At 35.5% G+C, this 144179-nt stretch overlaps 1 long non-coding RNA gene across 1 annotated transcript; it reads left to right on the forward strand.

Annotated features, from left to right (window-relative positions):
* Nucleotides 1–12137: 12137 nt before the first annotated feature.
* Nucleotides 12138–90227, forward strand: LOC132668437 (uncharacterized). Its single transcript, XR_009605575.3, has 3 exons — nucleotides 12138–12325; nucleotides 30722–30832; nucleotides 90139–90227. It is a non-coding gene; the product is annotated as an uncharacterized LOC132668437 (long non-coding RNA).
* Nucleotides 90228–144179: the final 53952 nt, after the last annotated feature.

Consider the following 144179-nt stretch of genomic DNA (forward strand, 5'->3'; position numbering starts at 1 on the left):
GACATCATCAGATGTCCTTTTCTTTGTCCCAGTCTTCTTATAAGACCTGTTTCTCATCACTCTTTAGACAGTGAACTTCTTAAGAAGCCTGTGCATTGTGAAAGAAAGAATAATCAGAACATATATGTGCTTAAAAATATTTGTAGAGTTGAATTGGATTAAGACATATGTCTTTTTATTACCAATAGTTGCCAGCAGTATTCCTCCTTTCCATGTTATTTATCAGAGACAAACCACAACTTGTCAATGTTGAAATCATAAAATGAGAGACTTATTCTATATACTGTACTATTTTAGTAGTTTTAAGGAATATTTTGTGCTTTGAGAGAAAGATGCTGCATGCAGTAAATCATGGCTAGAATATTTAAGGGAGATTATTTTAATTATAGGAACTCTTGCTTCTTCCATCCGCAGATGATGCACATATTTCTTTTTATTTAAAGCCTTATTACAAATGATGTGAACTTTATCTGCCAACTTTTCTCGTCCGTCTGTACAGGGTGGGAATGCTATCACTATGGAGTGAAGCATTCCTTGTGTGTTCACCATCTGGTAAATTTCATGGTCTGTACCTCATAGATTAGGCTAAATCACGCTGAACCTAAGACGTAAACCGAATCCTTCCTCCTAAGGGGGGCGCTATTGATTTTTCTGCCATTTTTTTTGTTGTTGGCTCTAACTTTAGCTGTTATTATTCCTTTCATCATTTTGAATATTACTTACAGGTTTTAAGTATATTCGTTGCTATGCTATATAGATTTGATACTCAAAATAATAGAAACACAGCTTGCTTGTCTTCATAGAAGGAATTTAAAGATAGTGTGGTAGTCATGTTTCAGAAATGCTGATGGCAACCACTTAAAGTAAACAGATGGTTTGCTTTCATAGTTCTTTGGATGTGAAGAGGTCTGTTTCTCCTAAATTTGAGAATTGTCTTTTCTTGGTCAGAGGAAGGGTATGTCTAGGAAGGTCTTTTGTGGAATAAAAGAAATTATGTTTCCTCTTTAGAAAGGACCATTTTTGAATCAACTATAAACTGTTCTCCAGAACTTCCTGCCTCGGTATGCTGACATAGAATATAGAACATCTGCGTAGTTGTTATGTGAGAGTTTCTGATCTCCCTATGTGATACTCACTTCTGTGTTTGCAAGCAGTTTGGAGCAAGTTGAATACTTTTCATGGAAATGTAGTTTATTTACAATCATCAGCACTCGTGCTGTGACATCTCATAGCATCTTACAACCTTTGTACGTGTATTTTGCCTTATTTTTAATTCCAGCCATTAGGATCTAGATTTTCCTATTGCACTACCATTCTACCATGACTAGTTATTTAACTTAAAAATGAAGTAAATGAAGAAAAGAAAGAAAGCATTTAGGCCAAATCAAACCGGAGTATCTTGCAATCTTAAAGTCATATAAAAATGCCAGTAGGGATTTTGAGAACAAATGAATTTTTTTGAGACAAATGATAACTTAAAAATATTCCTAGGTAGAAACATCCCCCATGCACCCCCATCTTATTAGAATGAGTGTCCTAGTTACTTTGATTTGTGGGAATTTGGGGAGCTTATCCATGGACAGATTGAATATTCTCTTCTATAGTATTTCTTACATATACATGTGCTAACTGATGCAGTGCCTTATGTCAGAAGATAATAGAGCTCAGAGGATACATAATTTAAGTAAGCAAATTTAGTATTTTTTTTTAAGGAAAAGAGAATCTTGCCCTACGCAAAAACTAGTTCATCCTGGAAAATGTGGGCATTTTTTACTTTACTCACATAAACAAATTTTATCATTCATAATAAAATATGCAGAAAATATATGATGAGAGCTGGCCCGTTTTGAAAGAGCAATAAGTAACCTAACATTGTACAATAAAAAAATGAGGACAGTTCATCAGGAAGAGGTATTTTCAATGGCATATTGTGGGGAAAAAAAAACACACTTCATTTCTAAAGCTACTCCACATGCTACAGACTAATTTATTATTACATTGTTATTTCCCTCTAAAATTTGAAATAGTGTGGTTGGTAAAGATTTTATACTTATCAGGAGTTCTAAATCCTTAAATTTTCATTGCTTTGCATTTTCAATTCTTTATATACTAAAAGGAACAAAATGTTCCAAGCTCTCTTTATTTTTATTTCTGTTCGGAGATGCTGCAGAAGCTGTCACAAAGAGGATTATCTAAACATGTCCTGAATTTAAAGCATGTATATGGATAAAGAGATATATGATTCAAGAGGAAAGAACAATACCTCCTGTATGAAAGTGCTTTTATCACTATAACTGATTCCATGCAGTCATTATTATGCAGATAAGTTGGAAGCAGCTAAATATTGTGAGCTCCTAGCACAACATAATTAAATAAACACATTGTTCTTTGTGTTTCCAGGAAAGTGCCTATAGAACTTGCAGCCTTTGGCAGGTCTCCAGGGCTGGTGGGCATCTGTGGCAGGGTATTTTTGTTCTCTGACAAATGAAAACTACAATTAACAAATGGTCTCACACTCTGAAGTGTGAGGGGTAAAAAAATATATGGTTCCCATTAGTTCTTTGGTAAGTATTGATACATTATTCCAACAACATTTTGTAAAATATCCCAGCTGTATAGTGAGGTACGTGTTTGCAGTTGGCACACTATTCCTTGGGATATAGTAAGAACATAGCACAAGGGTGTCCAGATCAAAGTCATTTGCTTGTGTCTGAGGGTACAACAGTGGGACAAAGTGTGAAGTTAGATAAGAAGAGATGGAGGTGGGCTGTGTTGGAAGTAGGAGGCAGGCTATAACATTTTGTAGGGAGAGAGCAGAGTGAGTTCCAGAGAGAGACCAATTATATGACCAAAAAGTGTTATCAGTCCTCAGATAAGAGGAAAGAGAGAACATTTTGAATAATGACTAAAAATCCACATGAATTCAAGGTTGTGTCTCCGTGGTTTATTTGAGGACATTCAAAATGCAACATAAAGAATAACCCTGAATACATGGGAATGGTAAATCCTGTACCCACTCTTCAGTCTTCTTACAAGTGTGGCCACTTGGTTATTATTGAAAACAGAGCTCCTCAGTCTCAGTGATATTGACATTTTGGACCAGATAATCGTTTGTTGTGAGGGTCTCTCCTGTGTTTGATAGGTTGTTTAGTGGAATTTAGAGGGTCTACCCAGTAGATGCCTGGAGCACACCCCCTAGTTATGGTAACAAAAAAACAAAACAAAACAACACATCTGTTTCTGGAGGACAGCTGCTGAATTACAGTTTGTATCTCAAATGCTACACATTTCCTAGGACAGAAAGGCTTAAGGGATTGTATATCAGCATTATTGGTTTTAGCATCAAATGATGCTTCCTCATAGACTGGTCTTCAGCATGCTTTAACTTCATGAGAATCAGACCCCAACCAGTGCTTCAATTTTTTTTTTAAGTAGACGTCTTTAGTATCCTTTATAACTAAGTATGTATATTGTTAATTTGAAAATGACTCTACCATTCGAATAAACAGATCACTCCCTTGCTCTTACCAAGGGTTGTTCTACTTTCTTTCCAGAAATACAGTAGATTTTTTCTCCTCTTGTACTTCAGTGCAGTAATCACCATTTAAATATTCATGATAATTTTTGCTGATATATCTGGCTTGTTTACCTAGGATCCAAAGTAGGATATATATTCCACTGATATGACTGTGAGTAGAGTTTTATGTTTTCTCCAGTGAGAAAAATAGATTTATTGTCAAGGACCAAATGAACAATGAGAACATCCACATCTAGCCTGGCCAAGGCAAAGTCATAAGGCACTCAAGGCAGAGATTGCATCAGAATGCAGATGCTTCCTTTTGGAACCAGAAATAAAATTACTGAGAAAATTTGAGACAGATATATTGGAAGTAGTTTGACATACAATTTTCTTGGGGTAACTTTTTGGTACAAAGACTAGTGGAGAACCATGTGTATGTTTTCACCATGATTCCTTAACAATATCATCTGCAGTTACTCCTGCCCTTCTACATCTTCTGAAAGAACATTTGCTGGTCAGGGTGGATTTTCAGAGCATTTCTTATCTGACTTGAATTAGAATGGGTACAAGAAAAGGTTGGTTTTATATCTATAAGGTTCATTGCTGTGTGCCTTGTCTAAAACATCTGATAGGCTTCACAGCAAGCATTGATATCATATTATTTCCCCTGTATGTTCTATTAGAACCTCCCGCTCTGTTTTTCTCTCCACTGATGACCAAACTTTGTACTTAATTTGAAAAATCAGGAATAATCATGGGTCATGATCTCCTGGTTCTTGGGTTTGAGCCCTGTGCTGGGCTCTGCACTTTGAGCAGAACTTTCGGCGTAGAACCTGCTTGGGATTCTCTCTCTCTCTCCCTCTTTCTCTTTCTGCTCTCTCTCTCAAAATAAATAAATAAGCTTTAAAAAAAAAAGAAATCAGAAATAATCAGACATGTACCTTTTTTACCCTCCATCACAGAACTTTGAACTCACCTGCATCATCTGTAACTACCTACACTGTTTGATTTTTCCACTGTTACTTTGGACAAAGAATCCCTCTTCCAATTAAACATGTCACTCCACCTTCCCAAATGTGACTTCTGTAATTACCCACCTCTCTCCTATTCCTCTAGGGAAGTAAAGGCAGCCTGAACTAAGGTTGTTTGTGGGATCAGAAAGAGCATATAGATAAGAGATGTGGTGAAGTGAATATTGCAGCACATTTTCTAAACAAGTAGATGCCTTGGATCAGACCTGGAGAAATAAGAGAAGGAACATTAATCTTATGATCTTTGATTCATATGCGTGCGCGCACACACACACACACACACACACACACACACACTTACTTCCTATCTTTCCCTCGTAGAGAGAGCTGTTGTGGCTATGTACTTATGAACTTTCTAATATATCCATGAACTCTCCAAAGATGTTATTTCTAGAAGGATCTGATTACTTTTTACCTCTCACCTTTGGCAGAAGCTTTTTTGTATTCTAGTTAAAATTGTGCTCTTTGCATAAGGGTGATTCATATATTCACCTCGATAATGAAATCTCTTAGTGTTTTCTCTTTGTGATGGTGGAGCTTCTATTTTCTTAAAATTTTATTCACTTATTCATTCATTCATCCATTCATCTATCTATCTATCTATCTATCTATCTATCTATCTAATCTATCTATCTTTCTGTCTGTAGAGAAAGAACAAGAGCATGCACACCAGTGGGGAAGGGGCAGGGAGAGAGAGAGAGGCGGGGGGGAGGGAGAGGGAGAGAGAATCTCAAGAAGGCTCTACACTCAGCGTGGAGCCTGATGCAGGGCTTGATCCTATGACCCTCATAGCATAACCTGAGTGGAAATCAAGAGTCGAACGCTTAAGAACCTGAGACTGAGGCACCCAGGTGCCCCTGGAGGTTTTATTTTCTTACACTATATTACTACAATAACTGTAAGGGCCTTGGAGGGAGAAATATAAAAAAGAACTCTAAAATGATGGGTGTGACTCAATTTCACATGTTCCAGTGATTATTAATTTTTGCAATATATAGTTTGATAATACTTATTCCTCTCCCCACTGAGTTACTGTATCAAAATATTAAACTTGGTTTTCTTTTTTATAAAGCTTTTTTTTTTCATTTTTGGCAAAATTCACTTACTAGTACATAATATTTGTTTAAGAGATTCTCAGTGTTATAATTGATATAATCTACATTGGTTCTTCTCTGGAATTGATAGCCATTATCTCTATCCCAATTTGAAGCAAAGCATATAAGCAGAATTTAAATCTGTTGGTTTCCACCAGCTGTCAATATCTATTGATTTAATAAATTGAACATACAGCATTGCTTCCACACAAACACTAACATACACATACAATGATTATGCATTTTTGTAACTGTCACAAAATGACAAGATTTCTAAGGTAAATCCCATGAGATCACTTCTTTAGAAGTATCATGAATCGTGTTTACACACATCTTTTTCTCTCAGCTCTACATCATAGACTTGGAAGAGGGCAGCGAAAAAGAACCAATGAAAGGTACAATGGAGGCAAGCCAGTAATATTGCAGTAAGGCAGCAGTGTAAAAAGAAATATTAAAAATTTAGTATCCACTATTTGATCTCTTTGGTTGAATGAGCATATATCAATTTCTTGGGACAGTATTGGTTTCAAATTGTGTGTCATTTTCCCCATGAGCACACTTAAATCGAATTATTAGTTGAAAGTTAGATTTAGAATATATTGCTACTCTATCTCAAATGAACTCAAATTTTAAAGATTTCTATAATCAAATGTGTACTGAATCTATGTTCTAAAACAAGTAGAGGTAAGCACTTTAATGGAGACCCCAAGGTTTGGTGAGTGCACTATGTTTCTTACATTGATTTATTATAACATCCATGTACACTATTCTCAGTGAAACCTGAGTATAAAATGTGAATAATTCTATTTGTAAAAATCATAGAGAAAAGTGAGAAGACTTGAGATTACCAAAATTATTAGCCTTTAGATCTGTCTAGAGATGATCACATCATGGCTAGCAAAGTTTTCTAGGTTTTGTACTGTGTCTTAAGTCTTCATCTGAGCTTTTCTTTTATCCTTCACCTCTATATTCAGGAAAATTTATATATATGAACTATCAAAGTCCTGAACTGTCCCAGTGAGTTTTTAAAAATTAATTTTAATTTTTCTTTGGAAGATTCATAGTAGCAAAACAATTATTGTAAAACTATATTCTGTCTTAAATTTTGGCTCTTGGTTTGACATAGAAACTTCCTGGAATAAGTTCTCTTTAAAACATGCATTCTTTGAAAGTTTCCTTATACAATGAATTATATCAATAATCTCAAATCATGCCATAACCAATTTTTTTCAGTAATAAAATATTCAGATTAGTTATAATCACATAAGGTTCTGCTGTAATAATATGTTGCATCACATACCTATTAAAATGGGTCAAAATTGAATTTTTCTATTTCCTTTGCAACTATTTAGAGGCCTAGTGACTGTGGCTCTTAGTATTGATCGCTATGCAGAGTAATTTCTTGGACCCCCAATTTCAGGTATAAAAAGCATCAAGAATAGAAATCCTATTCATTTTCATTCTCTCAGTCATCCTGTTAAAATAGCATGAACTCTCTTTTTCCAAGGATTATCAGGTATACCTGTTGGGCCAGCAGTGCAACAAAACAGGCATTAGCGTGAAGCAGTGATCTGGCAATTAGAAGATACGGATTTTGTTTCTGCCTTCATCACTTGTTCATTTTGTCACTTGAGCATTGCTTCTCTATGAGCCTGAGCTCTTATGTCTACAAAATACTTTGTGTTGCATACTATATCCAGGGGATCCTCAGGAAATATTAAAAGATGATTACTTATTGACGACAGTATGCTTTGTGACTGAATAAAAAGGCTTCGAAATTGTGGATGGGCTTTTTTTTTTTCCTAGTAGTATTCAGCGCATTATTCTCTGCTTTTTTATGAGTTGGACATAGAAGGAAATATACTTAGAAACAGTGGACATCTAGATCTTTCTTTGATGTGCTTACTATTTCAAGCAGTTTCTCAGTCTCTTCTGCCATTCCTACCCTTCTTAAAGGTTTATGGAAAATAGCAGATATGAAGTTAAATATTTTGTAACTTTTCCTATAGTATAAGATTATTCTAAAGTTGGCTCTCTCCAATAATAGTATTCTTTGAACTTGAATAATTTTCATTTCATTTCCCTGCAGATGTGTGCCTTATATATTGCATGTATTTTATGAGTGGTTTTATCTATTTCTTTGTTTGTTTATTTTTGGCATTTGTCTTACGGCACACAAAATAGTATTGTAAATGGGCTGAAAAGGATAATGCATCTTCCCAAAACAAGAATTAAGTCCATACCTGATGATGAATATGGTTGGCTTTTTCAGATGTAAAATAATTTCATAGATGGGTTGATAGGGAAGCTCTTAAACTTAGTTACTTCTCAAAAATTCAACCTACATTTTAAAATAAATGTACTTACTTTAAAATTTGAAGAGATTTAAATCTCTGTTAAATTAACCATCTATAGAATTTTCTTTTAAATGGCTCTGTTATTTTGCTCTGTTTTATGTGAAGCAATTTCTTAGCCTTACTTTATACTCTCAGGTTATCAAGATAATGGGTTCCATCCTTCTAATTTATCTCACTTCTTACCTTTTTATAGGAATTCATTATTTTTCCAACAATAGGGGGAGAGTCATTCTTTATCAAAATGCCACTGTCTGATATTTATTGAAATAAACATGTATTTTTTGATGCCCTTTCTCAGAATCTAAGAAAAAGAATTGCAATCACTGTGTAGATGTTTTTCCTTTTTTGTTTGTGTTTAATTGTGCTAACTTTGTTTTTGGCATATATTTTCTCATTTTTAAATCAGTTTTACGTTTCTTTATTGACTGGTAATGCTTGTACACAAAAGCAGAACACTGCAAAAATATTCAGCAGATAGTGAAAAGATCTGAAAGTCTTCCTGGAAAGTCAATAGTTGGAATTCAAAAATAGTTAGGTCCTGCATATAACAGGCATTTTTCCTATCTCTAGTACACCTGAGAAAAAATTTCATTTTATATGCATAGAACAAAGCCTACTGTATGTATTAAACCAACTTTATGACAACAGGGAGTCTTTGTGGGTCTGAAAAATCAATAAAATATTTATAAGAAAAAATAGCTACTGAGAACATGCAGTCCCTGGTTATCATCCCATGCTATAGGTGATGGCTTCGGCCATTTTTGAGTTAGAAAATACAATTTATTACTATAAAATCTTCCTCATCACAAAGCTGAGCTCTTTCCAAATTGATACAAGTTATTGCCCTGCAAGGAGGTAATGCCCATCTCCACTCACAGCTCAAATAGTTAACGTTCAGCACTTGGGACCAATTTGGCTGACATGAACGAGCCCCCGGAGCAGTAATGACTCTGCTCTGGTGATCTGTATATCACCGCACTCAAGTTCTAGAATTCCCAGAGTGCTTCAGATGTGTGTTTATTTTGTTACTGGGCTTAATGCAGCCACTTGAATATTTAGATGAATCACTTTTCTGTCAAACAAATTTGTCTTTTGAATATCGAGCACTTAAAAATAATGCTGATAAATAGGCAATGGATAAAATTGTTTCCTGCTTGATCAGTTTTTATTTTTTCCACTTACCCTGGAACCACTAAGATCTATATAATTCTTCACATCCATTTTGAACTGGAGCAGGTATAGATAAATATGAAATATATAGATAAGAGGGACAAATTGACTTTGGTTTTACATGGCTGGGTTTACACAGCTGTCACGTATGGCCATACAGCTCGGGTATTGCATAACTCTAGAGAGCTCTGGTCACCTCTAGTCTTTGCAGAGGATGTACCCTGTACCTGGATAGTGCACAATGGGCACAACAATAGGTGGAGACATTGACACAGATAAAAAGCAAGGGAGAGTCTGATTAAACCATTATTATGAAATTGCATAACGGTTCCATGGTTGGTTACATGAGTAAATCAGGCCCTTGCCTGATCTGAATTGCTTTCTTAATGGCATTTGATCTTAGACTACAAATACGAGAATTAAGACTTCTAGTCCAGGGACGCCTGAGTGGCTCAGTCAGTTAAGTATCCGACTTCGGCTCAGGTCATGATCTCAGTTTGTGAGTTCAAGCCCACATCAGGCTCTGTGCTGACTGCTCGGAGCCTGGAGCCTGCTTCAGATTCTGTGTTCCCCTGTCTCTGCCCCTCCCCTGCTCTCTGTCTCTCTCAAAAATAAATACAACATTTTAAAAAATTACTTAAAAAAAAAGAGTTCTCCTAGTCCAAACTTCTTACTATATAGGAATAAACTAAAACTCCTATCATCCAGGGACTGAACTAAGTCATATAACTAGTTAGTGGTTGTCAAAGCTAGATCTAAAATTCAAGTCTATAGACTTCCTTTCCAGTGATCTGATTTCAAAATTCTATGCTCTCTTTAGCTTATTAATGTGTTGACAGCCACCTCTCACCTGAAGATTATAAAAGACATCACAGGGAAGTGACCTTACAATAATAAAATCCTGATTTTATTCTCTTTGCATGTCCATTCTGCTATAGGGATTCCACAGTTTTGATCTTGGCTTGTTAACCTCATTAGCATTGATTCTCAACACCTGTGCCTGTAGTTAGTTGGGGACCTAGGGTATATGACTTCTTTGTATCAGAGCCCACAACCAATAATCATTTCTCTTGTGACCTCATGGAATATGAATTGCCAGAAATAGTGAGTCTGGAATCAGTTATGGATTTTGAACAGGTTATAAAATTTTTGTATGTAAGTGTGTGTGTGTATATATATATATGTGTATATATATAATTATAAGGTATATAATATGTATATATATGTGTATATATATGTATATATATATATAATATTTCACACAACAGAGGTTTTGGACAATAGATGAAGGCATGGCAAAATAATTTAATTTCTCTTTTCCTTTTTTTTTTTCTTACTGAGGCTGATGGGGTTTTGTTTACTTTTCTGATGAGATGCCGATTTACCTGTTTTGGAGAACCACTTACTCTGTGTTCTCTGGGTGTGGTTTCACTGTTGCAGAACAGAATTGGAGGCATGAATGAGTCCAGAGCAGATGCGTGCAACTGGGCAAACCATTTTGCCATTGCTCTTCCTTGGAATGATATTCCACATGCCGGGATTTCAAATGAGTTTAATACACATTTTCTTGATTAATGGAAAATGGCAGAGTGTAGGAGACTGAAACAGTTCGTGCTTTGCTTGATTAATTAATAAGGGACTCTCTTTTCCCAGCTTCGACTCATTATGCTAATGAAGTGTCATCAATTAAGGCTTTCCCTTGATTATTGAATCTGTCAGGTAGCACTCAGTGAAAATGCTGCATTCCTTTGCTGTCTGGGTGGAATTGCCATTATAGCTTTTTATGAACTGCTCCTTCCATTAGCTGCTGTTTGTTCTATTTTCTCATTGTGTCCTTTTTTTTTTTTTACCTCAAGAAAGGTGATTATGGAAACCTTGGAATGAACTGGAAAATGTTATCTCTGGGAATATGGATAAAGAAAATGTGGTAACAGAAACATATACACCATTCTTCATTCAGAACTCACTTGTAATTATTAATGATATAGTAAAAAATGAATCAAAAGAATACGGTGAACTTTCTGAAGTAAGTCTTTGACATTAGATTAGATAAGCAGTTCAGAAATAAGTGGTCATTAACAATTTCTCACCCTACTATTCAAATTAAACTTTGAGAGAAAGGGTTTTTCCTAAGGGAAATATCCTGAGAACAAAAGAGTGTGTATTTAAATATTTTATTATCTTCATGTAAAGTTCTAATTTGTTGACAAATATTACTTAGATTTGGGTCTGAGGAAAGGTGACAAAATGTAAAAAGAATAGAATATAACCAAGTACTGCCTCTAGGTTAAGTTTAGGAAACAAACATTTTTATGTCTTAGTGGCCTTTGCTCTTCAGCACTGAAGATGAGGCCTTTGGTATGAATGAATTCTGGGTACTCATGTTGCTGAATCCACTCATTAGGGAACATCGTACTTTAAGTTAGGTAGTACCCATTAATGAGTGACTATTAAGCCATCTATAAAGGTTGTAAGTAATGAAAGACCTCAGTAATGCATTTACAATCACCCATTCCATCTCTGTTTTGGTAACTGACATCTTGAGGGAACAAGAGTAATGGATTTGTCTAATTTTCTCATTTCACTTAACCTAAAGTAAGAAACAGTTTTATAGTTTTATGAAACATCTCTGGCCTTGGGGGAAAAATTTAAGCCAGTAGGTGTCATCTGTTTAATTAATCCATCAATGTCTCAGTTTCCCTAACGGTAGAATGAGGAGATAATGTTCATTCATGGGTAGTTTCCTAGAGATTTGGGGTATAAATAAATGAGAAAGAAAATGGCACACTTTACTACTTGCTTTTAGGGAACACATTTATATTCTGGTGTTGTGAGTTTTAAAATTAGAGGAAGACATTTGATAGAGTTTATTGCAGAGTGTATTGATGCTTAGTTACCCACATCAGTTATACTAAAGTTTAATTCTCTTTGCAGAGAGCACTCTTTTTCTCTGCTCTCAGGAATAATGTTTCCACTTCAGTGGAACTCTACACGTGCTGTCTTCGGGTCACAGCTTTTAACTCCCTCCTGTGTCCCAAACCTGCAACAGTGCTGAGGAAAGACCGATTCATAAAGAGAATGAAGTATGCAGCTGAGCAGAAGCAGTATTGACCGCCTCAACATGGAGTACCTGTATTATCTTCTCAGACTCTGGTAAGAAATATATCTACATCTAAGGGTAGACAAGTGGGGGGGTTGGTAATCAGCAGAGTTCAGGCCTGACATTGTAGCAGCACTACTTCTTTAGAGGACCAGTCCCAAACAGCAAATCCTCCACATGCAGTCCTGGGTGAGGGCCATCTGCGCAGCCCTCATGGCCAGTATTTTGTTTGATAGTCAGACTGGCACTTGCGCCATATGGTGTAGAGACATGGTAAAACAACCTTCTAAAACAGAAACTAGCGGAAGAGCAAATCACCCAGGTAAAGAAAAATTGGCTTAACTTTTAAAATACAAGCTGCAATGCATATATTCGTTGGTATCATTTTGATCTTCTATTCATTCTGTTTTGTTTTGATATCCAACTCATGATGATTGACTGGGAAGGATGAGATAGTCTGAAAGAGGTCTATTAGAATACGTTACTTTTCATAAGTTTCTTCTTTTTAACAGTGAAACTTTACTTGCATTGTGAAAAACAACCTAATTTCAACTTTTCAACGAAGGTAGGTGCATGCTCATGCTGTCATTAAATTTGAAGTTATTTGTAACACTGCAGTGTTGGTTGAGTGAGAAAAATAGAAAAGTATCATAGGTTTGAGGATATGAGATATGGCTGTCATTCGTAACTAAAGTCATGCTGCGTGTACAACATAATCTCATTGTGTCTTGCCTGGTTTGAAATACAAACTAAAATCCATGTAGAGAGGAATGCCATATTTATGAATTTTAATTATTTATTTCTAATGTAATAGACTTTGAGCCTGAATATATATGAAATTTGCAGAGCAACAGATAAACAAAAAGTATTTTTTAGATGGACAATGTTATGTGTTTAGTCAATAACCAACAGTTAACCAAGAGGAAATAGGATATAATCAGTTTAATAGACATGTATTATAAGAAACCACATTACTCTGGATGCCAGTAGGTAATTTGTTCCTCTAGTAAATTTTGTTCTTCATGGGAGTTGAGCAGTATGTGAGACAAAGCACAGATAAATGGTTAAATAGCCCCTGGAGCCAAACAGCCATTCTTTTATTTTTTGTTTTTGGGTCTTGGGTAAGTACTAATACTATTGAGCCTCGATTTTCTTATCTGTAAAATAGGCACAATTCTACCATATGTTTCATGAAGATTCAACAAATTCTGTTACTCACTGCTTAATAAATATAATCATTATCTTTAATGTTTATGTACACATGGAATATCATTGCCACACTATAGTTTACCCTTGACCACATTCAGGATATATTAAAATCCCTTTTAAATATGTATAAGTTAGAACTAAGTAATATACTCTAGATTAGATATTATATACATATATATACGTGTATATGTATATATGTGTATATATACATGTGTATACGTGTATATACGTATGTATATATACGTGTATATATATATATATATATATACGTGTATATGTATATATATATACACACGTGTATATACACATGTATATATATATATACGTATATATAGTATTTAGTTTTTATTTTGCAGTCCAGTGCTCTCCTTTGCCACAACAAAATCCTGAATTATATCAGAAAAACAAACATGACAACCCTAACAGAAATGAATTATGTAGACACAGAAAATCCTTTCCACTGTTAAAAGATACTAGTTTTCTTAAAAAATAAAGTAATATTTGCCTTGTGATTGGCATAATTGTATCTAAGTCAGAGTGATCAGAAATTAGAGCTTTATTAAAAAAAAAATAATAAATAAATAAAAAAAAAGAAATTAGAGCTTTATTGAAACTTGAAAGTTTACTTTGTCCTTTTTTTTTTGCCAAATGCACATTTATCTATGAAACAAAATGTAAAAGCTCACAACCTAATAATAATTTCATCATCATTGATATCAAAACATGTATAAGCAAAGAGACAGTGACTAGAGGAATATATATATATATATATATATATATATATGAAAGAAGAAATCTTTCAAAGTATAAAGTGCAAATTATGAATGACTATAAATTCCGTGGTTACTGTTGCTTTTTCCATTCAACATATTTTACTTTTCTTTACCCTTACATGCCTTTATATTTTTATATATACTTGATTCCTCATGAGTTATGCAACTACTTTTGAGAAATTCACAAGTGAGGTGAAGACTACCACCTGCTCACCTGCTCTTTTTTTTTTACTGGGTACAAAACTAAGGCTGTTTCCTTGATTTCCTGTGCAGATTGCTGTGAATGTAATCAAGTATCCTCTGGTAGAATGTGAGGAAAGTGATAGGCACATTTCTGGGTCCGTCTTATATAAAAAAAAAAATCACCAATGAGCACTGCTTCATACTTTTTTTTCCCTTTCTGCCCTAAATAGAAATTCCTAGAGTGCCCATATCCTACCACCATGATTGGTCATTGACTTGGAATGTCCCTGGACAGTTTGCATGAGAGTGATACTATTTTACATCATTATATGTGTAGCTCCATTGTGTATAACCCAGCTACCCTAACTCATAGAAAAATGGTAATATTGAAATGGAGTGCTGCTGTAAAACATTAAAATGTGTTGTAAAATTTAGCTGTAGCAACAAAAAAGCAAATGGATGTCCTGTGGTAGGTGGTGAGAAAAATGTATACAGTGAGTGACAAAGTGGAATTGGGAGTTATGCGGTAGCAAAACTTCTTGAAAACTGTCACCTGTAATTATTTGGGAGGTAGAACAAACGCCTACTTGACCTGTAGCTCTAGGGTAAGTGATGAGAAAAAGCTAGAAAGTTAATAAATGTGTGACTGTTACTTGCTACACTGAACCATAGATTATGAGAAAGAGCTGAGATCAGGCAAAAATTAGCTAGTTTTAAAGAGAGATTGAAGGGAATAGAGAAAGCTATATTAGAAGCATTTGAAAATGGATTTGAAAATGCAACTGCTCTGAACTCTGAACAATAAGAGGTAGGACCGAAAAAGGCTATGAGAAGCAAAGGCACATTAGGATAGTATAATCAAAGAGCTTCAGCTTGTGCAAAAATCAGCTTGAGAAGAACTGTCTTCTCATGCACTCCTACTGTTTCAGATGACCTTAAAGCAATATCAACAGGGGAGAGAGGGAGGCAGAGGGAGAGAGATTGAGGAAGAAGAGCAAAGAAATAAAGCCAACTTAATAGAACTGACTTAAAAATTATGGCTAGGAAAAATCTTTGGCAGCATTTACTGGAACATGGAAATGACTGGGACATGGAGCTTATCAGAAGCATACACATTTTTAATGAATTATATTGTCTCGGAAAGCACCAGTCCATAAAGTTATTAATGATTTGGGAATTTCAGTGATATGGATATGGGTATTTTAGCATTATTCTTTTAACTTTGCTGTAAGTCTGATGTTTTATGAGAAAGTTTAAAAGAAGCCCTCATGTCCCAATAAGGTGGGGTAGGGTAGAATGTGATCATCAATCCAGTGAATGCCAGAAATTTCCCCATCAGGAAAATAATTATCTGAACTGTGAAATTTCCAGGTAAGGTATACTTCACTCCAGCCACTTCAGATGTAGCCATTGAAGACAGCAGGGAGGGACTTCTCAAAGGGCAGAGCCAAGGGCCACAGGATATACTGAAAAGGAAGGGAATATCCATCCAGAGGACAGTCTCTGGATATAGTCAAAAACATTCTCCAGGTCCCTGGGAATGGGCTTTCCACAGTGCCTGCCTTGTAGGATTTTATCCTGCCATGAACTAAGGACAGTGATGTGTTTCTCATTTTTCCCTCTCCAAAATGGGAGTTTTCATACAACAGTCCTACTCTCTCCCTAATGTTGAGTGTGGAGGGATAGCAGTCATAACTTTTCTTTTAATTCAGAGGTCATTAGAGTGCGAGAAACCAAATTCAAACCTAACAGACTTTGAACAGACTTCCCTAACGAGTGGATTATGTTGTCTCCTTTGGGAAGAAGTATACGCGGGTGGAGGGACCAACTTGGTAGCAGCTATTTTCAGGCTTCCAAGAAATGTTCTTTCTCCTGAACTCTATTTTCCAGATTCTCTTTCAGACAGATATGTACATGTGATTATATTCTCTTCTGTGGAATAGGAATCTCCACCCCTCACACACACCTGATCTCTTTCAAGTCCTCCTCCAAGCTCACTTCCTGTTCTGACAGAGTATAGTCTCCAAGGCAACCTTGCACACTGCATATTGAAGTGAGACAAGTTGCTCTCAGTTTGGATTCTCAAGTGATTTGGGGAAGGAAACATTCCCTGTACTCTAAAAACTTGGAAATTCCATACAGCAAGAAATAACTTCTCATTGCGCTGATCTTTTATGTATCTGGGTCCAGTTGTGTTTTTAGTCTGTCCTATACTGATTAATACAAAGGATAAAATCAATAAAATTTAATTGGAACTGTAAGGATCTAAGAAATGTTTTAATCAAAATTTGTCTAAACTAGTGAGAGGATTAATTGAAAACTCTCAAACTAGGGGCGCCTGGGTGGCGCAGTCGGTTAAGCGTCCGACTTCAGCCAGGTCACGATCTCGCGGTCCGTGAGTTCGAGCCCCGAGTCAGGCTCTGGGCTGATGGCTCGGAGCCTGGAGCCTGTTTCCGATTCTGTGTCTCCCTCTCTCTCTGCCCCTCCCCCGTTCATGCTCTGTCTCTCTCTGTCCCAAAAATAAATAAATAAATAAATAAAAACGTTGAGGAGATTATTTTCGAAGATGGCGGCGTAGGAGGACGCGGGGCTCACAGCGCGTCCTGCCGATCACTTAGATTCCACCTACACCTGCCTAAAGAACCCAGAAAACCGCCAGAGGATTAGCAGAAGGGAGTCTCCGGAGTCAAGCGCAGACTAGAGGCCCACGGAAGAGGGTAGGAAGGGCGGCGAGGCGGTGCGCGCTCCACGGACTGGCGGGAGGGAGCCGGGGCGGAGGGGTGGCTCGCCGGCCAAGCAGAGCCCCCGAGTCTGGCTGGCAAAAGCGGAGGGGCCGGACAGACTGTGTTCCGACAGCAAGCGCGACTTAGCCTCTGGGAGGTCATAAGTTAACAGCTCTGCTCGGAAAGCGGGAAGGCTGGAGGACAAAGGGAGGGAGAGCTGCTGAGCCCCCTGACGGCAGAGCTCAGCTTGGCGGGGAACAAAGGCGCCAGCGCCATCTCCCCCGCCCATCCCCCAGCCAAAATCCCAAAGGGAACCAGTTCCTGCCAGGGAACTTGCTCGCTCCGCGCAAACACCCAACTCTGTGCTTCTGCGGAGCCAAACCTCCGGCAGTGGATCTGACTCCCTCCCGCTGCCACAGGGCTCCTCCTGAAGTGGATCACCTAAGGAGAAGCGAGCTAAGCCTGCCCCTCCACCCCCCGTGCACCTTGCCTACCCACCCCAGCTAATACGCCAGATCCCCAGCAACACAAGCCTGGCAGTGTGCAAGTAGCCCAGACGGGACACGCCACCCCACAGTGAATCCCGCCCCTAGGAGAGGGGAAGAGAAGGCACACACCAGTCTGACTGTGGCCCCAGCAGTGGGCTGGGGGCAGACATCGGGTCGGACTGCGGCCCCGCCCACTAACTCCAGTTATACACCACAGCACAGGGGAAGTGCACTGCAGGTCCTCACCACGCAAGGGACTCTCCAAAATGACCAAACGGAAGAATTCCCCTCAGAAGAATCTCCAGGAAATAACAACAGCTAATGAACTGATCAAAAAGGATTTAAATAATATAACAGAAAGTGAATTTAGAATAATAGTCATAAAATTAATCGCTGGGCTTGAAAACAGTATACAGGACAGCAGAGAATCTCTTGCCACAAAGATCGAGGGACTAAGGAACAGTCACGAGGAGTTGAAAAACGCTTTAAACGAAATGCAAAACAAAATGGAATCCACGATGGCTCGGCTTGAAGAGGCAGAGGAGAGAATAGGTGAACTAGAAGATAAAGTTATGGAGAAAGAGGAAGCTGAAAGAAAGATAAAAAAATCCAGGAGTATGAGGGGAAAATTAGAGAACTAAGTGATACACTAAAAAAAAATAATATACGCATAATTGGTATCCCAGAGGAGGAAGAGAGAGGGAAAGGTGCTGAAGGGGTACTTGAACAAATTATAGCTGAGAACTTCCCTGAACTGGGGAAGGAAAAAGGCATTGAAATCCAAGAGGCACAGAGAACTCCCTTCAGACGTAACTTGAATCGATCTTCTGCACGACATATCATAGTGAAACTGGCAAAATACAAGGATAAAGAGAAAATTCTGAAAGCAGCAAGGGATAAACGTGCCCTCACATATAAAGGGAGACCTATAAGACTCGTGACTGATCTCTCCTTTGAAACTTGGCAGGCCAGAAAGGCTTGGCACGATATCTACAGTGTGCTAAACAGAAAAAATATGCAGCCGAGAATCCTTTATCCAGCAAGTCTGTCATTTAGAATAGAAGGAGAGATAAAGGTCTTCCCAAACAAACAAAAACTGAAGGAATTTGTCACCACTAAACCAGCCCTACAAGAGATCCTAAGGGGGATCCTGTGAGACAAAGTACCAGAGACATCACTACAAGCATAAAACATACAGACATCACAATGACTCTAAACCCATATCTTTCTATAATAACACTGAATGTAAATGGATTAAATGCGCCAACCAAAAGACATAGGGTATCAGAATGGATAAAAAAACAAGACCCATCTATTTGCTGTCTACAAGAGACTCATTTTAGATCTGAGGACACCTTTAGATTGAGAGTGAGGGGATGGAGAACTATTTATCATGCTCCTGGAAGCCAAAAGAAAGCTGGAGTAGCCATACTTATATCAGACAAACTAGACTTTAAATTAAAGGCTGTAACAAGAGATGAAGAAGGGCATTATATAATAATCACAGGGTCTATCCACCAGGAAGAGCTAACTATTATAAATGTCTATGCGCCAAATACCCGAGCCCCCAGATATATAAAACAATTACTCATAAACATAAGCAACCTTATTGATAAGAATGTGGTCATTGCAGGGGACTTTAACACCCCACTTACAGAAATGGATAGATCATCTAGACACACAGTCAATAAAGAAACAAGGGCCCTGAATGATACATTGGATCAGATGGACTTGACAGATATATTTAGAACTCTGCATCCCAAAGCAACAGAATATACTTTCTTCTCGAGTGCACATGGAACATTCTCCAAGATAGATCATATACTGGGTCACAAAACAGCCCTTCATAAGTTTACAAGAATTGAAATTATACCATGCATACTTTCAGACCACAATGCTATGAAGCTTGAAATCAACCACAGGAAAAAGTCTGGAAAACCTCCAAAAGCGTGGAGGTTAAAGAACACCCTACTAACGAATGAGTGGGTCAACCAGGCAATTAGAGAAGAAATTAAAATATACATGGAAACAAACGAAAATGAAAATACAACAATCCAAACGCTTTGGGATGCAGCGAAGGCAGTCCTGAGAGGAAAATACATTGCAATCCAGGCCTATCTCAAGAAACAAGAAAAATCCCAAATACAAAATCTAACAGCACACCTAAAGGAAATAGAAGCAGAACAGCAAAGGCAGCCTAAACCCAGCAGAAGAAGAGAAATAATAAAGATCAGAGCAGAAATAAACAATATAGAATCTAAAAAAACTGTAGAGCAGATCAACGAAACCAAGAGTTGGTTTTTTGAAAAAATAAACAAAATTGACAAACCTCTAGCCAGGCTTCTCAAAAAGAAAAGGGAGATGACCCAAATAGATAAAATCATGAATGAAAATGGAATGATTACAACCAATCCCTCAGAGATACAAACAATTATCAGGGAATACTATGAAAAATTATATGCCAGCAAATTGGACAACCTGGAAGAAATGGACAAATTTCTAAACACCCACACTCTTCCAAAACTCAATCAGGAGGAAATAGAAAGCTTGAACAGACCCATAACCAGCGAAGAAATTGAATCGGTTATCAAAAATCTCCCAACAAATAAGAGTCCAGGACCAGATGGCTTCCCAGGGGAGTTCTACCAGACGTTTAAAGCAGAGATAATACCTATCCTTCTCAAGCTATTCCAAGAAATAGAAAGGGAAGGAAAACTTCCAGACTCATTCTATGAAGCCAGTATTACTTTGATTCCTAAACCAGACAGAGACCCAGTAAAAAAAGAGAACTACAGGCCAATATCCCTGATGAATATGGATGCAAAAATTCTTAATAAGATACTAGCAAATCGAATTCAACAGCATATAAAAAGAATTATTCACCATGATCAAGTGGGATTCATTCCTGGGCTGCAGGGCTGGTTCAACATTCGCAAATCGATCAACGTGATACATCACATTAACAAAAAAAAAGAGAAGAACCATATGATCCTGTCAATCGATGCAGAAAAGGCCTTTGACAAAATCCAGCACCCTTTCTTAATAAAAACCCTTGAGAAAGTCGGGATAGAAGGAACATACTTAAAGATCATAAAGGCCATTTATGAAAAGCCCACAGCTAACATCATCCTCAACGGGGAAAAACTGAGAGCTTTTTCCCTGAGATCAGGAACACGACAGGGATGCCCACTGTCACCGCTCTTGTTTAACATAGTGCTGGAAGTTCTAGCATCAGCAATCAGACAACAAAAGGAAATCAAAGGCATCAAAATTGGCAAAGATGAAGTCAAGCTTTCGCTTTTTGCAGATGACATGATATTATACATGGAAAATCCGATAGACTCCACCAAAAGTCTGCTAGAACTGATACATGAATTCAGCAAAGTTGCAGGATACAAAATCAATGTGCAGAAATCAGTTGCATTCTTATACACTAACAATGAAGCAACAGAAAGACAAATGAAGAAACTGATCCCATTCACAATTGCACCAAGAAGCATAAAATACCTAGGAATAAATCTAACCAAAGATGTAAAAGATCTGTATGCTGAAAACTATAGAAAGCTTATGCAGGTAATTGAAGAAGATATAAAGAAATGGAAAGACATTCCCTGCTCATGGATTGGAAGAATAAATATTGTCAAAATGTCAATACTACCCAAAGCTATCTACACATTCAATGCAATCCCAATCAAAATTGCACCAGCATTCTTCTCGAAACTAGAACAAGCAATCCTAAAATTCATATGGAACCACAAAAGGCCCCGAATAGCCAAAGTAATTTTGAAGAAGAAGACCAAAGCAGGAGGCATCACAATCCCAGACTTTAGCCTCTACTACAAAGCTGTCATCATCAAGTCAGCATGGTATTGGCATAAAAACAGACACATAGACCAATGGAATAGAATAGAAACCCCAGAACTAGACCCACAAACGTATGGCCAACTCATCTTTGACAAAGCAGGAAAGAACATCCAATGGAAAAAAGACAGTCTCTTTAACAAATGGTGCTGGGAGAACTGGACAACAACATGCAGAAGGTTGAAACTAGACCACTTTCTCACACCATTCACAAAAATAAACTCAAAATGGATAAAGGACCTGAATGTGAGACAGGAAACCATCAAAACCTTAGAGGAGAAAGCAGGAAAAGACCTCTCTGACCTCAGCCGTAGCAATCTCTTACTCAACACATCCCCAAAGGCAAGGGAATTAAAAGCAAAAGTGAATTACTGGGACCTTATGAAGATAAAAAGCTTCTGCACAGCAAAGGAAACAACCAACAAAACTAAAAGGCAACCAACGGAATGGGAAAAGATATTTGCAAATGACACAACGGACAAAGGGCTAGTATCCAAAATCTATAAAGAGCTCATCAAACTCCACACCCGAAAAACAAATAACCCAGTGAAGAAATGGGCAGAAAACATGAATAGACACTTCTCTAAAGAAGACATCCGGATGGCCAACAGGCACATGAAAAGATGTTCAACGTCGCTCCTTATCAGGGAAATACAAATCAAAACCACACTCAGATATCACCTCACGCCAGTCAGAGTGGCCAAAATGAAGAAATCAGGAGACTATAGATGCTGGAGAGGATGTGGAGAAACAGGAACCCTCTTGCACTGTTGGTGGGAATGCAAATTGGTGCAGCCGCTCTGGAAAGCAGTGTGGAGGTTCCTCAGAAAATTAAAAATAGACCTACCCTATGACCCAGCAATAGCACTGCTAGGAATTTATCCAAGGGATACAGGAGTACTGATGCATAGGGGCACCTGTACCCCAATGTTTATAGCGGCACTCTCAACAATAGCCAAATTATGGAAAGAGCCTAAATGTCCATCAACTGATGAATGGATAAAGAAATTGTGGTTTATATACACAATGGAATACTACGTGGCAATGAGAAAGAATGAAATATGGCCTTTTGTAGCAACATGGATGGAACTGGAGAGTGTGATGCTAAGTGAAATAAGCCATACAGAGAAAGACAGATACCATATGGTTTCACTCTTATGTGGATCCTGAGAAACATAACAGAAACCCATGGGGGAGGGGAAGGAAAAAAAAAAAAAAAAAAAAAAAGAGGCTAGAGTGGGAGAGAGCCAAAGCATAAGAGACTGTTAAAAACTGAGAACAAACTGAGGGTTGATGGGGGGTGGGAGGGAGGGCAGGGTGGGTGATGGGTATTGAGGAGGGCACCTTTTGGGATGAGCACTGGGTGTTGTATGGAAACCAATTTGACAGTAAATTTCATATATTAAAAAATAAAAAAAAAAATGTTCTGAAAGAATACACAGCAAAAAAAAAACAAAAAAACAAAAAAACAAAAAAAAAAAACGTTGAAAAAAAATTAAAAAAAAAAAAAGAAAACTCTCAAACTATCTCCAAAATGTTTCAAATTTTAAATAGGAAATGAGAGGTAAAATTAGGCCACAACACCTGTAAAAATGATAGGTTGTTTAGATTTCCTAACACTCTACTGATGGCAGTTAAAACACATCGTTGAGTTGGTCTTTGTCATAATTTTAAAAAAGAAAAGCTGAAAGATGTCCCCAAATTAATTTGTGACTATATGTAGAAAGAGCCGAAGACGCTATCACTACTTGTCACCTTGCTATAGTATTCTAGGATACTGAAGTGTTAGAAGTCTATTATGTCACTTGCAAATAATTTTTTTTTGCTGCTGAATCTTCATATACCTGGAAGCAGAATTTTGTCACTGTGATCCAAAATGTATTATAGCAAAGTACTTTTGGCAAACCAAAAAAAAAAAAAATGTAATAGAGTTTACCATTCATATTTATGCCTGCTAGATGCACTTGTCCCTTATAAACTTCATTACAGAGAATCAGTAACATGAAAAGGAGGTAAGTCTACCCAAATATTAGCTATTATTCTCATATAGAAATAAAGATATTTAAAACTGAAGTTTTATGTCAGCAAATTGCACTTTTAAAATTTCAATTTCTGATCTATTAAAATTGTTTTTGTTTTCATGGAGAAACTCTTTTACATTTCTCATTGTATTTTTAGGTGATCTGAATTGGAGTCTCAGGTGTCAGGTTTTTTTTTTCTTTTAACTCATTTTATTTTTCTTGATATATCCAGGAAATTGAAAAGTAAATTATGAAACATAATGTTCTGATGAAAAACAACAGGGCTTCTTGTGCTGAGGTAAATGCAAGCAGTAATTCTTCATTGCACTTATTACTACAGAATCAGTAAGTGTAGAACTAGAAAAGAAATGTATCTTGCTGGAGGCTTAATCAACCAGCAATCTCCAGTAGGGTCTTTCTGAGAAATAGTGTCATTTTCATGAAGAATTTATTAACTTACATTTTATTTCTGAAACCGTGCATGCAATAGCACTGTCATTATTTAATAGTTATACTCTGCTAATTTCTATATAGATCATGTTCTAAAGGTACATCCACAAATGAGTAGGCAAAATGGAGAAGGCGCCAGATTTCCCCAAAATGTTTATTAAACTTTAAAGAGTTTAATAACTCTTTTAAACAATTAAAATGTGATAAATTATGCAATAAAGTGTATCTCCTAGGGATTTACAACATGTTCTTTTTTAAAAATAATAAAACTAATACATATTCATCCTAGGAAGGTTAAAATAAAAGATGAAAAGAAAATTTACCCAGAATTCTACCAAGGTATAACCACTGTCTGTCTGACTACTTTCTATTTGTCTATCTATATCTATTATCTATCTATCTATCTGTCTACCTATTTATCATGTATCCATCTATCATCTATCTCATCTATTCTTTCAGACTTTCTAAGCTTGTATAAGTATATATGTATATATATGATTTATTTTTCTTTATTTTTACCAAATTAGATAATACAATTTATACATTGTTTTTTATTTACTTCACATATGTTGTGAGCATTGTTATATCATTACAATATTCTTACAAAATAGAATTTTAGGTAGCTTCATGTAATTTTTTATACAGACATGTACTTAACCTGTTACCTATAGTTAAACATTTATGATTTCTAGTTTTGTCTATTACTAATATTATTTCTATAAACATCTTTTTTTTCACAATACTATGGCTCAGTTTTTACTATTTTATGATTACAGCTCCTTAGAGATGAGATTCCTTGGTCACAAAGGAACAGCTTCTTTTGCTTGTTTTCTTTCAAGTTTTTGTTTAAATTCTAGTTAGTTAACACATGGTGTAATACCAGGACTAGGAGGAGAATTCAGTGATTCATTACCCACACACAACATCCAGTGTTCATCACAAGTGCCCTCCTTAATACCCATCACCGATTTAACCCATCCCCCTGCCCATCTCCCCTCCAGCAACCCTCAGTTTATTCTCTATAGTTAAGAGTCTATTTAATGGTTTGCTTCTCTCTCTGTCTCTGTCTCTGTCTCTGTCTCTCTCTTTTTTTTTCTTTTCCCTATGTTCATCTTTTTTTGTTTCTAAATTCCACATGAGTGAAATCATGTGATATTTGTCTTTCTCTGACTTATTTATTTTGCTTAACATAATTCACTCTAGCTTCATCCACATTGCTGCAAATGGCATGATTTCATTATTTTTATGGCTAAGTAATATTCCATTATATATACACATAATGTATATGTATGTATGTATGTATACATACATATAGACATACATGTCTATATGTATGTATACATATATATAGACATACATGTCTATATATATGTATACACACACACACACACGCACGCACGCACCGCTTCTTCTTTATCCATTTATCAGTTGATGGGCATTTGGGCCCTTTCCATATGGCTATTGTTAATAATGCTGCTGTAACATTGGGTGCATGTACCCCTTTGAATCAATACTTTTGTATCCTTTGGGTAATTACCTAGTAGCGCAGTTGCTTGATTGTAGGGCAGTTCTATTTTTTAACTTTTTGAGGAAACTCCATATTGTTTTCCAGAGTGGCTACACCAGTTTGCATTCCCACCAACAGTGTAAGAGGGTTCCCCTTTCTCCGCATCCTCACCAACATCCATTGTTTCCTGTTTTGTTAATTTTAGAGCAACAGCCTCATTTAAAGCCTCTTGCCATTAACTGCCAAAGTGACTTCAGACTAGATGTACTAATTTAATTCCAACTTACAGTGCCTAAGAGAATTTGTTCACTGTACCCTAGCCAAAATTAAGTATTCTCATTATTAATATATTTGATAATTCATCATTTAAACTGTGTTTTATTACTTTTTAATTGCCTGTTTAACTTAGAGATATTTAACATATATTCATATTTATGTCTTTGTATTTTTTTTTACAATTTATATTTACATTACTAAATGCAAATTTACCAAAATAAACCAGAACGATGTTTGGAAATAGAAGTCATACCAGATATATATTTCCTTTGTTTCTGATTTAATGGAACTACCCTAACAGTTTAGCAGTAATGTGTTTTGACTAAAATCAAAGGATTTTAAACATAGCCTTTAACTGAAGAGCAAAGGGAAAATCATATGCTTATTTTACCTGTTTTTCTTTTAGTTTTGCTGTTATTTCAGTGTCTCATTTGTTTCAAAAGAAAATGTTCAAAGAATAATTTATATAGAAATTGAAATTTTCTTTTCTATAATGTACAGCTGTATGGAACAAAATACCATCAGGAATATTTTTCCTCACTAAAACATATGTATTTGGTTTGATATAACAAAAATTATCTAAGTTAGATCTCAGTAAACTAAAGTGTAGAATTAATTACTCATTTACAGGATGGACCAAGTTTAATGTTTCATTATCAGTTTTAAAGGTCTGGATATGCAAATTGATTTTATAAATTTTAAGGAGGGTATTCTTAATCTACCTAAAATAAACTATTTTTAAGTATTTTAGAAATACAATTTACATGCAAATGTATTATATGCTAGGTTCAGCTCTTTCTTGTCTGTTTAATAAGCAAATTTGACAGAAGAGGCCTATTCAGCAACTTATTAGCTGCTAGTTTGGTGTATGCTATCAATTTTATTTCTAAATAAATTATACTAAAAAAAACTACAGCAAACATAATGGAACATGTTCAAGTAAGTATTATATTCTTTAATATTGTAATTCTGAAAGTTTCTATGCTGACTTCAATAACACTATCACTGTTTAAAGCATTTTAAAATCTCCTTTGGCACTATCTTCACTTCTCCTAAAATACTCTTCTGAATATCTTTATTAGTTGCAATTTTATTTTGATTTTGCAAATCACAAAACCTTTTGGAGCCATGTAGCTATATTAGGATGTATGGGTGTGTTCAAACACTGTTTCAAAAAAGGTGCAAGAGGAACAAATGACTTTTTGATGAAGAATACTGTCATGAGACATTGCTATACACTTCATTAATTTGCATCAAATGTAATTTTTCAAAGTCCTCAAAATTTAAATGTTACAAACTTGACTGATCATTTGACATTTTTCAGCTTTTTAATGGTATAATTGGCAGATAGAAATTGTGATTTGATATATGTACATATAGTGAAATGATCATCACAATGAAGTTAATTAATATAATTATCACCTCACATAGTTTACCCTTTCTTTTTCTTTCCTTGTTTGTGGTGAGAACATTTGAGATTATCCTCTTAGCAAATTTTTTTTCTCAACACCACCTCTCTTTTATTTTATTATTTATTTTTAAATTTATATCCAAGTTAGCATATAGTGCAACAATGATTTCAGGAGTAGATTCCTTAATGCCCCTTACCTATTTAGCTCATGCCCTCTCCCACAACCCCTCCAGTAACCCTCTGTTTGTTCTTTTTATTTAAGAGTCTCTTATGTTTTGTCCCCCTCCCTGTTTTTATATTATTTTTGCTTCCCTTCCCTTATGTTCATCTGTTTTGTATCTTAAAGTCCTCATGTGAGTGAAGTCATATGATATTTGTCTTTCTCTGACTAATTTCGCTTAGCATAATACCCTCTAGTTCTATCCACGTAATTGCAAATGGCAAGATTTCATTCTTTTTGATGGCTGAGTAATACTCCATTGTGTGTATACCACATCTTCTTTATCCATTCATCCATCAATGGACATTTGGGCTCTATCCATACTCTGGCTATTGTTGATAGCCCTGCTATAACCATACGGGGTGCATGTGCCCCTTTGAAACAGCATATCTGTATCCCTTGGATAAATACCTAGTAGTGCAATTGCTGGGTCATAGGGTAGTTCTATTTTTAATTTTTGGAGGAAACTCCATACTGTTTTCCAGAGTGGCTGCACCAGTTTGCATTCCCACCAGCAGTGCAAAAAAGATCCTCTTTCTCCACATCCTCACCAACATCTGTCGTTGCCTGAGTTGTTAATGTTAGCCATTCTGACTGGAGTAGGGTGGTACCTCACTGTGGTTTTGATTTGTATTTCCCTGATGATGAGTGATGTTGAGCGTTTTCTCATGTGTCTGTTAGCCATCTCGATGTCTTCTTTGGAAAATTGTCTATTCATGTCTTTTGCCCATGTCTTCACTGGATATTTGTTTTTTTGGTATTGAGTTTGATAAGTTCTTTATAGATTTTGGATACTAACCCTTTATCTGATATGTCATTTGCAAATATCTTCTCCCATTCTGTTGGTTGCCTTTTAGTTTTGCTGATGGTTTCCTTCACTGTGCAGAAGCTTTTTATTTTGATGAGGTGCCAGTAGTTCATTTTTGCTTTTGTTTCCCTTGCCTCTGGAGATGTGTTGAGTTAAGAAGTTATTGTGGCCAAGGACAAAGAGGTTTTTGCCTGTTTTCTCCTGTAGGCTTTTGATGGCTTCCTGTCTTACATTTAGGTCTTTCATCCGTTTTGAGTTTATTTTTGTGTATGGTGTAAGAAAGTGGTCCAGGTTCATTTTTCTCCATGTCGCTGTCCAGTTTTCCCAGCACCATTTGCTAAAGAGCCTGTCTTTATTCCATTGTATATTCTTTCCTGCTTTGTCAAAGATGAGTTGGCCATACATTTGTGGGTCCATTTCTGGGTTCTCTAATCTGTTCCCTTGGCTTACGTGTCTGGTTTTGTGCCAGTACCATACTGTCTTGATGATTACAGCTTTGTAGTACATCTTGAAGTCCAGGATTGTGATGCCTCCAGCTTTGGTTTTCTTCTTCAGGATTGCTTTGGCTATTTGAGGTCTGTTTTGGTTCCATACAAATTTTAGGATTGTTTGTTCTAGCTCTGTGAAGAATGCTGGTGTTATTTTCATAGGGATCGCTCTTCACAAATTTCAAAAACACAGCAAAGCATTATTAACTATATTCACCGTAATGTACATTAGATCTTCAGAACTACTCGACTTGAATTACTGAAACTGTACTCCTGACCAGCATCTCCCCATTCTCTGCAAACCCTGCAGTTGGGAACCACCATGCTGCTGTCTGTTCCTATGAGTTTGACTGTTTTAGATTCCACATGTATAAGTGAGATCATGTACTATTTGTCTTTCTGTATCTGGCTTATTTCACTTAACATAAAGTCTTCTGGATTCATCGATGTCACAAATGGAAAAATTGTCTTCTTTTTTAAGGTTGAATAATTTTCCATTGTATGTATATGTATATATATATCACATTTTCTTTACCCATTCATATTTTGGATATTGAAAATAGAGCTGCTGTGAACATGGGAGTGCAGATATCACTTCATGGTCCTGATTTCAATTCTTGTGAATATGTATGCAGAAGTGGGATTGCTGGGTCATATGGTAGTTCTATTTTTAATTTTTTGAGGAATCTCCATACTATTTTTCATAGCAGCTGTGCCATTTTACATTTCTATCAACAGTGTACAAGGGTGCCAATTTCTTCACATCTTCACCAACACTTGTCATCTGTTGCATTTTTTTATAATAGCCATCCTAACAGATAACAGGTGATATCTCATTATAGTTTTGATTTGATATCCAGCATGGCTTGATCCTTAGAGTTTTTGCTCAGTATTCAAAACATATATCATAATCTTAGCAGAAATTTTGTTCTTATTCAAATGAATTTATATTCTCAAAATGTTTCCATCCTGCCTTTTATGCCTAACTTGGTTTAAAAATATAATTGAGCATAATATGAAAAATAATACAAAATAGTATGTGACTCTTTTTCAAGTGGATGTGGAAATCTTTGGTTACAATTAAGTAGTTTTCTTTATGTAATTTAGTGACTTTGGCAGCAACATTGAAAATATGCTAATTTTTAAAATGATCAAATGGCCAGTTAATCACCAATTATCTGCTTAGATGTATAAACAACAGTAAAGATTTGAAAAATGTCCTTAGGAGGTGTAGACTGGAAATTTTTGATAATTTAATAATATCTGGCTTTTTAGGTTGGATAGTTTTATGTAATGATCACTTATTAGGATGATTTAAAGCCGTGATATTATGACAGGGAAGAACATATATTTAGAGTCTTGTACTCATGTTTACCTGACCTTACTCTAATAAAAAGGTTGATACTAATATGTGTATAATATCAAGTGGAATCTTCAAAGCCCACTGATGGTCTTGATAATGATAGAATAGTGGAGTCTTCAGTGAGAGAAATAAGAGGTCAAAGTTACCTCCCTTGACTAGCCATTAGAAAATTAGTATTATTGACTTCAGAGTTTATCTTTAGAGTTAACTTTTCTTTCAAACACCAGACTTCTGAATCAAATTTCTACTGGATATCTTCATAAGAACGTTCCACAATCACCTTCATAAAACTCAGCATCTTTTATTTTTCAAAAATATTTTCTATTACTGTTGACTCTACCTTAGTCTAGATACTTGTCATTATCCATATCCAAAATTACTCAGTGGAATTGTTGGAATTGTCTTGTAACCGATTTCCCTGCTTCTTGCTCTCTGATCAGTTTAAAATCTATACTGAGTTATGCTTCTGACAGACAAATAAAATTGTACCATTTCTGTTTTCAATTGCTTATGTGGCCTCTCAGCTCAGTATGACAAATAATGACAAGTGATATTCATGTCATCCTATAGAGGACTATCTCAACTAGGTGATCTATACTCACGTTTTGGTCAAAGTAGTTGCTCTGCTCAAAACTTGCCAGCTTTCTGATGCCACTTTGCTTTTGCAGATGCCTTTCTTCATGACTGCAAGCTCTCCAACAGTTGTCTGATGAGGAATCCAAGAAATATTTTTTATCTCAGTCAAAACTCATCAATACCATCATATCTGACTCCTCAAGGTAAGCTTACACTTCTTTCCACACATCAAGAATGCCATTAATTACATGTAAATTTGTTATCTCAGCTTTCTTCTCTCAAGATTTAAGTCCTTTTGAAGTAAAAGATCACGTTTTGTTATCTTATATTTTATATCAGGAAGCATAGTGCTTAGCCTGTGCCAGAATTTGGTGCAATGATAGCAGTCTCTTTGGGGACCACTGTGGAATTGGATTTATTCCCATCATTGGTGGGATCTGAGTTACCCATCGCAGATTCAGTTTGAGAAATTGTCCATTTACCTGCTTTGCTTGTTGGTCTATGGCATAATTTGGGGTATTGGGGGGAAGAAGAGCTATTAAAAAAAATTTTTTTTAAATGTAAAAGGTACAATGTTTAGACTGAAGCCAACTTTGCTATAAATCCTTCTATAGCGTGTTGTCATTATTCTTGGGCAAGTTAATGAATGCTGAATCTTTAAAATAAGACTCACCATCTGTAGGGGCACCTCGGGGCTCAGTCAGTTGAGCATCTGACTTCAGCTCAGGTCATGATCTTATGGTTCTTGAGTTGGAGCCTTGCATTCAGCTCGGCTTGCTGCTGTCAGTGTGGAGCCAGCTTCAGATCCTCTGTCCCCTCTCTCTCTCTCTGCCCCTCCCCCACTCATTTTCTCTCTCTCTTTCTCTCTCTCTCTCTCTTTCTCTCTCTCTCTCTCTCAAAAAAAAAAGAAAGACTCCACATCTGTATACTGAATAATTGTTGTGAAAAGTAAAATGAAAAAGGTACCGTTATTATCATAAGCTGATAGTTATATAACTCATTCATTCTTATTAAGTCATAACTTGAGAACAAAACCAACTTTACAAGTTATATGAATAAATTTACACATAATGAGATCTGGATTTATAGGTTTAAGATTCATACCATAAGATTTTTCTGTATTTTCTTGGATATTAAAATCACTGGAGAAGTCTAAGAAAAAAAATTGTCTTTTTGAACATTTGTGTAAGAAAAGTTGAGCTTGTATATTTACTCCAGAATTTTTCAGTGTCATTTCAAATATACTAATGTACAATATTCTGTGAAACTAATGTGGGCCACTGCATGAAATATTTTCCCAAGATATTTTACTGTAGAACTTTTACCACTTATTTTTCATGGAACTTCTTTTCACATTTCTCAGAACTTATTTTCCTATGAAATTGGGTTTGGAACATCATATTTAACACCAGAATTTCTTTTTAGTGAGATGTAAAATACAGTATTGTAACATGAGAGGTATTGAAACAGGACATTTTACCAGCACTGCAAAATAGGACTTCCTCTGGTAATGGAAATGGTGTATAAACTATTCTGTCCAATATCGCATCTACCGACATCATGAAGCTGTTAAGAACTTGAAATGTGTATATTACAAATGAAGAACTGAATATTTTATTTTATTTTGATTGATTTAAATTTAAATTTAAACAGCCATATGTGGCTGGTGACTTTCTAGTAGACATCTCAGTTCCAAGCAATTATTCTGTTGTGAACAATTAACAAGTTACGTCATTAAGTGGTATGGATTAGTTTTCCTTACTCGAACTGAAAGTTTAATCATGCCCCGGTTTTTCTTAGTAACTTTGTATAGTTCTATCCTTAATCAATTTGATGAAAATCATTTTGAATCCAGTTGAATTTCCTGCCACTGCCACTTCTTGAAACAAATAGTTCTTTAAATTTACTACCCACTATGAGTAAGGGCTTCCTGATCCTTATTCTAAGGTAATTTTACTCAATTTCAGTGGTTTACCTTTTACCCACTGTATCACAATTAGGCAAATAAATGCACTGATAGCTTATCATATTCCTGTTTACATAGATTTTGATCTTATTTTTCTGTACCTTCACCTTTTGAATTGAAGGATTACCATCATTATGATTGTACCTAACATTAAGAGGACCATAGGGGAAGGGGAAAGAAAAAGTTACAGAGAGGGAGGGAGGCAAACCATTGAATGCAAAGAACAAAGATGGGGGTTGGGAGAGAGGGGAAGGTGGGTGACGGGCATTGAGGAGGGCACTTGTTGGGATGAGCATTGGGTGTTGCATGGAAGCCAATTTGTCAGTAAATTATATTTTAAAAAATAAAAATAAAAACATATTTTTTTATAAATTTATTTCCTATTATTTTCTTCTTTCTAGTACAGAGGAAGGGGAATAACAAACAACCAAACAAACCTAACAACTATTCTCCCTCTCCCTTCTTAACAACCATCTTATCTCTGTTTTACCAAGGTTGTTTTTCCATCTTTGCAAGGGTCATCCATTCAGGAGTTTGAAAGATGACAAATGGCTAATCTGGTTGTTCATGCTCTATGCTGCTGAGACTGAGCTTTTGAGTGATAATACAGGGAAGCAGAAAGCTACTCTCTACAACATGAACCTTGTTCTTTCCTTGTTCTTTAGAAGCATATTGTTTTATGTTCATTCAGGACATTGTATTTTGGGGTGTTTCTTGCTGTTATCATTAAATATGTAAGAACTTTTTAAATATTTTGGTTGTGACAGCACAGCCTTCGGCCTGAGGGTGAGAGAAGGAATGGCAAACAAAACAAACAGCAATGGCAATTAAAATCTACTACTACAATTCTTTTTTCTGGGTTATAGACAGTTACACACAAATTGAATTGTGTACTTTTGTAATTTTTTTTCTCTGACCTTCCCTGTTCTGGCTTCCCTTTTTCTGCTTATTTTCATTTAATCATGAGGTTTTATAATTTATTTCATTAGTGTCTTCACTTATCAAAAATATTTTATGTTATCCAGCAACTTTAAGATTTCAAATCTTAGAGACTATGAGTTAAAGAGACTATGATGCACCCTGATCTCCATTTGTAATCCCTAATAAAAGCAATAGAAACATGTTTTAAGTGGCTCTACCAAAGCAAATTTCTTTTTTGCAATTGTTCCATAATCCTGAGTTTATACAATGTATTTAACCGACTTTTTAAAAAAAGACTTTTGAAAGAATTTTTTTAAAAAATTATAAAACTTTGGGGCGCCTGTGTGACTCAGTTGGATAAGCGTCCAACTTTGGCTCAGGTCATGATCTCACGGTTTGTGGGTTTGAGTCGCATGTCAGGATCTGTGCTGACAGCTCAGAGCCTGGAGCCTGCTTCTGACTCTCTGTCTCCCTCTTTTTCCCTGCTCTTCTCTCTCAAAAATAAATAAACATTAAAAAAAACCCAAAAACTTTAAGTTGGTTAAATTGACCCCTTTCTCTATGATCATTCCCTCTCTCTGATTACAAATTAATAATAAATTAATCCAACATGGTTTAATCTGGTTTTGCAAAGGACTAGATATGTTGCTTTTTTTTAAAGTTTATTTATTTATTTTGAGAGACAGAGAGAGGAGGGACAGAGAATCCCAAGCAGACTCCCTGTTGTCAACACAGAGCCTGGCTCAGGGCTCAGTGTCTCTAACTGTGAGAGATCATGACTCAAACCAAAATCAAGAATCAGACCTTTAACCAACTGAGCCACCCAGGTGCCCCTAGATATGTTGCTTTTTGTCAGATCCCCATATGTAATTCTAAAACTCATCCATGTCTGGCTCTTCCTTTTTTTCTTGGCACAACCCCAGCCCAATAAATGACTTAGGCACCAATAAATGACTGAATATGTTTAAGATGTTTTGGAGTTCAAGTTTTGCTTGCACCTTGCAGTTACCTCTAGCCTTTGAATTATTAGTAACTTTTGATACTGGGTAAGATCTCTGATATTGAGAGTGTCATATAACTATTCTATCCAGTGTGTCATCTCAGGTAAAAAGCAGAGTTGAGTTCCATGGTCTAAAGGCATAGGTATGTTCAACTTTTTTAGTGGATAATGCCAAACAATTTTCCAAAATGGTTTTATCACCTCATACCCCCACCAGCAGTCCATGAGAGTTCCGTTTGCCCTACATCTCAAAAACGCTTGGTTTTGTTTAAAAACATTAGCCATTTAGTGGGTTTGCAGTAGTGTGGAATTTTGTTTATAATTTACATTTTTGTAAGTCTATATGTGATTTGAAATACCCTCTTTTGAGAATTGCCTAAGTCATTTTCCTCCCCCCCCCCCTTTATTTGGGTTGTCTGACTTTTTCCAATAAATGTATGTAAGTCTCTTGTGGGATGCAGGTATCGAAAAATATCTTCTCCTAATTTGTGGAGTTATCTTTTGATAATTTTAATGAAGTCCAATTAAAATTTTACCTTACAGTTATTGTTTTCAGTGCCCTGTTTAAGAAATCTTTAGCTACTCCAAAGTCATGAAGATTTTCTCCTGTAATAAAGTATTCGTTTCTAATACACATAGCTTAGCTCTGCTTTAGCTTTATTTGGAATTTTGAGTCTGACTTAGATTTCATTATCTTTTATTCCGTATCGTATCATGACACTTTAAGTATTATGGTAATTAAGGGTTTAATATAGCAATTACAACCCATGTGGATATGGGAAGAGATGGGGAAGTGTAAGCCCAGGAGGTTGCAATTGAGGTATTGAAGAAATAGTCACTAAATGGCTCTCAATGGAATATCTGGCTCTATTGGAAAAGCCAAAGCTTGAAGGAAATCCCAGAAGTCTTCACATTTAGCTTTTGAGTTGTATATAATATGCTTCATCTAGAAGCAGAAGCTTCCTTCTAAGTGGTAGAATGCACGAATGTTGATAATCTATTCTTTACTTTGCAGGCATTGTATCAGTAGGTCCCAGACCACTAGACACCTAAAAACTGTACTCATATAGTGGACTCCAGAATTAATGTAATTCTTTTCTGCTACCCTCACAAGTTCATGTGTCTGACCAAGGCCATCAGTGTACTTAGCATTTCTTCTTCATCTGGTTTGATTAACATGATGCCCTCATTGTATAGTGAATCAATATGACCCTATATTGTGACCCTGTGTTCAGTTATCTTTACAATGTTGGGTATTCAATTTTTCTACTGTATCTGAGTAAGTGGCTGTAGGTCCCTTTGGAGGAAATAATGGGAAAGTCACTATTCTATTCACCTGCTCTGGTGTTACAGAGACCTTCCTCTTAGGACTCCATCTTCCTGTGTCCATGAGTTTCAAGGTTGAAACTGGCTCAAGTCAAAGAATTGGGCAAGAGAGTATTTTTGTTGTTGTTATTTTGTTTCTTGTTTTTGTTTATTTAGTAGCTTCAAAACTTATTTAATCATTCTTCTAATTTTAGACATGTATAATTTTTATTTTGAGGGAGATTTTTTTTTATTGAAATATAATTAACATAAAGTTTTATGTTAGTTTCAGATGTACAACATAATGATTCAACAATTCTTCTGTACATTACTCAGTGTTCACTATGATAAGTGTAGTCATCATCTGTCACCAAACAACATTATTACAATCTTGTTGACTGCATTTCCTATGCTGTACTTTTCATACCTGTAATTGGAAAATTTTTAAGTTTATTTATTTTGTACTTCATAATCCTCTTTATCTATTTCACCCATTTTCCCACCCAACTGTCTTCTGACAACCACCAGTTTTTTCACAAAAGTCTGTTTTTTATAGGGGCAACTGCCTTCAGTATTTTGGCAGTGTATATTTAATTTTTTTGAATATTTAGATTGAGCAGTTTATTGGCAGCTCATTTTTTCTGCTCAGGGACACAGTGATCTATTAACCATTTCCTTCGTTCTAGAAAGGTCATGTTCTGTTGGCTGCTACTTCAACTTTCACACTAATTTAAGCACTGCCATCTGGCCTCTATTACTTAGGGATCCTATCAATCACGCAGCTCTCAGGGATCCCTGTTCTGAAACAGCATTTCTTATTATGTCCTACACCCATGAGTTACCACTGAGCTTTTCAGTGATGGTGGTGCCCCTTTCCCTAGAACATTCATTATTGCTTTGGTTAAAAAGGAAAGTGTCTTTTTTTTAAATTTATTTTTTAGTTACATCCAAGTTAGTTAGCATATAATGCAACAATGATTCAGGAGTAGATTCCCTAATGCTCCTTACCCATTTAGCCCATGCCCCCTCCCACAATTCTTCCAGCAACCATCTGTTTGTTCTCTATGTTTAAGAGTCTCTTATGTTTTGTCCCTCTCCCTGCTTTTTATATTATTTTTGCTTCCCTTCCCTTATGTTCATCTGTTTTGTGTCTTAAAGTCCTCATATGAGTGAAGTCATATGATATTTGTCTTTCTCTGACTAATTTCGCTTAGCATAATACCCTCTAGTTCTATCCACGTAATTGCAAATGGCAAGATTTCATTCTTATTGATTGCTGAGTAATACTCCATTGTATATGTATACCACATCTTTTTTATCCATTCATCCATCAATGGACATTTGGGCTCTATCCATACTCTGGCTATTGTTGATAGCCCTGCTATAACCATACGGGGTGCATGTGCCCCTTTGAAACAGCATATCTGTATCCCTTGGATAAATACCTAGTAGTGCAATTGCTGGGTCATAGGGTAGTTCTATTTTTAATTTTTGGAGGAAACTCCATACTGTTTTCCAGAGTGGCTGCACCAGTTTGCATTCCCACCAGCAGTGCAAAAAAGATCCTCTTTCTCCACATCCTCACCAACATCTGTCGTTGCCTGAGTTGTTAATGTTAGCCATTCTGACTGGAGTAAGGTGGTACCTCACTGTGGTTTTGTTTTGTATTTCCCTGATGATGAGTGATGTTGAGCATTTTCTCATGTGTCTGTTAGCCATCTCGATGTCTTCTTTGGAAAATTGTCTATTCATGTCTTTTGCCCATGTCTTCACTGGATATTTGTTTTTTTGGTATTGAGTTTGATAAGTTCTTTATAGATTTTGGATACTAACCCTTTATCTGATATGTCATTTGCAAATATCTTCTCCCATTCTGTTGGTTGCCTTTTAGTTTTGCTGATGGTTTCCTTCACTGTGCAGAAGCTTTTTATTTTGATGAGGTGCCAGTAGTTCATTTTTGCTTTTGTTTCCCTTGCCTCTGGAGATGTGTTGAGTAAGAAGTTATTGTGGCCAAGGACAAAGAGGTTTTTGCCTGTTTTCTCCTGTAGGCTTTTGATGGCTTCCTGTCTTACATTTAGGTCTTTCATCCGTTTTGAGTTTATTTTTGTGTATGGTGTAAGAAAGTGGTCCAGGTTCATTTTTCTCCATGTCGCTGTCCAGTTTTCCCAGCACCATTTGCTAAAGAGCCTGTCTTTATTCCATTGTATATTCTTTCCTGCTTTGTCAAAGATGAGTTGGCCATACATTTGTGGGTCCATTTCTGGGTTCTCTAATCTGTTCCCTTGGCTTACGTGTCTGGTTTTGTGCCAGTACCATACTGTCTTGATGATTATAGCTTTGTAGTACATCTTGAAGTCTAGGATTGTGATGCCTCCAGCTTTGGTTTTCCTTTTCAGGATTGCTTTGGCTATTTGGGGTCTGTTTTGGTTCCATACAAATTTTAGGATTGTTTGTTCTAGCTCTGTGAAGAATGCTGGTGTTATTTTGATAGGGATTGCATTGAATATGTAGATTGCTTTGGGTAATATCGACATTTTAACAATATTTGTTCTTCCAATCCAGGAGAATGGGATATTTTGCCATTTTTTTGTGTCGTCTTCAATTTAAAAAGGAAAGTGTCTTTTGAGCCACCTTACACCTTAGACAGCTGATGAGGTTTTTTGCCTCAGGTAGCATATTTATTAAAGTATGTCCATTTCTCTGAGAATTTTAATCTCTTCTTTCACTGTCTTTTATGGAAAATTTGGCATTTCTATTTACTTTTAGCCATCACTTTATCCAACAATCAAGAGCTTTCCCATTTCCAAGAACAGAATATTAATACTATATTCTGGAGGATGTCTTGCTAAGATGATAAATCTTGTATCATGAGAGTGTCTCATATCTATAAATTCTCCATTATGCAACTAAAAATTCTTCCCTTGCTTGCTCAGACCATGTACATTCCCTAGGATCCTGCCAGTATTTGATGGCTACATCTTAAATATTATTTCAGCTATACTTCCTTTGCTCTCTCAGTAGGTCCAACACTTCCCTGTCATGCTCTGTTGTAGCTTCCTTGTACTTACAGGCCTGGTGATCAATAAGAGTAGTGAGGGTAAACCCTGTGGAAGAGACATGCTTTCGTGCAAATCAGAGGCCTCTATTTCGTCTTCAAGCAAGAAGGTACACTCACCTTTAACATGGAGAAATATACCATTTCTGAGCACCACACAGTTCAGACGAATTGGAAGATTCAGAATTTCTGAAAGCATCAATGTAAATAACTTCCAATTCATTCCTTAATGTCCCTCTCTCTTCCAATCAATGACCGGAATTTGTTAAAACATACTAAATGAGGTTGGTAATTCACACTCTCTTGTAGCTCTTCTTATAAATAAGTTTATAGATAATTCCTGGTTCAAATCTTTATCTTCTCATGCCCTCTGGCTGCTAAAGTTGAGAGTCTCCACATGTTGCTAAGTTCTTTAGTTTTCACACTAAGACTTTAATTGATAAATAATCATCTTCGGCCTTTCATCCACTTTCTTTAATGCACTAGAACCTAGAGAAAGCCAGTCAATTCCATAAATACTGTGTTACTTACCCATTTTCTTAAATGCCTGTTTTTTGCCCCCACCAGTATCTTTCCTTCCCTGGTATTCCTTATCAAGTCACCATCAATGAGAATTTTAAAAATTGCATGGATACTATATTTTGTTGGCTCTCTATGTTATATCTATTCCCAGCGATGGAGTCTTTCTTGCTAGCTGGTCGCACAGCACCAAAATCCCAGGTTTTTTTCAGGCTACTTCTGGTACCATTTGTTTTATGTTGCCTTTCAGAGATTGAGATTAAGGTTTTCATTCAGTAAATTAATTGAGTAAATACCCTTGGGGGCATATGTGAGGGAGTAAAGGAGGTAAGATTGAATGGAAGAGAAAATGAATTGTGATTCTGTCTCAACAGAGGTCTTAGCTAGTTCAGGGGGGTATCTAGAGTTTTCCCAACTTTCAGCAAAGTTTATAGCTCTGCTTTAGCTAGTCACTGGATACGGACTCCAGGAGGGACTATGGCCTAGGGCAAGGTTGCATACTTTCACTGAGAGAAATTTTTGGAAAGTCATTCAGCTGTGAGATTTTGGCTATAGAAATGTTCAGCAGCTGGACAATGAGTGTTAGTTCCCAAAGGGTACCTGAGAAGCACACACGGCAACCACTATAAGGCATTTAGGAAAACTAATGGGATTGGGCCAACAGTTTTAGATTTTTTTTGTCTTTTCTAATTCTCATCAGAAAGATACCCACCCCAGAGGAAATACTCAAATATCAGATGGAAAGAATGACTTGTCAGTTGGACATAAGATAGGCTGTCTTCTTAGCCACTTTAGTGCGTGCCCAATGACCCCATGAAGAGAGTGTCATTGGTGGCAGGGATGGAGGTTATACATGGACCCAGTGGACTATGCCCCTCCTTAGTAAAATTGATCCACATACTGTCCTTGGTGAAATAGATGAGAACTAATAGATGAGAACATAACCCTTTCTCCTGTCAATAGCACACCATTGTTTAGGGATGACCAGGTGGCTACTTAGTGGAAAATGAATTGCATGAGTCTCTTTCCACCCTGGAGAGGGTCATGATTCAGACTTAATGGACTGTATACCAATTCTGAAAATGGGTTATTTTCCCAGCCCATAAAATTGCTACCAGCACCACCTTCTGAGGACTTAGAGAATGCCAGATTTGCTGACCTAGGATTCCTATATAATATTGCCAAAGCGAAAAGGGATTATTTTACTACAAGAGACATGGAATAATGGGCACTTGGTCATAAAATGAACAAAGTTTACTCTATGAAGAATCATCCAGGAGCAGCCAGTGTAATATAATAATTTAATAGCCTATTAAAGGCTCAGTGGATGAGCCAACCTGAGAACATCTATTGGAACACTATATTAAAGTTTTTAGTGGATATATTCAATTAATGGCAAATACATAGTGCTCTGTCTCCACTTTCTAGAATCAACAGTCTATAAATCAAGTGACATTGGGATTAATTCCCTTCACCATCACTCCCAATAACCCACTTATGTTATTTAGGTTTTCTATCCTTTTAACTTTAAGTTTTGACCGATTAGAGATCCTGGATAAAACAGTTTGATCAGGTTACATGTATGCGTTCTTCATTTTGGTGGACAAGAAGTCAACTAGGGTCCTGTTTCAAGATTGAAACATACAGAATTATGTCCGGACAAGAGTGTACTCACTCTTACCACTCCTATTCAACATAGTTTAGAAGCCTAGCTAAAGCAATCAGGCAAGAAAAAGAAACAAAAGATATCGGAATTGGAAAGGAAGAAATAAAATTGTCTCTATTTGCAGATGACATAATTTTATATATAGAAAATTCTAAAGACTCAACCAAAAAACTGTTAAATATAATCAATGAATTCAGTATTTGCAGGATCCAAATTAACATGCAAACATCAGTAGCATTTCTATGCACTAACAACTAATTTTCTGAAAAAGAAATAAAATCAATCTCATCTGCAATAGAATCAAACACAATAAAATACTTAGGAATAAATTTAACTACGGAGGTGAAAGATTTCTACTCTGAAAACTACAAGACATTGATGAAAAAAAAATTGAAGAAGACAAAAATAGATAGAAAGATATTCTATGTTAATGAGCTGGAAAAATTAATATTGTTAAAATGTCAATGCTACCAAAAGGCATCTATAGATTCAGTGCAATCCCTGTCAAGATTCCAATGGCATTTTTATAGAAGTAGGAAAAAAACATTCCTAAAGTGCATGTGGAACCACAAAAGACCCCAAATAGCCAAAGAAATCCTGAGAAATAACAAAACAGGCAGCATCACACTTCTGGATTTTGATCTATACGGTAAAGCTATAGTCATCAAAATAGTATGAGGCTGGCATAAAAACAGCCACATAGAACAATGGGACAGTATCAAGAGCCCAGAAATAAACTCAAGCATATAAGGTCAAGCATATAAACAAGGATACTCAGTGGAGAAAAGGTAGTCTTTTCAATAAATGGTGCTGGCATAATTGGATATTTATGTGTAAAAAAATGAAGATGGACACATATCTTACACTCCAAAAATTATCTCAAAATGGAGTAAAGACTTAAATGTAAGGCCTGAAATCATGAAACTCCTAAAAGAAAACATAGGAATGAAGCTCCTTGACATGAGTCTTGGTAATGAGGTTTTGGATACAACACCTAAAGCATAAGCAACAAAATAAAAAATAAACATGAGATTACATCCAACTGAAAAGCTTCTGGAGAGCAAAATAAGCCACCAACAATATAAAAAGCTAACCTATGGAATGGGAGGGGCACCTGGGTGGTTCAATCAGTTAGGCATCTGACTCCTGATTTTGGTTCAGGTTATGATCTCATGGTCATGAGATTGAGCCCCATCTCAGGCTCTGCACTGTTAGCATGGAGCTTGGGATTCTCTGTCTCCCTCTCTCTCTGCCCCTCATGTGGTTGTGTGCATGTGCTCTCTCTCTCACTCAAAATAAGTAAATAAACTAAAAAAAAACTATGAAAAGGGAAAAAACATTTGTAATCTATATATCTGATAATGGGTTAATATCCAAAACATATAAAGAGCTCATACAGCTCAATAGCAGAAACAAAACAAACAAACAAACAAAAAACAAATAATGGACAAAGGACCAGAATAGACATTTCTCCAAAGAAGATACACAAAAGGCTACAGGGACATGAAAAAATATTCAACATCACTAGTCATTAGTGAAATGCAAATTAAAACCACAATGAGATAAGGACCTAAGACCTGTTAGAATGGCCATCATGAAAAAGAATAAAAGATAACAAGGACTGCCGTGGATGTGGAAAAAAGAGAACCCTTGTTCACTGTTAGTGGGATTGTAAGTTGGTACACCCACTATTCAAAACAGTATGGACAAAAGTTAAAATTAAAAAGTTAAAAATTAACTTTTTAACCCAAAAAGTTAAAATGAATGGGGCACCTGGGTGACTCAGTTGGTTAAGCGTCTGACTTTGGCTCAGGTCATGATCTTGCTGATCCTGTGTTTGAGCCCTGCGGCGGGCTCTGTGCTGACAGCTCAGAGCCTGGAGCCTGTTTCAGATTCTGTGTCTCCCTCTCTCTCTCTACCCCTCCCCTGCTTGCACTCTGTCTCTCTCCCTCTCAAAAATAAATAAACATTTTTTTAAAAAAGTTAAAAAGTTAAAATTAAAACTACCATACAATCCAGTAATTCCACTTTGTGGAATATATCCAAAGGTAATATAAACATTAACTGGAAAATATATCTGCACCCTCGTGTTTATAACAGTATTTATAATAGCCAAGACATGGCTAACCTAAGTGTCCATCAGTGGATGAATGGAAAAAGAGGTTGTAGTATATATTTACAATGGAATATTATTCAGCCATTAAAAATGAGAAAGTCATACCATTTGTGACAACACGGACAGACCTTGAAGGTGTTATGCCAAGTGAAACAAGTCAGATGGAGAAAGATGAACACTGTATGGTCTAATGTATATTTGGAATTAAAAAAAAAAAACAAAAAAACAAAAAAAAAACCTCTCCAAAAGAGAGATAAGACTTGTGGTTACCAGAGGCACATGGTGAGAGAGGTGGGATTGGAGAAAGTGGTCAAAAGGTACAAACATCCAGTTATGAGATAAATAAGTACTAGGGATGTGATGTACAACATGATGACTATAGCTGTGTGATATATAGGAAAATTGTTAAGAGCTTAAACCCTGAGAGTTCTCATCATAAAGAAATTTTTTTTGTGTGTTTTATTGTTTTCTCTTAATCTGTTTGAGAAAATGGATGTTAGCCAAACCTATTATAATTATTTCACAATATATGCAAATAAAGCCATTGTGCTGTCCTCTTTATTTTTTTTTTAACATTTTTTAAAAAGTTTATTTATTTTGAGAGAGACAGAGACAGTGCAAGTCGGGGAGGGGCAGAAAGAGAGGGAAAGAGAGAGAATCCCAAGTAGGCTCCAAGCTGTGAACACAGAGCCTGATGTGGGGCTGGAACTCGTGAACCTGTGAGATCATCACCTGAGTCGAAATCAAGAGTCAGATGCTTAACCGACTGAGCTACCCAGGCTTTAAACTTATGTAGTGATGTATGCCGGTAATTTCTCAAACTGAAATATATATATATATATGGAACTCAGAGGATTTGCTGGTATATTTTTTTTCTTTCTTGTCTAATGATAACAGTGAATGGGCAATTTCATATACCACAGGATGACAGTAAGGGTTCATACCCCTTAGGAATAAAGGTATGAACTTTCCGCTCAGAAAATGTTGGCTATCTAAAATTCTGGCCAAGGATGAAGGAAATATGTGTGAGGGAAATCAGAACTGTGTAAGCACATTGTTCAGTTTCTATCCCAGGGCTTCTCTGATGACATGAAAATCTAAATATTCATTTTTATCTCATTTTGGAAAAGTAAAACATTTCCTGGAGCAGCCCTCAAATAGATGAGAACCTTTGGATAAGTACTTCTTACAATTGATCCTCAGATGGATAGTATTAAGAGACATTACATATACTCTTTGGAAAGTCTCAGGGGGAACTAAGTCACAGCTACCCACAACTGCAACTTTGATAAGTTATTTTTGGCTGTTTTGGGTTACCATTACAAATGCCTAGCTAGTTAAGATTCTTTTTCAGTGAGAACAGATTATGATGCTATTCATAATAGAAAGGATTTAATTTCAACCTGCCATCAGGTGGGTGGAAGATTTCCTACTGTTGGTGCCATGTGTGGAGCTCAGCATTGATGTCTGCTTAAAACAGAGTATAATGAGGACAATTCTAAGGTATTAAGCTTGTTCGTAAACTCTATTATTGCAGCCCTGAGATTTTATACTTGAGTTCATTAAATAAGAAAGGTAGTGCCTGATAAAGTGGTTGTCTGTCCTGTATGGATTGTTTTATCTCATCCACCTGATTATGGAAAGTTTCGTCTTCAGTGGATGCCCTTTGATGAATATTCACATGAGAAACAAATATTTTCACAAACTGTACTCATTTTGAGCAGGATACCATCATACCCCTACTCTAGGCTTTCTAATCTCAGTCTTACAAACATTCTCTTCATTTTCCTGACTAATTTTAAAAACAAAATGTTAAACACTACCATAAATCAGTATATATACACTTTTATTTAATTATCCTTACACTGAGTGTGGACAATCAGGAATACCATCTCATATTTTGTCTGCTTGTAGGATCTCTTTACCACTATCCTTCCTACTCATACAGAAAGTGTATGGTGGTAACATATTATATACAACCATCTGTGAATAAGGCCTGGTTTTTTTTTTTTTCACTCCATAGACTTGTCATAGGGAACCCTCCATGAGGCCATTGGTGTAAGAAAGAAGAAAAGTGGCAACACAGTAGTGTCTGAGCTGTGTGAACTTGCCATGTCTTCTGGACCTATTGAAGTCTAATTTCACTTATGCTGTATTTTCAAATAATGGATTGTTTCTATACACTTCCCATTTTATGTCCTGGTGGAACGGAAAGCTAGCAGTTCATAATGGATAGCTCATTTTTCAAAAAGAAATGAAAAATCAATTTACAATAAAATTATGATATTTCAATACATAATTATGTATTTCAATACATAAATACTCAGACACAACTGTGCTGGAAGGCATAACAAAGTAGAGATGCTCTGTCTATGTCTGCCACAGATCTAAACTAATTTGAGGGTATTGTGTGGGTGACTCAAATATCACTAGTAAAATTACCATTGGTGAAGAAATTTTCTGTAATAGTAAACAATTATTGGTACATTCAGAACAAAATAGCGCATAATTTTCTCATGATTTATTTTGGTGTTTTTTTTAAATGTAAGACATAGTTAGATTTTGTCTTTAATTTTTAACCTACAGCTGACTCTTAAAGGCAGGAGTTCATTGTTGGAGTTGGGAGAAGTTGAAGAAATAGAAAACCATGTTTCAAAAAATAGCCTGAGTGTGCCTGAGAAAGTTCTGCTTATAAGACAGTATACTGAGGCCCATTGTTTACAAACTTAATTCTCTTCATGCAAAAAATCTCTGTTACTAGTCCATATTTTAATAAAACGTCATACTATCTGGAGCCCAAGAAGCAGATAAATTATGATGTTAAGCCATTCATAACTCAATTTTCTCTGCCAATAATTAGCTTGAGAAAGGAAACGGGGTCAATACTGGCCAATGATAAAATAGTTGAAATTTGATAAAGTTGGGAGTTTCCACTGGTGTAAAACTTGTCAAGAAGAAACACCCCTTCCTTATTCATTGGAAGTTGTTGGCTCTGTATGGAATTGCAGTAGCCATCGTGATAATACAGAAAACAGGTATACACACTCTTTTTATAAACAAAAGAAACTGGGACCCTTGATCCTGACACTGAGTATAAATTAACCAATGTTGTAATATTCCTGACATCTGGATTTCTTTTTTCTTGAGATAATATATCCTCTCATTATTTAAGCTATTTTATTTAGAATTTCTGTACCTTGATATCATTCTAATTGGTATAGCAAGTATTGAAGAGTTGTTTTAGCATTACATTTATATTTATTGTGTAACCTAGAATCTAACATCAAAAAGTGCTCAAGAACTATATTCAAATTAACCAATAAATGAAATATTTTCACTATTGAACCTAAGCAATCACTTGATATTATTAATAAACATATGAAAGAAGAATTTTTATTTCTTTTTTCCCCAAAGTACTCAGTAATCCAATAGGGAAAAGAAAGGAGTGACCTATTCTATTTAATATATATAAAATTAAATACTTTTCTAGTATAAAGGTGAATGAAAAATCACGTCTGTTATTCACAATATGTGTAATGCTATTTTTAAAGTGATATTAATGCAGATTACACATTAGTATTTTACCTAAGGATTTGCATAGCATTAGCTTATGTTTCTGGTAATAGTGAATATTGATTTCCCGGCTTTTTCAGGAGTTTTTCAAAAGGTTTTACACACACTCACACACACACACACACACACACACACACACACACACACACTAAAAATCCTCATTTCTAGCTGTCTTTTACTTTGTGGTGAAAAATGAAAGTGTGCTACTTTAAAAATTATCTGAGGGTGCCTGGGTGGCTCAGTCATTTAAACATCTGGCTCTTGATTTCCACTCTGGTCATGATCTAACAGCTCGTGGGGCGGGGGCTTGTGTCGGGCTGGGGGGGGGGCTGAAAGCAAAGAGCCTGCTTGGGATTCTCTCTTTCCCTCTCTCTCTGCCCCTCTCTCGCTCTCTTGCATGCCCACATATTCTTTCTCTCTCTCTCTCTCTCTCTCTCTCTCTCTCTCTCTCTCTCTCCCTCCCTCCCTCTCTCTCTCTCTTAAAATGAACTTAAAAAATGATCTGGGGTAGCCTTATATTAATTTCTGGTAGGTAGCCAATATAAAGAAATTTTAGAGAAAACATAATTATAAAGAATATAGGAGAGTGATAGATCCAGGTTTCCAGTTATGGCAAGAATGAATCTGGAGGATAAAAGGTACAGCATAGGGAATACAGTCAGTGGCATTGTAATAGTATCGTATGGTGACAGATGGTAGCTACTCTTGTGCTGAGCATAGATTAACATATAGACTTGTCAAATTACTATGTTGTACACCTGAAACTAATGTAACATTGTGTGTTAACTATAATTTAAAAGTTTTGCAGTTAAAAAAATAATGGAGTAAGAGCTTTATAGAACTATATGTGCAGCTGTCTTTGCTCTTGCCTACTGTAGGATGATCAGCAAGTGTTTTCATTAAAGCAATTAGATGAATACTCTAAATACTTAAAATTATTAGGTCTACTGTATACATGAAATGATGAGCAAAGCGGGGAAAAAAAAAAAAAACTCAGGAAAGAACTCAGAATTTCCTTCAAAGAAGCCTTATCACAAAAAGATTAGATGGATGGGCCAATTGTCAGTTAAAAGGCAGAGGATGTATAAGGCATAAGGAAATTTTTTTCTGCATCGTATGATTCAGTTCTGTGTTTATTCAAAAGTGTTAAAGCAATAAAGGCTAAACATGTTTTCAAACTTTAATTACTAATGATATGTGTTAAGTGCCAACCCTCTGTCAAATTTGGCATCATCCCTTATACTGGGTAAATGCAGCTTATTTCTTGGATGTATTTCATGTACTTCATATTAGATGTAATATTAATATTTCTAGAAGCACTTGGAAAGAGGTAATTTTGATGATTAGGAGAAAACTTAAGCATCAGGAGACAGATTTCTCAAAGGACTTTTGTTTTGGGTATAAGTGTGAATCAGGCATTAACTTGTAAATGCATGCTTCTTAGAAACTTAAGAGAATCGGGGCACCTGGTTAAAGCATCAGTTAAGCGTCTAACTCTTGGTTTTGGCTCAGGTCATGATCTCACAGTTTGTGAGTTCAGGCCGCACATGGGGATCCATGCTGAAAGTGGGAAGCCTGCTTGAGATTCTCACTCTCCCTCTCTATACCCCTCCCCTGTGCACTCTCTTTGTCTCTCAAAAATGAATAAACTTAAAAAAAAACAAACCTTAGAGAATCTTCTATGAGAGAAATAACAACAACAAAACTGACCATTTCTTCTACAGAAGATTAGAATCTAAACCTGAAGAGTACAACATATTAATTGACCTTTTAAATAATTAATTATTTTTAAAGCTTAGTGAGCCATCTTGCTTTGGAAATGAAGGAGACTATATTTTTTGTTTTTGTTTTTAAAAGTAATTTGTTATGCTTTCTTGCATACTGAAGTCTTCTATTTCTCTTTCTTCAGTTCAGGTAGTAAATAATAAACCAGAATATTAACTGAATTCTCATAAAACACGTACAATGATGTTTGGACTTGTTTTTATTTGTTTTTTGTTTTGAGTTGAGTTTGTAACACTTTGTATGATCTTATGTGATTTCTGATTGCTAAGTTGATATAAAATAGTAGAAAATGACTTATCATACTAACATTGCCTTTATATCTATATATTATTGCCAGCTGTTAGTTCCAACAGGAAGTTGGAAACTTCCATTTTTAAGTGAATTCATTTTATTTAATACAGTAATTAAATAATAATTCACATATACCTAAATTTCTCGTCAAGTAAAGGAATACTATGTAATATATTAAAAATATAAAACTTTCACATATATATATGTATATATGATATGTATATCCCCTTTGCCATTTCTTTATTTTCATTTAGAATGAAAAGGCTTAGAGACTGAAAATAATTTAGTCAAGTTCTCATTTGATCTCATATAATGATCTGAGAGTTTTAAAATTGTAGAGAACTATCATACACATCATATAGTTTCTAAATGGTAATGAGTCTTAATACCAATAATTTGACAACTATATGTAATGCACATGTTTCTTAAAAATGCATTACATAAAAACTGACACAAGATAAAATAGAAATCAGAATAGTTCTATAGGTATAATAAAAATTGCATTAATTATCAAAAAACTTTCCAAAGAACTCCAGTCCTAGATGCTTTCACTGAACTGTACTGAACTTTTAAGGAATACATAATATCAATTTTATATAAGCTTTTTCAGAAAATGGAGAAGAATAAAATAACTTCCAACTCATTTTATGAAGTCATTGGAGTCCTAATAGTAAAACTTGATAAGGATGTTGCCAATTTAAGACTATACAAAAAATTAGAGGGTGGTAATCAAAGACACTTTTTTTTGTTATTAAAATAATGAGATATTTAACTAAGTAAAATCAAGTTTTACTAAAAATACACCTCCATGTCCTGTGACATGATTCAAATTATTTTAAAATCTCCTGACCTTAGGAGGAAAAAAGTGAGAATTTTGATAATCCCATATAAAAGTGCAAATTCTCTATTCTTACTTCCTCTGCTGTTTTAAGTGAGCATTGAGTATTTGCAACACTCTAATTTTAACAATAAAGGACAAGAGATATCTATAGTAATCATCATACAATGTCATTATTTTTATGTTGTAAAGTGTATAATTAGGTGCTACTTACCTGGAAGTTAAATTGCTGATCACTTTGATCATTCAGAGAATATCTTCTACCTTGAAATATGTGAAAAGGCTTCCTAGCAGGACAGGATTATTTAGTGTAGTTAAGGAGAGCTAAAGATAGTTGTGTAGAGTGACGTTTGCCTAGAATGTTAATTGGTCTTGTAACAGAAGAAGAGTTTATTTCAAATTAGTTATTTAATAAATATATTGAGAATATGTTATATTCTACAGTTTTGGGAAATGATTGGTTAAAAACAATGAAATTATGTTTATTAAAGCTTCTAAATATTCTTTGTGCTCTATTGTGCATTGTGAATCACCAAGAAGACAATAAAATATGCAACTAAGGACAGTATATGACTGTGCATTTTTTCAGTGCACAAAATTGTCCAGCTGAGTTTTTAAGTTGTTGCTGAAATCCAATTGTGCTCCATTTAGCAATCATGCGGTGCTTTTTTGAAAGGGAATATCTTTTCTACGTAGTTCAAGTTTGCCTGATTTGCCTTTCTAGAGTGAAGACATTTTTTTTGTCTAATTGGTTAATCTGGAATATTTTTCCAGTTTTACTGAGATACAATTGACATATAACCTTGTATTAGTTTAAAGTGTACAACATGATATACGTGTATATTGCAAAATAATTGATTACCGCAACTAAGTAAACATTCATCACCTTACATGGTTATAATTTTTTTCTTCTGATGAAATCTTTTAAGATCTGTTCTCTGTAATTTTATAATACACAATACAGTATTGTTAACTCTAGTAACTGTCATGTACATGACATCCTCAGAACTTACTTATCTTATAGCCAGAAGTTTGTACCTTTTGACCACCTTCACCTCTTTCCCCCACCTTCCCCAAGTATACAGAAGGTAATTCCTCTTTAAAATTTTTCATTTCCTTTCTTCTCTTTGTCCTCTACCACCCAACCCCCCGCCCCCAACACATGCTTTATTTTCCCCAGTTTTAGAGGAAAACCTTGGTGTTTCACCATTAAGAATGATTTTAGTTCTAGATTTTTTTTTGTAGATGCCTTTTATCAGGTTGAGGAAATTCTCTTCTACTTTTATTTTGTTGAGATGTTTTATCAGGAAAGAATGTGTTGGACTTTGTTAAATGGTTCTTCTGTGTCTATTGAGATAATTATGTGGTTTTCCTTTCTTATTTCATTCATATAATGAATTATATTAAGTCTTGGGTATGAAATCATAATTGCATTGTAATCAACTTTATTGAGATATACTTTACATACAAGAATATACATTCATTTTAAGTTAACAGTTCCATGAATTTTTCAAATATATTCTAATATATTCTTTGTGCCCAATAATTTTAGAATATTTTAGAATATTTTTATTTAGAATATTTTAGAATATTATTGTTACCCCCAAATTTCCTTCATAACTCTTGGCAATTATCTCTTCATAGCCAGCCCTTGCCAGTGCAGTATTTAATGTAATTGCTATTACTGTAGAATCATTTCACCTGTCCTAAAAATTTATGTAAATAGAATCATGCAATTTATACTCTCTTGTATCTTATTTCTTTTACTCACATAATGTTTTAGGATCATGAAATGTTTTGCTTATCTGTAGTTCATTTATTTTCCTACTATCATTTTATTGTATGAATACACCATAATTTATCATTTTGCCTGGCAATGGACATTTGTGTTGTTTTTATGTGGGAGCAATAATTATTTAAATGACTTGCTGTACAAGTCTTTGTATGGCTATGTATTTTTATTTTTCTTCTGAAAATACCTAGGAGTGGAATTTCTGGGTTGTTTGTGTTTTGTATATTAATTAATTAATAATAACTTTCAAGCTGTTTTTTAAAATGGTTGCCATTTAATATTCCCACTAGCAATGTATGAAAATTTCAGTTTCACATCTGCACTAGTTATTGTCAGTCGTTTTAGTTCTCTGTTACTGAATGTATAGAGCTATTTCATTATGATTTTAATTTGGACTTCTTTGATACCTAGGCATGTCAGGCATTTTAACATCTACCTATAGGCCATTTTTCTATCAATCTATCTATCTATCTATCTATATTTATTTTGTGAATTATCTGTTTAAATGTCACATTTTTCACATTAGTTGAAATGTTCTTTATGTGTTCTGGATACATACCCTTTATCAAACATTTGTATTGCTAATAATTTCTCCCAGTGTGTGGCGTACATATTCATTATTTTAATGTTGTGTTTTGAAGCACATTTTTCAAATCAATTCCAAATTATCATTTTTTTCTTATGATTTGTGCTTCATGTACTCTTAGAAATATTGTTCTATCGTAGATAAAAAAGAATTTCTTCTATGTCTCCTTCTGTACATTATATTTGTTATTTCTAGAATTTCCACTTGATTCTCTTTTTGTTTCTGTTTCTCTGCTGGAATTTTCCATTTCTTGGCTGAAATATTCAATCTCTAAATACATGGTATTTTATTTCACTGAGGTTGTAGTAGCCACTTCTAAATTCTTGTCTGCTAGTACTAACATCTGGTTTCTCTTAGTTTGGGATTTAATTGATTTTCTTTTCTCTAGTCCTGTGTCCCATTTTTTTTTTTTTGATTCTTGGTATATCATGACATTTTGGTTTGTATATTAGACATTATGAATATTACATTATGTGGATTCTTGATTCTGTTATTATCCTGTAATGATTACTGTTTCCTTTCTTTTAGTAGGTATTGTTCTTGATCGTACCTGACCTTTACATTTTGGTTCTTGGGGGACAAATCTGGCCTTGATTCAGATATTTTTTCCTTAGTTAACTCTTGTTGAATCTCTTTCGCATGTGGATTCATGAGGGGTCAGTCACAGTCACGGGGAGAAAGTTTGAATACTCCCTTCTCTGGCTGTTTCCTAGTTTTGATTCCACTGCTATCCTTGTAGTTCCAAGATTGCTGGCTTCTCTTTTCAAGTTTCTCCAGACCAGAAAAACTATGGCCTTTTCCATGTGTGCATCCTGCTGCCCGTGTGTATGTCTTTCAGGCTGTACTTAAGGCTGCAGTATAACCTGAGCTGAAACCAAGAGTCAGATACTTAATTGACTGAGTCACTCAGTTGCCCCAACAGTCTTTTTGCTTCTGTCCACACTGCAGAACAATAAAATATTTGTTTTTTAATTGTATTATGTCTCTGCTAGATTCGCCCAACTTTTGCAGGGTTAGGCAGTGTAATGGACAGGTAACTCATCCCTGATGAAATACTTTCATCCATTGAGACAGAAGTGTAATCACTCTCTATTCCCTCATTGAATTATACTAGGTAACTGCACATCAGGGTAAATAGAAGTGGGAGATATTACTTGTACTAAAGAAGGAAAATTGTGTAGAGGATTTCTTTTTCTGCCATTGTGTCAAATTTGTGATGTCACTGATCATCTGGTCCCCAACTGTAACATTTCCTTCTGTGGGTGTGAATTTTCGTCACTTTATTATGTACAAGTCATCATCTTACTTAGAAACTGATAGAATGTACCTTTATTTTTCTTAAAGTTATCTTGAAGTTTGGGCAGTCTGTTTTTAATGTTTATTTTTGAGAGAGAGAGCAAATATGCATGTGCACATGCATGCATGGGGGAGGGGCAGAGAGAGAGAGAGAGAGTGAGAATCCCAAGTACCCTTGGTATTGTCGTGACCTAAGCTGAAACCAAGAGTCCAATGTCCCTGAACAGTTTTGTATTCACAAAATTATCTGGTATTATTTAAACCTTTATTACTGTTGATTTTCATTGTGGTTACAATTCAGTTTATTGATTCTTCTGAATTTAGTTTTCATAGTTAAGTGGTAAGTACATTTAAATTTCCATTAGCAATTTTCATTTTTCTCTTGTTTTCCACAAAATATGTTTTTAGTGATAACAGACATTTTTATTTTCCCTTTCTGTTCCTTTCATTTTCCAGCTGCCATTTGCTTTTCATTTTCCATGTTAAATTGTGCTAATAATTAAAGCTGGACTTTTAATTTTCTTTTCTGGGCATGATTCCATTGTTTTATTTTATGAATGCTCGGAGTGGTAAATGTGGACAAAATATCCCTACAGTCTAAAAATTAAAGGCAGACAAATCCTATCCATCTTGTGCTCTAATCAAGCCTTGAACTCTGGCAGTTTACGCCCTCCTAGTAGCACCCTGCTGTATGTCAGGTGTGTCACAAATTTGCTTTTTCTCCCTTTTCAACTTTGACAGGTAACCAAACTGTATACTTATGTTTTCAGCAAATTACGTATTCTTCATGGGAGCCACTAAAAAATTGCCAGTGTTATTACCAGGTGATAATTTCCACTTAAAGTGTAAGCACAATGCAACTGTTAAATAGAGTCAAAACTATTTGATTCTATATAAACCTGTTTAAAATACTGTGAAGTATTCCAAATGCAGTATTATCCAGTTGGAAGTCACCAAAATGCTTTAAATACTACCATTTGAATATTATAATTGATATTCACTCCTTGTGTTTATTAATCACAGGTAAAGTAAATTTAAATTTAGTTGAAAGTTTATAAAATTATGGGCTGTGATATCTGTACTTGAAAATTAGTTCAGGCCTCCAATGGGGCAGTAAAATACTCAATACCTTGGAAACACAGGGGAGATTAATAATCTGATCTGAATTTGAAATAGTTATAAAGATATGGAACATTTTCAGAGGTACTGAGCAGATGATCTGAGTGACAAATCATTTATAAAACGTAACTTTTTTTCTTATTTTTTTTTTTTTCAACGTTTATTTATTTTTGGGACAGAGAGAGACAGAGCATGAACGGGGGAGGGGCAGAGAGAGAGGGAGACACAGAATCTGAAACAGGCTCCAGGCTCTGAGCCATCAGCCCAGAGCCTGATGCGGGGCTCGAACTCACGGACCGTGAGATCGTGACCTGGCTGAAGTCGGACGCTTAACCGACTGCGCCACCCAGGCGCCCCTCTTATTTTTTTTTAATGTTCATTTATTTTTGAGAGAGAGAGAGAGAGAGACAGCATGAGCAGGGGAAAGGCAGAGAGAGAGGGAGACACAGAATCAGAAACAGGCTCCAGGCTCTGAGCTGTCAGCACAGAGCCCCATGTGGCGCTAGAACTCACTAGACCGTGAGATCATGACCTGAGCTGAAGTTGGAAGCCCAACTGACTGAGCCACCCAGGCGCCCCGTATAGAATATAACTTCTGAAAATATTTAGTAAAGGGGAGCGTTATGCATCAGTTAAGTTGTCGGTTAAGCATCCAACACTTGATTTTGGCTGAGGTCTTGATCTCGTGGTTTGAGAGATGGAGCCCTGTGTCTGGCTCTGTGCTGACAGCACAGAGCCTGGTTGGGATTCTTTCTCTCCCCCTCTCTCTGCCCTTTGCCCTTCTCATGCATATGCATTATTGGTGTCTCTCTCTATCTCAAAATATAAAAACTTTTGGGGTGCCTGGGTGGCTCAGTCGGTTAAGCGTCCGACTTCAGCTCAGGTCATGATCTCGCAGTTTGTGAGTTCGAGTCCCGCGTTGGGCTCTGTGCTGACAGCTCACAGCTCGCAGCTGGGAGTCTGGAGCCTGGAGCCTGTTTCAGATTCTGTGCCTCCGTCTCTCTCTGCCCCTCCCCCACTTGTGCTCTGCCTCTGTCTCTCAAAAATGAATAGATGAAAAAAAACATAAAAAAATAAATACATAAAAACTTTAAAAAATATTTAGTAAAGTTCTAAAGTGCAGTCTTACCAGCAAGATTCTTCAGTTATATCAAGTGAGCTGAAATATAATCACCAGCCTCAATTTTTTCCTTTCTAATAGACTGTATTTTGTAACAGACTTTTTTTCACTCTTGATATTGACAAATGTATAATGACATGTAGCTACCATAATAGCATACAGCATACTTTCTCTGACCAAAATCCTATGTGTTTTGCTTGTTTACCCCTCCTTTTCTCCCCTGGCAACCACTGATTTTTACTGTCTCCAGTTTTGAATATCATATGCTTGGAATTATATACTATGTAGCCGTTTCAGGTTGGCTGCTTTCGCTCAGTAAAATTTATTTAACATTTTTCCATGTCTTTTCATGGCCTAAAAACCCATTCTCCTTTATCACCATTGTCTGGATATAACACAATTTATCTATTCACCTACTGAAGGACATCTGGTTTATCCAGGTTTTAGATAAAAGCTAAATAATAAAGCTCCTATAAACATCCTTGTGCAGGTTTTTTGGGTGCCTGGGTGGCTCAGTTGGTTAAGTAGGACTTTTGAATTTGGCTCAGGTCATGATCTCACAGTTCATGAATTCAAGCCCCATATCAGACTTTTTGCTGATACTGTGGAGTCCTTTTGGGATCCCCCCTCTCTTTCTCCCTCTCCACTGCTTGCTCTCTCTCTCTCTCCAAAATAAATACATAAACTAAAAAAAATCCTTGTACAGGTTTTTGTACGGACATAAAATTTCAACTCCTTTGGGTAAATACCAGGGACCATAATTCCTGGATTGCATGGACAGACTATGTTGAGTTATATAAGAAATAGCCAAACTGTGTTCCAGAGCGTCTGTGCCTTTTTGCAATTCCCACTAGAGATGAATGAGAGTTTGTGTTGCCTCACATTTACACCGGCATTTGATATTATCATTGTCCTGGATTTTGACCGTTCTAGTGTGTAGTGATATGTCATTGTTGTTTTAATTTGCATTTCCCTAATGGCATATAATGTGGAGTATCTTTTCATATGCTTATTTGCCATCTCTGTATCTCCTTTGGCGAAGTGTCTGTTAAAGTCTTTGTCTCATTTTCTAATCAAGTATTTTCTTATTGTTGAGATTTAAGAGTTCTGTGTATATTTTGGATAATAGTCCTTTATCAGATGTGTCTTTGTGAATATTTGCTTCCATTGTGTATCTTGTATATTCATATTCTTGATGGTGTCTTTTACAGAGTAGAAAATTTTAATTTTATTGATCAACTTCAATTTAAAGTTAAAGCATAAGGAAGGTTCAAATTCAGCAGTTCCATACAATTTAACATATCTTTATTTTTGTGTGTTGAGAGTATTATTGCTAGGAGTGAATCCTCAATTCCTTGAACACTGTTTTTATTCCTATCATAAAATTAACAGATTATTTTTGTATCTTCTGGAAAAAGGTAAAAAGCATAAAGTTAGCTGATTCACATATATATCTTTTAAAAATCAACTTATTGGCATAGTTTGCATATAATAAAATGTACCTATTTTAATTGTAAGCTCAGTCAGTGTTGATATATATGTATGTATACATCGTTTAATCATCATTATAATCCATTCTAGGTAATTTCCACCATTCCAAAATGCTTTATCTTGTCCCTTTAACTCTCTCTTTGACCTCTTTTCCCTACTCCCCTCTGCACTAAACAACCATTTGTCTACTATCTCTCAGTATAGATTTTACCTATTTATAGTCACATACACAGAATCCTAATATTGTGATTTGTGTCTGGCTACTTTTGCTTAGCACAACATTTTGAAGACTCACCCATGTTTTTGCATGTACTAAATATTTGTTCCTTTTAATTATTGAGTAGTGTAAACATACAACAGTTTGATTTTTTGTGTTTTTTGTTTCATATATATAGCTTTTTTTCTCTCAACTTCCTCATTTCTCCTTGGAATCTGAAAGTGAACATGTTTTAAACTTGATTTCTAATATTTCAGAAATATCAAAAATGTGTATCCACTTTCTCATACCAAAACATTTGAGTTTATTCTTGACTCCTCTAGCTCAAATCTTACTATAAATGACCAAGTGTAGATTCCTAAACATGTGTGTTTATTTCGCCATATTGACTGATGTAGTTCTAATTTTAACTACTAGCATTTCTTGCCTAAGATTTTATAACTTTTGCATAACTCATGTCCTCATATATAGTCTTAGCGTCTCCAATCAATTCTTTCCCCATTTACTGGTGTGTGTTTTTAAACAGAAAATCCTTTCCTGGTTACAATCTTCAATTGCTTCTTTCTATTTTAGAAGAAAATGAATATCATAAATAAGGCATACATGGCTCTTAATTTACCTCAGGAGCCTAGTGGACTCTAATCCTTCTTCACAAAACGTTAGCCCCACTATCTTAATTCAGTACCTTCCTGCCTCAGGGCCTTAAGTTCCCTCCCCTATTCATATGCATAATTCATACTCACATTTCAAATTTCAGCTAAAAATTACTTCATCAGGGAGACCTTTCTTGAGTTTACTGGTTACATGAACCTCTCTTATTAAAGGTCCCATATCATCATGAATCCTACTTTTTTTTTCCCTACTGCTTTTTGACCATTATTTAATTATTAATGCATTTGCTTAATGTCAATGTCTTTATATAAGTGCCTTTATCTGTAAGGGGAGATGCCATGTTTATTTCACCCATTGCTGTATTCATAGCACTTAATAAAGTATTCCAGTATTTCAAGTTCTTAACGTTTGTTGAACTAACTGTGATGGAAATGAGTCTTTGAAATTAGATATAGCAATAATCTGGACTGAGAGATAATGGGAAAGAGAAAGAAGTCAAGACCTAGGGAAATGCAAGGAAAAATACAGAGAGAATAAAACGTATGGCACTGGAGAAGAAAATGTTCTCCTGCTAAAGGAAAAAAAAAATACAGAGAGAATAAAACGTATGGCACTGGAGAAGAAAATGTTCTCCTGCTAAAGGAAAAAAGAAAGTATTCATTTGTTAATATGATCAGAGGAGGAGATGCTCCAAAGCAACTATATCAAACCACCCCAAAAATCCTCATACTAATGAAGGTAAATACTTTTTATATGATATTTAAAGAATAGTAAGATTTTAAATTAGAAAATTATAAAATAATAATTCATGTCTTAAGTACAATATAGACTTTATTGTAATATGAACAGTATAATTAGAGGAGACCGGTACCCAGGCTATTTCTAAACTGTGTCTTTTATAGGCAATGTTACCTTGAGAAACATCTAAGTTAATTTTACTCTGATATTTATGAGCTCTATCATGTAGGAAAGTTAGTGAAACCTCTCCCTGCCTCAGTTTCCTTATTTAAGATAAAATTTATTTCATAGCACTGTTATAAGGATTAGATGAGGTGATATATAATCATTAAGTGCACACCATAGGGAGTTTTACATCCATGCTTGGGAACTCAAGATATAAATATTGGTACTGTATTGTTGTAGATGTACTTATTTTATCATCACTGCCATTATTGCTAGAAGAACATTTGGCTAAGGGTAAGGAAATTGTGTCTTTTCTCAATAATGGAAAGAAGAATCTTTGGGCAGATGCATTAACTTCAAATTCAATTCTATTATCTCAAAAAATGGGATAATGGTATTCACCTTGTCAGCAGGAAAGGGTTCTTATGAGGCCCAAATGAATAAATGAATGTGAAGGCAATTTGAACATTGTAAATTACTATCATTAAGATTATACCATAACTTGGAAACACTGATTTGAAGCAAAGTTCTAATGAAGACAAGTTTGTACATTTAATTCCTTTATGGAGAAGTTGATTTTTTGTTTTGTTTTGTTTTTTGTTTTTGTTCAGTGGCATTGAAGGGCGTTCCTTACTGGAGACTAGCCAGTGTTCCTATGTTCTCTCTAGATTACAGAGCAATGGTGATCATTTAAAAATGCATTGTTTGGGGTACCTGGGTGGTTCAGTCAATTAAGTGTCTTGCCTCTTGATTACAGCTCAGGTCATGATCTCATAGTTGTGAGAGGGAGCCTGAGTCAGGCTCTGCACTGGGCATGGAGCCAGCTTGGGACTTTCTCTCCTTCTCCCACTGCTTCTCCCCCACATGCCCTTGCTCTCTCTCTCGGGGGGAGGGGAAAAAAAGCATTGTTTGACCAGCCAAATGTACAGCCATTTTGAGCACAAACAGTATTCTAATTAGAGGTCTGAAAGTATTTAGTCTCCTTGGCTTTAATGTGCTAATTTGATCGATTACATTATTTTATGTAAATTTTCTTGTGTTGTCATATCTGTCCATTCTAAAGTGTTTGCTGGTCTACCTCTGCTTGCTCACCTTCTTGATGATACCTTTGAAATTATGTCAACAGTTATTATGTTTTACATTAAATATACATATATATATATATATGCACACACACGTGTGTGTGTGTGTGCATATATATATATATATATATATACACACATATATATGTGTGTATGTATATGGTTTTATATATGGTTTATTTATATGGTTACATTTATTTATATGGTTACATTTATTTATTTTTGAGAGACAAAGAACTAGCACGAATGAATGTGGGAAGGGCAGAGAGAGGGAGACAGATGATACGAAGCGCACTATGTGTTATGAGCACGGAGTGCAGTAGTACAGGGCTCAAACTCACGAATCCGAGATTATGACCTAAGCAGAAATCAGGAGTGATTTCTGAGCCACCCAGGAGCCCCAACAGTTGCTGTGTTTTACATTTTAACATGCTGCTCAATATAGTATTAGATTAGCATTAGATTCTGTGAACATAGGCTTTTTTTCTTGTAGAAAACAACAACAACAAAAAAAGAATTTGGTTTAGTTAAGACCTTTGCAGAATTTAGCCTGTTTCATACAAAATCTCTGTACTTAGTCATGGAAGACAGTGTAATATGGTGGAAAAACCTAGATTTTAGTGCTAGCTCTGTCACTTAATAGTTTTGTGACCTTTAAGAAGTTATCTATGCTTTTTAAGCTTCTGATCCTTTTTCTGTAATATGGGCATAATAATAGCCACCTTACATATGGATATTGTGGAAATAAATAAGATAATATGAGACACTCAAACAGTGCTATGCAGGAACTAAGACTACTTAGAGAATAAGATAATGGGTTGCCATTTCATTATGTCTTCATGTTATACGCATATATAAGGGAACGGTGGACCCAATTTCCGCCTCTTACCCCCATTTTTTACAAAGCAGTTAAATGCAAGCACAGTTGGCTGTTTAGTTCTGGGGATAAGGGAGTGACATATCATTTTATTGGGCACAGCTGAATCTGTACTGCAAAGAGAAAGAAGAGGGTTAACTGTCATGCATGTAAGTTTTCTGCATGTAATTCAGACAATTGTACTACTTGATATATGTAAATTAATTTTTATATAGAGCTTATTAGTAGACATATGGGGTCTTTGAGTTTGAGTCTGCAATGTGAAAGTTATTGGCAACTTACTGGCTCTAAATGGGAAGGGTCTAATCATTTTAGAGGAATACCCCATTGTGACAAGACCCATCTACTCATTGTAGTTATGCAGATATTAGGAAATTCCCACCACTCTGTGAATCGGCATGTGTCAGGACCAGGGCTATGGATACTTTTGGAGGATATATTTAAAGCTTCCTATGTAGTGATGATTCTACCTTCTATCCCAGAAGGCCTCTGGGCATAAGGGTATCAATACCTATACTGTTTATTCATAAAGCACTTAACAGTATGCCAGGGACTGTACTATGTATGTTTCATGAATTTTATGCTTTATAAAACTTATGAGAAATTATATATTTTTACAGAAGTATAAGCTGAGACTTAGATAAGTTCAATAATATAGCTAAATATCATATGGTGAAAAATGGTGGAGACAAAATTTGAACTCAAGCAACCTTACATGAGATCCCTTTCTTTTGTGCATGGCTACAGGGAAGGTCTTAAAGAGGAAATTCTCTGTAAGAAATAACAGAAGGGGATCAACATCAGGACATGGCTATTTCTGGACACCTAAGTGGCAATTTAAACAAATTATGAAAGACTGACACAGAATAACATACCAACACTATACATATGTGTATGGATCAATATATAAACTATGTTTTCCATGAAAAAAATACAAGATGCCGCTTCATGTTAAAATTTCTATAAGGCAATATTTGTGTAGCATAGAATATTTTTGGAAGTCCATACATGAAATTGATGTGGTTACCTGATTGGAGCAGTGCTTAGTAGGTAATAGTGATGGGGTAGGGAGCACTGACTCTTCTCAGATTATGTTTCATATTTGAAATAGTTTAGCTTAAAATAGGTTAGCAATGAGAGTGAGAGCACACATTAAACCTTATCTCAAAGTGGTCTACATTAAAAAAAAAAAAAAAACAACTTTGTGCTTTATGTCCCAAAGAAGATTAGTAATGTAGGTAGAGGCAGTATTGATTTATGCATACTGCTATCCCCTTAGTATTCTAGATAATCTCCTGGTTTATTCTGTCTTTGTCAGCAGAAAGTATGATTAACATTCAGTCAAAGTATTATTTTTCATCTAGAAATTGAAAATGTGAATTCTTTAAAAAGGGAAAGGACAGAGCATTCACCTATTTTACTCAAGCAGTTTACACTTTCGAAGTGGTGAACAGATTGAAAACACTGAACTGGTACATCAAAATAATTAAGCTTTAATCTCCCATTCAAAGACTTCAGCTTAGGGGTCACAAGGAATCAAGAAAACTTTTTTTCTTTTTAATCAGTCTTGGATGATTAGTGACTTTGTTTGTGGAATGATCATTTTCCAAGTACAGCAGTGCAGTGTTAGAGTAAAATAGGGGGAAAAGATTAAGGAGTTTAATTTACTTGGCATGTTATAACTATGATTATTAAAACACTAAGAATTACAGCAAAACTTTATCATTTGTTAATATTACTTTTGCCTCAATGGGTGTTATGTTGCGAAAGCAATATTCTAGACATAAAGGCCACTGCCAAGCTGTATTTTTTTAAAAACTTTATACTTTCTTGTAAAATAACCCCCTGGGTACTTAAAATGAAATCTATTTCTTTGTTGCAATGTAATTCCTCCCCCTCCCTCAATAAACTTTCCATCTCTGGTTATTATTGCAATGTTGTTCAAATAAAAAGACAGGTTCAGAATACTAATACATTGATCAGCATGTCTTATACCATAAGAAATAGGATAAAGGGGGCTGTGTATTATTCCTCAATAAGAGTTTTGTTGTATAATACCACACTTGGGATCTTCCTTTTGGTTTTATCATGAAATTGATTGAATTTAGAAAGTATATGCAGGAACTGTATTAAATGTAGAAGATCCATGTCAAAGAAAATGAAAAAAAAATTCCCCAAAATAGAACTGAAGCTTTTATAAAAGAGGTCAATAATTTCATTTTAGCAGGTCTTATAATTTGTGCCTGTTTTAGTAGTCAGACCTGTCTTTTTCAGAATCAATGGGTATTCCTTGGTTTCTAAGCATGAATGTTGTCAGAAAGTTGGTTTTGATAGGGTTGAGATGTTCAAAATAAAGACTAAGGAAAATATAGGCAGGTTTCTAAGCATCTGTCATGACAGAGTTGTATTATTTAATAATATTTTGTGATGGAAACCATCTTTTCCATGAGAAAAGTAGTATTGCAGTTAGAAAGGACAAGATCATATTTATCAGGGTCAGAATAGTATTTGGTAGGGTTTCCTGAGAATTTAAAGAAAAAAAAAATGATACTAAAAATTTGGACCAAGAAGTATGCTATTTTTCAAACAGCAGCTTGTCTTACTAGCCTGCTTTGAGATCTGTGTCCTGTGTAGTAGAAGTCATAACGTTTTTTTCTGTATTGAAAATTTCATGTTATGTATAAAGTCTTTGAGACACACATCTTTTAGTGGATTAATCACTGTTTATTAGACCTTTTAGGGCACCTGGGTAGCTCAGTTAGTTCAGTGTCTGACTCTGGACTCCAACTCAAGTCATGATTTCACGGTTCTTGAGTTTGAGCCCCAAGTTGGGCTCTATGCTGACAGCACTGAGCCTGCTTGGGATTCTCTGTTTGCCCCTCTCCTGCTTGCACTTTCTCTCTCTCTTAAAATAAATAAATAAACATTTTAAAAACAAACAAACTTTTAGAATTGCCTAGTACCCTCATGGATGACTTTCTGACAAAAAATAAGGTTAAGATATGGGTATATAAAGAATGTTGCTCAAATTGTCTGTTTGTGTTATGTATAAGATTCATAAATAATTGTTATTTGGGGTCTAACAGATTCAGAAATCAACTTTGAATACCCCCCGACCAATGGCTTATCTTCACATATTGTGAAGGCATCGGAAGGATTATATAAATATTACTAGAGTCACATCATTAAATAAGATCAATTTGCTATGTATTCTCATCTTAATACAGTTACTATAAACATTCAAAAAATGTAAATGCTATATAGTTCATTTTTATAAAAAGATATACATATACACTTAAAAAAATCAATAAGGTAAGTGTAAAACTCACCCTATTCCCACAGCAGTTTTCTTGCTCTTTAACCCTATTATTGATAATGTTTAAAAATTTAAATAATATAGGGGCGCCTGGGTGGCTCAGTAGGTTGAGCACCCGACTTCAGCTCAGGTCATGATCTCACAGTTCGTGGGTTCAAGCCCCACGTCAGGCTCTGTGCTGACAGCTTGTAGCCTGGAGGCTGGAGCCTGCTTCAGATTCTTTGTCTTCCTCTCTTTCTCTGCCCCTCTCCTGCTCACACTCTGTCAATCTCTCTCTCAAAAGATAAATAAACATATTTTTAAGTAACATAGTTCAAAATTTCCTTGTTAGTTTTTACACACACATTTTAAATTTATAGATAATAAAATTTACCTTTTTGGTATACAGTTCTGTGAATTTGGACAAATGTACGGAGTTGTGTAACTACCACAATGAGCAACTTATAGGGCAGTCCCATCACCCAGAGTATTCCCCAGTGGTGGCCATTTTTATTAATCCTTTTGCAATTCCTGAAACCTAGCATCTACCATCTTTTCTTATTCGCTACAGTTTTGCCTTTTCCAGTATGTCATACAGATGGAAGCACGAAGTACAAAGCCTTTGGAGACTGGCTTCTTTCCCTTGTTATAATGCATTTGAAATATGGACATACTGTTGCTTGTATCAACAATGCGTTCCCTTTTATTGTCGAGTAATATTGCATTGTATAGATTCACCATAGTCTTTTTATCCTTTTAGTAGCTGAAGGCCATTTAGGTTGTTTTCAGTTTTTGGAGCATATGAATAAAACTACTGTAAACATCCAGGTACAGGATTTTTATGAATATAAGTTTTATCTCTCTTGGGTGAAAACTAGGTAAGGGATTGTTGAGTCATATGGTAAATACGTGTTTAATTTTATAAGAAAATACTAAATTCTTGACTGTACCAGTTTTGCATTGCTATCATCAGTGTGTGAACTTTATGATTGCCCTGCAAACTGGACAGTGCCTGTGGCTTTATCGGGTTATTGTTTGCCAATCCAGTAGAGGTTCTTTGCCAATCTGTTTCTCTTTGTGGTTTTAACTCATATACCTAATGACTACTAATTTTCATATACTTATTTACCACTCCTATTTCCTTTGGTGAAGTGTCTTTTCAAATATTTTCCTCATTTTTTTTTTCACCGGGTTGTTTTCCTGTTTTTGGGTTTTAAGAGTTCTTTATGTTCTATGGATTCAAGTTCCTTATGAGACCTCACCTTTGCAGATATGTTTCCTAGTCAATAGTTTGCCTTTTAATTCTTTTAAAGTGTCATTCACAGAAAAAAAAAAAGTTTTAATTTTGATGAAGTAACATCTATCAATACATTCTTTGGAACTCGTTCTCTTCATGTTATATTTAAGAACCCTTGCCTATTTTAAGGGTCACAAAAATGATCACTGTTTTCCTTTAGAAGTTTTAGAGTTTAACATTTTAGGTTTATGATCTGTTTGAGTTCATTATTATACGAGATACCTGGTCAAAGCTTCATTATTTTTTCTTGCATGTGGATATGCAAATGTTCCAGCACCTTTGTTAAAAGGCATGCTTTGCATATTTGACAAAAGTCAATTGATCATAGTTGTGTGGATATTTGTGGATATTTTGTTTTGTCCTATTTATTTATGTGTCTGTCCCTTCACTGATGACACACTGTTTTGATTATTGTAGCTTTATATCAGATAGAATGAGTCTTCCAACTTCCAAAAAACTTGTTGTCAAAAATAAATAAATAAAGTAGAATTAAATAAAAAGTGGAAAAATTCTGCCATGCTAATACCTACACTAGAACCCCTAGTCCTCCTTGTTAGATTGTTCAGTTTTTTTAGGCTTTTTTAGTTTGGGTCTGGAGGTAACCAGCACTTCTGCTAAGGCAGGGCTTACCTGTGGACGGTGAAGGAGGTCTAGTCATGCAATTGCATAGGAAGACTTTAAGATATTAAAGTGATTTCTGTCCTATTCAGACTCTTAGAACATGAACCACTGTTATTAGGCTTGTACCCTGTTTGAATCTCTTACTCTCCACTGAAGGGTATTGTCCTCATGCCTATTGTTGTGTTCACTTGCTCCTTTTTGAGGATTATGGCTTTTTTTCACTCTGTTTCATCTGTTATTAAGACCATGTCTACTGATCTTCCTATTCACAGTGCTTATGTATGAAATATATATGCTTATTTTCAAAATAGGTATCTTTCACCTCAGTGGGCTTTTAGTAAGGAAGAGGAAAAAACCTATGTGCTGAGTTCCTCATCCTGAACCAGAAATATATAGGGAAGTTCTGATATGAACTCATAACCACTCTTTAATAAGGAATTAGTGCAAATCTTTGGACACTTTTGGCAGATGAAAATCCTTTCGCCCATGTCTGGTGGGTGAACTTTCTTAATTTATTTTTATTAATTTTTTCTTTGTCTCTCATCAAGTTTCCCACCGTCAGAACTAGTATGTTAATTATGTTGATTCCTCCTATCAAGATTCCTATTGCTAATTGCATAAACATTTAATATTTTTCCTAGTTATCATTTCTTATTTTCATTTCAGATAACAAATTTGCTTCTTAATTATCTCAACAATATTCCTATTTGTATGGAATGGAGCAGTGAAATAACTTAAGGCAGAAAGTCAACTTGGAGCTTGCATTATTATTATTATTATTATTATTATTATTATTTTTCTTTAAACCATTTAAATATTTAAAAACAGTGAGAGAGAGAGAGAGCATGAGTGGGGGAGGGGCACAGAGAGACAGAGAGAGAGAGACACACACAGAATCTGAAGTAGGCCCCAGGCTCTGAGCTGTTAGCACAGACCCTCACGTGGGGCTTGAACTCACGAACCGCGAGATCATGACCTGAGCCCAAGTCGGACGCTCAACGGACTGAGCCACCCAGGTGCCCCATCATTTAAATATTTTAAAAGAATTCATTTTTATGCCCAGTTTCCTGTCTTTCAATCAGATAAGGATGGGGAGAACACACTTAAATGCATTGATTCCTGAATTTTCATAACTATAAAATATATTGGTGTTTCTGTGACTCAGCCTCACCTTTTCATACATGCTAAACAAAATCGTAGTGGTCAAATAATATGTTGGTAAGCTCAATAACTGGAAGAGCTATACCTAGGTCCTAATCTCCTAATTCTCGTTGTTTTCCTTAAAATTTGTTTTTTTTAATATCCCTTTTGAATGCCATTACCACCAAAACAAAGAAAAAATCCATTCATGTTTAGCCTTACTGGCTATTGCTGTATTTTGTGTTGATGTAGAAATGACTGATCTATTAACCATTTGAGGGAAGTGACTTAATTTAGGCCCATATGAGATGTAGTTCTGTCAGTAGTATGCAAAATGTTGATTTACATTTACAGAAAAAGAATCCTGATCTAGTGGTTTTTCTGAACTGCATTAGAATCTGTGTCACGTTTACATGTTTTAGACTTTATGAATATGTTATTTGCAAATGTTTGAGCAATAAAATAATACAATTATAAAACACCTTCTGTCAGGATGCTCAAAGCACTATGTATATATAATAATTACAACAGTATAAAAATATAATAAGCAATCACCCACTAAGATAAATTTAGGAAGAAAAAGTTTGGAATAGTGTTACATAAATGTAAAGAGGATTAATTGTAAATTCAAAAAAGGACTGCAAACATGATTAAATGCAAAGACAAACACAAATCAAGCTGAACACATTTGTCTTTGGGAAAGGAATTATAAAAATGTTTGGCAGTAAAATGAAACTGCTTATAAGTCATTTCAAAATAATGATACACCCTGGATGATTTTATTGGTTTTATAGCTTTAAAGCTGTGACCCAGTGCCTTGTATGTGCTTTCTTGTAAAGTTATAATCTAATTATGAAGTGACCAAATATTAAAGAGCTGCTGTGAATCTGCTGCTGCCTCCAAATGTTACCTCTGATGTTTAAAACTCTTCTAATGGAAATTGCATGCACTATCAATAGAAAAAGATTAAATACTATGGTGCAGTGAAGTGAAACAGAGATTGGTTTTTCTCCCTGTTGAGGTTATGATTGGATTATTGTGAACTCAATATTTGTTCCAAAAGAAAATTATTTCTTTCTTTAAATATACATTGCAATAATTGAAGAGACAAGGTTATTCATGGAAGTTAAGGGGTGTTTTGAAACCGTTAGAAATACTTGCATATTGTATCTTTCCTTCTATTCTAAATTCCCCTTTACCTCAATCCCAAATCTGTTGTTATTTTATGAAAAGATTGTGCAGTGCTCCAGGAGACAGAAACAGGTTTCTCACCTCTAGAAACTTGTTAGAATGGTTCGTGTACCTCTGTTTCTGTCTAGGAATTTGTGTGTGTGTGCGCGCGTGTGTATGTGTGCGTGTGTATGTGTGTGTGTGTGTGTGTGTGTGTGTGTGTGTGTGTGTGTGTTTGTATGTCTGTGTGTGTCTGTGTGGTGCTTAAGTAGTTGGTAAAGGAGGAGGGAAATCTAAGATCTGGTTAGCTTACCTGCCTCTTTATAATACTTATAGCCCTTAGGAAGCTGTTTATGGTTCTTCATTGTCTCTGTCCTGCTCACTCCTACTTTGTAGCATCCTACTCCAGAATGCCACACTTTAGTAGTGCACTGAGGCCACTCTTTAGTTTTCTCCTGGGAAATACCTGTCCATGCTATAAAATGACACCATCCTTCTATATTATCCTTTGCATTTCTATAAATCTTATTCCTTAAGTGCACATATTAGTTTTTATTTTTTATTTTATTTATTTTTAATTTTTTTAACGTTTATTTATTTTTGAGACAGAGAGAGACAGAGCGCGAACGGGGGAGGGTCAGAGAGAGGGAGACACAGAATCTGAAACAGGCTCCAGGCTCTGAGCTGTCAGCACAGAGCCTGACACGGGGCTCGAACTCACGGACCATGAGATCATGACCTGAGCCGAAGTCGGCCGCTTAACCAACTGAGCCACCCAGGCACCCCAAGTTAGTTTTTAAAAAATTAAAATTCTGACTAATTCACCCTGAAGTATGAATGTGAAAATGACTATATTCTCATCTTTAGGAATAGTGATCTAATAAAATTCTGCTTCCATACTCAAATAAGTATATATTAGAAAATAAAATTTTAGACAAGATAGATATGATAGGTGAATTGTAGCCTCCAAGATGATTCTACTCCTTGATCCCTTGACCCATAGACTGTGAATATATTATTTACCATGTCAAAAGGAACTTTGTAGATGTAATTAAATTAACTGATTAGTTGAATTTAAAACAGGGAAATTACCCTGGATTATCCAGCAGCCAGGGTCCAATATAATCACATGATCCCTTAAAAGCAAATTCAGAGAAATTCAAAGCTTAAAAAAATGCAGTGGTCCTTTGTTTGCTTGAATTTGAAGGGAGTAATATGTCAAGAAAACGGGGATCTCAGTTCTACAACCACAAGAGGCTAAATTATGTCAATGATCAGTGATCTTGGAAGATGGTAATAAGAAGCTCCAGATGAGAATTGTCACCCTGACTGATACCCTGAGACCTTATAAGACTATCATTCATTCATTCGTTAAAAAGTAACCATTTAGAAAACAAATCTAAATTAACCATTTAGAAAACAAATCAGATAAATCTCCTGCCCTTAAAACTTTCCAGAGGGATAGAAGAGATAAAGTATACAATGAATTATATGGAATGGTTCATGGGTAGTATTTTTTTTTTCATAAAACAGATATGAATCAATTGCTCTGAGACTTCAGCAAGTAAATTGTCACTTAAAGTTGGGATATGTTGGAAGGCTTCTTGGAGTAATTGGCATCCAGGCTGAGTTGACTCAAATTTTACCACTTTATTTTGACCAGCAATTGAAAGTGTTAATTTCTACATCATTTGCTCATCCAAGATCAGCTTTATGCTTGACAACTATTTAGTAATTATGTTTATTATTTTTATTTTGTTCATGTATTATGCTTCTTTTCATGTTCTAAAATAAGGTTCTAATGCTATTGTCCTTATTAATGTGTACATACGTTTAAAATAATAGAGAGTAGTAAAGTTTCAGGATGAGTGAGGTACATATGGCTATATAATATTGTTAGCATTTAGTTGGTAAAACAAAAGTATTCAATATATTAGCATTCCAAAATATTTTGCACTAAGAATATTAATGATAAAGAAAAAGTGGCATCATTAACTAAATACTATTATTAAAAAATAAAACATGTTCATTCTATATGAACTGAAGATCATTCATGGTATATCCCTAAGATTTTTTATGGATTAATCTTTTCTCCATGGGAGGTAGTGCAATACAAATTATTATTTAGTAACTGGGATTTAACTGGCTACAATAGTGCTAGATTAAAAAGGCACACAGAAGAAGACACATTAACAAATTCATGATTTTTATCTGCCTCTCCCCCGTTTTTTTCATAGAGCTAATTTGTACAACATCTCAGGTCCAACAACAAGCATAGCCAGGTGAATCTCCTGGATGGTGCCCACCCCCCCCTCTACATTTTTAACTCCCACTTTACCTTCTGAACAAGATAAGTGTAGATACCTTTGTTTATATTTTCTGAATCTGTCCCTCATGTTTCCATAGGCCTAATTTCTTATTTTTGTTTTCCAACATTATCCTGACCAATGTGTTCATTCAATTGTCATGCATAATGATACATTAAAATGGTGAACATTTATTTATGCCAGTTCATGTTGGCTAATCTATTTATTTTACAGCATACTCATATACTTTTTTAGAACTTTGTCATTTTTCTACTTAGCTGGAAAGACTTATGAACAAAAATCTGAAGACCGATGTTTATGGAACAGAGGGTTTTCATACTACCCATCTCCCTGGCTGCATATTTTCAAATTTTATGCCTCATCTGCTAAATCTCTCAACACAAACCCAGACTGTGCAGCTGTGTAAATCGTGTTTCTGTGACCAGGTGTGCCAAGGATGACTGTGGAGTTACCTCTGTTAAGTAAACCTCCCACTAGACAAGAAACTGGTAACATTGATTTTCAAATGTTGACAGGCTGGCTGGCTTGGGAACCAGGTAATTCCAGATTGTTCCAGGATTTTTTCATTTAAAGCATGATGGCTAACAGTGTGTTAGAAGCTTTAGGAAGAGCAGGAGTACCTTCTCTACACCAATAAATACTAGGAAGCATCATCCCTTGCAGACTTCAGGAATCCTTAACATGTAGGCTGTTCTACTCTATTAAGATTTTTGTCTTCCTTCTGCTAATGCAGAAAAAAAATTTTAACCCACATCATAGTTTTGTGTCTAACAAACATCGCTTACTCCACATAATAGGGATACGTTTATTTGTGTATGTGTGTTTGTTTGTTTAAGGTAGAGCTCCCCTGAAGCCATCAGTCATTATGAAGTTGTTGTTTCAGTTTGGTTTTAGACATGACTTGAGAGATGGCTACCTTGTTTATGTTTGTGGGGGCTACACTGAAGTGAAATGACTCCACCTTACTGCATTGAGTTGAGAGGAAATCACTGGTTTTTATTGTAAAAAGGTGATTTATGCTAGTGTCCTCTTTCAATTAAGATCTAACATGAAAAGTAGTATTACAGGAATATTTGAAATTATTGTCACAGATCAGTACATATTATTTCGTTATTCTGATGGTTAGACATATATTACATATTTGTTGTTCAAAAGAGTTAAGAAGAAATAATGTCTTTTGTTTTCTGGATGTTTCTAGCCTATGATAATGGCATCCTAGCTCATATCTCTTTTGCAATGTTGTTTACTCTGAAGTCCTCAGAGGTGATAGAGAAATAATGTTCTTCATCAGTAGCTGATCATTGTTCAAAGATAACTTGACATCAGCAAATGGTGAAGTGTGCAGCCACTTGAATAGGGGAAGAAATTGAAAACATTTTGTATAGGTAATACAAGCTAGGAAATAGATTAGTAAATTAAAATTTATGATTGCTTGGATTCTGATTTTACTCAGAAAATTACTGAATTGCTCTATGACTGTCAAATAATGTGACCTGCTTCCATTCCGTATCAGAGACCAATTGTTGTGTGCATTAATGCAATCATCTCTACCAAGACATTTGGTATATGTAAAATGAGCTGGGTGAATACAAGATAATGCTATTGTTTGTCATGAAATTGTGAGTTTTTAAAAAATTTTTAATGGTATTCGATTACTCTTAAATCCCTCTTTTCTCATTTTTCTTGTTAGTGCTTGTCTCCTTGACTCAGTGGTAGCCTAGAATCTTCTGTCTGTTGATTGCCATTTCTGCTTTTCTACCCGACATCTCGTGTTGAAACAATCTTTAACTCTATAGGCATCAAAGTGTTGCATCTGAAAGCTGAGAAAAACTTTTGCCTGCAGTTCTCATATAACGAAGAGCACTTGGACTTTCAATCACCCCCAAAACATAACTGTATAGAAACTTACAATTAAATTTCTATCAATAGAAGCTGTGGTTAATTTTTGAAGGTATGAATCTGGTTCTTAAATTTTATTTTGAGAAACACTTCCAGTGTAATAGCTAAGGCCCGTACTTTCTGCTTCATATTTATAACCTTATGTCTTATTTGTCTACTGATACTCTTGACCATAATTCATATTGACAGGCTGGGAATTTTCCTATTTTAATATCTGTTCTTCTTGTTTGTATGTCTATAACTGGACATTACAGACCACTTCCAGAGCTGTAACTAGGATTTTGTACATTACAATTAGTATAGACATGTTAAACAATTTATTGTTTTCTATATCTGTGTCTTTGTCCACTGGTTTTGAAAGTTGGCTAGGGAAGATCACAAGTTACTATGTGTGCTCTTTCAGTGAAAAACTAAGAGGTAAATCTCATCCATTCTTTTAAAAATATTAAGTGTCTTTTGTATATCTTCTACATTTGAGAAAATAATTTTATAATATACAAAGTAATATTTATACTTCATATAAGGATGTATGTTACAGTAATCAGATGTCTCAATTGTGGTCCTTTTATTCAAAAATAAGGAGATTATTTGTCAGAATATTAAGAAATTTTCTGGATAAATGTGGGTTCCTCTTTAATCATATTTTAGAAAGAAATTGTTCACAATTTTTACAAGCCTGATTTCTCCCATATTCTCCTAATTCAGTCTCCTCCCACCATAATACTCTACCACTCATTTGTAAGAGATGTAATTATTATGGAGGTGCTAATGCTGGTGGTGGTACTTTGGGTAGGGGCGGGAGAGATTAACAGGAAGTACTCAAATACAACATTTGTTCTTTCTAGTGAGAGGTTCCTATGTATTATTTTATTAAAAAAAAAAAAAAAAAACAGCTGGCAAGCATACCGCTTGCTAAAACCACATGATACACCAAAATCTCAGGTTATCTTGATTTTATATAAACATTAAGGGTCATATAATTTCATTATCCTTTTATCTACATTTGTATTCAAATTAGCTCGGACTTTAAAGCCTAAATGTGTTTGCTTAATATAGGTATAATTAGGCAAGAATGAAAGAAGCAAATAATTAATTCATTCAAAGTTATCCAGTGCTAAAGGGCCTATTCTGAGACTAGAACAAAGCAGCCTATTGGAGTTTTCGGCCTAATTTTATATATACTAGTTTTAACATGGACATATAATATAATAAATATCATGCTTTCTTATGATAATAAAGATGACAATGATTTCCTTTTTTTAATGTTTATTTTTTTTATTTTTGAGAGAGAGCTAGAGAGTACATGTGGGCAGGGGAGGGGCAGAGAGAAAAAGAGTCCCAAGCAGGCCCCACGCTCAGCGCAGAGCCCGACACATGGCTTGATCTCATGAACCATGAGATCATGACATGAGCCAAAATCAAGAATCAGATGCTTAACCAACTGAGCCACCCAGGTGATCCAAGATGACAGTGTTTCTTAGCACTTAGTAGCGCTAACATTTGGAAGGTAACTTAGAGTTTATCTATTAGAACCTCACAGCCCTTGAAAACTGTCTTTTTTCAACATCCTTTGTAGTTTCTTGGTCATTTCTATAAATAAGAAACTCACTACTAGAGTAATATTTGTCTGTCATATACATTTTCCATTAGATTCAAAATGTAGTGAACAGTTATTTTGCAATGATACCACTTTTTGCCCCCACTTTTAAGTAACCATGGTGTATAGATCTAGAAACTAAGTACAAAGGTACTCTTTTACTGTTCTTATCTATTTTGAAATTGTCAATTTTTCATGTTTGTTTTGCTCTTTTCAGTGTAAAGTTCACTTGGTGAAAACGCAGGTAACCTTACCCTTCCTTCGTTCTTCTACTGAAAAAAGCTAAGATGTGCCTTTTCTTTGTCGTAACTTTTCAAATACTGACTTGTTTGTCAACATAAAAACTCATTCCAACTTCTGATTTTCTGCCTTGCACGACATGATTTGACATCAGAAGTTTTAGATTCTCCCTAGGATGGGTCTGCACGTGTACTAGTTGTGTAGAGTTACTGTTATTTGTCTTTGCTGTAACATGTGCTTCTGTTTGTCAGCTTGACCCAACTTCAGTCCAACATGGGCTAGTTTACAGCCTGGCAAGAATGGTTACAACCACGAAAAATATTGTGTATGGACCTTATGCACACAGGTTAATTGCCAAAGCATAGTTCTAGGAAAAGAGAGCAAAATTGTCAGACCCTATTCCCTGGAAGTATTCTAGATGTAACCAGTCATTCATGCTATCTTCGACCTTCCTGTGACAAATTTTTGGTCTCCACTGGTTGCCAGAGCTAAACACTCCAGTTTTCTCTCTCTTCACGGGTACAGGGATCACAGTGGGTACCAAATAGTTGAGCCTCAGCCCCATTCTTTCCTTTTTTTGTGTGGTCATGTTTCCTTGTCTGTGTTCTCTACCAGGAAGTGACTTCAAGCTAGCTATTATTCCCTAATTTTATTTATTACAATAACTATAGTTGGGAAGTGACCTGCAACTCTTCAATGTTTATTTTAAGCATGTAAAAATTTCTCAGCCATGTCTGCTAAGGAGACCCAAGAAAAGAAAGGCCCAAAGAAGGCCCCAGATGATATAAAAACTATGACTTTCTCTCTTTTTTTTTTCATCCTCAGACTATTCTTTTCAGGCTTTTGTGCATAATTTCATTCTATCATATTAATATCTCATCATTCTGTACATGATAAACCAGTGAACAGAACATTGCGTCTTAAACCTGTTCACCTACTGGCTTGTATTTGTACCACACATCATGGGTCCCTACCTTAGGCAGGAAAGACTGATGTAGTAAATATCTTGAAGGTCATTGGAATAATAATCGCACTGGTTTCCCACAGGCAACGCCAAAACTACAGTCCTTTGTGGCTTTTCCTGGAGTTCCCAGGGAACATTTTCCTCTAAATCTTGTCATAACATCTTATTTATTTACTTCAACTTTTATTTATTTATTTCCTGGAGGCTTTTTGGCATGCTGTTTTTACTCTGCCCTGGCTCTTTTTCCCCGTTTTCTACTGTTAACTTCATATGTCTTAGAGGTTAGTAGCCATTTGCTTAGCTAGACATTATTAGTCATGGTTCTTTGTTACATATGAACACAAAAAGAATACAGACTGAGTGATAATCCTTTCTTTGAGCCAAATGAACACTGGAATTAAGGTTCTGTCTATGTTACCTTGGTCATGCCACTTACTATTTATTTTTCAAGTAATATAACTTAGTGAAACCATATAATTCCTAGGTATATGGTATAATGGAAGTGCAAATGCTTTTGATATATGTACTTGGGTATATATACTCAGTTCCATTTATGGACTGTGTGGTCAAAGAACTTAATTGACATTTCCTTATTTCAGATATAGTAATGGATAATCACAAATCATATAATTAAGCAGAGTAATATTTTTAAAGTATATAATTACTGGCTAAGAATATACATTTAGAAAATAATAAATAGTATAATTATGCTTACTCTCCCCTACAGCTCAATATATTTCTGGTTATTCATTTATTCATGCATTTGAGAGACAGCTGTATTGCAGCCACTGTGCCAAGTGTTATTCATACAAATCCTTTCCATAGGAGGTTATATGTATATTTAAATAAAGTGATTGAATATATTGTAGTAAATGCTATTATGGAGGTATATACTGAAATACATGGAAGTATATACATTTTCTATTTCATACTACACTAACCATTACTTTGCTTCTAAAGAATGAATACGGTTTATTAAAGCTAGCTGGGGGGTAAACATCCTAATGTTGAATCTCAACATTAGAAACTGTCACATTTTGTTTCTAACCTTTATGGTAGGTACCTCATGCTCTCTTTTCTTTCTTTTTTTTTTAAATTTTTTTTTGACATTTATTTATTTTTGAGACAGAGAGAGACAGAGCATGAATGGAGGAGGGTCAAAGAGAGAGGGAGACACAGAAATCAGGCTCCAGGCTCTCAGCTGTCAGCACAGAGCCTGACGTGGGGCTCAAACTCATGGACCATGAGATCATGACCTGAGCCAAAGTTGGAAACTTTACCGACTGAGCCACCCAGGTGCCCCTATTTTTTTTTTTTATTATTTTTTTTGACATTTATTTATTTTTGAGACAGAGACAGAGCATGAACGGGGGACAGAGAGTGCTCTCTTTTCTTTCTATTTTGCTTATACATGTCTAATTTATTCTAGAATATGAATTAGATATATTTTGGTTTATATTCTATGACAAATCATATTTGTTTAGTGATTTTGATGTGATCATCTATATTTCGGTTAATGTTTTTTCTTACCTTAGATATTGTTTAAAACAGATCCAAGATTGATAGGTAGTCTTACATGAATTATAGTTGATTTGTTGTCTCTGTTTTTGTTCTTCCTTTCTTTTGTAGGGGAATTCATTTTGTAGTAGGACATTTATACATTTTAAAAATTTATTTAAAACTTACTCTTACCTCCAACTGAATGTGCCCAAAGCTAACTCTTTATATAATTATCTAACAAAAATTTCAGTTTCTCTTTTTTTTAATTTTATTTATTTATTTTTTTAATGTTTTTATTTATTTTTGAGAGAGACAGAAAGACAGAGTGCTAGAAGGAGAAGGGCAAAGAGAAAGACACAGAATCCAAAGCAGGCCTCCGGCTCTGAACTGTCAGCACAGAGTCCGATGTGGGGCTTGAACTCACAGGCCATGACATCATGACCTGAGCTGAAGTTGGACGTTGAACCGACTGAGCCACCCAGGTGTCCCAGTTTATCTTTTTTTAAAAGTATTAAGTTAAACTCTTCTGCCTTATCTTTTAAAAAATAGACTTTATTTTTTAGAGCAGGTTTATATCACAGCAAAATTGAGCAGAAAATACAGAGTTCCCATGTACTCCCACCCCACCCCACCCCCACTATTACCATTCCTCACCAAACTAGTACCGTTCTACAGCTGATAAACTATGGTGACATAACATTATGATCCAAAGTCCATAATTCACATTAGGTTTCACTCTTGGGGTTGTACATTCTATGGGTATTGACAAACATATAATGACATGTATCTAATATTGTATCGCACAGAATAGCTTCTTTGCCCTAAAAATTCTATGTGTTCTGCCTATTGATCCCTCCTTCTCCTCTGACCTCTGGAAACCACTGATCTTTTTACTTTGTCCGTAGTTTTGCCTTTTCCAGGTCATAATTTTGGAATCATACGGTATGCAGCCTTTTCAGATGGGCTTCTTTCACTTAGTAATATGTCCTCCAAGTCTTTTTATGGCTTGATAGCTCATTTATTCTTAGCACTGGCTATTATTGCAGTGTGTTGATATACCATAGTTTATTTATCCATTCACCTACTGAAAGACCTTTTGGTTACTTCCGGGTTGGGCAATTCTGGAAAAGCTACTGAAAACATCTGTGTGCTGATTATTGTGTGGATATGAGTTTTCAGTTCATTTGAGTAAATACCAAGGAGTGTGACTGCTGTATTGTATAGTAAAAGGATGCTCATTTTATCAGAAACTGCCAAACTGTCTTCCAAAATGGCGTTACCATTTTGCATTCCCACCATCAATGAATTAGAGTTCCTATTGCTCTACATCCCCTCCAGCATTTGGTGCTTGTCAGTGTTTTGGAATTTCATCATTTCAGTAGGTGTGCAGTGCTATCTCATTGTTTTAATTTGCATTTCCCTGATGGCATATGATGTTTAACATAGTTCATATACTTATTTAGAGTTTGTATATCTTCTTTGGTGAGATGCCTGTTAAGATTTTGGCCCATTTTTAAAAATCAGGTTGTAAGATGAAACGTCTGTGTCTGGATTCTATTTTGTGTTTTGTTTTTTTTTGTTTGTTTGTTTTTCCTGGCATGTGTATCTACTTGTTCCAACACCATTTGTTGAAAAGACTGAATTTTCTCCATTGTGTTGCCTTTGCTCTGTGTCAAAGATCAGTGTTTTACTTTTAACTGTTTTTATTTGTTCTCTATATCCAAACTCCTACTGTATCCTGCATATTTTTCTTATAATTTAAATTTAATTTAAGCTTGCCTACTGCATTAGCAGTAACTAGGCAAACAGAAACAGCCTTGCTCTTCAGCTTTCACTCTCATTCTGAATTCACTGATCATGTAAGCTCAGTACAGCAGCTAACTAATGGAAGGAGAAGTGCATGAAGAAGCCAACCATGCCTAAAAGGAAAAGATTCTTATTTTTTAATGAAGATTCAAATATTGGTTACTATCTTGAAGCAGCATTTAGTATTTCTGAATTGAAACTGTATGCTGTAACCTGAAATGACTATTGAATGTCTGATATTTAGGAATGAACTGAAAAATGATGAGGGTTGCTAAGTTTTTGTACGATGGTAGGGGGGAGACATTTTCAAGTGGCAATGGGAGACCAAACACATTTGTATTTTGAGATCATCCAATGTGAAATGCTTGTTCAACATAGCAGTACTAAACTAAAATGTGGTAACTTCATTCAAAGTTAATCAAATCAGATAAGTAATCAGGAACAGAGACAGTGACAAGAGATGGAATGCATTTTCAAGATTGTTAAAAACAGTGAAATGTGATGTGGAACAAAGATTGATCTAGGGGTCAAGAGATGTGGGTTCTAGAACCAATACTCTCTCATTTACAAATATCTCTCATATGGTATTTTTTTCCCACCCATTAAGTGGGGAGGGGATAAGTTGTTTTTTTGGTTTTTGTTTTTGTTGTTTTTTTTTGTTTTTGTTTTTTTTAATCTTCTCTAACTCTAAAGTTCTAAGCTGCCAGTACAAGAAAAGTCAGACATAGTTCTGGCTGAATCTTGTTCAACTAGGTGGCTGGGATGAATAAATTAAATAAATTTTTACTTAAACGCATTCTAGGATGGTGACGTAGGAGGACGCTGGGCTCACCGCGTCCTGCTGATCACTTAGATTCCACCCACACCTGCCTAAATAACCCAGAAAACCACCAGAAGACTAGCAGAACGGATTCTCTGGAGCCAAGCATAGACGAGAGGCCCACGGAGGAGGCGGAGAGGCGGTGCGCGCTACACGGACTGGCGGGAGGGAGCTGGGGCGGAGGGGCGGCCCACCGGCCAAGCAGAGCCCCTGAGTCTGGCTTGCAAGGGCAGAGGGGCTGACGGAGTGTGTTCTGACAGCAAGCGAGCCTTAACATCTGGAAGATTATAAGTTAACAGATCTGCTTGGAGAGCGGGAGGGCTGGAGGACAATGGGAGGGAGAGTTATTGAGCCCCGGATGACAGAGCTCAGCTTGGAGGGGAACGAAGGCGCTCGCCAGCGCCATCTCCCCCAGCCAAAATCCCAAAGGGAACCAGTTCCTGTCAGGGAACTTGCTTGCACCGCACAAACACCCAACACTGTGCTTCTGCAGATCCATCCCTCCGGTGGCAGGTCTGACTCCCTCCCAGTGCTGCAGGGCCCCTCCTGAAGTGGATCACCGAAGGAAAAGAGAGCTGAGCCTGCCCCTCCCACCCCTGTGCACCTTGCCGATCCACCCCAGCTAATACACCAGATCCCCAGCACCACAAGCGTGGCAGTGTGCAAGTAGCCCAGACGGGCCACGCCACCCCACAGTGAATCCCGCCCGTAGGAGAGGGGAAGAGAAGGCACACACCAGTCTGACTGCGGCCCCAATGGTGGGCTGGGGGCAGACATCAGGTCTGACTGCGGCCCCACCCACAACTCCACTTATACACCACAGCACAGGGGAAGTGCCCTGCAGGTCCGCACCACTCCAGGGACTATCCAAAATGACGAAACGGAAGAATTCCCCTCAAAAGAATCTCCAGGAAATAACGACAGCTAACGAACTGATCAAAAAGGATTTAAACAATATAACAGAAAGTGAATTTAGAATAATAGTCATAAAATTAATCACTGGGCTTGAAAACAGTATACAGGACAGCAGAGAATCTATTGCTGCAGGGATCAAGGGACTAAGGAACAGCCAGGAGGAGCTAAAAAGTGCTATAAATGAGCTGCAAGATAAAATGGAGACAACCACAGCTAGGATTGAAGAGGCAGAGGAGAGAATAGGGGAATGGAAGATAAAATTATGGAAAAAGAGGAAGCTGAGAAAAAGAGAGATAAAAAAATCCAGGAGTATGAGGGGAAAATTAGAGAACTAAGTGATGCACTAAAGAGAAATAATCTATGCATAATTGGTATTTCAGAGGAGGAAGAGAGAGGGAAAGGTTCTGAAGGTGTACTTGAAGAAATCATAGCTGAGAACTTCCCTGATCTGGGGAAGGAAAAAGGCATTGAAATCCAAGAGGCACAGAGAACTCCCTTCAGACATAACTTGAATCCATCTTCTGCACAACATACCATAGTGAAACTGGCAAAATACGGGGATAAAGAGAAAATTCGGAAAGCAGCTAGGGATAAACGTGCTCTAACATATAAAGGGAGACCTATAAAACTCATGACAGATATCTCTACTGAAACTTGGCAGGCCAGAAAGGAATGGCAGGAAATCTTCCATGTGATGAACAGAAAAAATATGCAGCTGAGAATCCTTTGGCCAGCATTCTGTCATTTAGAATAGAAGGAGAGATTAAGGTCTTCCAAAATAAACAAAAACTGAAGGAATTCATCACCACTAAACCAGCCCTACAAGAGATCCTAAGGGGGATCCTGTGAGAAAACATACCAGAGATATCGCTACGAGCATGAAACCTACGGACATCACAATGACTCTAAACCCATATCTTTCTATAATAACACTGAATGTAAATGGACTAAATGTGCCAACCAAAAGACACAGGGTATCAGAATGGATAAAAAAACAAGACCCATCTATTTGCTGTCGACAAGAGACTCATTTTAGTGCTGAGGACACCTTCAGATTGAAAATGAGGGGATGGAGAACTATTTATCATGCTACTGGAAGTCAAAAGAGAGCTGGAGTAGCCATACTTATATCAGACAAACTAGACTTTAAATTAAAGGCTGTAACAGGAGATGAAGAAGGGCATTATATAATAATTACAGGGTCTATCCATCAGGAAGAGCTAACAATTATAAATGTCTATGTGCCGAATACAGGAGCCCCCAAATATATAAAACAATTACTCACAAACATAACCAACCTTAGTGATAAGAATGTGGTCATTGCAGGGGACTTTAACACTCCACTTACAGAAATGGATAGACCATGTAGACACACAGTCAATAAAGAAACAAGGGCCCTGAATGATACATTGGATCAGATGGACTTGACAGATATATTTAGAACTCTTCATCCCAAAGCAACAGAATATACTTTCTTCTCGAGTGCACATGGAACATTCTCCAAGATAGATCACCTACTGGGTCACAAAACAGCCCTTCATAAGTATACAAGAATTGAGATCATACCATGCATACTTTCAGACCACAATGCTATGAAGCTTGAAATCAACCACAGGAAAAAGTCTGGAAAACCTCTAAAAGCATGGAGGTTAAAGAACACCCTATTAAAGAATGAATGGAAAAAAAAAAAAAAAAAAAAAAAAAGAATGAATGAGTCAACCAGGCAATTAGAGAAGAAATTTAAAAATATATGGAAACAAACGAAAATGAAAATACAACAATCCAAACACTTTGGGATGCAGCGAAGGCAGTCCTGAGAGGAAAATACATTGCAATCCAGGTCTATGTCAAGAAACAAGAAAAATCCCAAATACAAAATCTAACAGAACACCTAAAGGAAATAGAAGCAGAGCAGCAAGGCCACCCTAAACCCAGCAGAAGAAGAGAAATAATAAAGATTTGAGCAGAAATAAACAATATAGAATCTAAAAAAACTGTAGAGCAGATCAATGAAACCAAGAGTTGGTTTTTTGAAAAAAATAAACAAAATGGATAAACCTCTAGCCAGGCTTCTCAAAAAGAAAAGGGAGATGACCCAAATAGATAAAATCATGAGTGAAAATGGAATTATTACAACCAATCCCTCAGAAATACAAGCAATTATCAGGGAATACTATGAAAAATTATATGCCAACAAATTGGACAACCTGGAAGAAATGGACAAGTTCCTAAACACCCACACATTTCCAAAACTCAATCAGGAGGAAATAGAAAACTTGAACAGACCCATAACCAGCGAAGAAATGGAATCAGTTATCAAAAATCTCCCAACAAATAAGAGTCCAGGACCAGATGGCTTCCCAGGGGAGTTCTACCAGACGTTTAAAGCAGAGATAATACCTATCCTTCTGAAGCTACTCCAAAAAATAGAAAGGGAAGGAAAACTTCCAGACTCATTCTATGAAGCCAGTATTACTTTGATTCCTGAACCAGACAGAGACCCAGTAAAAAAAGAGAACTAGAGGCCAATATCCCTGATGAATATGGATGCAAAAATTCTCAGTAAGATATTAGCAAATGGAATTTAACAGCATATAAAAAGAATTATTCACCATGATCAAGTGGGATTCATTCTTGGGATGCAGGGCTGGTTCAACATTCGCAAATCAATCAATATGATACATCACGTTAAGAAAAGAAAAGAGAAGAACCATATGATCCTGTCAACCGATGCAGAAAAAGCATTTGACAAAATTCAGCATCTTTTCTTAATAAAAACCCTCGAGAAAGTCGGGATAGAAGGAACATACTTAAAGATCATAAAAGCCACTTATGAAAAGCCCACAGCTAACATCATCCTCAATGGGGAAAACCTGAGAGCTTTTTCCCTGAGGTCAGGAACATGACAGGGATGTCCACTCTCACCGCTGTTGTTTAACATAGTGCTGGAAGTTCTAGTATCAGCAATCAGACAACAAAAGGAAATCAAAGGCATCAATATTGACAAAGATGAAGTTAAGTTTTCACTTTTTGCAGATGACATGATATAATACATGGAAAATCCAATAGACTCCACCAAAAGTCTGCTAGAACTGATACATGAATTCAACAAAGTTGCAAGATACAAAATCAGTGTACAGAAATCAGTTGCATTCTTATACACTAATAATGAAGCAACAGAAAGACAAATAAAGAAATTGATCCCATTCACAATTGCACCAAGAAGCATAAAATACCTAGGAATAAATCTCACCAAAGATGTAAAAGATCTGTATGCTGAAAACTATAGAAACCTTATGAAGAAAATTGAAGAAAATATAAAGAAATGGAAAAACATTCCGTGCTCATGGGTTGGAAGAATAAATATTGTCAAAATGTCAATACTACCCAAAGCTATCTACACATTCAATGCAGTCCCAATCAAAATTGCACCAGCATTCTTCTCGAAGCTAGAACAAGCAATCCTAAAATTCATAGGGAACCCAAAAGGCCCGAATAGCCAAAGTAATTTTGAAGAAGACCAAAGCAGGAGGCATCACAATCCCAGACTTTAGCCTCTACTACAAGGTTGTAATCATCAAGACAGTATGGTATTGGCACAAAAACAGACACATAGACCAATGGAATAGAATAGAAACCCCAGAACTAGACCCACAAACATATGGCCAACTAATCTTTGACAAAGCAGGAAAGAATATCCAATGGAAAAAAGACAGTCTCTTTAACAGATGGTGCTGGTAGAACTGGGCAGCAACATGCAGAAGGTTGAAACTAGACCGCTTTCTCACACCATTCACAAAAATAAACTCAAAATGGATAAAGGACCTGAATGTGAGACAGGAAACCATCAAAACCCTAGAGGAGAAAACAGGAAAAGACCTCTCTGACCTCAGCCATAGCAATTTCTTACTTGACGCATCCCCAAAGGCAAGGGAATTAAAAGCAAAAATGAACTATTAGAACCTCATGAAGATAAAAAGCTTCTGCACAGCAAAGGAAACAACCAACAAAACTAAAAGGCAACCAACGGAATGGGAAAAGATATTTGCAAATGACATATCAGACAAAGGGCTAGTATCCAAAATCTATAAAGAGCTCACCAAACTCCACACCCGAGAAACAAATAACCCAGTGAAGAAATGGGCAGAAAACATGAATAGACACTTCTCTAAAGAAGACATCCAGATGGCCAACAGGCTCATGAAAAGATGCTCAACGTCATTCCTTATCAGGGAAATACAAATCAAAACCACACTCAGATATCATCTCATGCCAGTCAGAGTGGCCAAAATGAAAAAAACAGGAGACTATAGGTGCTGGAGGGGATGTGGAGAAACAGGAACCCTCTTGCACTGTTGGTGGGAATGCAAACTGGTGCAGCTGCTCTGGAAAACAGTGTGGAGGTTCCTCAAAAAATTAAAAATAGACCTACCCTATGACCCAGCAATAGCACTGCTAGGAATTTATCCAAGGGATACAGGAGTACTGATGCATAGGGGCACCTGTACCCCAATGTTTATAGCGGCACTCTCAACAATAGCCAAATTATGGAAAGAGCCTAAATGTCCATAAACTGATGAATGGATAAAGAAATTGTGGTTTATATACACAACGGAGTACTATGTGGCAGTGAGAAAGAATGAAATATGGCCCTTTGTAGCGACATGGGTGGAACTGGAGAGTGTGATGCTAAGTGAAATAAACCATACAGAGAAAGACACATACCATGTGTGTTCACTCTTATGTGGATCCTGAGAAACTTAACAGGAACCCATGGAGGAGGGGAAGGAAAAAAAAGAGGTTAGAGTAGGAGAGAGCCAAAGCATAAGAGACTCTTTAAAACGGAGAACAAACTGAGGGCTGATGGGGGGTGGGAGTGAGGGGAGGGTGGGTGATGGATATTGAGGAGGGCACTTGTTGGGATGAGCACTGGGTGATGTATGGAAACCAATCTGACAATAAATTTCATATATTAAAAAAACACATTCTAATAAAAACATAAACCTTAAGTGGGCTATAAAAGCTGACTTTTTCCACTGTTAAATTTTTATTTTAAGAAATTAGCAATAAACACAGCACATCTAACGGATTGCGATGGTTTCAACATTGTTCTTCTGCAAATATGTGATTTTATATTTTGCTTTTATTTTTTGTAATCTAACGCAAATCCTTGGAATAAGTGGATTTTAGAATTAATATAGTCATTTTAATTCTATCCCCATCCCAACCTCAATTTAGCAAAGAGTAAACTGAGGTCCAGAGAACTTAAATGATTTGTACAGGGTGAAAGCTGGTAGAACAAGATAGATTTCCTGATCCTCAGCCTGGTGACCTCTCTACAATAAGCTTAAAGTCCTTAGCAATTATTATTACTTCAATAATCCATTGATAAGACATTTAACGTTTTATTTGACAGAAATAAGTTTTGACACCCATTAATTCATTTTATCCTTTCAACATCCATGCACGGTTATTATCAGTCTCATTTTTATACACACACCACTACAGATTAAGTAATATGCCCAAGGTCATATAACTAATAAGAAATGAAGTATGAATTTGAAACATCACTTTTGCCTGACTCCAGATCCCAACCTTTTTCAAGGCATTATGTTAACTTTTTAAAGTTTCCTTTGAGTGTTGGTATTATAATGATTCTTGAGGACCCTTTGTTAAGTCTTTGACATTAGTCTTTTTCAGGTCTTACTTCTAAAGGCCGTCCAAATTTATGATTATTTTCTAGTACTGCTTCGTCATAGGCTTTTCTTAAAGTGAGACTCACATTGGAATATTGCAATAATAAATGTTGGGGGAAATGTATAAGTTTTCAACTAACCTTTGCATTGTTGATTACTTTAGAAGTGATTATCTCATTATTTCATGGTCTGAGCAGATTTTTACTGTATTTGCGTGCACATACATGCATATGAAAATTGTACTGATCATCATTTTGCCCTGTCAAGATGGTCTTAAATGCCTATCCAAGGCCCAATGTGTAACTTTCCCAGGAATCTTAGCATCAACTTTCAGAATAAAAAGTTGTCACTGGAGGTTTCTCAGTGCCTATCTACTGCATTTCTGAATTAACAACAAATGCAGATTTGTCTTTGATGGCTCTTTTATAGCTGTATACAGCTGGAGAAAAACCAACTGCCAAGGGAACTCAATTTTCTTTATCATCAATTTGACATTGGTTAACAGATGGCTTCTGGATACCATGGTAGTCTTCTTAATTTGTCTTTCTATATAGTGCTGCAGATACCCTTGGTTAATTGCTTGATTATTACATTTAATTCTTTGTCAACAATATACCTCATTGTTTTGGAACATATCTTAGGAGATAAGTTATAAAAGGCAGATATTTGAGTGTTGAACTGCTATCATACCTTTGAAATATAAAGCAAAACACCTAAAGGTAGACAAATGTGTTAAAATATCCTGTACTAAAATCCAGTCAGCTTTCTGTGAAGTATGAGATTTCTCTGGAATACAGTGGATTCTCAAGAGCTAATTTATACAAAAAACAAAGAAAGGAGATCTATCGAAACATGAAAAAGGAAACAAATGCACTTAAATCAAGACATTTCCAGGTGAACGTTAACCTAAGATTAACTACAACTGAATTTTTATTTATTTTTGTTTGTTTATTTTGTTTTGTATATAACTTCATTAAGTAGAATTTAAATATTGTACTTTGGAGAGTGAAAAATTTTCAACCAATTCAAAAGGTATGGAAAAATACCAGTTGATTGAATATTTTGACATTCCTTAAAACACAAATGTGAACCCTTTTCTAACTGCTTTGGGAATCCAAAGAAATAAACAAACTTAAAATAAAGAGTTTGAGAGAGCTGATCCAGTCAGACATGATTGCATATAAGATTATACACCTACATACTTGTACATACTGCAAAAAGGAGAGTTCAGTGCATGACAAGAATTCATTGATCATTATAAAATCATCTTATGTTGTCAACTCTGAAAGTGGCATGTTAACTACCCAACTATATCAATTAAAACTATTGATTTTGGCTTTTAATCTTAGTTCTTTTTTCATTTATTCATCATGGAATGATAAGGCTGTCTCAAAAAATGATGCAAAATTATACTTGTACATTTACTTTTACTTACATTATACTTGTACTTCTAACAAAATAAATTATTCTCTACTTAGGGGCGCCTGGGTGGCTCAGTCGGTTAAGCGGCCAACTTCGGCTCAGGTCATGATCTCGCGGTCAGTGAGTTCGAGCCCCGCATCGGGCTCTGTGCTGACAGCTCAGAGCCTGGAGCCTGTTTCAGATTCTGTGTCTCCCTCTCTCTGACCCTCCCCTGTTCATGCTCTGTCTCTCTCTGTCTCAAAAATAAATAAACATTAAAAAAAATTAAAAAAAAAATTATTCTCTACTTAAAACATTTTAAATAGATTCAAAAGATGGACTCAGTGGAATCAGAAAACCCTCAAAATAGTAGTTTGCCATTATGAGAAAAGAAGATCTGAACTAACATTGCTAGTAATGTATATTCTATTGAAGTTTATGCTGCCACCTATGGGAAATGAAAATTTTTAGTAATTAATCCAAAATGTAGAAATTACTGTTGCCAATTACAAGAGAAAATCGAAACTTCTAAGTGGATTTTATTACTATTTAACTGTCAAAGGAAAGTCTATTTGGAGAAAGCTTTAAATTCTTTACCTGTTCCTTAAAACAAACAAACAAAAAACAAACAAACAAACAAAAAACAAGCTTGATTATGTGCCCTTGGATATTAAACTATATAATCCACAAGGCTTATATCTAAGTACTGTCTTTTTAAGTTTCAATGTTGTGTATTTGCCTTCAATAATTACAAATAATATAAACTGAATTCACTTGTGAAATCTTATGTAAGTTGATTTAGTCATGCTTCTGTTAATTTTTTCCACGTCCCCTTCTTTTCACTTCTGCCCATTTAACATGTACTACCTTATGCAAACTGGGGAGCAAAAACAACCCCTGTTTTTAGCCCTGTCTTCTAACACAGTAATGTAGTAGAATAGAAATAGAAGAGCTCTGATTAAGGGAAGACTTTTGTTGAAATTCATGCTCTAACACTTGCTACTTGCATCACGTAAGAAAAGTGACTCTAAGTTCTCATCCCAGAGTATAACTGGTAGTATCAGTATTTTATATGAATGCCGTAAGAAATATATACAGAATCTTACAATGCTTAATAGAGTGCCTGACGCAAAAAGAGTCTCAATAAATACCTGTTTCCTTTCAAAATATAATCTGTTATATCAGCAAGATCTACAAAAACCAAGTCCTTGCTCATCTTGTGACTTTCTTCTGATCAATAGAAGATGGTAAAGGTAATAAGATGTCACTCCCACGATTGTGTAATGTAAGACTCCGTTGCCAGCTTTGAAGAAGTAAATACTCATATGGTAAGGAACTGAGGAAGGCCGTTAGGAGCTGAAGGTAGCTTCCAGACAATAGGCAGCAAGAAGTTGGGGACCTCAGCATACAATCACAAGGAAAGGAATTCTTCCATCAATGTGAGTGAGACTAGAAGTGGACTGTTTCCTAGTTAGTCTGTCTTTTAGATGAGAATTCAGTCTTGGCCATTGCATTAATTACATTCTTTTAAATGATTCAGTTAAGATATATCTGGTTCCCAGAACCACAGAAATTTTGAGATAAAAAATGCATGTTTTTTTTAAGTTGCTAAGTTTGTGCTAATTTGTTACACAGCAATAGAAAAACTAATAACTTTTCTTGGATAAGTTAATTTTCTTTCCTTTTATTCTGTAAATAATTTTATTTCCTTTTATTATTTAAAAATGGGAAGATCTGATTATAACACATTTACAATGTAAATAAGCATCCCTCCTACTCTACACATCTACCTCACCTTCCCACTCCCCAGAGGCAAGCATCATTTACTGTTTCGTGTTTTCACCTCTGATGAAATGGTCTTCCAAATTCATAAATATACATGGAAATTTAAGAATAATTTATTTTCCAGCTGTTCCTGATATTTATCATTTACAAGAGTGAAATGTTTTATTGGCCAGTGGTTTTAAAGTGATTTTAAAGTTAATGCAAGAAACTGTACCATGCTACATAACATTAAGTCTTAAATTTCATCGCCTATCAGTGGGAATTGAAGTAAAGGGAAACAATAAGCTCAGCCTATAGAAGACTGTTTTTAACCAACCTAGGTTCTTATGCAACACTGCTGCTAACTGGCCATATATCTTTATGGAAAGTACTTCCCCTCTATATATCCTTAATTTACACATTCCAGATTTCAGATTGCATGATTATACGTACTGTATGTGTGTGTTTGTTTCATAATGATACCTGGTGATTCGCAAACCTGATTGATCACAAAAGTCATACTCCAAGTATTTCATCATCACCATCGCCATCATCAGTATCATCAACTAGTCATCAACCCTGGATATTCTGATTCCATGAATTTGGGACACAGTTATGGGAATCCAATGTTACAATATTTTCATGGGTTATTCTGATTCACTTGACTGAGAAGCAATAATTTAGATATTTTATTTACACACATATAATCCTATATGATAGTGGTCTGAAATTCATTTTAAATTACATGACAGAGAAAGCAATCACTACAGTTGTGTGGACTGTATGAAAAAACAATTGCAAATGAAAAAAGTTTAGAAAAACCTTTATTTAACTTTTGGATCTCTTTTCTCATTTGTTCTATATTCATTCTTGCTTTGGAGGTTACCTTTATGCTTAACAAAGCATAACTTCTTGTCTCATATCCAGAATTCCTCCTTCTTCACTTATAAGCCCCGATGCTAGGAAGATATGAGAGTTCTTTGGAACTGTCTTAAGTCACCAACCAAAACTGGATCATTCAGGTAAGTGTTTCCATTCTTCCCTTCTTATTTTTGGCTTCCTTTTCTCCTTGTTGGCTTGAACTAGGGAAGTGGCAGCTTCATCTGGCACCTCGATGTAATTAAGTTCTTTAGCAGTATGTCTTATTCAAAAGTTGCTTTTGGCTTATACATTGTTAACTTATGTTAATTTATTTCAACAACACATTCTTCAGACATGTCAAAAAAGTGCCTTTACTTTGTTATTAATATGGAATTTGTTGGCTATGCATGATCAGGAAATGAAAGGCAGTTATGGAGACTGAAGCAATCATGTAAAGATCTAACCTCAAATATAAGAAGACTGTACCTGCCTCACTCTCATCTTCCTTAATTATTTTAAGTACAATTCTCATAGCATAAAATCCACCTTTGTAAAATGTACAACTCATTAGTTTTTTAGTATATTCACAGTGTTTTGTAATTCTCACCACTAATTTTAGGACCTTTTAATCACCCCAAAAGAATACCCATTATTAGCATGCACTTTCTCTTTCTCTCTCTCCCCACGCCTCTGACCACTAATCTATTTTCTGTCTCTATGGATTTGCCTATTGTGAACATTTCATATAAATTTAATTATACAAATGTGGTCATTTGTGATTGGCTTATTTTAGGATGTTTTCAAGGTTCATCTATGTTGTAGTATGTATCATAATATTATTCCTTTGGATGGCTATTACATTGAATGGGTATATCACATTTTGTTTATCCATTCATTGGTTGATGGACTTCGATTTGTTTTCATTTTTTGACCATTATGATTAATGCCACTATAAATAGTCATGTGTATGTTTTTATTCTCCTGTATTTTGGCTATATATCTAGTAGTGGAATTGCTGGGTTATACAATACCTCTATTTACAACAATTTTGAGGAAATGCCAAAGAGTTTTGCAAAGTCATTGCACCATTTTGTGTTTCTAGTAAAGTATGTGGATTGCAGTTCTTCCACATCCTTCTCAACACCTGTTTCTGTTCAGTCTAATGGAAGATTAGTGAACCACGTTTTTATTCTGTCAATTTTCTCTATTTTTTCCTCTTCTTTATTTAATTTATTTCCACTCTCATTTCTATTATTTCCTTTTTGACCTTGGTTTGAGATTACTTTGCTCTTTTTACTAGTTTCTTAATGTGGAAGAATAAGGTGATTAGAAATCTTTCTTTTATATTCATAGGTATCCATAAATATATTTTTTCCATGTACAGTTTTAACCACATTCCTTAAGTTTTGGCATATTGTGTATTTATCTTCATACATCTCAAAGTAGTTACTAATTTCCATTTTAATTTCTTCCTTAGCCCGTTAGAAACTTAAGAATGCATTGTTTAGTTTCCACATATTTATGAAATACTCTAATTTGCTTCTTCCATTTCTAATTTCATTTTATTGTGGTAACAGAACACATTTCTTCATGATTTCTAGTATTTTAACTTTGTATCAGTTATACCATTTTACATTTATTGAGTTTTGTTTTATGGCCTGATATATGGTCTGTGTTAGAGAATATTCTATATGCATTTGAGAAGAATGTTTTTCTCTGTTGTTGGGTTGAGTGTTTTATAGATGTCTCTTAGATCTGGTTGGTTTATAATGTTGTTTGAGTCTTCTATTTCCTTGTCACTCTGCCTAGTTTTCTATCTGTTATTCAAAGTGGGATATTGAAGTTTCCAATTATTATTGTTGAATTATCTTTTTATCCCTTTATGTATGTCAGTTTTTGATTTATGCATTTTGAGGGCTCTTTTACTACATGCATAAATGCTTATAATTGTTATATCTTCCTGATGACTTGACCTTTTTTCCATTGGAAAATGTTTTCATTTTCTCTAGTAACAATTTTTGTCTTAAAGTCTATTGGATCTGAGATTAATATAGCCACTTCAGCTCCCTTTTGGTTATTCTTTACATGGTACATCTTTTTCTTTTAAAATGGCTGCCCTGGGGATTATAAAGTAACAACTTAAAACAATCTGGTTTAGGGGTACCTGGGTAGCTCAAGTCACTTAGGCATCTGACTTCAGCTCAGGTCTTGATCTCGCAATTAGTGAGTTCGAGCCCCACGTGGGGCTCTGTGCTTATAGCTCAGAGCCTGGAGCCTGCTTTGGATTCTGTGTCTCCCTCTCCCTCTGCCCCACCCCTGCTTGTGCTTTGCTCTCAAAAATGAATAAACATTTTTAAAAATTTTTTTAAAAATCTAGTTTAGATTAGTGTCAGTTTAATTTCAATAATATACAAAAACTTTGTGTCCAGGAGTTGAGTGTGGAAATTCTTGGTCAACAGCTTCCTTCAACACTTTGAATCATCCCGTTATCACTTGGCCTTCGCTATTTCTGATAGTGGGTATATTTGGGTATGGATAGCTTTGAGTTTAATCTGTTTGGAGTTGATTGAGCTTCTCACATATGCGAATTAATATTCCTCATCAAATTTTGGTAGTTTTTAGTAATTATTCATTCTAATGTTCTATCTGCTTGTGTTTTCTGTTTTTCTTGACTACCTTTATGCATACTTTAGTACATTTAAAGTTATCCAATGGTTCTCTGAGACTTTGATTAGTTTTGTGCATTCTTTTTTCTTTCTGTTCCAACAGAAATAATTGAGAAATGTCAACTGAATTATCTTCAAGTTGGTTGATTTTTTCTTCTGTGAGTTCACATCTAGTTTTGAACATTTCTGGTGAAGTTTCATTTTGGTAATTTTACTTTTCCACTAAAAAAATGATATTTGGTACTTTTTGAATTATGTTGGTGTCTTGATTGGCAATTCTTTATACAGTGAGATATTGTTCTCATACTTCCCTTTAATTCTCCAGACATGACTTCCTTTAGTTTCTTGAAAATATTTATAGTAGCAGATTGTTTAAATTTGTCTGGTAAGTCCAACACTTGGTTTTCCTAAAAGATGGTTTTAATAACTTCATTGGGTTCCTTCCTTCCTTCCTTCCTTCCTTCCTTCCTTCCTTCTTTTCTTCCTATCTTTTTTTTTTTTTTGTATATGGGCCATACTTCTTATTTCTTTGCATGTCTCATTTTTTTTGTAGAAAACTGAACATTTGAAATAATATTATGTGGATACTCTAGAAAAAAAAGATTCCTATTCATCATTAGGTTTTGTTGTTGTTACTGTTTGTGTAATGTTTCTCCTTGACTAATTCATGTGTGCCCACTGAAGTACCTGCTACAGTTAACAGTGATCAGCTGATAATTGGACAGATATTTTATTAAATGGCTTGAACCGATAAGTCTCCAACCTTTGCAGAAGGGCCCTGTGTGTGTGATGGGACATGACTTCAACTCTCCAGTTTACAATTATGCATTATTCATTTCTAGCTTGTGCATATCCTGAAGGTCACCTACAGGTGATGGATGGGTTAGGGGACTGTCAGGGATTCTGGGGCATACACACAAACCTAGGATTATTTTGGAGTCTATCAAAGTCCCATATGGGTACCTCATAAACTGTTTTTTTTCCTTTTAAAAAATTTTTTGGCTATCCTCTTATTTGGTACACCTGGTATCACTGTCTCTGGCAGCTTCAAGATTAAATAACTGATGCTGACTGCTTTCAACAAACACCTTGAGATAAGACTTTCCACTGGACAAGCTGAGTCAGATCAAATGATGAAAAGCCTTGCAAGAGGGCCTTGTCCAGAGAGCTGCTACAGAGCTCAAATAGTAACACTTCTCTAGGAATGGGACTTTTATGGAAGCTCCAGATCTGTTCCTCTCCCTCCAATGACTCTTAGGTTACTGATTTTTAAGGCTACCACAGATCTGGCAAGAGGAGAATGTGATAGGGCAAGTTAAAACACCACAAATCCACTCTTCTTACTGAGATTCAGACATTTTTCTTGAACAGATACTTCTTGGATTTTGAAAGCTTTTTATCATTTCCAGAATTCTGAAAAAGTTGACTTAGACAAATTTTTCCTGTATTTTGATCGCTCTTACAAAGGAGTTATTTATCAGAGGTCCTTAGTCTACCATTTCAGAAAGACTTGCCTCTGTTTAGTAACCTAATTATAAAGTAAAGAACAATACATCTTTCCCTACATGTAGGAATTTGAGATCATCACTCAAATGATGTGATAGGAAAGAACTTGGTAGATGATTCAGAGTAAGCCTTATTCTCAAAATTAGGCAGTGAAACAAATCTATTCAGTCACTAGAGTAGTTCAGGAACACTACCATTGCTCTGTGATTTACAACTCCATAAATTAAATAGGACCACATAAGAACTTCATCTGATATTCAAAGTTTATAAATGATAGCTCCAACTATTCTGGTAGGATTTTTTTAGGCTCACCATTTTAGTGCTTCAAAATATGGACTCATGTTTATCTAAATGAACTGCATAGATCTATATTTTATTCTCATTACTAATTAGTTTGATTACTTCTCAGTATCTATGAGCTCTTCCATTAGACTATAATTTCTTTGAGGGCTGAGTCTTCAGTGTATTCCATTTTTAATACTTCATGTCCTATAAAGTGCCTAGTACTTTTTGTTAATTAATCAATTCAGAAAATATATTAAGAATCCAGTACGTACCAAGGAATTGTACCAGGGATATAAGATAAAAGTCCACTCTTGAAGACGTCATGTATCTTATAATTTAAAATTTTTTTTAAGCTTATTCATTTTTGAGAGACAGAGAGAGACAGAGCGTGAGTGAGGGACGGGCAGAGGGAGGGGGAGACCCAGAATCCGAAGGAGGCTCCAGGCTCTGAACTGTCAGCACAGAGACCAAATGGGGGTTGAATTCATAAACCGTGAGATTATGACCTGAGCCGAAGTCTGACGCTTAATTAACTGAGCCCCCCAGCCCCCCAATTTGTATAAATTTTTACCGACAAAATTTTATTTCAAATGTTTAAACATTTAACAAGATACTATGCATCAGACCCACAATGGTCAACGAATCTTCGACAAAGCAGGAAAGAATATCCAATGGAAAACAGACAATGTCTTCAACAAATGGTTTTGGGAAAACTGGACAGTGACATGCAGAAGAATAAAACTGGACCACTTATTTTACACCATACACAAAAATAAATTCAAAATGGGTGACACACCTAAATGTGAGACAGGAAACCATCAAAGTCCTACAGGAGAACACAGGCAGCAACCTCTTTGACCTTGGCGGGAACAACTTCTCACTAGACTTAAGTACTTAACTTGACTTTTTATTGGTGTATCATTCTCATGTTCTCTATCATAAAATATAAAACCGTATTGTTTATTAATAAAATCTATTCCCCCTTTGATATTTAGCATATGCTTTATTGTAGGTCTTTCATGGTATCTCTCCATGTATTTATGTGTATGAAACCTAAAATTAAGGGGAGTTGTTATACGAACACTTGAAATGTGGACTCTCAACAAAACTTCCTCTTTCACTAACTCCCTTAGGAGGTAATAGAAAACAACATTATAAGAAGAGCAGTTTAAAACCTCACATTTGTTCATATTAGGACTTGCTTTGATGTGATACCTCTACATTTGGTTTTTTATGTAAATGAATACAATCCAGGATTTGATGATATGCCTCTGGGTTTTCTTGATGCAAATTCATAGAATACTTAAGATGTTTAAAACCACACTTGTTACTTCACTAATTATTGGGACCATTTTTTGAAACCAAGTTAGCTATGAAATACACAAGTGTCTCCAAACTCTATATTTCAACGCTGAGAAAATCTGAGGCATGCTGTGAGCACCTTCATTTTACATGACTTCTTTGAAATGAACACTACAGGATTCTATTAAATAGGAATTGGGGAAAGAGTAGTTTAAAAATTATAGTGAGGGAAAGTCATGGAATTTGATACTACTACTTGTTAACTGCTCTAGGTGATTAGTGTGAAACTTAATTTGTGTTAATCAATGTGAGGTGAAGAGAGCACAAATTAATTCGACATGCAGATTTTGTGCTTTCGTAATGACGCTGAAAGTATTCCGGGCCCATGAAAAACCAGCATATTCGCCACATGGGTCAGCGGATTATACCATGTCCTGCCTCTAGCAACACTGTGCACATCTTCTTTAGGGCCGAATTGTGTAATATCTCTAATCTAGTCCTTTTTGTCTTCTTGATGATAAACTGATGAAGCAAACTGAGCCCTTGCCCTACAGCCATTACGATTAAGGACATCATGCCACAGTGTGGGGTGAGGGAAACAACATAGTTATTCTTGAAATAAACTCTACAAAAAGTAATTGCATCTTGCCTAGCAATAGTCCTTAAATTAAATGAAACCTTGAGCCTTTTTTCATGACTTTCTGAGACTGTAGTGAAAATAAAGATATTCTTGACTTCCATAGTTCTGATGTCTGCAGATATAAGCATGTGATAAAACTGTTGCTTTTCCACTATAGACAGACTGTTACATTAGTAATTATGTGTGTGTGTTTCTGTTAAGAAAACGTTACTGTGAACTGTCTTTCAGAGCTCAGTGTTTTGAAATCTGTACTCCCTTACAAAATATTGCAGTGATTTTATTAATGTCTCTGACTCAGTTTTTCTCTTTCAGAAAAATAGAGCTAAAAATAATTTGCAAACAACAGACCTATCTAACATAATGCCTGCTCAGTTAACAACTATTTACCATAATAGCCCTTGAATATTTCTGTGTTTTTGACAAAGTCTCCTTTTGTTCCAGTACGATGACTTTTCAGTTAGAGGCACACTAAATTAATATGCTATAAAAAGTGATACTTTGACATTTTAATTTCAGGCAAAGACATACTCAATAATTTACTTGACAAAACAGTTCCTAGAAAAATTATAGAAAAATTTGAATTGTGTCCCATGTTTGGATGAACCCCAAATGTTTTTCTTTTGTATGCATGCCAATAAAAGGAATGGAGAGATAACATCTCTTTTACTCTTAAATCTCTTGTGCACATGAACAATTTCCATGTATTTCAGAGTGCTTTTATGATTGATTAGCTTTTCTATTTTGTTTTAAATGTACTAAATGGAGTTTGAACATGAGATAACCATGAGCCACAAAAAGGATGAAAAATTGGTAATGAAAGTGGTGCTGTAAAAGAATGCACCATCCAAAGAATAATTCTTTCTCCTATCTTTTCTACAACTATGACCAACTCTTTTCCTTCTCAAGAGTAAGAAACGTATATTACATTACTTTTATGTAAAAACTGTATTCTTTTGGAAATTGTCTTTTCCTTATAAAACATGTTTTATTATCAATGGATATTTCTATTTGTGTTTTTTTTATCTGTGAATATATTTGTGTGTGTGTGTACACAATTTCTTAAACTTTTTGTCTAATGAATTGAGACTCTTAAGCAAGGAAAGAGTGAATTTCCATTAGTCGTGGTAGAGAATTTTTTTTATTCCTTTTTATCCAGAGTCCATTTTGACAGTCTGAAACACTCTTTATAAAAGAATTGGTGGACATAATTCTTGCATGCCTTTTTCACATGGAACTATTTCGATGCAGCATTTCTGATTGGCCAAACAGAAGGCAGAATACAATTTAAACATGTTTTTGGTGAATCTTTTGCTTTTTAAAGGCAGGATAGTTTATAAGAAGGCAAGAGGAAGCTTAAAATGAAAATCTGCATTCAGCCATCAAAGTTTGGAGCTCACACTTTGTGCTGTCTGGATGAGCGCCTGTCCCTTCAGTTCAGCACCTCTTAACAGAAGCATCATCTCTTTGACTCAAATAGCTGTAAACATGTTGGAAAAGCCAATGACGCTGTGCCTTGTTCCAATGTGATAAGATGCACCAGAGTTTAAAGATACAGGGTTATCTCTCTCCAGAAATGTTCTGTGAACTTGTTGGTATGACTTAAACATTGACACCCTCGGCTCTATAGTGCAAATTCATCATTATATACAACACACATTTAGTTGGGCTCATTAATATCATTGCCATGGTGATTTATTTGCTCCTTGATGAAAATACTTAGAGATACATTACTGATGCTCAGTAGGTGCAATTGTTTGACTTTTAGACCTGGTAGGTTACTAAGCTTCCTTGGGATCTTTAATGTCTTGGTAAAGAATGTAAGTGCATACAACAAAGGAAACAATCAACAAGACTAAAAGGCAACCAACGGAATGGGAAAAGATATTTGCAAATGACATATTGGACAAAGGGCTAGTATCCAAAATCTATAAAGAGCTCACCAAACTCCACACCCGAAAAACAAATAATCCAGTGAAGAAATGGGCAGAAAACATGAATAGACACTTCTCTAAAGAAGACATCCGGATGGCCAACAGGCACATGAAAAGATGCTCAACATCACTCCTCATCAGGGAAATACAAATCAAAACCCACTCAGATATCATCTCACACCAGTCAGAGTGGCCAAAATGAACAAATCAGGAGACTATAGGTGCTGGAGGAGATGCGGAGAAACAGGAACCCTCTTGCACTGTTGGTGGGAATGCAAACTGGTGCAGCTGCTCTGGAAAACAGTGTGGAGGTTCCTCAAAAAATTAAAAATAGACCTATCCTATGACCCAGCAGTAGCACTGCTAGGAATTTACCCAAGGGATACAGGAGTGCTGATGCATAGGGGCACTTGTACCCCAATGTTTATAGCAGCACTCTCAACAATAGCCAAATTATGGAAAGAGCCTAAATGTCCATAAACTGATGAATGGATAAAGAAATTGTGGTTTATATACACAATGGAGTACTATGTGGCAATGAGAAAGAATGAAATATGGCCCTTTATAGCAACGTGGGTGGAACTGGAGTGTGATGCTAAGTGAAATAAACCATACAGAGAAAAACACATACCATATGTGTTCACTCTTAAGTGGATCCTGAGAAACTTAACAGGAACCCATGGGGGAGGGGAAGGAAAAAAAAGAAAAAGAGGTTAGAGTAGGAGAGAGCCAAAGCATAAGAGACTTTTAAAAATGGAGAACAAACTGAGGGCTGATGGGGGGTGGGAGGGAGGGGAGGGTGGGTGATGGATATTGAGGAGGGCACCTGTTGGGATGAGCACTGGGTGATGTATGGAAACCAATTTGACAATAAATTTCATATATTAAAAAAAAAGAAAATAAGTGCATAAAAGGGGAATGTAGATTATACCACAGTAATTTGAGGAGCATTTGAAAATACCTAAAATATTATGAGCATTCCTTATATGAGGAATGCAAAGTGAGTGTGTACTCATCCTCATATGAGGTGCAAAGTGAGTGTGTACTTTTATCTAACTGTATCCTCACAAAAATGTTAAAAAGGTGTTAGTCCTTTTTGTGAATGAGAAAATGGGAGTTCACGATAATTAAGTTCAGTATCCTACTGCTAATGCATTGTGGAGCCAGCACCAAGTAGGTTATTTAAAATTTACTCCAGGGGTCTACCTGTGAACTAATATATAGTAGCACATCTTCTACGAATGAGATGCTCTATTAAACTCTGCTGTCAGTGTTTCCCTTTTAATTCTCTCAGGTGAAGGCCTTTTACTTTTGTAAACCCTTTCATCCAGTTTATTGCCCACAACAAGATTCATACCACCAACGAAATCTTAATTCCAACAATTCTTCAGAAATTCAAAAATAATTATCGAATACTCTTGCTGTGCCACTAGCCACTCTAGGTGATGAGGATGCATCAATAAATGACACAAACAAAATTCCAGTCCTGAAGAAAAAAGAAAATACTATGTATTAATAGGTACTGAAAACAATGAGTAGTGAGATAGGGAATAACTGAGTGCATGTAAGAAGTTAATTTCTAATCATATTCTCTTATTCTTGCGACTTTCTCCCTTCATTCCCATCCCTTTGGTCACATCAGATTTTCATCTCCCAGATATTTTCATTTTCACATATTCTAGTTTCACTTATTATCCAGTAGTTTCTATAATTCAATGTCAACCACTTTCTAGCTAGCTTTTTCATTTCCTCTATGATTTTTATTTTTATTTCTTTTTCCTTTGCCGCACTCACACCCAGCCTTGGGCTAACTAAGAACTTCTTTCTAGAGAAGAATTATACCAGGTTGATTGAGCCATTACAGTGTATTCTCTCCGTCTTTAATTAGGCCCTCAGCATTCCTCAGCCAACTATGGTCTTCAGTTTGTTTTTGATCAGTTTCTTGTTTCTTATTCCCATATAGCTGTTCAATGTTACTGCTTTTCTCGTAATCCCTACCCCTGCTCCTCAAAGTAACTCATCATTTTCCTACTTCACTTTCAACAAAAAGAGATGTAACATAAACTTTCTCAATGATGTGCTCTACCATCAATGGCATCTTCATTTTTGTCTAATTTCCTTCGTTCTGCCTGATCTGCAAATTTTAGATGAAGCATTGTCCTTCCTTCAAAATACTTATACTATAATAGCTCTGTGACCTTACCCTTCTCTGGCCTTTCACCATTCATTATGCAATTATTTTTCTAAGCAAGTACATATACCTGTGCACTCTCCAAAAATAAATAATAATGATAATGAAATCCTCAAAATTTATTCCCCTTTTATTTTGGTCTTTTTCCCTTCATTTTTCCTTCAAATTAAATGTAATTGGGAGGAGTGTTTGTTGAGTGACCTTAAGCCTGGGGCTATTAAGTACGCAAGCCAGATGCTTCTGTGGTCACTGTAGGGTGGAGTCTTTTAAGCTGACCTGAGACTTGGGGCTGTTGGCTAGCACCTGCCTCCCCTGGGCAATGTTGGAGGAAAACAGAGTAACCCTTGCTTTTTGGCTGAACCTTTTATAACCCCACCCCTTCTCCAGATAGCACACACTGCATGCCTTGAAACCTCACTAAACTAATGGGTATTCCTAAAATTCCAAGCTCATTTGTTTATAGATAACCACTTTATTTACATTTATGACTACCTATAATTTTGCATAAAAATTATTGTTATGATACTTTTAGCTGTAACTTTTTTCATTTTTACAGCTATATAGTTTGAGATTACATACACATTCAAATATTTATTTACTAAATTTCCTGATGATGGATTTAGGATATCTCCTTTTTTCTCTTTCTTTTCTTTTCTTTTTTTTTTTTTTTTTTTTTTTTTGGTAATAGAAAAACCACTCAATTGTAAAGATTCTTGTTCACGAACACTCAAATATCTGCTTTCACTGTAGATTTTCAGTTGTTTATAGGTAATCTGTCTTTTCCCTTCAGCTATTTTCAAACTTTGCCACTGTCTTTGGTTTCTGTAGTTATATTAATCTTTGTCTAGGTATCTGTCTTGCTTGTGTGTTTATCTCTCAGATCTACAAATTCATGTTTTTATTCCATTATGAAAAATTCTTAGTCATTTTTTTCTAAAAATGGTTCTTTTATCTCAGCCATTTAGAACTTCTCATTCTGTTTTCTTGTTTGTTAATCTCACTTTAGTTTGGTTAGTTTACAACTTAATGTTAGATTTTAGAAAATTTCTTCAGACTTATTTTTTACCTCATTGTTTCTATTTTTTAGTTATCTCCAATCTGCTCTTTCATTCAGCTATTTAGTTAAAAATTTTAAAGCAGTATTTTAAATGTCTAGATTTTTATTTTGCTTCTTTTGAAATTTCTAAAACTGAAGGGTGAACTTTCTTCATTTGTGAAAATGTATTTTAAAACTCTGATATAACTTTATTTTCTCCTTTTATACTCTGCATCATAGGTGCCAGATAGAATTTCTGAAACTATCCTCTATGAGGCTCTATCTTTAATTTTTTTGTTTTTGTTATGTTAACCATTTTGGGTTTTTCCATCTTGTTTTTCCAGAAACATTCATTTAAATTTTCTAAGTTACTAATCTTTTTCAGTACCTAAGTACTAATCTAATCTAATCTAATCTAGGTATTAGGTACTAATACCTAAGATATTTATTTGCAAGTTATTGTATATTTTTAGTTCTAAAGTCCATATTAAAAAAACTAGAGTATTATGAATTTAATGTTCTCTTTTATCTACTAGGTGTATTATTTACAGTTTATATTTTTGTTATTCTAATAACTATTTTCTCTGTTAGCTTTCTGATTATTGAGTTTGGTGCTCCTCTAATAATATTTTTTAGAACTTTGTTTGTATGCTCATCTTTGTTTTTGAGTTTTCTACTAGTTATTTTCTGATGTTCTGCTAGTTTCTCGAATCCTGTTTTAATGAGCCATGGGTACTGGTGAGACATGCTACCATATACCAAAATTTTGACTTCTGGGTATGAGACCGTATTACTCTTCTAGAGTCTTGCCACTGGCCTGTTCCATCAGTGCAAATTGCTATAGCTGTTGTTCCAGTGTCAAAATCAGGTGTTTCTGTTACCAGTAGTAGGTACAATGTTCAGAAAGGGGCCTAACCTACTCAGCTTATGGGCTTTCAAACTGTAGTCTTCTGATAGCATATTGTTTACTGGTATTTGACAGTTATTACAGAATTTTTTAATAAAAAAATACTATGTACTTTTAACACCAGAGTTAAGACTGTGTTACAGTTTTGCAATTGTTTTGCCATTAACATTTTTTTTTTCTTAATGTTTATTTTTGAGAGAGAGAGAGCATGAATGGGGGAGGGACAGAGAATCATTTTACCGTTTCTAATCTGTTCTCTTTTTTGTGTTTTCATCACAATATTGCTAAGGAAAATTAAATAATCCTTTATTCTATAACATAATTTTTTTTTATTATAAGGCCTCTTAAATTGTCTTCTAATTTCCAAAGCTTCTTTAGCACTCATTTTCTTTCTTTGACCCATGTGACTATTAAATTCTCCCTCCCCAATTCTTTTTTAGTTGGTTTTACTTTTACTTCTGACACAATTCTTTCTTTATCTCTTTCTCTCTGCTTTCTAGTAATTTTTATTTTTATGTATTTTTTGAAATTTTAAAGGATGGGCATGTTTAATGTATATAACTCAGTATGCTATGATGATAACCATACACCCATGAAATCATCGCTACCATCAAGTCCATTGACATATCCATCAACTCCCAAAGCTTTCTCTTGCCCCTATTATTAGTATTAATTTTTTCATTGCAAAACACTTAATATAAAGTCTACTCTGTTAGAATATTTTAAAGATAAAACATATTATTATTAGCTATATGCTGTATATTATGCAGATCTTTAGACTTATTTATTTGCATAACTGAAACTCTCCAAATCAAAAGGGGAGGCATAAAATTGTCTCTTTTTGTAGTTGACATGGTCACATATAGAAAATCCTAAGTATTCCACTAAAAAATCACACTGCTAAATGAATTCAGTAAAGTTACAGGATACATCAACATACAAAAATCAGATGCATTTTTTACATAATAAAAATGAACGATCCAAAAAAGATGAGAAAACACTCTCGTGATAATATCAAAAATAAAGTACATAGGAATACATTTAACCAAGGAAATGAAAGATCTGTACAGTAAAAGTTATAAAAGTATGATGAAAGAAATTGAAGAACCACAAATAATTAGAAGGGTACCCCATGTTGATGGATTGGAAGAACTAATATTGTTAAAATGTCCATACTACCTAAAGTAATTTGCAGACTGAAAGTAATCCCTATCAAAATCCCAATGGCATTTTTCTGAGATTAAGAGATTAAGAGAAAAAGTTAAATCTAAAATTCATGTGGAACCACAAGAGATCCTGAATAGACAAAGCAATCCTGGGCAAGAAAAACAGCTGGAGACATTACATTTCCTTATTTCAAATTATATCACAAAGCTATAGTAATGAAAACAGTATGGTATTGCCATAAAAGTTGACACATAGATCATTGGAACAGAATAGAAAGTCCAGAAATATACCAAGATATGTACAGTCAATTAATTTTTAACAAGGGCTCCAAAAATACAAAAAGGGGAAAGGATAATTTCTTCAAAAAATAAGTTTGGAAAAATTGGATATCTACTTAAATAATGTTTGAGACATATCTTTTGCTATGCACAAAAATCAACTCAAATTGGATTAAACACTTAAATGTAAGATCTGAAACCATAAAACTTCTAGAAGAAAATTTAGGGAAAAAGTTCCTTGACATTGATTTCAGCAATGATTTTTGAATGGTGCTAAAAGCACAGTAACAAGAAAAAAAAAGTGAGACTATATCAAACTAAAAAACCTCTGCACAACAAAGGAAGTAATCAACAAAATAAATAAGCATCTCCAAAAAGGAAGAGGATATTTGAAAACCATCTATATGCCAAGGAGTTTATATCTAAAATATAAACGAAACTATTATAAATCAACAAAACAGAAAAACAACCTGATAAAAATTGGTCTAGAGACCTAAATAGGTATTTCTCAAAGAAGACACACAAATAGCCAACAAGTGTGTGTATATATGCTCAACATCAGTAATCAAAATGCAAGTCAAAACCAAAATGAGTTACACTTCACACTTGTTAAGATGAGCATCAAAAAAAAAAAAAAAAAAGAAAAAGAAAAAGATACAAGTGTTGGAAAGAATGTGGAGTAAAGGGGATGGATCCTGGTATATTGTTGATGAGAATGTCAGTTGGTATTGCCCTTATGAAAAATAGTATAGAGGGTTTTTTTTGTTTTGTTTTTTCAAAATTAAAAAGTAAGACTATCATATGATTAGCAATCTCATTCCTGGATATATATCCAAAGAAAATGAAATTGGGATCCTGGAGAGGTATCTGCCTTCCCATGTCCATAGTAGCATTATTCACAATAGCCAAGATATGAAAACCTAAGTTTCCATCATGGGTGAATGGAAAGAAAATGTGGTATATACATATGAGGGAATATTATTCAGCCTTTAAAAAGAAGAAAATCGTAGGGGCACCTAGGTGGCTCAGTTATTAGTTAAGCATCTGACTCTTGATTTCAGTTCAGGTCATGATCTCACAGTTATGGAACCTGCTTAAGATTCTCTCTCTCTCTCTCTCTCTCTCTCTCTCTCTCTGTCTCTCTCTCTCTTTCTCTCTCCCTCCTTCCCTCTCCCTCTTACTCTGCCCCTCCCCCACTTATGCTTGCATGCTCTCTTTCTCTTACACTCTCTGTCTCTCAAAAGAAAGAAGAAAGAAAGAAAGAAAGAAAAAAGAAAGGAAGAAGGAAGGGAAGGGAAGAAAAAGAAAAGAAACTCCTGCCATTTGCAACAACATTAATGGACCTGGAGGACATTATGGTAAGTGAAATAAGCCAGACACAGAGAGGCAGACACTGTATGATCTCACTTCTATGTGGAATCTAAAATGGTCAAACTCCTAGAAGCAGAGAGTTGAATGGTGATTTCCAGGGTTTGAGGAAGGCAGAAATGGGGAGGTGATGGTCACTGCATACAAAGTGACATGACTCTTAAATCACCTAATTTTTTTCTCAGAAGTTTTTCTCACCAAATTTTTTCCATGTTAATAAATGATAAAAATCATCAGTCTTATTTCTCAATTGGTCATCATTGTTTCTCGTGCTCAACAATTACCCATGTGATTTGCTCAATGCATATGGATTACCACCTAAGCCTACATCTTAGTATCTAGTGTACCTCCAACTCAGTACATACTCTAGATTATTATCCATTAGCCCTGAGCATTTATTTTAAATATGTGATCATCTAGAACTTTCCAATTTCTAAGCTTCTTTTCTCATTTTAGAATCTGAGATTGTGAGACTTCATCCATAAATGCTTAGAACAACAAAGTAACAGAAATAAAACAATAATAATATGCTGTTATTATAGTTAATGTTGGAGGAGTTCATGAGATCTGAGTTTTGTCTGTGGATAGAAATGGACTTAATGCATAGCACAGAAAATCTCCAAGTATTTCTGTTTTTCAGTTTCTGTAGTGGAAACTGCTTTTATAATATTTCAGGCATAAAACATCAAAATAAAGCCATGGTTATCAATAATAAATATTATTCTAGATAGCAAAGGTCATGCCATATTTTGAGCATATTTTAACTTTACATGAAAAAAACAGTAACTGGGAGATACTGGTGTAACATAGGTGGTATTTTCCAGGCATCTTGGTTTGTGGCAAATTATGCCTCATAGATAGTACTGTTTTTTCATTCAAAATGCCATCCAGAATATTCATCACTAATGTTCATGTATTCCTTGCATACAATTCTTGCATCTGAGTAGAATACTCTAGGTGGGGTTTTCAGGAACAGAATATTTGCATTCTTTATATGAGGGACACTCTCATTTCATTTCTGAGTCTCTGTGGTTTTCTCTTCTCTCTCATTATAAACTGCAATTTTGGAGGCATTGAGCTATTCTGGTGTGGTGTGTAATTTGTTTTGTTCAGCGGTTTCTTATCATGCATAGATGAAATGCCTTTTTTATCACTCATTTAAATTATTGTTTTCCTCTGGTGATAGATTTTTGCAGCTTCTGTATTTACTTTATTACTTGTGGCTGAGGCATGTTTTCATACTGGGAACTGAGCAGAGGTTCGCGTTTAGTATTACTTCATCATCATTCAGCACTATGCTCTCAGCCATATCTCTACTCAAAGAAAGAGGGAAGGAGTCTATAGGTTAAACAGTTTCAGGGAAATAACTCCTGCCTTCCTCATAGCCTCAGCCTGCATTGCAAATGATGTTAGACTTTTACAACCTATATTAACATAGTCTATTTCCCGTGCCCTATATTTCATATGGTTATGTTTTTGCCTTGAGCAGAAAGGGGAAAGTGATAAAATGACATGAGCAGTTTTCTTCCCATCCTTTCTTTCCAAACTCAAATATCGATGTAAAATTTTTATGGAATGTCAAACTTATCCTTGAAGATTTAAGTGAGTGAATAAACTATAGTCAAATTTCTCTAAATCTTTTGAGGCACTTACATCGCTCAAAAAGAAAATGAAAACAAAACAAACACAAAAATGTACAGATGTGTCCTTAGTAGCGTATTTCCTCTAATTTTCTGCATAGTTAATGCCAATGGACCCAAACTTCTTTATTCATTCATAAAGTTAAATAATTGGAAAATACTTTTAGTTGGTTTTAAATCCCATCCCCATTCTCCAGGAACCACTTGGAAATTCTCAGAGAAGATAAAAATCTATCCTGTTTGTTAAGATTCTCAGAGGAGAAACGTCCACTTATGTCCTTGTTAACTATCCTACATTGTTCACCTCTTATACTGTTTTCTAAGGCTTAAGTAAATTCCTGAAAATAATTTAGATCTACTTCATTTGTTGATTCAGAAGCAACTAACAATTATTTTAGCAAGTCACAGTGCTAGTCTCTGTAAAGCATGCATATTTTAATCAGACACTGGTCTTGCTGTTACAAAATGTTTTAGTCTTCTAGGTGAACCTGGTTGGCTCGGTCAATAGAGCATATGACATTTGATCTCAGGGTTGTGAATTCAAGCCCCACGTTGCTTAAAAATAAAATATTTTAAAAAATAAAATGGTTTAGCCTTCCAAAAGAGATGATAAGTTAGGTAATGAAACACCTGTGGAAAGTAACTAATGACAAAAATATGCACATAGTGGTATTACTGTTCAGAAAGAATGTCCAGTTTCTTTTAGTTGGAGAGACATGGACTCTCTTGAGAAGAGCTGAGCTCAAGATGTGTTAATGTTTGAAGGAGAGTTGTATGAAACCCAGGGCATTGGGACACATTATTTAAGATTGTAGATGCCAGAAGAAAGAGCTTGGAGTTTATTCTTGCAGGAGCAGAGCAAAAGCTTGTTTGAACCCAAGTTCTGTCTTCTGGATTTGGGTCAGCTACAGAAACATCTCTGAGCCTCAGTTTCTCATCTATAAGATCATGATCGCGACATATAGATTTCGAATTTTTGTGAAGATAAAATGAGACAGAATGTACAAAGTGTTTACCATAATTCTTGGCACATAGAAGGTGCTCGGTAAAAAAAAAAAAAAAAAAAAGAAATCTGAACTAGATAATGATGGCAATTATAATAATATTTTATTGTGTCAAGAGGACATGACCAAGAAATTTTAAGCAGTGCAGTGTGATTATAGTCCTATTTCAAGAAAATTAATTTAAGAATGGTATATAAGTGTAACTAAGCAATAGAGATATAGGAAGTAAGGAGATTCGTTTCATGAAAAATATTTTACACATTTTAAAAAATTTTTAATGTTGATTTATTTTTGAGAGAGAGAGCACGAGCAGAGGAAGGGCAGAGAGTGAGAGAGTGAGACACAGAATCTGAAGCACGCTGCAGGCTCTGAGTGGTCAGCACAGAGCTCGATGCGGGGCTTGAACCCACAAACCACAAGATCATGACATGAGCCAAAGTTGAAGGCTTAACCGACTGAGCCACCCAGGCGCCCCTAGATAATTTTTTTAAAGGCTTGATTAAGGGTAGGGATAATAATGAAGAATGACTGTGGGGAAGATAATGGAGACACTATTGAGTCAAGGAGAAATTTTTTCATTCTAAATACAGTGAAGTTTTATATATTAGTCTTTAATTCATTTTTTAAGAAGTCTGGTTCCTTTTGCTTACCACTTATATTTTACAAAGTATTTGGCACTCTTGTAACTCTAGCGATGTCTCTCTTGTGTTCTGCATTAAAGTAATTAAAACCTTCATCTCAATGAATTTCCATAAGGCTTTTCAAAGGTTGGCAGGTGGCAAGTAATAATCCTATCAATTAAATAATTGAATTTTACAAATTTTAATTTAGAACACATGTTAAATATAGTGTAAACACATCATTATAAATTGTAATTTTACTTTGCTTCCATTTTTTTAAGAAATAGTCACATCTAGCACCTGAATGGCAGGAAGAATTTGTCTGGAAAATTTCTCCCATGATAGAGGAGTATAGACTTCATTGGATTTTGGTAAATGCATTTCATAGCAGTTGAGAATTTGCACTCAGGAACAAAAAGAACTGTGTTCAATTCAGAGACTGTTATTTACTGAATATGTGACCTTATGCAAATTACCTTTTTATCTAAGATTATTTATCTGTAAGTTAGAGGTAATGGAAGTACTCAACTCATAAGGTTATTGTGAAGATTAAGAAAATAAAATATGTATTTATCACATTGCCTGGTATATAACATAATATTATTATAATTGCTACTATTACCATTAACATGAAGCTTCAGAAATGGCATATAAATCTCCATTTGTTGTGCCTGAATTGTTCATGATCCCATTTTGCCCCATTTACTTCAGTTCTTAATACCCAACCTATAACAGAATGAGAAATAAGCTAGTTTTGTGTTATCAAGTTTGTTTCTAAAAGGCTCAACTTCGAGGCCATATGTTACCAGTTGTCAGGATCCAAGATCTGTTGAAGAATTGCTTAGATATCCAGAGTTCATTAATCAGATTTCTTCCATAACAGCTAGGAAAGGAGTTAGCCCCCAAATAATCTTGAAAACTACAGTAAAGAAATTTTTAAGACATGAGCTCAGCTAATTTTGCATTCAGCTCCTATTCTGTGTCTTGAGGGCATATATGAAATCATTATTATTGTTTTGAAATATGTTGCTTTTTTTCCTTTTCTGACTGCTTAAGTCTTACTACTAGTTGGGTTTCTAGCTAATCTTCTCCCAAGAAATCTTGTTGCAAATGTTGTATGCAAATAATCAGAGATATATAAGGCAGGAGGGACCCTCAAACAGAGCTATATCTGAACAGTATGTGGCAGATGTCAGAAACCGCATAATTTCTTTTGGTGGTCTGCTCTTGTGCTTATCTTCCCTTATTTTCTGAAAGTTATATCTATCCTTGATCTCTCTGGCTGCACTTTAAACTGATTTAATCTTTTCTTTCCACTTTAGAGATCAAGAACATCTGGTTACCATCTCCTCCTCACTAATCCTTTACACATTTGAAAACTACTAATAAATTACCACCAAATTCTCTCTCTTGCAAGCTAAATTATATCAATTTCTTCAGTCTCATCATTACTCAAAAGACCAATTTGCCAGCTCTAAAATCATTTTTATGTCTTGTGCATCGCCTCTTGTTTACTTCTCCAAAGTCACTTAAAATTAGAATCTTAAAAAAAAGACACAGTTTTATAAAAATGATAGTCATCACTGATGAACACATAGAGAAATCATGCTTTTCAGAGTTTATGCTCTGGAAAAGTTCTAAATTGTGACCCCAAATGCTATATCAATTCCAAGATAATTCTTTCCAATACGGGCTTAAAAATATTCTCTACTTCTACTTGTCTTCCATCTCTAAATTCCATAAGCTTCAATCGATGCACAGTCTGTAGAATGAGCTACACACTTAGAGGGAAGACTACTTTTGCTGGAAATGTGAGATGCTTATATCAATGTATAAGTTTTATAATATTAAATCCCAGAGTATGAAGTAGAAAAGACCAGATATGCACACTAGGTAGAAGTTTTAGTAAAAGAAAAAAATACATATATACTTGTATGAAGAACAGAGGTGTTTATGAGTAAATCTCTCTCTGTTCTTCTGTCCCCCAAAGACTCACCTGTAAGATTGCTCGTAAAAACCTGTGTTTTATATGTATGGAATTCAGCACAGTTTGGAATGTTCTGTTTCTTTGTGTGGCTAGCATCTAATCTTCCACCACACTCTAGACTCCATAAGAGCAGACACCTTATCTATTTTTCTTGAAATTGCATCTCTGGTGTTTGGCATGTAGTAGACAATCTAGAAATATTTGTGGATTGCATAAATGCATCATGTGTTATTTGTTGATTATACCTGAAGAGATGAGCAATTGCTACCTCCCTATTGAAGTCTGAAATCCCATTTTATTCTATTAAAATATAGGATTAAAAACAAAAATTGTCTAGGAGGAGATAATGTATCATGTCATTATTTTTTTTTTTAATTTTTTTTCAACGTTTTTTTATTTATTTTTGGGACAGAGAGAGACAGAGCATGAACGGGGGAGGGGCAGAGAAAGAGGGAGACACAGAATCGGAAACAGGCTCCAGGCTCCGAGCCATCAGCCCAGAGCCCGACGCGGGGCTCGAACTCACGGACCGTGAGATCGTGACCTGGCTGAAGTCGGACGCTTAACCGACTGCGCCACCCAGGCGCCCCTGTATCATGTCATTATTGAAAGTAAACCTGTTAAATTTATTGGCATATTCTTTTTTTAATTAATTCATTTTTTAATTTACATCCAATTTAGCTAACATATAGTGTAATAATGATTTCAGGAGTAGAATTTAGTGATTCATCACATACATGTAACACCCAGTGTTCATCCCACCAAGTGTCCTCATTAATGCCCCTTGCCCATTTAGCCCATCCCCCCTTCCCAAACCCCTCCAGCAACGCTGAGTTGCTCCCTGTCCCTGTTTTTATATTATTTTTGCTTCCCTTCCCTTGTGTTCATCTGTTTTGTATCTTAAATTCCACATATGAGTGAAATCATATATTATTTGTCTTTCTCTGACTAATTTTGCTTAGCATAGTACCCTCTAGTTCCATCCACATAGTTGCAAATGACAAAATTTCTTTCTTTTTGATTGCCAAGTAATTTTGCAGTGTGTGTGTGTGTGTGTGTGTGTGTGTGTGTGTACACCACATCTTCTTTATCCATTCATCAGTGGATGGACATTTGGGCTTTTTCCATCCTTTGGCCATTGTCAGTAGTGCTGCTCTAAACATTGGGGTGCATGTGCCCCTTCAAAACAGCACACCTGTATCCTTAGGATAAATACCTAGTAGTGCAATTGCTGGGTCATAGGGTACTTCTATTTTTAATTTTTTGTGGAACCTCCATACTATTTTTCAGAGTACTGCACCAGTTTGCATTCCTACCAGCAATGCAAAAGGATTCCCCTTTCTCCGCATCTTTGCCAACATCTGTTGTTGCCTGAATTGTTAATTTTAGCCATTCTGACAAGTATAAAGTATTACCTTGTTGCAGTTTCGATTTGTATTTCCCTGATGATGAGTGATGTTGAACATTTTTTCAGGTATCTTTTAGCCATCTGAATATCTTCTTTGGAAAAGTGTTTATTGACCTATTCTTAAGAGGAAAGCAAAGGCCTAAGAAAACGGGAGATAGGAGAAGTCAGTTTTGCTGAATGGAAGGTGAGCATAGGATTTGGGGAAGATGGGAAATCAGCAGTCCTTTACCACTTTAGCTGGAGTATATCGCAGGAAAACCTGGATAATAAGATAGGTCTTCTGTGAAATGTCTATTCTCTTTGGAATAAACGGTCTGCAGAGTTTTAGAGATGGGGAGACACAATAGGGCAGGTGAATACAGGGAAAACAAGTAAAGTAAATACTGTAAAAGTGAATGGCTTTTTATCAAAGAACTAATACCAGCACTTAAACTTTTTTTTTAATGTTTATTTGTTTTTGACAGAGAGAGACAGAGACAGAGCTTGAGGGGGGGAGGGGCAGAGAGAAAGGGAGACAGAATCCAAAGCAGGCTCCAGGCTCTGAGCTGTCAGCACAGAGCCTGACACGGGGCTCAAACTCACAGACCGCTAGATCATGACCTGAGCTGAAGTCCGACAGTTAACCGACTGAGACACCCAGGCACCCCAATACCAGGACTTTAAAAATAACCCCTCTAGAATAATTTCTTTCCTGACGCAACTTTTCTATGATAAATATGCAAATAACAACATTCTCAATTTGTATCAGTACAGGATAATTCTCTTCACTTTCTAATCATTTACAGGGAGCCTATGCGTCTTATCTTGTTTAGTTCTTATTTCTGCAGGCTAGAAATATAATTTCTAGCAATATTCTTATAGTAGCAGAAGCACTATAACTATTTTTAATATAATATAAGAAATAGTAATAAAAATAATCTAAATCTACTAGACTTTCTAGATTCCTAAATCTTCATGCAACTCCAAAGAACTTACTATATAAAATATAAATTATTATTAAAATTTATATAATTATTTAAAGTATATATAATATAACAAAATATGTCATGGGAATGACATTTAAAATTACATAGTACTGGACAGAGAATTAGAAAATGAGTTTGGTCCAAGGTGTGTCACCGATGCCTTGTAACATGGAACTCATCTCTGGCCTTTCCTGTGTTTTAGTTTTCAAATCGGGAAACTGGTCTTACAAATAATTCTTAAATTTTTTCAAGGCTGAAAAATACATAACATTTAATATGCACTGTCCTTCAACACCTGTGTAAAATAGTACCTGTTCGGATATGTAGATGGCTCCTTTCTTTCCCATTTCTACTGTCAGTACCCAAACGCAGGCTCTCATTACATTTTCTGTGAGACTGCAGCATTGTTCTAGGTCCTTCCCCTTTCTCCTTCCATGACTGCCTCTCTTTGCTCCATATTGCTGCCAAACTGAGTTTAATGAAGTGGAAGTTCTCTGCCAAATTGCCTTGTTAAGGAACTTACAATAGTTCATTATTACCTATCACATTTGCATCTTATTTTTTCTTTGAAACTTTTGGACCAATCTTAAGCAGATACTGCATGTTGCTTTCCAAATATACATTCCCCCCTTATTCTTTCTTCTCTGATATGTAAGTATACCACTGTGGCCAGTTGAAAATAAAATAGAACATGATTTCCCAGATCCCTTGTACATGGAAGTGACCATGTGACATGATGTTGGATAAAAAGAGGTGAGTTTACTGGAAGCTTTCCAGAGTGGTAGGTTTCATTTTGCCCTTCATCTGCCTCGAGCACAGATACTCAGCTCACAATGCAGGAACTGTGTTGCAACCAGCATGCTGATGATGGTAAGACTGGCAGAACAGAAAAAGAAAAAAGATCTGGAATCTAATAGTGCCTTAAAGCTGCCATGCTATCCGTGAGCTGTCCACTGCCAGGTTCTTTGTTTTGCAGCGGAAATAATCAGTTCTACGGTTAAGCCACTGCAGTCAAGTCTCTGTTACATGCAACTGAACTTTATAATACACTGATACATGCTCTACTACGTCAGCCTTATTTTTCACTAGCTTCCTTAGCCCATCTTTCAGTTAGGCCAATGCAATTCCCTCCTATCTGTTTCCATGTTTTGGGTTATGTACTTTCATCCCTTACTACCCACTGTGAAGAAAGGTTCTTTTATTGACATTAGCTCTTCCATATCTTAGACATTCTTCAAGTCCACTCAAGTCTCACCTTCTCCACGAAGCCTCCTCTCACAAACCGACCAAAACTTAAATTTCTTTTTTTTAATGTTTTTATTTATTTTTGAGAGACAGAGAGAGAGAGAGAGAGAGAGAGAGAGAGCAAGTAGGGGAGGGGCAGAGAGAGAGGGAGACACAGAATCCGAAGCAGGCTCCAGGCTCCCAGCTGTCAGCACAGAGCCCGATGCAGGGCTTGAACCCACAAACTGTGAGATCATGACCAGAGCCAAAGTCGGATGCTTAACTGACTGAGGCACCCAGGCGCCCCAAAACTTGAATTTCTACAACACATATGCTTTCCGCTGCACTGCACTAAACTGTCATTTGTTCTGTAATTTTGTTCACTTGCATTAACACTTTAGAGTTTATATTCGTTAAGGGCTGGGCTATTCCTAAATTTATTACAATATATGTTCCTGAAAGACAGAGCCAAGTTTCACATCTGTTCACTACTTTCTTCTTCTTCTAGCACCACTGTGCATCACAAGTGCTCAAAAATATCCGTTGGGTATATGCATGTATACATACAGAGACTTATGAGATTTTAAATGACTCAATGATTAATGATTAATTATATTCTAAATTTATCTTTTTAATCAAGAAATTCATCCTTTAGCAGTATCCTTTATTGGGAATGTTCTCACTCTGAAACGTTGTGTAGATAATTTAAAACAAAACAAAACCTGTGTGATCATTTTTCTCCAAACCAACTTCTTGTCATTGTATAAGAATTTTGTGGGGGAACATTTATGAGGTTGAGACAAACTTAACCTTTGTGTCTAGTTATTGCCAAAAGTCAGGAAGAATGTAATGCAAAAGCAATAAATTACACGTTTGTTTATACATCTATCCTCAGTCAATTACATATGAATAAAGGGATACTTAGAAAACAACCCTTTGGAGTGAAATAGTTACAACTTAAAGATTTTCTGACAATCTTAAATCTTTTTAATAAAGAATCTTGTATATTATTTTAAAACTCTAATCACTCTCTCTCCTAGGTCTGGGTGAACAGATTGTGTTAGTATTAAAATCACAGCAGTCATTCCAACATAAAAATCACCAGGGGAAAAATAAAGATATGAATGCAATAGGATTTTTTCACACTCTATAAAGTTTTCCTCTTGTTAAGCTTTAAAGATTTTCTAGTGTTTGCCCATATTAGCACTATTTCTAAAATATCTGACAGTTGTTAGACTGCGTACAATAAATGAAATAGTACTGAGGATAAAGAATGTGCCTACACTAGCCATTTGAAATGAAGTACTTTGGGGAAAGTGGAATTGCTCTCATTCTAAGGAAGCATTTACAGTCTACATAGGCACTTAGTGTTTTATATGCTTTGTATTATGCAAGTTTGGAATATGTTCTTTCCATTCAGTCTCTTAATTTTCTGAAGCACACTCCTGCTCTTGTTGGAAGAGAGTGCTCTGAAGTTCATGGCGATGCTAACATAAGCTTGCATCGCACTATATGGGCCTTCCCTCATTGTCTGGGTAATTACCTGTGAATGCCAACTCAGGCATTCCTTTCCTGTACCCATCAGCTTCTGTACCTCCTCTTTCATGTTTGTCCTGGCTTAGAACCAAACTACAAACTTTATACTGTTACAGTGTTAACTTGACATTTGAACTTGTATCGTCCTGAAAAAAAGTGCCTTTTGGGTTCTGTAGATGGGTAATGCATGAGTAAAATATGAGAACGTTTTCCTGGCACAATATTCCAAGGGAGGGTAGAGGTTACGATGAGGCATTATTGGCCTTCCCTCCTAGGACTGGCTATCTGTGGCACTTCTGTGGCTCCCTGGTTTCATGGTCTCTATGGAGACCAGATGGCAGATCTGTCTGGGGGAGCTTCATTGTTTTGTATAGCAGCTCTGATTGGTTGAAATGCCTTTGCTTTGGAAAGCTGAAATGAATCACTCATCTATTATATCAGATTTGAAGTTTTATACAGCAATCTACTCCTCCATGTATTTTAAAAAAGGGAACGTTTGTATTGATAACGTAAGAGTATGAATTTAAGGAATAAAGTAGTCTTTAATTAAATTTCCTAAATTTAAAGTACTCAAAAGTCCATATGATTTTACTCCTTACCTTGGCCTTTGGTGATGAGTAAGAGGTCATTACGAATCCATAGCACAGGATATTCACAGATCCTTACAGAATTAAGCAGATTTGGGTCATTAAGAAGTTCTGGCCATAGAACCCAGATTCAGATGGAAGACTCCAGTCCTTGAAGTGGCCCTGTTCAGATAACAAATCCTCCATCCCAGAAAGAGACTTGGTTGGTTGGTGGGTTACGAAATCAGATAATCAGGCACAAGAACTTAAAACACCAGAAGGGGATTTTTTCAGCTGTGTGCCCAGAGCATAAAGTCAAGGTCAGATTAGGAGCCACAAGACTTCAGTTTTGAAAGAGAGCTCAATAAATTCATCCGTATATAAACATGACTGATTTGCGAGTATATACTTGGGATGAACGTGCTGAGAGATTCAACAGCTAAAACTAAGGTTTGTATATATGTGTGTTTATGTCCCTGTCTGGGAATATTGCACATGTGTAGGCCTTTGAGTGCTTCTACTCCCTGTCAAATATGCAGCTTGGGTAGAGAGGTCTATTTTACAAGGGTATATACATGTTGCCTGTGACCTCTACTTGATAGCATAATATTTGGAAATAAACTTAATTTTTTGAAAATAAACCATTTGTGTTAAACTCTTAAGTTTTTCTCAGATTTTTAAGTGTGTATAAATCATTGTTATTATCTCTAAATGCTGGCTCTTAAGGTCAAATTCTGTCAGCAAAACAGCAACAGAGACAGAGTGCATGGTAAGTATAGCTGCGCCCTAAAGCCACATAGGTCTTTAATGCTTTCCTTTTGTACTCTTTGTTGAGGACCAATATTGAGGGAAAGCCTGGCTTTCTTTTGTCAGATTCTATTTGTGTGCTAAACTTTGCTTTCTTATCTTTCCTAATTTACTAGCCACAATGAGTTTAGCTTACTTGCTGATGATTGTACAATTTTCTTACTTCCTATAATGTTATCTGTGGTAACAGGGATGATCATGAAGATATGAAAGTACTTTCTGTAATTTAAAAATAAAAACAAATTCTGTTAATTTAGGGCTTTGCAACTCTCCCAGCTTTCTTCTATTTTACTTCTCCCATATGCATGGCATACAGTGCCATCCACATTGGTTTAAATTTTTTAAGTGTTTGTTTTACTTATGAGACTCATCATTAAACTGTAAACATCTCAAGGGTAAAAAGTTAATGTATTTGATGTGAGTGGGATAAATAAGATTTTATCCACATACCTTGGTGCTTGAAAACCTAGACCTAACCCTCTCCAAAAGGAGTAAATAGTAGGCTCACCAAAAGATTCTAAGATAATTGAAGATAAAATAAACTGGTGCTACTTTCATTGTTCACTACTGTTTGATAATCACACTGTGTTTTGCTCAAATATTGGTCAAAAATCAATTCTTCAAGGCAAATCCAAACGCCTTATTTTCTATATACATGCATAGGACACAGTCCTACGTACTGCAGTTCAATACCTGACTGTTGTCTTTAGACAATATAAGTTGTCTCTCTAAAAACTAACTAAAAACAATAATGAGTTGTAACTTTTGCTTTTCTAACAGATTAGCAAAAATAAAAAGAAAGGTTTTATGACACTTCTTTTTTAAAGTGGGGAGAAATAGAAATAGGTATTCCAGTTTAGTTTTGATAGGAGTATATGTTGGAACAATAATTTTTTTTTTTGTTTTTTTAAATGTTTCTTTATTTTTGAGAGAGGGAGACAGAGCATGAGTGGGAAGGGGTAGAGAGAGGGGAGACACAGAATCTGAAGCAGGCTCCAGGCTCTGAACTGTCAGCATAGAGCCTGACCTGGGGCTCAAACCCATGAACCATGAGATCATGACCTGAGCCAAAGTTGGACACCTAACTGACTGAGCCACCCGGGCACCCCTATAGTTTATTTATTTTTAAATGCTTATTTATTTTGAGAGAGAGAGAGAGAGAGAGGATCCTAAGCAGGCCCCATGCTCAACACATAGCCTGATGTGGGGCTCTGTCTTATGAACTGTGAGATCATGACCTGAGATGAAATCAAGAGTTGGATGCTTAACTGACTGAACCACCCAGGCACCCTTGGAACAATATTTTAAAATGCAATTTTCATCTGTAAAAATTTCTCAGATTTTATGATCCAGTGATCCTAAGAAGCTGTTCTACGAAAAGAAGAGCATGACAAATAAAAATACAGAAAAATATATGCATCACAGCATTTGTTGCAATCTTGTGTTTAACAAAAATTGGAACCTGCCTCAATTGACTTCATTAGGAAAATGGTTGAGTAAAATATGATACACACATGGAATGTACTATCTCAAAATGAATTATTTGTAGACACAATAATCTGAAAATACGTACATGAAAAGGTTTTAGCTTTAAAAAGCATCAAGGGGCACCTGGGTGGCTTGGGCAGTTGAGCGTCCGACTTCAGCTCAGGTCATGATCTCGTGGTCCATGAGTTCAAGCCCCGCATCACACTCTGTGCTGACAGCTCAGAGCCTGGAGCCCACTTCGGATTCTGTGTCTCCCTCTGTCTCTGTTCTTCCCCCGCTCACACTGTCTCTCTCTCCCTCAAAAATAAACATTAAAAATTTTTTTTAATTAAAAAAAAAACCATCAAGAAATGTAGTTGGTTTACATTGTGTTAAAAATCTTTGGAAAAATATTTGTATATATATGTAAATATGCATATATCTGACTCCAATTATAAATACACAAGAAACATAAAATTTGGAGGCCGAGAGAGAAATACTGTCTAACATATCAAAAACTTAGAAATGTTTCCTTTTGTGGAGAGACACCAAGGCAAATTTTACTTCTTTTACTTTAATGGGTAATTTTTACTTTTGGAGGCATTTTAGTATGTTAATATGTGTGTGGGGGAGTATACTTTTGAATAATAATAATAAAAATAATAAATCCTACCAATTCTGTACTATTTAAAAATGTAGATAAGACACCTGTTTTCAGCATTTTTATGAGTAAAATCAATTTTATGTGTAAAATGCATGGCAGGTATTTGGCTTTCAAATTCACAAACTGCATTATTATGAAACTGTTGTTCCCAATTATAGTTATGATGAGGACAATCTTATAATCATTTTGCTGTTTAAACAATTCACAATCATTATCAAATACCCACAGTACAAAATTCTTTTGTAATTCTTCAGATGATTATTAGAAGCTTCCCTCATTTTCCTTAGGACCTCACGAGTTTATAAGTATGATTCTGAGAGTGTGCTGAGTCTATCTGGAGAATAATCATACATCTGTTCTGACCTTTTGACCTCTTGATCCCCACTGGCGACCTTAGAATTCACTTCTAAGAATGTCTGTTAACTGTTACAAATTCAGTTGACTTTAGCTATCCAGTTGGTAAGAATTATTTAGTGAAATTCCAAGGCTTGGTTTTTCTTAAATTTCATCTCTCCTACAACCTAAATGCTCACCAAATACTCAGTACATTCATTCAATCCATTATTCATACATCCTACATTTTGCCATTCGTATCTTTATCCCTTGACCAAAGTATCCAGTCACCTCCCCACACCCATTTATTGCTTCCATTGAATTCATCAGTTGTGATTTTTTGGTCCTTTGAAAAAATGTATTTATAATTTTTCATTCTCCCTAAGAATTAACTTCTGTGACAGCTAAGATAATGTCCATCTCATTCACCATTGCGTTCTCCACCTTTATTTAGCACAGTTCTTGATGTATGTGCAAGTGTGTATTTGAGTGTGTACTGATATTTGGGTAAATATTGGGCAAACATTTTAAAATTCAATTAAATTTTTAATGTATTTCTTGAACACATGTTTAAGACTTCTGAGATTTCTGTTTTGCCTGGACTTAGGTTTGGCACTGAAGATTCAAAATGTATATTAGATCCACCTAGAGTAGCACTCCAAATATGAGTGAGAAGTGGAATTATTGAAAGGTTCTGCCAATATCAAAACTGAATATTTTGCAGTCTAATCAAACTCATTACTTTTCCCCAAAAGTATTTGAGGTTTTTTTTTCTTCTCAGCCTGAGATGTAGTATAGAATGCTCAAAACCTAGGTCACAATTTTCTTTTGTCTTTGTTTTCTATCACTTATGAATATTATTTAAGAAACAGTGATACACTAAGTTAACTTCCTGCTCGAAGCAAAAACATCTATGAAAGATCTGTAAGTAAACACATAGAGCATATTAAAGAGAGCATAATAATTTTTTTATGTAAACCTCAAATCAGCTAATTACCTATCTCAAATGCTTGTTTTATGTTAAGGCTTCAAAAATGAAAGAGAATAAGTGTTAGAAGGTGACAAACTTAGAGGACTTTTCTTGTTTCTGAATTTTTTTTCTTTAAAATGATGGGCTTATGAGAAACCCTCTATAATTAGAGAAAAACTGACTTCTGTCTAGATTAAAGTCAATAAAACAGATTAAAAAGAAACCTTCCACATCTCCCAAATACTTTATTTGGGGGACATATCTTACATAGCCTAGAATTTTTTTTCTTTCCTTCCAAAGATACTGAATTGAAAAGGAAATAGATACCTACTGACTAATGCAGGAAGAATACCTTAGGCATACATTTCATGTGATAATTGCTTTTCTTCTGCATTTAGGAACTACAGGCAAAAGTGAGAGAAATGTAGCTGGTTTTATTACCCAGAGGGAAAGCAATCACTATGCTTGTCAGGTCTATGAACATTCCTCCCATCCTGGGAAATCTTTGAAAAATAAAATCATGTTGGTGGCTATCTTTCAGTGCACTCAATTAAAGTTAAGTGTTTAGATTTTTCCCTAAGAAATGCCAGCTACTAGCATTACCAAGTGTCTGACCAGGTCACATGGAAAATAAACGTGTTCACGTTATACTATCTGCGTTTGTCAGGGACTGAGCTAAAAAGAAAGACTGATGAGTATCTCATGGATATTCATTCTAGTTTTCCTCGGGGCAAATTATATTCATCCTGCAAACTCTTTGACCACAAACTGTTCTTTTCTGCTGCTTGATGTGCCTCTAAAGTATAGCACAATACAGAATTTTATAATTTAAAAGTGTAGATCAAATGCAACTGGTTTGTGCATGGGCTGGATGGAAATTTGAAGAAATCTGCTTCATCAAACATTCATAGAGAAAAGATACAGTGAGAGTGTTGAGACTGTAACTAAACCTCTGATGTTTGTTTCTGTGAAGGAGAGAGTGGTAGAGAGAATGAGTGAGATGGTAATTGGGTTTCTCAGATTGTTCTATTTGGGAAATGTCACATTTCAGAGATTCTGCTTCCTTTCTTTCCAGGATAGAAGGTTAGATTCAAGAAAGCTTTCATGGGCATAGAGAGGGCAAATTGCCTCATCAGTCATCCACTCCATCTTCAACTACTCTAATAACTTTCATTCCAGTATTCAGGTGAGGCACAGACTCAAGGCCAAAGTCTACTCCTGAGTTATAGGAACAGTAGCATAGATTTTTTAGACCAGAGAATTCGGCAAAAATCGAAACAAAATCTAATGTTCTAGCTCAATATATGTTTTCAGAATGAGTTTGTCATGATACTTTCTGAATCCCAAATTCTCTGTTTGCCAACATTTGCCTTTTGTGATTGAATTATCTCTAATTTAGCCATTTGTACCATATATATTGTTTCCAATTATTTCAAAGAGCTATGAAAATTGCCAAAGCCATTCAAGGAACATTTCTGGTTTTTTTAAATGTTTATTTATTTATTTTGAGACAGAGAGAATGTATGAGCTGGGAGAAGGGCAGAGAGAGGGAAGAGAGAGGATCCCAATGCAGGGCTGGATCTCAGGAGCCTTGAGATAATGACCTGAGCGGAAATCAAGTCAGGCACTCAACCCACTGAGCCTCGCAGGTGCGCCCCCAGCGGTCATTTCTTATAGGCTGAATAACTTTATCTGCCCTGCCTCTAAATTTTTATCAAATGGGTGGTGACAATACCTGAAAATCATGACTTAGATTCTAATATTTTCTACTATAGATTTTGTTAAAGATGTCTATTTAATTCTTAGAGAGATGCAACTATGAATATTCTTTGATGATTTGTTAATTGAACTTTTACTTTACTAGAAGTTCATGTCCATAGAAGGAGCTATCCTATCACTATTTTGTCCTCATGTTTGCAAAGGTCTTCCAGATGAAGGAATATCCACCATAATTAGTTTTACAATTATCCAAACTATAATTAGTTTTTTACAACATTTTATACCATCTTGACTATATTTTAATTTTTTACAATATTTTTCTTACCTCAGGTTTTATATATATGAGAAACACAAAGAAGTTTGCACAAGTCACATCCTTGACGTATCTGATTATATTAAACTCATTGCACAGTAGGTACAGTAGTGACCAAAACAGAGCAAGGATGAAAAGAAGGACAAGTTCTTCATTATTTTATTCTTTCCTCTCAAATTCTTTAATCACAAAAAATTAAATACAAATTATGGTGATTTTAAGGCTTTGCTTATTATTCTTTGCTTACAAATTTCTTTACATTTTTAAAAATATATAATCATAGAACTATAGAAAATTAAGGCTGAAATGGCAGCTACCAAATCTAGTGTTTTTTCATTCTGGAGGTGAACGTACCAAAACTGCTTGTGTTTACTTTAATTCTGCAGGTGTCAAATATGATTTCAAACACTCTTCAAATATATGTCTATTTGTCCATTAAATATATATAATTCTGTTTCAAACTTACAATGCACATATCTTTCTAATAATGTAGTATTTATTTGTTTGTTTTATCCTAAAGGCAATCTCCAAATGTTTCCATCATCTTTGTTAAATAGGGACATGATTTCAAATGGGGAAAGAGAGAGTGTGCGTAAGTAACTTGCCTTAAGAACGGTAATTGCTAATTTCCAGGTTACAGATTGGGCCTATATTACTTTTCAGGTAGTATTTTATTGAAATATCATACAGAATGTCCTTTATAGTGTAACTACAGAAACAGACAGAAATCTGTTTAAGTAACCATCTCTGCATGCTGCCTGCTTGAAGTAGGGCCATTTGGGGTAACTGACTATATGAGGCAGTAAGAGCTGGAGAGAATATCTTACATTTCCACACAGGATTTATTTTGTGGATTGAGTTGTGCAAAAGAAGAGAAGCTGGTAAGCAACAGTACCAAAAATGCTTTGGAGTGTATTTTTGTTACTCTTTCAAGTATTTTTTTTTCTGGACTATATCTTTAAAGAGTTTAAATCTGTATTTCATACCTGTGTTGCATAGACCAGGTAAAAACACTATGTCAGAAAATATAAAGTGGATATAGGTGAAAAACAATGATATGATTGGGAAATACCCCTTTTATTGTAATACCATATCATGGAACTTTCCCTGAAGATTGATGTTTATAGTGAAAGTAGTTATTCTTTGTCAAGAGCCATGAAAAACTGAGATTTTAATTCTGTGGGTACCTGCTCTGCCTACCTGTAAAGGTGTTGGCAGTCAACATGGGTTTCTATCATCTGGATTAAAAAGAGTCTCTTTCTTTAGCAAGATTACTGCTCCTTCCCAGCTATACAGTTTCTATCTAGTACTGTGAAGTATTTCACTTACCAATTCCATTTTTTATATCCTATTTTGCATAGATTTCTAGTTTACTCTCTATGAAAATTATATTAGTATATAAATATTCAACTGTATGAATTAAAGTGGAAAGGCTCACCAGCTTACTCAGGACTGTTTTTCTTTGAAAGAAACGCATAGCTCTGTCCTTGAGCACAGGCAACTGGGCAGATTTGTTTGAGGTACTATTGTATAGTTCTAGAGTGCCATATGAAAACAAAAAAGAAAAGTGAGTCACCATTGGTGAGTGGAATGAGAATATAGAAACTGGCCTAGTTTATAATTAGGGAAAAAGCAGAATATCATCTTAACTATCTTTTATGTTGGTAGGCCAGGGAACATACTCTTTAATTAGAAGAATATGAACTCTCTTATCTACAACATATTTTTAAAAATTTAAGCTACTTTATTAAAAACATTACTTTCCTATTTTTATATATTTCTGTGTATGTGGAGAACAAGTTGACATAGAACTACCAGCGTAAACACAAGATTTCAGGAATTTTGGAATGCCACTGTATTTTTGTCTTAAATCTTTCCTACAGATGATAACCACTTCAATTTTTTTTGATAAAGTCACATGGCAAATTAATATAAGGAAATGCATAATAAAAGACTTATGCCAGCATCACACATCTAAGTCCTTTTTAATCCATGTAAAAGCAGACTTTCCTCCCTTTACTTTTAACAAGGTTAATTCATAGAAATCTCTATAGGACATTTCTCTTGATTGAGAAAGACTTGTAGCCCTTTAAATATTAGAGCTGTGCCGGAATGTCCATAAATAATTCCTACTCCCACAAACCAGAGTGCTAGTAAATGTGCAGACACTGCAGATTTTTACTGTTTTCCCTGCTTGCGTTCATATTACAACAAATGAGAATAGATTTCTAATATCCATTTCTATTACATGCATTAACTGAAGCTGTGGGGGTAAAATGAAAAATTTCCTATGATTTGAGACACAAGGAAAGCCCATATGCTTATGTGTGGGCAGAACATTCAGTATTTCTGCCTTTTTTTTTTCTTGAGTAGCTTAAAATGTTCTAGTGTTTGCTAAAGGTTGCAGAGCATTCAAGCACCATTTTGTTAGTTTAATTGTAGCCCTTCCTGTTAATATTTTTGGAAGGATGAACCAGTTTCAATTAAAAGCCTGAAATGAGAGGAAAATTAAGCCAAATTGAAATGTACATGAACAAGTTTAGATTGTGTACTTCTTGGCATTATTTTCGTTCCAGTGGATAATTAACATGAAAATGCACTGTAAAATTGAGTTTTAAAGAAGTTGTCTTTCTATCCACAAGTGAAATTAAAATAAATCTGGTATTTAGGACAATATAATTTTTTTTTACATATATAAATGATTTGCCTATGTCTCGGTTGATTTCTTTACTATGGAGGAGTTTAAAGATGTAAGTTTCCATACCAGAAACTTTTTGGTGGAATGTATACCTGTCTATCCCCATTATTTGGTGACACACATTATAAATAATTGCCAAAAAGGAATTAGATAATCAATGACAAAGTTGTTATGCAGTCTCTGAAGACTTAAATTGATGGAATTCTGCTAGAGACATAAAAGTTGTTTCCCTGCTGTTCACATCTGTTGCATCCTGGGGAAAAAAAGAAAGAAAGAAAGAAAGAAAATGTTATGTAAAGAGCTGATGCTTGCATAGCTGGCTCTTCCTGATTTGTGCTGATGGTAGCTGAAGCTTCAATCTTGGCATCTTCCACTGAACATTGTCATCAGCAAGGTGGGAACATATCCCTGAATTAAATTAGAATTCAATGTGAAAATCTGATTTGTTTGACAGAAATTCACTTTCTAGTCTAATCTGTAGAAATGCAACTGTTTTGAAAGTTACTACAACAATATTTGAAAATATTACTAAAGGTAATCTACCTGCAAAAAAAGAGTGATTTTTGAAAAGTTTCCTCAAAGAGAGGAAAAGAAATCATAAATACTGTATGAAAACTAAGACCTCAGTGAAGGTGAGGGAAAATCCTGCAGCCACAAAATCCTGATGAAAGGACACAATGAAATGTTCTACAAACCTTGAGATTATAACCAGCTCTGACGCACACTATTTTTTCCCTTTCCTTATCTCTTTTTTTCTCTTACTCTTCTTTTACATTTTAGAAAGATCCGTGCTATTCTTCTACTTCTTAAAAATAAACATGGTTATTAGTTTCAGGAAATGCTAAAGGCATTTACATCTATTATTTCAATTAACACTTTATACTATGACTTAATGTCATATTATTTTCATTTTACAGATAAGGAAACTGAGATTGAAAGAAGTTAAATACATTGCTTAAGTACTGCACTAACAGGTATAGAGCTGGGATACCAATCATAAGTCCCTGCCAAAGCATCTGCTGTAGGATTGGAAAGGAGTAGGTAACAGAGAAAGTCTTTGATAGAGTGTAGGCACCCTGCAAAGAGGAACATGAGAAAAAAAGTAGTTCAGAATTACTCCATCTCTAGGGATTTCTGTAATAGGATAAGGAGCATTGAAGGAGGAGAAGTTTGGACAAACTGATAAATTAAGAATGAGAATTCTGTGGGACAGCCAAATTCTCACCTGAAGGTAATGGGAAATCCCTGACTTGAGATACAGACAAGAGAGTGAATAAAATTAGGTAGCATTTAGAACTGTGGAGGTAGGTGAGATCATTCAGGAAAAAAAAAAAAAAGATAAAGGGGTTAAGTAAAGAAGAAAAATACCCAGCAAGGATACTGAGAATAAATAGCAATAGTGTCAGGAAAAGAATCAGTGTCCTAGAAATTATGAAGTGAGAATTTAAAGTAAAAGGGAATAGTTACTAGGGTCACATGCCACAGAGAAGTTAAGTCAAAGAGTTAGAAAGAATTGAAAGTGGCTACATGATTTGAATATTACCAGCTTATTAGATTATTATTGGAGAGAAAAGTGACTCGGAAGGAGATTTTCAGGATAGAAGTAAATGAACATTAACTAACAACTTGAAAATAGTGAGACTGGGGTGTCTGTGTGGCTCAGTAGGTTGAGCCTCCGACTTTGGCTCAGGTCATGATCTCACGGTCTGTGAGTTCCAGCCCCACATCAGGATCTGTGCTGACAGCTCAGAGTCTGGAGCCTGCTTTGGATTCTGTGTCTCCCTCTCTCTCTCTGATCCCTCTCTGATCCTCCCCCGTTCATGCTCTGTCTGTCTCAAAAATAAGTAAACATTAAAAAAAATTAAAAAAAAAGAAAATAGTGAGACTAACCTCTTAGCAAATGACATAGAAAGATAAACATGAGGATGATAGATTGAATCTAACCATGATCTTTTAACAATGTGCTCCCTATCAACCAAAGAGGGGAAAAAGAAATAAAATTCATTGTTCTCTTTCACTTTATATTATGGCGATAGTCAAAAGAGAATTCTCTTCAATCATATTTTCCACCTCTACATGGATGTCTGTAAGAAGTATAAGAAAAAATAAATATGGTATTCTATGGAAAAATAAGTATTTAATTGTAATCATAGCTTATCATGCCCTATCTAAAAGTAATTTGAGAAAGCCAACAGAATTTTCTGTACTTTTCCATCTTATTAGTCTTCTCTATAGTTTACTCCGCTGTCTAAATAGTGTTTGGGAGGCACTCAAGATGAAACCTCTTTCAGAACCTTTGGAACTCCCATAGTAAGAGTCTGCAAAAAGCATTAATGAACTTTTCTAATTTTTACTTCAAAGGGAATTACAGGAACTTTTAGGACCAGGGGGAACATGTAATATTTTAAGTCTTTATTTAAATTCCGGTAAATTAACATACAGTGTAATATTAGTTTCAAGTGTACAATACAGTGATTCAACACTTCTGCACGACCCCCGATGCCTATCTCAGCAAGTGCACTCCTGAATCCTCATCACCTATTTTACCACCTCTTCTCTGGTAACCATCTATAGTTAAGAGTATGTTTCTTGGGGTGCCTGGGTGGCTCAGTCGGTTGAGCGTCAGACTTCAGCTCAGGTCACGATCTCACGGTTGGTGAGTTCAAGCCCCGCATCAGGCTCTGGGCTGATGGCTCAGAACCTGGAGCCTGCTTCTGATTCTGTGTCTCCCTCTCTCTGACCCTCCCCCATTCATGCTCTGTCTCTCTCTGTCTCAAAAATAAATAAACATTAAAAAAAATTTTTTTTAAAAAAAGTATGTTTCTTGATTTGTCTCTATCTCTTGATCTGTCTCTCTCTAAACTGGATCCAAACTGCCTAATTTATACTTGAGTCTATCACTTACTAGCTCTGTGACCCCGATCAACTTGCTAAATGTCTCTGTTTCTGTTTATTCATTCACATGCTTATTAAGGATAATATTAGTTTTTACACCATGTTGTCTTTATGATGAATTATTCAATTTATTGTTAACTCTTTGACAATGTTGATATTATTATAACTAAAATATTAATTGCTTTTGATTACTTTCACCAGTGTTTTATAATTTTCAGAGTACAGGTCTTTCACCTCTTTGATTAGGTTTATTCCTAGATATCTTATTCTTTTTGGTGCAATTGTAAATGGGATGGACTCCTTAATTTCTCTTTCTGATCTTCATGATTGGTGTATAGAAATGAGACAGATTTCTTTACATTGATTTTGCATCCTGCTACTTTACTGAATTCATTTATCAGTTCTGCCAGTTTTTTGGTGGAATCTTCTGGGTTTTCTATATCTACTATCATGTCATCTGCAAATAGTGAAAGTTTTACTTCTTCCTTGCTGATCTGGATTCCTTTTATTTCTTTTTGTTGCCTGATACCAAAACCATATAAACAGTCCCACAAAAAGAGAGAGAGAGAGAGAGACAGAGAGAGAGAGAGAGGGAGAACTACAGGCCAATATCCCTGATGTATATGGATGAAATTCTCAATAAAATACTAGTAAACCAAATCCAATAATACATTAAAAAAATCATTCACCACAACCAAATGGAATTTATTCCTGGGTTGCAAGAGTAGTTCAAAATTTGCAAATCAATCACTGTGATAAACCACATTGTAAAAGAAAGACCATGAACCGTATGTTCACTTCAATAGATGCAGAAAAAGCATTTGACCAAGTACCACATCATGATAAAAAACTTCAACAAAGCAGGGTTAGAGGGAACATACCTCAACATAATAAAGGTCATATATGAAAAACCCACAACTAATATCCTCAAGGGAGAAAAACTGAGAGCTTTCCCTCTACGGTCAGGAATAAAACAGATCCAGATATCCACTCTCACCATTGTTAATTAACATAGTACTGGAATTCCTAGCCACAACAATCAGGGAAGATGTATCTAAATAGTTTTATTTATACCTATTTCCTGAAGTGAAAAAAATGTCACTGGTGAGATAACCAGGAAAAGAAAAACACAAAAAAGCAAAGTTACCATTAGTATTGTGTTCACTCTCAAGCATCCTCGAAACCAAAAACAAACCTCAAATGCTAGATATAAATTTTGATTAAAGAAATGGTAATATATTTTACTATTTACTTTTTTCCCCTAAATAAGTATTTTATTAAGTGTAGTATTTGCAGTGGACTCTTGTTTCCCATGTAGTTCTCTGACTCTCTGAGAAAGGGTATTTACAGGTAAATTTTTGCAACTTTGTACATATTAAAATATTTTTATTTTCCAGACATACTTAATTGATAAGTTGAGTCATCATAGAATTTTAGGTACATAGTACTTTCCGAAGTCATTTCTAGTGTGGTAGACGAATAATGCCAGTTTGGTTTCTCATGTTTTGCCTAAGACTTGTTTTCTTTCTGTAGAATCTTTTAGAAGCTTCTCTTTATTACCCAGTTTTCAGACATTCTGGAATGATGTGCCTCGGGTGTGGGTCTGTCTTCCTTGAACAGAACACTTAGTGGGCACTTTCAATCTGGACCTTACATCCTAGATTCTGGAATAATTAGCATTATGAATGTTAGTAATGTATTCCCTCACATCTTTTTTTCTTTTTCTTTTCTCCAGAAGCCCAGCTACGTGGTTGTTATTTATGCCCTTTGAGAAGGTTCTCTAATTTTTTGCTCTTTTATCTCCTACAATTCATTTCTTTTTTAAATTTTTTTTAATGTTTATTTATTTTTGAGACCAAGAGTGTGTGAGCAGGCAAGGGGCAGAGAGAGAGAGAGAGGGAGACACAGAAGCCAGAGCCGGCTCCAGGTTCTGAGCTGTCAGCACAGGGCCCAATGTGGGGCTCTAACTCATGAACCATGAGATCATGACCTGAGCCGAAGTCTGATGCTTAACTGACTGAGCCACCCAGGCACCCCATCCTACAATTCATTTTTGTGTCTCGGTGTTGTCATATCTAGGAGATATCTTCAGGATTTTCTTCTAATACTTACTATTGAATTTTTAACCCTGTCACCAATATGTTAATGTCCAGAAGTTTCTTTTAAATTTACTGAATGTGGAGCACCTGGGTGGCTCAGTTGGTTAAGCTTCCAGCTTCAGCTCAGGTCATGATCTCACGGTTCATGAGTTTTAGTCCTGCATCAGGCTCTGAGCTCATAGCCTGCTTCAGATTCTGTGTCTCCCTCTCTCTCTTCCCCTCCCCCACTCATGCTCTGCCTGTCTCATCTCTCAAAAATAAAAATAAACATTAAATTTTTAGAAATTCACTGAATGTCTCTTTGCCAAAGCACTCCTTTCTTGTTTCAGAATTCCTGTATGTTCTCTTATCCTTTCTAATAGATTTTATTTTTATATTTTCTTTCCTCCCTAGGCAATGATTTTTGTCAAATGTTTTCTTTTTGCCTGTTTTGGTCCACATCTTTCATATTGGTATGTTTCCAATCTTTTTAATTATCCTTTATTGTTTGCTCAGATTTAAAACTGCAACACTGAAGTTTTTTTTAACTTAAAAAAAATTTTTTTTGATGTTTATTTTTGAGAGAGACAGAATGCACATGGGTTGGGGCAGAGAGAGAGAGGGAGGCACAGAATCTGAAGCAGGCTGCAGGCTCCGAGCTGTCAGCACAGAGCCTGATTCAGGGCTTGAACTCACGAGCTGTGAGATCATGACCTGAGCCAAAGTCGGACGCTCAACCGACTGAGCCACCCAGGCACCCCAACACTAAAGCTTTTGAAAGCACTGAGCTTGTCAGTGGAAAGGGCAGATATGTGGTTTACTTCTTAAGGGGTGATCTAACTTGATATTTTAGTTGAGAATGTGCTATCATGGGCTCTCTTTTCTTTTCCTTTTTCTCCCTTCCTTCCTCTTTCTCTCTTTTCCTTTCTCCCTTTCCCTCCTTCTCCCTCCCTCTCCCTCTCCATTTCTGTGTGTCTGTCTGTCTGTCTCTCTCTCTCTGTGTTTGCCTGTGTGTCTTGTCATAAGCTACTAAAACTCAAGCTACAATGATTCAAATGTTTCTTAGATAACAATTATCTGTCTCATGTTTTGGTAATTAAAGGAAGCAATGAAGAAAGGGTACTGAGTGTACATCAGCACCCTTTCTGTGCATCCTCATATTTTTCTTCAGTCTGAAGTATGGTGCCTAGTTTGCCTATAATGAGACTCCATTATTACTTATTCTGTTTAACTTTTTTACTCACAAAATAAATTTCCAGTTGTTTTCCAAAATATCGAAGGAGAAATCATCTTGTTGAACAAAGCAGAGGAAGGAATTGGATGCTAGAGTGTTTCTTGGACAGGTTTTCAGTTAGGCCTTCTTAGTGTAGCCTTCTTGTCCTTCAAATCCAGGATTGCCCTGTGACTTTCCAGATCCTGTGGAAAAAAAAAATTAAGTTAACTCTGAGTTGTCCCATTATGGATTTATGATTCAGATTTCTTCACTGTATTAGGCATTTCTACTCATTCATATGCTTTCCAGCTTCCACAGTTGTGATTCTAGTGTCTTTTTTCTCTTTCTTTTCATTTTTATGGGTTAATGACTGAAAAATTCACTTTGTTGTTGGTTTCGTAGAATTTCATTAGGTAACAAAATAGACATATGTATATTCAGCCAACTATCCCTTCCTTAATTTCTACTCATCTTCAGCTTTTCTTGAAATATATTGGAAAGATTATACTAAGCAACACCATTACTATGTCTGGCAGTGTTGATATTCAATACACATTTGCTAAATTAAGTAATACATGAAGAATGAATGAATAAAGAGAACTTGACTGTCTTTCGAGTGATATTGATGAGCAAATTAGTAAATATAATAGTAAATAGAAGCATTTGGGAACATATGTGGACTATTTGCCACTTGCAATTGAAGGTTAAAATTTGAAAGAACACGTATTTATGAGCAGTGAACAGATGGCTGTGGATATGAAGTTAAAAATAGGATTTTAAAATTCTTATTGCCAAAGACATTGGATCTTACAGTACTCAGAGTAATGTGGTTAGCAAAACATTCCTATTTGACCAGGATAATTTTAAATGAAATAGCAGAGGAGGGAATTCTCAAAAACAAAAACAAAAACAAACCCACAAACTAGATTTTATAAAAGAAGGAGGTGTGTCATATTAATAATCATTGTAGAGAGAATGCATAGGAAATACATATAGAGATAAAAGATATTGATATGTGGAGCTTCAATAACTGTTTGCAAAACTGCAAATAAAGTAAGGACCTGATACTTTAGTAAAAGTGGCTAGTAGGTATATACCAGAAATTCAGTGGAATAGTATTCATAATTGGAATGTGGCTGTTACTTTTAGGAAATAATTCTAATCAAAGGAGCTGGAGGTAAGAAGTATATAGATGCAAAGTAATCCACAAACTAGGTGGGGGTAATGGTTCTCACCAAATATCCGATTTATATGCCAATTCTTGTCATTAGGCAAAATCGTATACTTGGTTCTGAGCAATGAATTACGGGCAGAAGTGATATGAACATGATTCTCTGGTTGACGTGCAATGAATTGGGACATTCCAGGTAATTGAGATCTTGGTCATCCTGGGACCCTGAATGAGTACATGGAGCAGAAAACTCTTCCCACTACCAAGCCTACTTGAGCACCTGTCGTGAACTAGAAATAAGCTATCCATGTTGTTTTTAAGCACTTTATATGTCATAGTGCTCCATAGCCACGTTATCAAGGTAAATACATTAATGAATTTAGTGATGATAGAGTGATGGAAAGCACACTTTAGCAAAATGTTAGCGAAGAAGGAAAACATAGATGTGAAATGAGAAAAACTTATCCACATTTTGACGGGAACTTTTATTCAGTTAAAACAAAAAGAAGTGGTCCTTTCTTATTTGCCTGGCTGAAAAGTTAAGAGTTTGAATATCTGTCTGCCATGGTGATGAACAATTTTTAAAGGGTAGTTAGGGCATGGAACTCTATTATTGGCACAAAGTGATCATGATTAAAAAATACAAATAAAAATTAGGACGTGCCATCAAATATATGAACTTCAGAAAATATGTTAAAAACTATAGAAATAGTAGCCATTACACCATGGGTTGAAATAATAAAAAAGAGACACAGATTCAAGATTGGCAAATGTTTGTTTAAAAAAAAGTAAAAACCAAAAAGGAAATATTAAAATATCAAAGAAATACTAAAAGGAAAAACAAGAAGCTAAAAATATTACTGTAACTATGTAGATTGCTACTCTGTCAGTTCAGATTTTAAAAGAATGAGCAAGAAACATACCAGCAAGTTAAGAACACTGACTTAAACCTCTAAGGATATTGACAACGAGATTAGACCTAGAAGTGAGCCAAGGGTACCAGAAACAAAGAGCATTTTTAAGTTTGTTTTGATCATAAAAAAGAGAGACCCACAACTGAAGCAATGTTTGCAGAAAACGAAATTAGGTAGAATCAGTTGTATTTTTCTACATCAAGGATGGTCTTGAAATTGATTAATATAGTATATCATGCTTTAATGAGAAGAATACGTGAGACAGGTAAGAGTATATGCAAAGGCTACCCATGAAGTTTGATTTCATCATAAATACCAGGCCTGTATAAATTAATAGAATAGTGTAAGAAGTATAGAGAAATCATAGAGAACGGGGATAGAATAAAAAAAAAATGAGGGCACCTGTGTGGCTCACTCAGTTGAGCATCTGACTCTTGATTTCAACTTGGGTCATGATCCCAGGGTCATGAGATAGAACCCTGAGTCAGACTCCACACTGAGCGTGGATCCTGCTTAAGATTCTCTCTCTCTCTCTCTCTCTCTCTCTCTCTCTCTCTCTCTCTCCCCCCCCCCTCCCCCACCCCCTCTGTTGCTTGCAAACACTCTGTCTCTCTCTCTCTAAAATAAAAAAATAGAAAAACAGAAAAGAAAATGAAGATAGGCTAAGATTGCAGTTTTCAAAAAAATGGATTCTGAGAATTATAAACCAAGTATAATGAGCATCTCCAGAAAAAAAAATTAGAAAATGGAGTATTAAGCACAAGAATAATCATAAAGGAATATTAGGGTTGCTAGAACCAGCACCAGTTCCATAATATAACAAGTCTTGCTGAACAGATTTTACTTATTTATTTGGAGTGTATTTCAGAAATTAGGAAAAATTTTAATATTTTAATATTCTCATATGTATAGTGGCAAAGTTTTTAAAACAAAAACGTTGATGAGTAGATGGGATTACATGGATTCTGATATCTTTGCCAAATATTAGTAAGAGAGTAAGAGACAGGTGTCTGTTGTCTCATTGTCCTATAGTGGACCTCTTCAAAAATTTTATCATGGTTTTAATGAAACATAAAAAGCATGCTTATTGAATTTGATAATGATGCAGCTCAGAAGTCATTTTAATGATCTGAAATACTGAATCCTTTATTTGAATAAATTTGGAATGACTGGGGTAAAGCCGAACGAGAAAAATTCCAAGATTTCTCAGATGACCCAAATTCAAATTTACAAATACAAGCATATTGAGCATAGGAAGCAGGTTTTATTTCCACCCTACATGATCTGAGGAAGCTGTCATTCCTCCAGTAAATATGTATAAACTGCCCACTATGTGCCAGGAGCTTAGTCTACTAAGGATCTGTCAAATAATGAAAAAGAGATCTTAAGCCTGGAAAAGGAAGAAAAAAGTTTAAAATATTTCAGAATCTGTAGTTCAGATAAGACATTATACTTTTCTCTTTAGTTCTAAGAGATAAGAACTAGCGGCCAAAAGCACAAGATATATTAGATACAAAGAAATACTTTCTATTCATAGAAACTATTCATCAATAGACTGGGATGCCTGGTGAGATTAGGGTCCCACCTCTTTTTGATCAAACAGGCCTTGGAGTGCCTGGGTGGCTCAATAGATTAAGCATAGGACTCGGCTTAGGTCATGATTCATGGTTTGTGGGTTTGAGCCCCACGTTGGGCTCTGCACTGATGGTGTGGAGCCTACTTGGGATTTTCTCTCTCCCTCTCTTTGCCTCTCTCTCTGCCTCTCTCTCTCTCCCTCAAAACAAATAAACTTAACATCAACAACAAAAGGCCAGATTATGTGGTGTGAATGTTCATCTGTTGTGGAAGATGCTGCTTGAGTTTCTCAAAGGATAATGTCTATTATCCTCCCAAGACTCTATAGTTAACATTATTCTTAGCAGGCAGGTACTAGAGTATATATAGTATTGATGTTTCTATTGCTTTAAAAATATTGGCTCATGTCTGGAGGAAAATTGAGGAGATAGGGTAATGGTGGATACATTAAATTTAAGTAACTTGGGTTTCAGTTACAAGAACAGTAGAGCTGTTGTGAGAAATAAAGCAAGCAGTACATGTGTAGCTGAACTAATGCGAGTTCGCTCCTTGGTGAGTTACAGGTAGAGACTGCACCAGGTGGAGTTGTCACACCAAGGAAACTTTATTTGCAGCAGTTAAGGAGATCACAGCAATAACTTTTAAAGTCAGAACTCCTCAGGTGGGAGTAGGTGTGTTTCTTTTATTTAGGGTTAGGATGAATATTCACAAAAGGGAGCTTTGTCATCCATGTGAAGGTGGGCAGGGGTTGCACAGGCACACTTACAAAACATGCCTATACATGCATCCTGTGTTATGGTAATGAAGCTTGTGCCCTTCTCGGGATGGAGACTAACATAGGTGGGGGCCTAAAATGACTTCTCTTTCTGGGGACCCCTGACTCTGCTTACACATGAAGATTACTGTTGGCATACTTTTATACAACACTGGAAGTGTTATTGTCTCATTTTGTTATTACTGCAACATGTGCATTTAAAGAAAGACACATAAATTAGGCTAGGCTGAAGATGCAGGGTTTTCAATTCTTTTATTTTCTTACAAAAACACTGCATCTCTAAATGAGAGTCTATTGGGACAGGAATAAGTTGCTTGTTTTAGTTAAGGGAAAAATCTGCTATAGGAAGGGAGTCAGATGTATGATTTTGATTCCCTGCAGGATGGAAAGGATATCATTAGTATTAAAAACCCATCAACACCCAGCATGTTACTGAGGTTGTGGTTGGAAATGCTAAGTGATGCTGACACACAAATGTTTTCAGGGTCATTTGCAGAAAGAGTGTAGAATCAGAACTATATACTTTTAGACTTGCTGAACAGAAAAAGGAATTTGAAAAACAAAATAGTTGAGTTTGCAGAGGAATAGTCCTATTTCAAGGTTACTGCTGGTTAAATGATTGACACCTACTCTACATCTTTCCCCTGTTAAATAACAAAAATTCAATTGAATATATTTTAAAGATCTAATTGGCTCTATGGAATCATTCATGAATCAGTCAGCATCCCCTTTAGCAAATGGAAAAGAGCTCAAGAGAGCTACCAAAAGGGAAAGGTTTTAAAAGGTGGGACAAGGAAGTCATAAACAACCAAACAAAAGGATAATTTTGGGCCAGATCCTTTTGGGGGACAAAAGAATCTTTTCAGATTACATTCCTGGGGAATGGTGAAATTGCAAATAGGTTAGGTGTTAAACCTCAGTTTGGTGATATGGGTCTAACACCAGGGACTCCATTTTAGGCCTGTGGTTTTCTTTGTAACCTCCCATAAAGAGCACAGGAGAGACATGAAGTATGTTAGCTGTTTACTCTTTTAAAAGTTTAAGCTGGGGCGCCTGGGTGGCTCAGTCGGTTGAGCGGCCAACTTCGGCTCAGGTCATGATCTCGCGGTCAGTGAGTTCAAGCCCTGCATCGGGCTCTGTGCTGACAGCTCAGAGCCTGGAGCCTGTTTCAGATTCTGTGTGTCCCTCTCTCTGACCCTCCCCCGTTCATGCTGTGTCTCTCTCTGTCTCAAAAATAAATAAATGTTAAAAAAAATAATAAAAAAAAAAAAGTTTAAGCAATTGATTCCATAGAGATTCTGGTTTAAAGGGTTAGAAAAACCTTGCTACTCTTAATTCTTAGTTCCCAGAGTGACCACCAGAAGATTAAGGTGAAAAAGAGCAATATTGAAAACGGAAGCCTGAAATATCTGAGTAATAATTCCACTTTAATTAGACAGGTTTATATTTGAAACAGAAAATCCAATGGGAGAATCAATTACTCTACAACAGTTTATATTATTTTTAAGTTCATACATTTTAATTTTAACTCCTTTACAAAACATGCCAATAGTAATTTAATTAATTTAATCCTAGATCTTTTAAAGGGAAGCTTCTTGGATCAATATTTCCAATGCTTTGATTTAATATGTTAAAATCTTACCCTATAGTTCTCTTTGCAGTTTTCCAGCCCCCAACCTGTGAAGGAGGACAGAATTTGCCATGGCAAAAGTGTCTCTTTGGCATAAGGAGTATTTTGAGCTGGCAATTTAAAAAAACAAAAGCAAAAAAACAGCAGACATGGGAGCTGCTCTATAACCAAGTAGAAGTTGACCTTTTGTAAGAGACATTTACATTTATAAGGGAAATCTCCATTTGTAAGGGTGTGTCTTCCTATCTGTTCCAGAAAGAGGTGGATAACTAAGTCTCTAGAAATTCTTATCAATGGAGATGGCATGGACTTACATCTGTGTTAATAACCATACCGTTTTTTACTGTGCTTAGCCTGATAACCTCCCATAACTGGCTCCCAAACCCTCCAAATCTTCTTATATCTTTAGAGGGAGATGATATTTAAGGTAATGGCTTGGGTCATTTTGGAGAGTTACTCAGTTTTCCTGGGAGATGTCTTCCCCAGGTATACAAGAGGTTTGCATCCTATTAAACTTGTATTCGTTTTTCTCTTGTTAATCTGCGTTTTATTACACGGTGGTCTTCGCCACGAACCTAGAAGAGGAGAGAAACAATTATAATTATCTTTCCTCCCTTACAACTGTCTTTAACTCTCCTTTTGTGCCTCATTCATGAAAAGAATAGGGACCCTAAATGGAGCAGAGTTTTGAGACTGCTAACTGCCAGTGCCATTCAATGGCGTGTATTACCGCAAAGTACAGGATCTTAACTTCCTTCCTTTTGTTCGTTTCTTTGGAGAGTAACAATAGCAAGTATTTGCCAAGTAATTTAATAAGTCTTTAAAGTCTGAAACTGAGGATTTTTCTCTGTTCTTAAGTTTCAAGGCATAAATACTACTTGTTTGACAGTCACAAACTTTACAATAAAAAGAAAAATGAAAGCTCTAAATAGCTCAGAAGTAAGTTCATCAGCATCAGCTTAGCTTCTCACTCTCCTTTTCTTTCAAAGCTAAGCTAGTGGAACCATTATTGCCATAACTCAAGCAGAAGAGAATGAAGGAAGTGGGAGGGAGAACCTAATATCTATATATCTATATCTATATGTATAGATAAATTGATGGATAGATGGATATATATATATACATATATATATATATGTATATATATATATATATACACACACATGGATATATATATCCATCTATTTATCTATCTATCTATCTATATAGATGGATATATATGTTTCTGTCTTCTGTTGTCTATGAAAGTGGATTTTTGTTGTTTGCTCAATTGTTAATATGCATAGCAATCACCTAAAGGTTCTATTAAAATGTAGATTCTGAATCAGTAAATCTGGGCTGTAGGCCTGAGATTTTCATTTCTTTTCCTTTTTTTTTTTAATGTTTATTTATATTTGAGAGGAAGAGAGAGAGAGAGAGTGCAAACTTGAGTGGAGGAGGGGCAGAGAGAGGGAGAAAGAATCCAAAGCAGGCTCCAGGCTCCAAGCTGTGAGCTGTAAGCTGCCAGCACAGAGCCTGATGCAGGGTTTGAACCCACTAGCAGTGGGATCATGGCCTGAGATGAAGTTGGACGCTTAACCGACTGAGCCACCCATACACCCTGAAATTTTCATTTCTAACTCACTTTCAGGTTATGGTGATATTGGCTGGGCTCAGATCACACTTTTAGTGACAAGGGTCTGCAATCTTAATTTCTTTATTCTTCTCTTGATGTCATCCTAGCATTATTGTTTGAGTTGTTCTCATTTGAATCTTCTCAGAATTGGCCAGTATATTTAGGTATTTCTACATTAGATAGATGTATTTATCTTTTTGCAAAATTGATCTATTTATTTACTAATTTACTTATTTTTGAACCCTAATTGTGGTATTAATGGAGAGGGGTGGAGAGTGTCATGCAAGACAATGGTAGATGAAGTTTGTAGGAAGCTCTGTAATGGAACCAACATGAGTTCACTCCTTGGTGAGGCAGAAATTACACCAGGTTGAGTTGTTGCATGAAGAAAACTTTATTTGCAGCAAATAAGGAGATCACGGGGAGTGGCTTCCAAAGCCATGACTCCCTGAGCAAGGGTGAAAGGATTCCTTTTATTTAGGGTTAGGTTGAATGATTAGATAGGGAAGCCTTGTCATCATATGTAGAGCTAGGCATAAGGTCTCTTATGTGTCTTTAGGAAACATGTGTATATAAACATTGTATGTTATGTAAATGAGGCTTATGCTCCTCCTTCGGTGGAGATTTTGTGTTATAATGAGGTAAAGGTAGTTGTCTGTCATTCTAGAGGTCACTCCATAGTCCATCTGCGCAGGTGTGAGACAGGGTTTTAGCTCAAACTGGTCTGAGTGCTCTGGGCCAGCTAGAGGTCTTATCAGGGCAGTTGCTATTACTCCAGGAGTGATTTCACTTTGCATTTACCTGAATTAAGAGATAAGCTGGAAAGAAGAACCTAAGGGGAAAATATGGTGGGACAAAGGTGTGTGAGTACAAGCAGGTGGACTGTTAAGGTCAGGTCTTGGGGTCTAGCGGGTGACATCTGCACAGCAGAGTGCAGAAGGAAGGACACTGCTGAGTTTCATCCCTCTCCCTCTATATTTTGAGTACCAGATCAATATAAATAGCTCTGGCTTCCATTTATTGAGCACCTTCTCTATTCCAGGTTCTAGGTTAACACTTTTAAGAATATTTTTAAAAATATTTTTTACCTTAAAAGTTATTATCCCTGTTTTATAGTTAAGGAAAGATCATTCACTTTATTTGAAAGATGGGGGTTAATGAGTCTGTTAAAAGTTAAGTGAATACTTCTCAACTCAGTTTCTGAGGCCAGTATTACCTTAATTCCAAAACTAGGTAGGAGAGTACAAAAAACAAAAAAGAAAATTATAAACTGATATGTCTCATAAAGCTAGATGTAAGGATCATTAACAAATATTAGCAAATCAATTCAGCAATATTGAGAAAAAAACCGTAACAACCAAGTGAAATTTATTCTAGGTATCTAAGACTGTTTCAACATATGAAAATCAATCAGTGTAATGTACCATATCAGTAGGATAAGGAAGAAAATCTCATGATCATATCAATTGATGCAGAAAAAGAATTTGACAAAAACTAATACCATTAATGATAAAAATGATCAGCTATCTAGAAAGAGAGGGAAACTTCCTCAACTTGATAAATATATCTACAGACAAAATCTATAGCTGTAATACTTAATGGTGAAAGACTGACTATCCCTCTAAGGTTGTGAAGATGGCAAGTATGTTGGGGCACCTGGGTGGCTCAGTCGGTTGAATGTCCTACTTCAGCTCAGGTCATGATCTCATAGTTTGTGGGTTTGAGCCCTGTGTCAGGCTCCGTGCTGACAGCTCAGAGTCTGGAGGCTGCTTCAGATTCTGTGTCTCCTTCTCTCTCTGCCCCTCCTTCCCTCACACACTGTCTCACTCTGTCTTTCAAAAATAAATAAATGTAAAATAAATAAATAAATAAAAAAGATTTCAAGTATGTCCACTCTTAATCCTCTTATTCAACATAGTATTGCAAATTCTAGTCTATACAATAAGGAAAAAAAAAGGTGGGGAGTGAGGGAGGGAATAAAATCACACAGACTGGAAAGGAAGTAATGCAACTATCTCTATTGGCAGATGACATGATTAGCTAGATAGAAAATATTGATTCTCCTAAAATAACTAGAATTAAGTGGGTTCAACAAGATTGCCAAATACAAGATCAACGTACACACACACATGCACACACAAGTAGACTTTCTATAAGTAAGAAAAACATTAAATCTACATCAAAAATGCAATACCATTTAAAAATGCTCCAAAGAATATGAAATGCTTAGGTATAAATCTAACAAAACATATACAAGATCTCTATGCTGCAATTTATAAAACGTTGATGAAAAAAATAAAAGAAGATCTGAGTAAATGGAAAAATATGTCATGCTCATGGATTGGATGACTCAATATACATGTTGGGGAGAAAGAATTTTCTCTACCACTAAATGCCCTTCTAGCTGGACTAAGAATCAAACTGACATGAGATAGAAGAACAGAAGAAAATAAAATTTAATAGCATATTTATGGGGAATCCACACAACTTGGAAATTCCAAAGACCATGAAACAACATGAAACTTACACTGAGCTAAAGAGAGGGGTAAGGTCTCCAATACAAAGGGAAGAAAGACCATTAACAGAAAGGTGGAAGATATTTAGAAAACAAACTTTGCCCTATTATGCAGATAAGTTTCTTAGATAAAGAGGAAATCTCTGTTAATAGCTCTATTCCTAGTATAAGCAGGCAGTTGAGGGAAGGGTAAAGAGCTTCTCCTGAATCTGCTGAGATTTGATTGCTTTTAATTTGAAGTAATGTTCATGGTACAGTGTCCCAACCTGAGGCAGCCTGCCCTTGGCCCCTACAGAGGAAATAAACATTTAATGAAATTTCTATTAAATTTCCAGCAACATTTTTGTCAACATAGATAAACATACTCTAAAATGTGTAAGTGAAAGGAAAGACCGTAGAATACCCAAAGCAATTTTGAAAAAGAAAAGTGAATTGGGAGAAATCATTCTTTCTGGTGTTAAGACTTACTATATCATTATAGTAGTTACAGTATATAGCATAGTGAAGTAGACACTGTAATACCATTACAGAGAAAGTTACACAGATCAATGGAAGAGAATAAAGTAACAAGAAATAAGTCTATATAAATATACCCACTTGATTTTTGACAAAGTTACAAAAGGAATTCAATGGAGGAAAAGTTGTGTTGGAGCAATTTTATATATAGGTAATAAAAAGAAAGAGAATCTCTACCTAAATCTCACACCTTAATAAAACATTAACTCAAAATAGATAACAGATTTAAATTTAAAATATAAAAGTATAAGAAATTATGAGGGGAAAAGGAGAGAATCTTCATGACCTAGGACTAAGTGAAGAGTTGTCAAACATGACACCAAAAACATACCAATAAAGAAATATTAATAAATTGGCTCTCATCAAATATAGAATGTTTGCTTTGCTAATGATCCTATTAACAGGATGAAAAGAAAAATCAGAGACTGGGATATACTATCTGTAAATTACATATCCAAGAGAGGACTTTTATCTAGAATAATAAAGAACTCTCAAAAGTGAACATTTATTTATTTTTATTTTTTTAATTAAAAAAATTTTTTGGTTAATATTTATTTTTGAGAGAAGGAGAGACAGAACACAAGCGGGGTAGGGGCAGAGAGAGAGGGAGACAGAATCTGAAGCAGACTGCAGGCTCTGAACTGTCAGCACAGAGCCCGATGTGGGATTCAAACCCATGAACTGCAAGATCATGACCTGAGCCGATGTCAGACACTTAACCGCCTGAGCCACCCAGACGCCCCTCAAAAGTCAACCTTTAAAAAGCAATTAATCCAATTAGAGGATGGGCAAAAGATACATCAAATAAGCACAAGAAAATGTTACTCAGCATTGTTAGCTACTAGGGAAATGCAATTACAAGCACAATTTTAATCCAAAGACTAAAGTTTAAAAAAATACTAATATCAAATTCAAGTAAAGATGTGGCAAAAGTGTATCATTCATACATTGCTGGTGGGAATGTAGAATGGTACATATAGCTGGAAAAATGACAGTTTCTTTTAAAATTAAAGATGTATACTACATAAGACTCAGCAGTTGCATTCTTGGGCATTTATCCCAGAGAAATGAAGACTTATAGTCACACAGAAACCTGTACACAAATGTTCATATCAGCTTCATTTGTAATAGACCAAAATGGGAATTACTCAAATATCCTTCATCAGATGAGTGGCTAAGCAATATATGATATACCTATGCCTTAGTAGACTACTCAACGGTTAAAAGGAACAATCTATTGATACACGTAGCAACTTGGATGAACCTCAAATAAATTATGATGAGTGAAAAAAATGCAACCTCAAATTCAATCTTTATATATATTATATAGGGTTATAAAAAATCTAGCCTGTATATGATTCATTTTATAATATTCTTGAAGTAATGAAATAATAGAGATGGAGAAAAGATTAATGGTAGGCAGAGATTATGAATGGAATGATGGGGGTGAGTGTGGCTATAAAGAGTAACACTAGGGAGACTTAATGGACGGTACCATGCTGCGTTTTGACTGTGGCAGTAGATACATGGACATATACATATCATAAAATTGCATAGAAATTCACACACATATACACATACAGATGAGTGCATGTATAACCGGTTATGTGAATTGTACCAATTTCAATTGCCTGATTTTGATATTGTGCTTTGTTAACACAATATGTCTAAATTAGAGAAGACTGGATACCTGGTGAACTGGACCTCCCTTTACATTCCTCCACAACTTTCTGTGATCCAATAATTATTTCAAAATAAACATTAAAAAAAAAAAGGTCAGCTGTTTAGTTAAAATCCTACTTAGCCTGAAGAATATACTACTGACTTTCTAGCCTCTCCAGAGCACGAGCTCTTATCCCTTGCTCCATACTGTCTTCTGGCTTCTAACAAGTGACATTCTGAGGTGAAGGCAGGAAGACAATGCCAGGTTATAAAAGTTAATATCAGGTATAAGAATTCCGTAACTTCAGATATGTCCTGATGCCCTATCAGGGAAGCCTTATTTTATGTGA

Source organism: Panthera onca, chromosome B3 (genome assembly GCF_046562875.1).
Source record: "Panthera onca isolate mPanOnc1 chromosome B3, mPanOnc1 haplotype 2, whole genome shotgun sequence".
NCBI classification, from domain to species: Eukaryota; Metazoa; Chordata; class Mammalia; order Carnivora; family Felidae; genus Panthera; species Panthera onca.